This window comes from Prionailurus viverrinus, chromosome B4, assembly GCF_022837055.1.
Source record: "Prionailurus viverrinus isolate Anna chromosome B4, UM_Priviv_1.0, whole genome shotgun sequence".
Lineage (NCBI taxonomy): Eukaryota > Metazoa > Chordata > Mammalia > Carnivora > Felidae > Prionailurus > Prionailurus viverrinus.
Window position 1 is genome coordinate 43,334,123 of NC_062567.1, and position 132,490 is coordinate 43,466,612.

At 41.4% G+C, this 132,490-nt stretch overlaps 1 protein-coding gene across 13 annotated transcripts; it reads right to left on the reverse strand.

Moving 5' to 3' along the window:
- Positions 1–3,284: 3,284 nt before the first annotated feature.
- DUSP16 (dual specificity phosphatase 16) lies at positions 3,285–93,475 on the reverse strand. Of its 13 annotated transcripts, XM_047865371.1 has the most exons (10): positions 92,043–92,720; positions 85,391–85,519; positions 65,972–66,128; positions 48,966–49,007; positions 48,414–48,764; positions 47,334–47,472; positions 30,121–30,284; positions 17,141–17,300; positions 9,093–9,216; positions 3,285–7,035 (listed from the first exon to the last, which is right to left on the reverse strand). In XM_047865371.1, the coding sequence occupies exons 5-10, from the start codon at positions 48,639–48,641 to the stop codon at positions 5,859–5,861; spliced, it is 1,992 nt and encodes a 663-aa protein (XP_047721327.1). In that variant the 5' UTR covers positions 48,642–48,764; positions 48,966–49,007; positions 65,972–66,128; positions 85,391–85,519; positions 92,043–92,720; the 3' UTR covers positions 3,285–5,858. The 13 variants fall into 13 exon arrangements, with proteins under 13 accessions (XP_047721327.1, XP_047721320.1, XP_047721322.1 ...); XM_047865364.1 differs by lacking the exon at positions 65,972–66,128 and adding an exon at positions 92,972–93,475 and having other exon boundaries at positions 48,414–49,007; positions 92,043–92,239; XM_047865366.1 differs by lacking the exon at positions 65,972–66,128 and adding an exon at positions 92,808–92,891 and having other exon boundaries at positions 48,414–49,007; positions 92,043–92,239.
- Positions 93,476–132,490: the final 39,015 nt, after the last annotated feature.

A 132,490-nucleotide genomic window follows, 5' to 3' on the forward strand; every position in this document is an offset into this window, starting at 1 on the left:
TTACCTCCTCGGGATTTGACCTTTTCTGAAGGATTCTGGGAATCTGATCTGTCATTCGAAGAGAGAGTTCTGCTGGCTCTCTGTCCCTCAATGCCCAGTGACCCATCCGGACCCCACAGGATGCTTCGGGGATAAAAAGGCAACCGGTTGTCATCAGAGAGCCGGACTGTCCGTTTCCAGCCTTGAATCTTGACACATCACTTAATTTCCCTGAGTCTGTTTCCACCTCCCTACCGTGTGAGCTGGTCTGGGTGGGCTCGCAGGCCCCTGCCTGCTCCAGGATGCCACTTTTGTGACAGCGAGAGGCATCTTTAGCTGCTGTCTCTGAGCAGTGGCCCTTGGTTTTGGTAGTGACTTTAAATTACGAGCTCCCAACAGAGAGCGTCTTTCCTTCTCTTTATTAATTAGGAAGTGTCCAGCGGCTCCCCTCTTTTGAGAATCTGTTTTGCATACCTATCTATGCATCTCTACGAACACTGTCAAATGGGTCCCTAGACCGCAGGCTCCTTGCTTGACTCGAAGTAGGAGGCTGGTGGAAGCTGGCCTTCACCCCTTGTATTATGTGCATGGAAGTTTCTAGTAAATGAATTGTGGGCTTGGGGTGCCTGGGTGGCTCAGTCATTAGGTATCCAACTCTTGGTTTCGGCTCAGATCATGATCTCATGGTTTGTGAATTAGAGCCCCCTCATCGGGCTCTGCACTGACAGAGTCAAGTCTGCTTGGGATTCTCTCTTTCTCTCTCTCTCTCTCTGCCCCTCTCCCTACTCAAAGTGAATAAATAATAAAAAAATAATTGTAGGGTTAAGAGCAATAGTGTAGGCTTCATGACAGCCTATATAATTATACAGATGTCATGTCTTTGTTTCCCTTAAAATTCTGTCATTCTTTGGAACATAATTTATATTCTTGGCCCAGAGTATTTGATGAAATGAATTTTGGGGACTCCGTATCCAGAGATACAGGAGTACACTCAAGAAATTAGGTGGGTTTTTTATTAAAAGAATATCTTCTAGGTATTTCTTTGTTTCTTTCCACTGACCTAGGAAGCAGGTTCATTACGAGTATTACCAAACATGCTGTTTCCAAGGTTACGTAAAGTAATGGCCCTGGGGGACTGACCTGTGCCACCGCTTTTGTGGATTTGTAGAACTCACTTACCTTTGGCATTTCCCTCAGCAAGTCCCGGGACAAAACCAGGAATCTTCAGAAATGAGAGCCGTGAGCAAACACGTTTTAAGAGTTGAGTGAAATTGTCTTCCCAATTTGTTTATACCTCAGCTAAACCGAGACCACGCAGTAGGAAATTGCTTAAAATGCTGATCCTGAAGACTGAAGGGTAGAGTGAAGTGACAGTTTTGCTTCTTGGGGGACGTTTTAGGTGAACTGTTCTACATCCCGAGAGAAGATGTCATTGCTGTAGGCTGATTTGTAATGAGGAACATTTGATTTTTTGCACACACACAGGGCATGTAGCTTCCATTCAGATGCCCCAACTACAGAGGGGAAGGGTGACCAGATAACTTATCCACAGGCCTCAGACCAAAAAATAAAAAAATTTGGCAGCCAGACCTAGTTGCTTACTAGGGGACCCAGTATCTCATGTGTCGTGCTGACGTGTGCCCATTGCTCTCAGGAATCTGTTCTGGGTTATCGGTGTCAGTGTGAGACCCGAGGGAACTTGCTAATGACCCATTTTCTTCAGTTGAGGCATATTCCTACTGCCACCTTTTATTTTTATTCTACAGCGAGGAAGGATTCATGCCAAAAGCTTTGGTGAACCAAGTACTTTAAATTCAGCCTTTGAAACTGTCCCAGTTCCCTTGAGCAGAGAGAACCCCGACCACAGCCACACTGACCCTCTCCAAGCCGCCCTGTTTGCCTGTGACTCTGCTCCTGCGAGGTCCCATTCAGCATTTCCTGTGGGACCGCGTTTCCACTTTTACTGTTTCGGCTAGAACCAGTGGAATGAAGCTTGTTTTTACATAAACCCGATTTGATGCCCCTGCACATGAACAACGTGATTGACTTGTGAACATCTTCCAAGGTAGTGACGTAATTTTCCAGTTGATTTCGCAATACTGTAGGATATAACCAAGTATAATTACGCTGCACAAGGATGAATGGGCCTCACGGACTGCTAGAAATAACTCCCTTCCCTCTTCCATTTATAGATGCGGAAGAGTAATATTCAGAGAAAAGCACCTCGACAAATTTTACTAGACCTAAAACATTTCTGCCTCACGTCCAAGGACAAAACCAGATGGGATATAAAAGAAAACGCCAGTGAAGGCTTTGAGAGTAAAGACTGGCTGTCGTCTGGCCCCATAAGGTACACCCTCCCCATCCCATCTAGACCTTCCCGGTTTCCCCTTAGCCCAAGCCCTGGTCTAATTTTTGTCAGACCCAGACTAGTCTCCAGCACTAGCCTGCCCCTGATGGTCTCTCAAGGGGCCCCCGGTCAGTGCGTGTACGTACACCTTCTCATCCAAAGCCTGTCACTCGAACACCTGCTGCCTCAAGCCACCGTCCGTCTCTGGAGGCAGATTTATTCTACACCCCCTTTTCTCTCTGGTGCCCAACCCTGGTTCTTTGCAAGGTCCTGGCCAAGTCTCTGCCCACCCGGTAAAATCCTTCTCCCTTGTAAATTTTCTTAAATTTAGCTTCAGCTCAGAAGCCTGTCACAACCAACTTAAATGACATCACCTGTAATTCTATTATTCCAAGATAATATGCTTTATTATGAAGCATATTGATTTATAAATGTAAATGCTTTATTCCCTTGATGCATAATTATTGACACACTGATGGGACTAAGCTGCTAGTCTCACATATTGTCACATGGAGTGTCATTTATAAGCAGAGGGGTCGTTGAGATGTACGTGGCAAGGATGCAGAACAGACCTTTAATAACTTCCTCAGTTTTCCCCACAAGAATTCTAAAACCATGTATACATCCCATTAGAATGTACCACAAATGTGTATCTGGTCTTCTTCCTCCCCTGTACCTATTCTTGATACAGTCAGCAAATATTCGCCGGGTGCCTGGGGTTCTGCACTGTCGTGGGCATGTGGTGTGCATGTTAGAGAACACGGGCCAGCATTGCGCCCTTAGCCAAGCGTCCCGTGTGAATGATGGCGCACGTACTGCATCCGACGCCCCACCACGTTGTCTTCAGCCAAGTCCTCTCTGACGTGAGAGCAGGACAGGTTCCGCCACGCCCTCCTTTTGCAACTTGGATGTTGCTCTTCCCACCGAGTATAGTTGCAAGGAAACAGTCCTCTTATTTATGTATAAACAGGTACCAGTTTTGATTTTATTTCATATTAACATACATGAACATCAGAATGAGAAATGCACAATTTAACCATTCGGCGGCATCTTACTCCAGAAGAACACTATATTCATATTAAACATTTATACAGTCTTTCCACCTAACTTGACAAATGTTCTAAGCCATTGTCCAGCATTTCTCACACAGAAGTCTAGTTTTGCTCTTTAGAAATCACCATTCAGTATCACCCCGGTAGCCTCCGGGGCTTCCCCAAGATCACGGACTCGAGAGAGCCAGCCACCCCCGCCCCCAAGCAGCTCCAGGGCTTGCCCCTGAGGCATGGCAGTCTGGATCCCAAGAACTGATTATTTGACATTCGCAATCAAGGACTAAAAGTTTTAGTGTCTGACTACATCATCAGTCATAGGAAGGAAGGGGACCGTGGCCAAGAGAAATCCCAAATGACGGAAGGCAAATTTCTGCCCAGAGAGGTGTTAAAACCAAGCCCCCCCCCCCCCCCCCAACCCTCCCAGGACATATGTAAGATTGGAGCTGTTCCTTTCATTTCTCAGAAACGTTCCATGGTTGTGACCAGACCCTGGAAGAAGGATGTGTGTATACGTAACACGTCAAAAATTACTCTGTGAAACCTGGAGAATGTCTGGTTACATCCCAAATTTAAATGTATGTGGAAAAACTCCGATCATTGAACAGAACTTTTCAATATAATGACAGTGACTTCCCTGTGCGGTGTCCTCTCTTCCTGCCTTCTTTCTACACCCAGATCACAGCGCGTTATTTGCGCACAACCAGTTAGGTTACACGAAGCTCAGCATCATCATGAACAAGTCAGCTTTGAGTCACGCCATTCATTCTGTGCTGGTTTCAGCAGTCATCACAGGAAACAAAGTCACATCCTAGTCAAAGGACTATCCATTTCTCGAACACAGAAAAACCTGAGATATGAGTCAGCAACTAGCTACACTTACAGTAAAGAACGACAACCCCCCCCCCCCCCACACACACACACAAAAGCTGCTGACGTGAATTAAGGCTTCAAAAGAGGGCCATACTATAGTTGACAAGTAACAAGCCAGGGAGTTTAAAAGCAGGTATGTACTAACACTTGTATCCTTGTTCCAATCACCTATTTTCAGCTGCCAGGATTGATTCCATACAGTGATTGTAGGTCAAAGGCTGAGAGACCACCTTGGTCCTGCTCCATTTTGATGTGTCCCTTCTACTGAAAGAATACTGGGGATAGTTTCTGAGAATAGCTTGGCTGTAGCTTTCCACTCTGCTCACAACGAATCAAATCCAACCACCTTCCCCTCACTTTCCTATACTGTGTTATTCTGAACACTCCTTACGTCACCAGCCTCTCAGCCCTATTAGTAAATCGGAAAGGGAATCACAGAACTACCACCCTCGTCACGTGCTGAGAAAACCATCGAGAAAAAATTGAGTTTCCTGCTTCTCCTCAGCAACGTTAGTTCTTTAATCTTTCCATAGTTTCTCCCTCTTGATAGTTTCCTATAACATTCTACCTGTTAGATTTTTACAAAACCTATATGTGCAGTGAGACCGAAATGGAAAAAACTGTACTCTGGCTGAGAACTCGAAGGTTCTGCTGCTCTGCTACCGACCCAAGTACATCCCCATCTGGCTGAAACCAAGGTAACAACACCGTTCTGAACAATTCTCGGATTTACAGGGAGGGAGGTAGACTTGTTTAGCCTCCCGACCTTAGCTTCAGTCATTATGCTGCCAGATCCCTGGCCGTTAAGTGGAATCCTAGATGGTTTCCCTTCTCTTCATAAAGCTGAGAAGAAGAAAACAAGGTACCACCTCCATCCAGGCCCTACTGGAAATTTGTGCAGAGATAGTCTGAACTGGTCTGCAAAATGTGCCTAGCTACCTACCTACCCACAAGGCCTAGGACACAGGCTACCAGACTTGGTAGTGGTGAGAGCCCCGACTTGCAGTCTGAGGTACTGGGTGTGCTCCGAAGGAGACCACGGCAAGGCCCCTAACGGTCTGTCCGGCAGAGTGATGCGCGCATCGGCTGCCGGGTGAGCGTGGACGCGTGAATCCGCTTTGGATGCGATCGTTTCTCTTGCGTTTACCATGAGGTTCTGTCCCTAATGGGGTCTACCCGCCCGACCCACGAGCTGGCTCAGTCTCAGCGCTAAGGTGCACTACGGAAGGGACAGGACAGAGACTAGTGCTTGAGATCTCCTGTGGCACGACACGAAAATTAAATGATAGGGGATTCTGTCCTCCAACACCAAATACAACCGGATTTAGGAAGAACGAGAGGATGTGCAATTCGCTGCAAAGTTTCTCATCTGTCTAGGAGGAAATCTAGCATTTGCCCTTCCACTTTCGTTGAGAGACGTGTCAGCTGATCTCTCAAGTGCAGGTGTGGAGAGACACCTGTGTTGATCCATCTTTTGCTTTTACACCATAGCTCCGCTTTCCAAAAATATATATGTATGTACATATATATATACTTCAGATTTACAGGGAATATTTTTTTGTGAACAAGACAAACATTGTCAACAGAAGTCACGAGTGTCTGTCTCCTCAGGAGACCTCAATGATCTCCATGCTGCCTGAAAAGCTAGACTGGCTGCCCACCTTCCCCAGCTCTTCCCGCGACCTGTTCTCGGACATGATGCTCTCGCCAAACTCCATCTGGCAGCTTCTGCGTTTAAACTGCTTTTCAAAGGGGCTCTCTTCGTGCCAGCTCCGCCGCGAGTCGGGCCTGTCGCCCGGCTTGTGCCGCCTGCGCACGGAGTACGCTTGGTCGCTGCCGGTGGGCAGCTGGCTGCAGCTGTAGGCCGAGTAGCCGGCGCTGCCCCCGTACATGGCGGAGGCAGAGTAGAAGCGCGAGGGCTCTGTGGCAAAATACCAGCTGTTGGCCAGGGAAGGGGCGGAGGTCTGGGGAGCCAAGATATCTGAGTGCCAGCCCTTGAGGCCCAGCCCGGCGGCAGACTTGGCGAGGTGCTGCTGGCTGGCGGACAGGCCCAAGAGGAAGCTGGTGTGGCAGTTGTCCTCCACGCTCCCGCTTCGGTGCAGCGGGGAGAAGAGGGACCGCTGGGCGGCGCCACCGCCCGTCGCTCGCACCGAATGCAGCCGCTTGCCCTGGCTCTCTGCGGGCCTGGCGGGCTGAGGCTTCTTGGGGAGGTTGGCTTCCTCCTTGTCGGGGCTGGTTTCTGGAGTCTGCTCCGACACCTCCTCGACCGGAGAGAACTGGCAGAGCTTGTTGGTCCCATCCAGAGCCGCGGAGGGTTTGTAGTATTCCAGAGCATCCTCTGACGAGGGGAAACCGTGCAAGGATGCGGCCACGCTGGCCGAGTACGAGACGGACTTGATGTCCAGAGAGAAGGAGCGCTTGAGCTTCCTGCTGTCCTCCAGCTTGCCGGACGGCAGGTGCAGTCCGCTCAGCGCCTGGACCAGCGGGCCGTCCTCCGGCAGCGGCGGCTGCGAGCCTGGCGCGCTGGCAGGGTGCGTGGGCCTTTGCCCTGCCGCCTCTGAGGTAGCGGAGTTGGCACAGGGTGGACCGAGGCACATCTCGCTCTTCTGTCCGCCCTCGGAGACCGCGGGCACAGGTTCATTTGGCTTCTCCAGGTGCAGCAGCTTGAGTTTGCTCTTTGGCCCTGATGTGCCGGTCTGGTTCTTAATCTTCTTCTCGTAGTCCAGGAGTTGGCCCAGAAAATTGAAGTTTGGAGATATGGTAGGTCTTTTTTCTTTCACAAATCTACGAAGAGAGGAAAGAAACAAAAACCTCAAATTTTACAACTACACTTTATCTTAAGAACAGTGTTAAATCAGAGTACTAAGTGAATAAATAAGATAGGAAAATATTAGAGCCTCCCAAATACCTATGGAAGATGACTGGCTTAAAAGTTCAAGGTGGAGAATAAAAGGGCCTTTGCACTGGGAGAGCTTTATACCACGTCCTTGGAGCATGCTAGAAAGAGAGGGCCCAGGGCCCAGAAGCTCTAGTTTTAGCCAGCTTGTTTCCAAGGACCCAAGGTTTCCAATGCAACAGATAAGAGAGGATTCCGTCCTCCCCACCAACTCAGGCTGGTGCTGCCCTCAGAAGTACAGTGTGACAGCCACTCTCCCGCTTCAGTTTCCCAATATCAGGCCTTCTCAAAGTCCTCATAATCACTTCCTCAGGACATTTCATATGTTTAGTTAAGGATCAGAAAAGCAAGTATCAGATGGCCACAGCCTCAAAGCACACACCTGAGCTCCTTCTCTTTGTATCCAGCACGACAGCCAGCACGACAGAATCATCAGCCGTCAGCTGGCCTCTGTGTGCTAAGCACTAGGCCAGTGCATTAAACAGAGTATTATATTCGGTTCCCCAAACTCACACAGCTGAAATTCAAAACCAGGTCTCATGTCTGCATCCATTTTTGTAACCACTGTGTTAAAAAAGAATCTTCGGGGCGCCTGGGTGGCGCAGTCGGTTAAGCGTCCGACTTCAGCCAGGTCACGATCTCGCGGTCCGTGAGTTCGAGCCCCGCGTCAGGCTCTGGGCTGATGGCTCGGAGCCTGCAGCCTGTTTCCGATTCTGTGTCTCCCTCTCTCTCTGCCCCTCCCCCGTTCATGCTCTGTCTCTCTCTGTCCCAAAAATAAATAAAAAAACGTTGAAAAAAAAATTAAAAAAAAAAAAAAAAGAATCTTCAAGGGGTAAAAACTAGTAATAAATAGCTTTTCTATTTAATTGTGGAATCACAGACTCCTAGAGATAGTGGAAAAATCCTTCGATGGTTTCTAACCTTCATGGACACACCTCAGAAGATGCAGGAGTGAAACTACATTGAAAATTTGTATTTGAATATGGAGAAAAATCAAACTCCTTGGAGATCAAGTAAACCTAAAGCAAATTAACAAAGCCAGAGACAACTGGCTCAACTGTAACAAGTACAAATGCAGGATCCTCATAGTAAGACTTCGAAACATGACATAAGAGTGCTTTTGCTTCTGGTTTCTACACGGTACCAGAAGACTTTTAGGGAGAAAAGCCTGAATTGAGGACAAGGGAATTAATGCAGACAAAGGGAGGGTCCTTCTCCTCCAGTCTCATTCCTCAAATGAGAAGCTCTTCAGGTAGCTCATTTCTTCTTTCCAAATTTTCCAATTTGAGAAAAAGTCCAGTTGTCACAATAGGCCTGCTTCCCGCATCTATATTTATGGCCGTTTATCACATGAAAACCAATCCCCGCTATCCACGCAGGGGATCCAGATTCACCCACCAAACTCCGGTCCTCACGCCCATGTCACTTGCCTGCCTTCCATCTGACCAAGGGTGGGGGGAGCAACCCAGTCCAAATGCATAATCTGGGCTACTCTAGAATGAATGGAGGAAATTCCACTCAGTGAATGGATTTTGACAATAACTTGGTCTTGTACCTAGGGTTTTTCCTCACAGTGATAAAAGCACAAAGTTTGAAGCAGAAGTAGGAGTTCTATAACGGGTATCCTGCTGGAGCTTTTTTCTCCTATGTACTTCCCCAATTAGGAAAAGATACAAACTCACTTAACAGGGTAGAGATCTGTTTAGATTTGTTTTTCCTTAAAATTAAAAAGTAGCTGCGGATGAATCTGACACATGTTCAGGTGGAACTCATGCTGACTTATATTCTTCTCTAATCTTTGAAAAACCATTTAAAAATTCAGTCACCTGTAAAGAATGTAACTAAAATAGTCCTGTTTTGCTGTAATTTGGCTACCCACCCTCCTCTCTCTTCATGTCTCAGGTCCAGTGAAAACCCAATCCACAAGGCATATCCCTGTCCTCACCTGTAAGCTTCGTCTAAGGACATGTTCATCCTCTTCATGATGTAGGCGATGGCGATGGTGGCTGAGCGAGAGACGCCAGCTAAGCAGTGTACCAGGACACATCCGTTGCAGGCTTTTGCTTTCTCTGCAGGAGTCAAATTCGAGAAGGGTCACCGTGAACAACTTTGTTCAACGGTGAGATCTTGTTGCCATTTGCTTACTTGCATCTGATAACTCAAAGTAAATCTCCTGTATTCATAATATTCTTCCTTTCAATAGTTTTTAAGGAGGTAAGGGAAGATAATTTCCCCCACCATTTACATACAGGACAATGGGGGTTGGTCCCAATATGTTAATAAGCAATGAGTCCCCTACTCAAGATCGCCTCTTACTTGGTACATTTCCCAATGTGTTTTTTACATTATTGTTTTTAATTTTAATAATTTTCCCTGAGTATAAATCCTACATTGTGATGACATGATTCCATTTGTTTAGTGTAGAGAATTTCATAATTACAGAAAAGTATAAAGAAAATAACACCCCAAATCTTAAGATTTAGCTAATATTTTGTTTACTCATATTGTCTGACACTCCCAACTTTTTTCTAGTTATGTAAGAGACACTAATTTTTTTTCCAGTTTTGAGATATAATTTTCAGTTTTGAGATATAACTGACATATAACATTGTATTTTAGGTGTACGGTATAATGATTTGCTACGTATAAGAGGTATTACATTTTTAAAAATATTTTCTCATTTCAACCATATGTGCCATACCTCACTAACTTAAAAAGCAGGAGGGAGAAAGACTTCATCACGATAGTGCATCAGAAAGCAAAAAGATACCAGGTCAAGCTACTTTTAAAATGCTGACTCATAGAATCTTTCTTCCTATTGTTTCCTATTTTTGTTTAGGAGAATTTTCTGTAGGTCATAAAGTGGCTCAACATAATTCATTTGCTGAGTTTAAGAAGAAAACTGTGTATATACTAGGAATCAGGTTTAGCAGGTCACTTTAATGAGGACCAAGGGAACTTGTACCTTTCCTGGATATGGAGATGTTACTGATTGCATCATGTATATTCTGTACAACAGGGTAGGACTTTTGGACACTTTGTGAGAACCAAGAACATTCAAGCAAACAGTGCTGCCACCTCACTGTTGTGGGGCTTTAAAAGTCTACTTGTAGGAGTGGGCAAAGTTATCCCACACAGCCTGGAAGCTACTCATATTTTAGCCAATATTATGACTGCCTCGATTCTAAACAACTACACACGTGCTCACCATGAACTGCTGCCATGGAGCTAAATTCTTCCCTTTTCCTTCTTGTTTTAGCTGACGGCACCAAAAGTTTACCAAACCTTATGTTAAAGTTCTTATAATTAACATATCCAGGGAATCTGCTCTGGCTCTGGCAACTGAATAGTAATACAAGGCCATTCCAATCTCACCACCTCTGTTACAAATATTACAAATTCCAGGGTATGTGATTTGTTATTATGTACAAAACACATAGGGCTTTTGGATAGTATATGAAAAATCAAACAGCCTTCCTTAGATAAAGAAATCAAACACAGTGGAATAGTAACAAATGAACACAAATACTTCTTGAAATTAAGAAATATGTATATACAACATAATACTACATAAACCCATGTACATAAAGTCTATTACCTTCCTGGGCCTACAGAATACTCTTCCTTATCTCAACTATACAGGACTTAGCCTGTACTGATCTTAGTATTTCCCCTTTTGCCATGGCTGCTAAGAAGCTCAGAGCTAAGATTTTCACACAATTTCAATAGGTAACTGTAATTCAGATTATACTTCTTCTACCCCCATATTACTTGATTCTTGCCCTTTTTTCCATTTTAATGTGTATGTGTGTCAATGCATCTTTTGATCCCAGTCTCAGACTGTAAGCTGCCTTAAATTCTTATTGGAAGTAGGCTCAGTTTCAATTTTTTTAAAATGTTGACAATATTCTCTCAATTATTTAAAATAATTATCTCAAAACAAGTCTGTAAGGATCTATAAGGATCTTGCTCCTAACTACCTCAAAGGGTTTAACATTGGGCACATATTATGCAGTAAACACAGTAAATGGGATATGCACCCACATCTTCCTTTAAAAACAATGTTTATTGACTTGGATGAATGTTGCAGAGAAGTAGGGAGGCATGAAGTTCCTTCATCCTTCAAACACAGCAGTACCAAGGCCAGAAGACTTGGAATTCCAGGAATCTGGGCTACAGAGTGACAGAAACATCTCCAGGGGCCCACAGGGACAGTTTGGCGGGACAGGGATGCATGATTGCAAATTGGGAGAGATAAAACAGACAGCATAGGCACTGACTGAAGGAGGATCTCCTTCAGTGGAGAGACAAAAGAAAGAAAAAGAGAGGCTGTGGAAGCATGGTATTGTATTTGGACAAGAGAAAAGCCTCTCTGGACCATGGACCAGGGAATGGAAAAAAGCAGTTAGTCTCTAACTTGCAAACAGCCTTAGGAGTGACAATCCAGGGTTGCGCAACTTTCTCTGGACCAGGACTGGAGCCGGCTGCCAGTCTGTGCACCTGGCGCTGGCGGGGAGGGGGAGCTGGCCCCAGGCTCGGTAGTGAGCTCAGAGGTGATTTGGGAGAAAGCTGTCCCCCTCCCTCAAGTGCCGTGGCGGAGGGTATATTGGCGTTCCAAGGAAAAAAGACCCTGCAGGCACCTGCCAGCCGGCGGTCCTCTATCAGCTGGTTGGGCAGAGTGACCCTACCCTGGAACCAGGGTGCCCAGGGCAGGATCCTTTAAAACAACGGGGTGTGAGTCCCAGCCGAGTGCCTGGGAGGCATGGGAGACTGCAGCAGGACAAACCAGCCCACTCTCACCCACACGGCACTGTGAGGACAGCCTGAACATTGTGGTTTGGAACACCCGGTCCAGGGAGGAGAGACTGGGGTGTCACCATTTTTCTCCCCATCACCAAAAAGGTGGGGCTTCAGAGAGGACAGTGGGCCCCCAGTGGAGGTGGGACCCGCCTACACCAAATCACACCCTCTGCACCCAGTAACTGCGTATCTGCCAGAACAAAACTGACACTGACCAAACCAGATGGCCCCTCCTCCAGACCAGCACAGCCCCCATTCCAAGGCATCATCCAATAAGTCTGATGATTTTACATTTCTGATTTGATTCTTGGTCAAGTCTTATTTTATACACACACACACACACACACACACACACACACACACACACACTTTTCTTCTTTCTTCCCTTCTCTATTCTGGTTGTTGGTTTGCTTAAACAGACATTTTTAATGTATTATTTTTACACCTCTTCTGTATCTCCTTCTTTATTTTCCTCTCTTTCTCTCAGGATTAACCCATATAGTTTCTCTTAATCTCTGCTTGGTCATTTTTTCCCCCCACCCCTGTCATTTCTCTCTTTGTATGAGATAAGGCTTCTTCCACTCTACTCCTTTTTAAATTTTTTCCAAGGTCACTTCAATGAACAAATCAAAGCACACCTGGTAGAGGGTCCAAACCACCACGAGTAGGGAGATAAAGCAACCAGAGTCACAACAACAGAGAGTACACAACACACTCCAAAAACACCTCCCGAAGGGACAGGCCCTGGACAATGTATGACCCCTTTTTAATATAGTAGTGCTCGCAGGTGCAGGACACATAACAAGCTATTAAACATGTAAAAGACAAAAAAGTAGCCAAAATGATGAAAGGGAAGAATTCTCCCCAAAAGAAATTCCAGGAAGGAATGACAGCCAGAGAATTGGTCAAAATAGATATAAACAATATATCTGAGCGAGAATTTAAAATAATAGTCGTAAGACTAATAGGTGGGCTTGAAAAAAGCATAGAAGACAAGAGAATCTATTGCTGCAGAGATCAAGGACCTAAGAAATAGGCACAATGAATTAAGAAATGTTGTAAATGAGGTGCAAAATAAAGTAGGTGCAATGACAGCAAGGATGGAGGAAGCAGACAGGAGAATAAGTGAAACAGAAGATAAAATTATGGAAAATGATAGAACTGAAAAAAAGGTAGGAAAATACTAGACCACAAGGGGAAAATTAGAGCCCTAAGTAATTCAATGAAACTGGCATAGCGAAACCGGCAAAACACAAAGATAAAGAGAGAATTCTGAAATCAGCTAGGTACACATGGGCCTTAACCTACAAGGGAAGACACATAAGGGTAGTAGCAGACCTGTCCTCTGAAACATGGCAGGCCAGAGGGAGTGGCAGGAAATAGTCAATGTGCTGAATAGGAAAAATATGCAGCCAAGAATCCTTTATCCAGTAAGGCTGTCATTCAGAATAGAAGGAGAGATAAAGGCCTTCCCAGACAAACAAAAACTGAAAGAGTTCATGATCACTAAACCAGCACTGCAGGAGATCCTAAGGGGGACTCTGTGAGTGGAAACCGCACTGAGATACCACCTTACACTGGTAAGAGTGGCTAAAATTAATAACTCAGGAAACAACAGATGTTAGTGAGGCTGTGGAGAAACAGGAACCCTCTTGCACTGTTGGTGGGAATGCAAATGGGTGCAGCCTCTCTGGAAAGCAGTGTGGAGGTTCCGCAACAAATTAAAATAGAACTACCCTGTGACCCAGCAATAGCACTACTAGGAATTTATCCAAAGGATACAGGTGTGCTGGTTCATAGGGGCACAGGTACCCCAATGGGTATAGCACCACTATCAACAATAGCCAAAGTATGGAAAGAGCCCAAATGTCCATCAACTGATGAATGGATACAGAAGATGTGGTTTATATATACAATGGAATACTACTTGGCAATGAGAAAAAATGAAATATGGCCTTTTGTAGCAACGTGGATGGAACTGGAGAGTGTGATGCTAAGTGAAATAAGCCATACAGAGACAGACAGATACCATATGTGTTCACTCTTATGTGGATCCTGAGAAACTTAACAGGAACCCATGAGGGAGGGGAACAAAAAAAAAAAAAAAAAAAAAAAAAAAAAAAAAGGAGGTTAGAGTGGGAGAGAGCCAACGCATAAGAGACTCTTAAAAACAGAACAAACTGAGGGTTGATGGGAGGTGGGAGGAAGGAGAGGGTGGGTGAGGGGTACTGAGGAGGGCACCTGTTGGGATGAGCACTGGGTGTTGTATGGAAACCAATTTGACAATAAATTTCATATATTTTAAAAAAAAATTGAAAAAGGCTGGAAGGAAATAAAACGATGATAACAGATGTGTTAGGATGCTGAAGTTACAGGTTTCCTTTTCTCTGTTTTTCGGATTTTCTGCATTGTATTTACATTGCTTTTACAGTCACAACACCTTTGAGGATGTATTTTAAAAATCTGATTGAAAAGTGATTTCACTGGATTGGGTTCATTAGAACACATTTCTTGGCAGCAATGTGTGTGTGCCAGGCAGCTACACACTGGGAGTAATGAGGCTGCACAGACAACAGTCTGCCGTGTGGGGCAGGGAGGGAACAGAAAGGTTGTAAAGGTGGGGAGCAGGTGCTGGAGGGTCTGGGAATGTTAGGCTAAGAACAGCAGGTTCCTGAACAGGGGGCAACAAAAATACTGATGGTGAAAACTGGAGAGAAGAAAAACAAGCTGCCACCACAGCTATTTGGGAATAAAAATCTTTTAACAAAGGGCAGAGAGGATAACAAAAGGGTAAGGGGAAGCCAGTGAAGATGTGAAGTTACAAAGGCTAAAAATAAAGAATAATTGAGCTTCTAGAGGACAGCTCAAAGAAAAAGAAAACCAAAGAACTTCTCAGATGTTAATTTTTACAACCACTACTACTTACTAAGAGCCAATTATAACTTAGGTGAGTGGCAAGGTATTCTAGGTACGTTATCTATTTTAATCCTCACAATATCCCTATACAGTGATACATTATCTTCAGTTTCCAGATCAGGAAACGGAGGACCTTACCCAACATCACTTAACTAGTACCCAAGGAAGACAGGACTCAAATACAGTTTGGCTCCAAAGTATATGCCCTCAGTCACCTCCCTGTATGGCCTACATTTAAACTCAAGAGGCGAGGCAGGAGCCTGGAGCAGCAGCGACTGGGACTGGGGCCACCTGGTGCGTGTCCTGTAGTGCAAACAGGCAACCCGAGCTCACTGCTGCCCGTGTGAACTAAAAACAAAGACAAAACTCCATGAACACTTGAGTCCTTCCAACAAACCCAGAAACTTACTGGAATTTACCTAAATAATAAAAAGAAAAAAACACCCGCAAGCCTGGAAGTTTCTAAGCCCTGGTATGAGGGTGCATCTTTACAGAGTGCACTCAGCCATGACCCACCCTCACGTAAAGCACCCTAGAGACCAGCAACTACCGTGACTGTGCACTGGATTCCAAAACGTGGCTGGACACTCTGCCCTCAATGACCTGAGTGGGATAAGGACAGTGGCCCTAGGAAATAGGCACAAGCAGGTGAAATACTGAGGAGTATGAGGAGTATAAATATTTTCAGATGTTACAAATAAATGACAATATGTGTACTTGGGTGTGTTTAACCAAGTTGGAACACAGTAAATTCTTTTTGTCTGAATTAAAAGTGGCAGGATGACCCCAATACCTCCCATGAAAGAAGAAAGTAAGTTGGGGCAAAGTTATTCATATTCTCTCTTTTCTGCTAACCCTCTTAAAAGCTTAGACATTGTGATGAGTTAAGAGAATCAGGTTCTCTTCTAAATAGATTCTGAAACTGCACTTTTAGCTGAAATTAGAGCCAAATGTCTTTGTATTGATGTGACATGGAATGGGAACATTAACCATAACGTTAAAAAAAGAGAACGTTTGTTCTCTTTTAAAGAGGCAAAAACTGAATGATATACTGAATATTTCCTAGAAGTACAATGGTGGGGGTGATTAATTTGGGGAGTTTTGTTTGTGAATACTGTAATGTGAATTATCTAAGCCATTTATCTTCTGGCATTTCAAAGACTTCATTCTAATTAAAGATGAAAAGTTTTAGCAATCTGGAATCTTGAAGAAAAAAAAAAGGCAGAACTGTTTTGGAATTACTCAATGTTCCAAAAGCATTATCTAGAAAAAAAAAAATTCCTCTCACAGATGAAAGGGTATAGTTGAGGGGCTCAATTTACAGCGTTTCACATCTTAAAAGGAACTAGTTCTTTTTTTAATTACAGTAACCAATTCAGAGTATTTAATTGTGGATTAGGGTGCTCAAGCTTCTGTGACTGGGGGAAGAAAAACTTGTCACATGGAACATCAAGAGTGAACCGTGCCACGCTGCTCAAAAGCAAACAGCGTATCTCCTCTTTCAGCTACTCTCCACTAAAACCCCATTTCAAATACACATCGCCAATTTACCACCACCAACTTACCACCAGAAGACCTCATCCTGCGGCACCAAAACCAAAATGTTACAAAGCACCTGAAGCTAGGAGTCGGGAGGCTCCAGGACTAACAGGCCCAGGCCCAGCAAACAACACAGCACAGGACAGATCAGAGCCTATCACAATCAACCCCAAAGAAACGACCAAGTGTGTGTGTGTGTGTGTGTGTGTGTGTGTGTGAATTCTATTAGAGCCGGTACTACTTGAAATTACTGGCACACAGATTGAAGCTTACAAATCTCATGACATAAAGACTTTAGGTGTAATGGGATTTGTTTTCACAGGATTTGACTTTTCTCTGGGGAAAACATAGCATCAAGGCAAAAACAGTTTAAGGAATGCCACCAAACTTTCCAAAAGTCTTTTATAGGATTTAAGGAAATGGCTACAAAATTTAATCCCAGAAGTTTAACTGATTTCAAGTGCTTGCAAATATGTAATGACAGATGCCATCAGGCTTAACCCTGGCAGTGGTTTAGTTAGCTATAATGTCACAAGGCCAGTCTCTTAGAGACAGCATGGCATGTCACCTTGGCCACTGAATGAGATAAGCAGCATCATGTGTTGTTTTCAGACTTTTGAAATCTCTGCAATAGCCTCCTTTTCTCTAAAGAGAGAAAAAGGGAGAGAGGGGAGGGGTGCACCTGCACATGAGACTATAACCCTTAAAGGGCTTGTAATACTACCCTGAACTACTTACCGATGAAATCGACTGATTTGTCCAACCACGGCAAAATTTTCTCGCAGAAACTATCATTCACAGGCACGCGCAGGAAATGAGACTCGGGGATAAAGTCGGGCTTAGGACAAGTATTGCTGGCATTTAACACATAACCAATCCCATTCTGTTGCATCAGCTCCTGTGGAGGGAAAGAGCAATTAAAATGTGAGCGCCACACTGAGCACAATCACTTTGGAAGAGGAAAGCCTAATATCATGATCAAAATTACTAGTTTCCTTGAAATCAGGGTTAATTCAATCGGTGAAACCCAAAAACCCTAAATGACATTTAGAGACTTCAGTTTCAAGCAGAATTGTTTTTAAGGGTAAAAAAAAAAAGCTGTTTCCAATGGCATGCTTGAAGAACACACATCATGAATACAACCAATTCTCTATTATCTTCACTGCTGAGAGAGAAGTCGAAGAATACAAAATAAAACCATGACAGTTCGCTCTGACTTTAGAATACAGGTGCACACAACAAGAACATTTTCTTCCCAAACCGAACATGTTGACTGTTCTCAAAGACACAGTCCTAGGTAGTCTTTGAGCTCAGAACACTCTTGTGAAAGACTGAATCTACTGCCAGAGCTTTATCAGCTCTACATGCTGACAACTGACTCATAAATACAGATCCTCTTCCATTTCCGGCCCCTCCTTCCAACCACCTACTGATGTCTCTATTTGTATGCTCCTCTGGCCCTTCAAACTCAAAATGTCAGAAACTCAAACACAGTATCATTCTGTGCCCCAAATACCTGTTTCCTCTTCGGAATCCAAAATTGGTTTGTGGTAATACCATTTACTCAGACACTTGAGCTGGAAAACAGGATCCTTTCATTTCGCTTCCTTCACGACCCCCATCCAAGTGGCTGCCACAGCCTTTTGGTAGAAGCTACCCTCCCCCTCTCCACCATTTGTTCTCTCCTCTCTGTTCCCTCTGGTTGCTGCTCAGTCAGTGGTCAGCCCTCACCACCACCAGCATCACACAGAGCCACCAGGGAGTTCTTAAAGCTTGCGGGGTCTCATCTCTAAACCATATACTGAACAAGAACCAAAGTGATCTTTCTTACAATCAAACAAGGGCTAAGTGCTTTGTTCACACTTTAATGTCATCATCGTCTCGCTGCTTGCTCTTGTCCAAATCCCCCAACAAGACAGGTATATGCCCACGCTTCCATGCTGGTGTTCACACCATTCCTGTGCCTGTTCCTCCTCCTGGTGACTCTCTTCCACTTTGCTGGCTTTGTGGAAATCAGCCTTACTATGTACTCCTTCCACTGACGCATAATTAACCATTCCGTTCCCTGCCCTTCCAAAGTACTTTGTTCACTGAGCACACGGTTATAATTAGCAGATAATTTTTGTCTCTCCTATTAAATAGCGAGGTAGATCTTGGACTGATTCTCACTTGTTTTTCTACCTTTGGCACCGGGTACGTAGTTACACTCAATACGTGTTTGTTCGACTGATACGCCGTCTACTGTTTTCCAGACAAGCCTACACAACCCCCCTTCATTTAGTTCTATGTGTTCTAAGCCTAAAATAATTCCCTTGTAAGCAACGCTGGTCATTTATTCCCTTTCTTGGAATGGCACCTCCTCTCCAAATCTTTTCCAACTACCTGAAAGACAGTTGATGATCTTCCTGTTTTCCCTCCTGAGACATGCCAATTCCCTGAGTCTCTTCATTTACATTTGGCACAAGAAATACATCTTACATAAAAGGCAGACTTAATAAACCCTCTTTCACCTGTGAGATGATGTCAAGAAACGGCTTTGAGAACCAGGTGAGCTTCCTGGAGTGACTGATGCCTCTGTGGTGCCAGAGCCCCAGTCTGCTGATGCTCTCACATGCTTCTGCTAGGTTAATAACTAGGCTGTGAAGATCTCCATGGTGTTCACTACAACTTTTAAACTTGTGTACATGTAGCAAAGGTCACGTTTGTTTTTCTGCACTGAGATTACTACCATTTGATCAACCGCAGTATCTCCCATGTAAGAACAGCAGCGGGTCACTGGAGTTAAGAGCCTTTCAAGCCTTTCTTGCCAATGGTCCTTAAAGAAATGAACCATCTTATGTGTCTTTCTCCTATCCACCAGCAGTACTACAAAGGTTTATTAAATTAAAAGTAAAGGGAAGTAGTAATGTCGCTTTCCACCCAATTCAGTAATGAGGACCTAGAAGTTTCAGAAGACAAAAGGCAGTTCCAAGAACAAAACATGTTACAAGTGTATAGTGACTGTCAAATTTGATTTTCCCACAGAAAGAACATAGCAATGTATACTTCTGACAAGTAGCCTCATAACTTACAGTTTATAGAAATGGCCACTTAACCGAAATTCAGTCAAAAAATATTTGCTGAGCACCTTTGCTAGAGGTTTATTAATAATAATATTATGGTACATGGCACATATTAATAAAATAATATCTAACAGTTAATGAATGCCTACTTTTTCCAGGCACTGTGCTAAGCATTTAAATAGACTGTCTCTCAAGGATGTGAAGAAAAAGAAACCTTCTTGCACTGTTGGCAGGAATGCTAACTGGGGCAACCACTCTGGAGAACAGTATGGAAGTTCCTCAAAAAGTTAAAAAATAGAACTACTCTATGATCCATTAACTGCACTACTGGGTATCTACCCAAAGAATACAAAAACACTAATTCAAAGGGATACATGCGTCCCTATGTTTACAGCAGTATTATTTACAATAACCAAATTATGGAAGCAGTCCAAGTGTCCGTGGATAGATGAATGCATAAAGAAGATGTGGCGTGTATGTGTGTGTGTGTGTGTGTGTGTGTGTGTGTGTGTGTGTGTGTTGGAATATTATTCAGCCATTAAAAAAGAATGAAATGTTGCCATTTGCAATGATGTGGCTAGAGCTAGAGAGTATAATGCCAAGTGAAATAAGTCCAGGAAAGACAAATATCATATGATTTTACTCATATGTGGAATCTAAGAAACAAAATAAGCAAAGGGAAAAAAAGGGAGACAAAGCAAGAAGCAGACTCTTAACTATAGAGGATAAACTGATGGTCATCAGGAGAGGTGGGGGGTGAGGAGGGATGGCTGACTAGGTGATGGGGATTAAGGAGGGCACCTGTCATGATGAGCACCAGGTCATGTACGGACATGCTGAGTCACTATACTATACACTGAAAGTAATACGATACTGCATGCTAACTATACTAGAATAAAAATAAAAAACTTAAACAGACTGTCTTATTTAATCCTCACAACCACCCTCTGATATGGATACTATTATGATCCCCATTTTAAAAATGAGGAAACTGAGGCTTAGAAAGTTACACAATGTTTGCAGTCACACAGCTAGTGGGATAGAGTCAAAGTTCAAATCAAGAATATCCACCTCCAAAACCTGTCCTTAGTGGCCATGCTTTGAAGTTCTGTTTAAAGCAAATTAGGGGTGGTGTCTGGGTGGCTCAGTCAGTTAAGCATCCAACTTCGGCTCAGGTCATGATCTCACAGTTCACGAGTTCGAGCCCCGCGTCGGGCTCTGTGCTGACAGCTCAGAGCCTGGAGCCTGCTTCGGGTTCAGTGTCTCCTTCTCTCTTTGCCCCTCCCCTGATAACATTCTGTCTCTCTCAAAAATAAAAATAAACATTCAAAAAAAAAAAAAGCAAATTAGATGGAGCAACAAGGGAATTAGCCTACATATACACATCCTTTGTAACTAATTCAAGTATTAGAATATAAAGTTTAATTTCATTCTTTATGCCCATTTCAACTACCATTAATAAATTAGAAAGTAGAGGGACCACTCTGGCCTGAACTTCTTTGAGGAGACTTTCAGAGCAACTCAGGACACATTTGAGGACACTTACACAAAGTGTTGATTTTGCTCTGTTTCCCCTTATTGTCACCTCAGCTGTTGCCACAGGCATTACAGTGCTGGCCTCTGCCATGTTTGCACAGGTATCTACTGCTGCAGGGGGAGAACTGGCTCCCTGCGTGCAGGTCCACTGCCCTGTGCTGACTGCTGCCACGCACCAACCTTCAGCAACACCACCATGCTGGACAGACGGAAATGTGCAAAGGGCACCATTCTGACCTGACATATTTAAGATACATCAATAATCCAACCTTACAATGCTGTTTATATCTCAAAAGTATTTTCACTCATAAAACAGTGTACCATAAAAGATGCATTTAAGTAGTAAAGGTTTGAGTATTTATTTACTTATTTATTTATTTATGTATGTATTTATAATTTTTTTTTTCAACGTTTATTTATTTTTGGGACAGAGAGAGACAGAGCATGAACGGGGGAGGGGCAGAGAGAGAGGGAGTCACAGAATCGGAAACAGGCTCCAGGCTCGGAGCCATCAGCCCAGAGCCTGACACGGGGCTCGAACTCACGGACCGCGAGATCGTGACCTGGCTGAAGTCGGATGCTTAACCGACTGCGCCACCCAGGCGCCCCTGTATTTATAATTTCTACACCCAACGTGGGGCTTGAACTCACAACCCTGACATCAAGAGTCACACACTCTTTTGTGACTGAGCCAGCCAGGTGCCCCAGCAGTTTTTTAATTTTTAAATAACTGGCAAAAGGGGAAGGGTGAAAAAGACTAATATATTAAAACTGAGTGATGATAAAATAATTTAAACACAGGGGTGCCTGGAGGGTTCAGTTAAGCATCTGACTCTCGGGTTTCAACTCAGGTCATGATCTCACGGTTCACAGGATCAACCCTCACATAGGGCTCCGTGGTGACAGTGTGGAGCCTGCTTGGGATTTCTCTCTCCCCTCTCTCTCTGCCCCTACCCAGCTCGTGCTCTCTCTCAAAATAAATAACCTAAAAAATACATATGAAAAAATAATAATTTAAACATGAAATGAGAAAAAGGAAATGATCTTAATGGTAAATATAACTTGCTTTATAAAAATTTTACTGTAAAAATGTTTATTAAGTCAATTATTCAACTATTCCCTGAAATTCTTTTTGCAGTAAGATGGGACTTGATAAATAAAACATGGCTAATTTTAAAAACAAAGAGGCAAACAAAAATCCAAAGATGTTACCATGTAAAATTTAAATATAATAATGGTTACTAAATTGAACACAATATGTAATCTGGTGGCAGTAACTACATCAGTGCAAAAGTCAGTAAAATAATACATATACACTTGAACCACTTTAATTTAAAACAAATAAATGTACATTCATTCACTAACTTCTGATGCTGGACCATGGCTGCTTCTTTTTTCTTCTTTTGTATGGTTTAGCTGATGGGAGTTCTTAAGCAAATCACAACCAAGTGCATATACTACTTAAGAGCTTTCATTTCTCAGAAGAGCAAAAACCTGTGAAACAACATCAGTACAGAATCCTGGTTTATGACTACCCCTCGGGTATTTTACAGTTGCCTTACTGCTTCCTAGTTTAGACAGAAAAAAGACGTAAAGCAATTTGGTTTTGCTGGATCGTCCCAAAACATTTAACCTAAATCATAGAAAAACAACACTCTTCCCTCATTCATATTTCATGGGCGTATGTAATATTTTAATTAATGTGCACAATTATAATAACAAGTACGCTGGCCTAAACAGGTTTGAGAACAAACACGATACCTCCTGGTAAGCACACTGTTCCAGCAGTGGAGGCACAGGAGCCTACTGCTAGCCTAGCCGTAAGGCGGGCGGCACCTGCTGGGCCTCAGGGTTGAGAGGTGGGTAAATCGCTGAGTTTTGAAGGTTCATGTAGCCATACATTCTATTAACTTGCTCTCCGGATTGTTTTTACAAATGTGCATATAAGTGGCTCGAGGGCATCTTAAGGCAATGTTTCTGATGATGGTGCTGGGCTGGAACTGCTATTAGGAAGAATGGGTCTGTTTTATAGAATGATTGCTTTCATTTGCACATGAATGTCAAGGACTTCTTACTACACTAAAAAGAGATATTTATGGAATTTGCTCAGTTTTGTTTTACACAACTGAAAATTTCTCTGCCCCGTTATTAAGCATCACAGTTTGTAAGATTCCAGAGGCACTCCCGTTATGCCGTTTAATATGTAGCTCAACTTTGTGCTAAGTCTGTGAACAAATGTTTTCTACTGGCAAAATAATCTTCTCTGGCTTCAAATATCCTTCTGATACCTTGGTCTCTCAGTTCTTTGAACTTCTCACCTTCACCATTCACGAATGTGACCCGGTCAGTCCCGGTCAATACCAACAACCTTGGCCTGTCCCTCATCCTGACCTCACACCCCCCCCCCCCTCCTTCCAGCTCGCTCTCTCTCACACCACCACTCTTGGAATCCTTTCATTCCCCTGGATCTACACTTCTCTGACTCTACCCCCTTTTCGGTCCTTCATCTTCATAGTATCTGTCTGCCTTCCTTGCCCAAGTGAAATTCTGTGGTCCGTCATTATAAATTACTCTGCCTCCACCCTCAACTCCTGTGTCCCACTATGGCTTCTTCACACTCACCCAGCAAGATTACAGCCCTGGGTAAATCTAACTCTCCATCTGGTCTGCCTCTGCACCCACGAAACCACACCCACACCCGCCTGGTCTGTGTCTGCGCCCATGCAGCTGAACACAGCCAGAGAAAACCACTCAGCAACGCTGCTCCATCTCAATTCCAATTCACGCTCCTCAGCAATCTTTTTATTTCCCTAGGTTCCCTCTCTCCTACATGCCGTTCCACCCATTTCCCCTTTTCTTCAAATTCCTTCTCCTCACTCTCAGCTGACGGAGGATCTTGTTTCCTGGGGTACTGAAAAATGTACACAGTCAGAAGCAAATTTTTGTATATTTTCTCTAACCACATTTACCCTTCTAACAGCACATGCACCTACCTGTGTGCCCTACCTTCCCTCCTGCTGCGTGGATGAATGCCGTGTGGCAGGAATAATGAGAAGTGTGTGGGTACTGGACCCAGAAAAACCAAAGCACAACCTAGCATGTTACCGCTTGTTACCTGAATGATCTTGAGTAGGTCGTCTAACCTCTCTCAGCTTCAGTTTCCTCACCTGTAAAGTAAGGCTAATGACATACATTTTATTTTTTTTAATTTTTTTTTTCAACGTTTATTTATTTTTGGGACAGAGAGAGACAGAGCATGAACGGGGGAGGGGCAGAGAGAGAGGGAGTCACAGAATCGGAAACAGGCTCCAGGCTCCGAGCCATCAGCCCAGAGCCTGACATGGGGCTCGAACTCATGGACTGAGAGATCGTGACCTGGCTGAAGTCGGACGCTTAACCGACTGCGCCACCCAGGTGCCCCTAACATTTTATAAAGCTATTATAAGGACAAAAATAACTGGCACATAATAGAAGAGTCTCATTAAATGTTAGTTCCCTTACACTTTATCTTATTTTAAAAATAGCTGTGGGAAGGTAAATTGGCACAGATACTATGGAAAACGATATGGAGGTTCCTCAAAAAATCAGAAATAAAATTACCATATGATCCAAAAATTCTACTTCTGGGTACGTATCTGAAAGAAATGAAAACACTAACTTGAAGAGACATCTGCACCCCCATGTTCACTGCAGCATTATTTACAACACTCTAGATATACAGAAGTGTTCCATCAATTGATGAACGGATAATGATGTAGTACAGGTATACGATGAAGTGTTATTCAGCCATAAAAAAAGAATGAAATCTTGCCAATCTTGCCATTTGCGACAACATTATGAGGACATTATGCTAAGTGAAATAAGTCAGAGAAAAATACTATACAGTCTCACTTACATATGTGGAATCTAAAGGAATCTACTCAGAGATACAGAGAACATATGGGGGGTGTGGGTGACAATGGTCAGAAGGGACAAACTTCCAGTAATAAGTCATGGGGATGTAATGTACAGCACTTAAAAGTTCTCATCAGAAGAAAAAAAATTGTAACCGTGTGGGTGATGGATGGATTCTTGCTTCAATATACAATTAAGAAAAATTTCAAAAATAACATTTTTGAGTCAAAAATAATCTTTATTTCATTATTTTATTATTCATTATGATTTCCATTCACAATTTTTTCCCTCTCAAAGTTTCTCTCTCCTAAATAATGAAATAAACTTTGCCCTGTAGTTGGGACTAATTTGTAAGTAAGGGTCCTATAATCTGTTGTTGCAGACTATGAAGTAACAAATGGAACACAGATTGATATACAAGCCTTAATAAAACTGTTCTACTTGGCCAAGTTTCCCATGTTCAGCTAGACTGAGGAGAGAGATCACATTAAATCACCACAGGCACTGCAATTCTAGACAATGGAATTGTCACTTTTTTTTCCTGAAGTCCATTCAAATAAATATTTTTGCATTTGCCACTCCTTTTGCCTTCAAAACTGACCTTACGTCCTACTTCCTCCATCCAGCCTTCCTCAATCAACCACACCCACTGTATCCACCACTCACGAAAGCCTCTGGTATACCCCACTTCTTGAGGACATTGACCAAGGGCCCTGTGAACCAGGAACTGTCCTTGGTGCTAGGGATACGTGATTTCATTTGCACCTCACGTGAATGTTAGAAGGCAGGAATCGTGACAGTTTATAGGTGACGAAACTGAGATTCAGCAACTTAGCTAAAGTGATATGGATGGTAAGGTAAGACCTGGGAAGCAAAACTGCCCACCTCCAAGGCCAGCTGTCAACCATCACTCCAGGCTGCGTTGGTAGTGGGATTTCTACAGTCACTCACCTCGTCTTGTACATCATTGTGGAATGAACTGGTCTTGTCTACTCAACTTGAGCACCATGTGGTGTATTTTTACTGATAATTTTGACCTTTGCCTTCCTAGATCATATGGAAACCCTGAAGGCAGTATTCTGTGTCTAGGCTACTAGTTCTGGTAAGAAAACAACAGAGAAAGTGGCAGTCATCCCAGTGGCAGGCAACACAACCGGGCAGCACAAGAAAACCAACCTTGCTGGTTCCAAGAGTGAAATGAACAACACCAAGAGTGCCAACAGCACACTGTCTGGAGGGGCAAGGCGGAGCAGAACTGCTAACTTACTGCAGATATAGCTCTGGCTTTGTGACTACTGACAACAGGTGATTCCATCATACATTTCATGCATTTAAGTGTGAAACTAAAGTCTCTACTGGAAATGTTAAGCGATAAGGCAGAAAATCAAGAACTTTGGTCTTTCAACAGTAACTAGAGATTCTTGCGCAAATCCTACTCAGTTCAGATATGAACTGGGCACTGGCAAACTACTTTTAGTGCAATAAGCTATTCCTGTTCCAATTCTTGTATAAAGACTAGAGAATAAAAGAACAGACTGTGAGAAACAAAAGTACAGTTGTGAGGGGAAAAGAAATTGAAAGTATTCTTTTTGCTACCAATGACTTCTTACGGTCTTTTACAGAAGAGCTATGCCTTGGAAACCTGAGCAAAATTAAAATATGTTGAAAGTATTGACCTACACTGTCCTCTGTGGTAGCCACAAGCCACATGAGGCCACTGAGCACCTGAACTGTGCCACACTGAGATGGGTAGTAATTATGAAATATACACCATATTTTAAAGACTTAGTACAAAAAATACATAAAATAGCAATAGTTTTTCTATAGTGATTGCACATTGAAATAATATTCTAGATATACTGTGATAAAGTTATCAAAATTAATTTCACCTGCTCTTTTTTACTTTTTTAATAAAGCTATTGAAACATTTTAAGTATATGGCTTGTATTACCTTTCTAGTGGACAGTGCTGGTACAGAATGTGCTGTAGGAAAACTAGGGAAAGAAAATCTCAGCAGTGACTCAAGAAACAGTTTAGATCGTCAGTCCTTCATAACAGCCTGTTCTAGAGAGTTCTAGCTTCTAGAAGATGGGTATGTCTGGTGTTATACGAACACAAGCCTTAAAGCCAGAACAGTAGCTTGAGTGAGGATGATCTCTGCCACTAACCAGCTTTGAAGTCCATGACTTCCCAGCCACAAAATCTTGGGTAAGTGACAACTCAGAGCCAACCTATGTCTTAATCCTATTACGAGGGTTAAATGCAATAATATAAAGAGCCTAGCATTTTAAGTGGTAAATGTGATTTTAATAAAGTTTCTGTGATATGCTTCTAAAATATTTTGGTGTCACTTGATTTAAAAGAAAACTAGGGGTGCCTGGGTGGCTCAGTCGGTTGAGCAACCGACTCCAGCTCAGGTCATGATCTCACGGTTTGTGAGTTCGAGCCCCGTATCGGGCTCTGTGCTGACAGCTCAGAGCCTGGAGCCTGCTTCAGATTCTGTGTCTCCTTCTCTCTCTGCCCCTCCCCCTCTCATGCTCTGTCTCTCTCTGTCTTGGAAATAAAACATTAAAAAATTTTTTTTTAAAAACTAATAAAATTAGTGGTCTTATCATCGACGTTTTTAAAAACCTCAGCTTCTAAATTCTAATAAAAAGGTATGTGCTATTAGGAAAAATTACAAAATCTTCATCTCTGGAGATCTTCAGGAAGAGAAGCAGCATATTATTTCTCCTGGAAAGTTTAAATCAGAGAGCTGAGCAGAAAGATCAGTTCAAGCTATCTGTTCAACAGAGCCACATCTGGTCCCAAAACTCATCTGTTGGGTGTCGTGGAATTCACTTAATGTTTCTGGAATATCAGCTTCCTCATTGATCAAGGAAAGGAGACTGACTGCATGATCTCTAAAATCCCTGTCAGCATTAGGACTCTTCTCAACAATGAATCCAGAGGTCACTATGGGATTCCTGCTCACCATTTTCAAAGCATGCTTACTTCTCACCATCCTTTACATCTGCTGTAAAGAAGTTTACTGACAGTCTTCCACAAAACCTCCTTACCCAGGCTGTTTTCCCCTTGAGCTTCCATAAATTTATTCCTTCCCCACAACCACCTCCTCCCAATGCTTCTGTGTACATATCCTCTTCAGCCTGTTCAGTGTCCACTGAGAAACCAGATGAAGGAGAAAACCATCCTCTCCCCATGTCTTCAACTCCAGGGTCCATTTTAACCGCTAGAGTCGTTAACAGACACATATGTTAAACCTGGAAATAGTACATAGCAAAATGAATGTGCCATTTAACTTGATGTCAAAAGTAACAAAAATGATCTATAACACAATTATTTGTAAAAGCACCTGCTGACTGGTTATGTTTTTTTGTTTGTTTTAACTAGGGGTAAATCGGGACAGGATCCTTAACTAGGATGAATTTTATTTCATTTTCCGATTGAGGATTAACTAAAACATCTTCAGCTTTATCCCAGGGATGTATGTGACTGTAGGAAATTAATTTTGGTTTCTGTGACATAGGTTGCTTATCTCTAAAAGAGAACAATAATCACGTGTTCAAAGAACTGTGACCCCACCAGAAAGGCTCAATAAAAGTATAAACTATTGGCAGCTCTTCCTGCCTATGGGTCCTGTCCCCGTGCTTTAATAAAATCATCTTTAGGGGCGCCTGGGTGGCGCAGTCGGTTAAGCGTCCGACTTCAGCCAGGTCACGATCTCGCGGTCCATGAGTTCGAGCCCGGCGTCGGGCTCTGGGCTGATGGCTCAGAGCCTGGAGCCTGTTTCCGATTCTGTGTCTCCCTCTCTCTCTGCCCCTCCCCCGTTCATGCTCTGTCTCTCTCTGTCCCAAAAATAAATAAACGTTGAAAAAAAAAAAAAAATCTTTAAAAAAATAAAATCATCTTTTTACACCAAAAAAACCCAAAACAGTATAAACTAGCAAATTTCAAATCTCTCACAGTAAAAGCAGAGATATCAATAACAGTGTCGAGGCAAAATTTTACAGAGGTGGGAGTTTTGAAAAAACAAAAAAGAAAAAATGAAAGAATCCCCCACTGCTGGCAAACACAGAGTATTTTTGCTTTTCACGTGCTAATACAAGCCAATCTGGGAGCTAGTTTTATGGTCAGCCCAACTCTTTCAATTACTCAAGGAGAAAAGGTACCTCCCCCCTTTACAAGTAAGTAGCATCTGTGGGGTGCCTGGATGGCTTAGTCAGTTAAGCATCCAACTCTTGATTTTGGCTCAGGTCATGATCTCACAGTTCATGAGACTGAGCCCCACAGTGGGTTCTGTGCTGACAGGGCAAAGCTTACTTGGGATCCTCTCTCTCTCTCTCTCTCTCTCTCTCTCCCTCTCTCTCTCTCTCTCCCTCTCTCTCTCTCTCTGCCCCTCCCCTGCTTGCTCTCTCTCTCTCTTTAAAAATAAATAAATAAAGTAGCACCTGTAAGTCACCAACAGGTAAATTAAGATCTTTGATTGCTCTTTTAGAGAAAAACCTCTTTTCTGGGAAGTTAGAGCACAGTTTCCCAGCACTACCAGTTAAGAGCATATAAGCTGTGCAGGCAGGCAGACCTTAGTTCTACTACTGTTACACCAATACCATTAAATACGGTGGGCTGGATCACTATGGATTCCTCTATTGGGCGCACCAGCTTCACCTGTGTGAACCTTTTCAGCAAGTCTGAGCTCCTCCCTCTTCTTTCTCAACGAAGCTGCTCCAGGCAGCCTTTGACGGGGCAGCCTGCAGTGCGTGCTCTTAGCCCTTCTCCTCACCATCTTATTCCCACCCCCATCCCTCCAGCCAGAGGCCCTTCCTCAATCCAAGCTCAGCCTGAGTCCCTTTCTAGTATGCCTCAGTAAACAAATACAGTTACAAATGTGAAATAATCTAGGAAGTATCAGCCTTCCTGAGTGTGCCCAATGACTACAACAGAACAATTAATACCCTAAGAAAATCCGGCTACACTTCTGACAAATCCTGTCCTATCCCAGGTCTCCCAGATCTTTGAGGAACAAGCAAGTGTGACAATATTTACATCTTATGGCAATCAGTAACATCAAACAAAACAGCCCTCCAGAAGCTAATGCAAGTGCCACAGGGAGTCACACTGAGAATGCTGTACTTCCTTTCTGGAAGCGACAGCTGATGGGCAATCGCGATTTCTCCAGCTGCTAACAAGAAACCCTACAATGAAGGATATTTTCAAAGCACCCACCTTATTGAGGACATCTCGCTGGCAGCCAAGATACAGATTGGGAAGAATTCGGGTTGGCCCAATGTTGGCAACAGGAAGGCAAGGCTGAGAAATGCAGGTAGGGACTACAGCAGATTTTCCTTCACAGAGGCCAGGGAAACAACGGGAGAACTCCGCAAACCCACCTAAAAATACACATAAAATTACTATGCCATGCACTAGGATAAAAATCAGCCTTTCGTTGACTGCTCAAATATAACTCTAACTGGTTAAAAAAAAAAAAAAAGGTCAAATCCCACAGATGCAAGTGGACAGCACTACACACGTACTCCTGTCCACAGCTGTCCACCACGGAGCCTGGCATACAGCCTGGCAGTGAGCCTTGGCTTTAGGGCCACGATGGGGAGCCGTACCCCTGAGGACACCTAACTGGACCCGTCTCTTTCTCCCTCTCTCCAACCTCACCTACCCTACATTTCCTCCCTGCCCCCAGTCTCCCAAATGAATACTCTCCTATGGAACTTAAAGAGTATTTAAAATAAGTAGCAAACAGGGGCACCTGGGTGGCTCAGTCAGTTAAGCACCTGACTCTTGATTTTGGCTCAGGTCATGATCTCATGGGTTCATGAGATCAAGCCCCACACTGGGCTCTGCACTGACAGCATAGAGACTGCTTGGGATTCTGTCTCTCCTTTCTCTGCTTCTTCCATGCTGGCATGCACATGCTCACTCACATGCTCGCTCTCTCTCTCTCTCAAAATAAATAAATATTTTAAAATAAAAAAATAAAAAAAGTAGCAAATAAGCCAAGACAACTATTCAGAGAGGTGAAATGGGGATATAAAAACAAAACAAAAACAACCATGAACTGAGGCCAGATGTTATTTCTTCAAAATAAAATTGATCAAGTTAAAAATGCTAGAGTTAAATTTCAATCTTCCTACTATGTAGGTTTTTTATGTCAAAGGGATCACAGACATATGCGCCCCTACTCTTGCAAATATTCTCCACATCAAGTCCTTGAAATTCCTGGACAGTTAATCAAGGTTCCTATAATTACCAGTGACTCCTGGGATCCACTGTTCATTTTGCTGAGCACTATGAAGAAGTGGTGACAGACCCTAATTTCTTAGGGTACATGAAGGCCTTGTGGCAAGATTCCTACACCCAGAAGAATCCCGTTTTTCCTAGTCCAGTCCTTACTATGATCTGCTCTGTGACCTTCATTAAATCACCATCTTGCCATTTCTTAATGACAAGACATCTACCCAACCATTGGAGGCACCCTCACCCCCTCTGAAAAAGAAAAAATGAATATGGTCTTCCCTGGGTCTTCCAATATAAATATTCCTTGCTATTCAAATCCAAACCCAGAATCTAAAGATTCTGATAAATTTTCAGAGAAATCTTCTGCTAGCCAAACTCTCATTACTCACCAAGTTCAAAGTCAGGAAGCAAAGAGATTTGGATCACAGGAAATACTTGTATATTTTTAGTACTATTTAATTAAAAAACAATTAACATGTTATTAGGACAGGGCAGCCCCACTTTTACCTCTTTAATCAAGCCCTAAACAAGATCTTAAAATCTCACTGAACATTTATCCAGTTCTTTGAGTTACATTCTGTTAGTCTTTAGTCCACTTCCAGAAGCAACTAAAACATGTCCTCAAAAACTGCAGACATGCAGGGAGCTGGGAGGGGAGAGTATGTCATCCCTTATTATCCCCCGTAGTATGTTCAACTGAAGTTGAATCTGCTGGACTCCTGTGTCTACTGTCTGTACTCAGTACAGGTTCCACAATGCAGCAAGCTAGGATGGCAAGGGGCCTGTGACAGCTATGGTACCCAGAAAATGCTGAAGTGTCATTCCTAGCCTCCACCTAAGTGTCTGTGCAGTTTTTACTCATCAGCAGTTCTTAAGGTAACCTGATGGAAAGGTAGGCAGTTCCATTACAGAAATCCCATACTCCTTCATGTGATAGATGAGGCCCTCAGGACGTGTTCCTGTATAGTTCCATGGCTTCATTACTTACCATTTCCAAGCACGGCCTCCAGCCACACAAAACCCACTTTCATTTCACACTCTGATGCTGTTCTCTTATTCAGGATTATCACCACCACTACCATGCCCTGTGCATGCACACGCAGCAAGCAAAACACAGACAAGCCCCAAGACTGACGGCAGAGAAAGAGCACAGGTTGAGTTCAGATACATTTAGGACCCAGCCTCACCTGGGAGGCCTTCCTCCACCCTGGATCTGCAGCTATTTGTTTAGCTACATCTTGTTAGGATTCGCCAGAGACACAAAGCGAAAAAAGCAATGCTCTAAGGTTACATTTCCCAAAGTGTGCTCCAAAGCACTAGGGTCCTACAGGAAGTTGACAGACAAGATACTGGTCCAAAGAGTAAGAGAAATACTGCGTATCATATTTCCCTGGGAGAATCACAGCACATATTAGCATATTAAAGACTCCAAGGAAATGAGTTTAATGTAACTCAAATAAGTTTCCCAAACCATTCCCCCCACTGCCTAAAATCTATTTATAGTAAGGGCAACTCACAGTTGAGGAAATGTTACACAAGGGCCATTGCAAGTACTGAAATGGAGCCAGTCACAATTCCTACACCTATGCTCACAGAGCATAACCCACAGGGAACCTCAAGAAAGCGGTCAACCTACCTTGGCCTATGTATAAGAGTGTCAATGATTAGTATTTATAATTTGTTTCTGTTAGTGTTCCGTTCCTTTTCAGTCTAAGTGCATAACACAGTTATTTAAGGTGAGGTGTGTTGTTTCCCCCCCCCCCCCCCGAAAGTAGTTCTTCTAACAGTAAGTGTTAAAGGGTCTCATCGTTCTTTATCTACCTTACACCTACCCAACATAATAACTGACAGGCACTATTCTGATTACAATTTAATTGTAGGAGTTTAAATATTAATAAGCTTCTGTTAACTTCTCTGGGTCCGGTATTTCTCCACAGAGCTGTTCTCAGATTTTTTTTCTATCGTGGCTCTAATACAGTTCATGTAATAGCCTCTCATTTAAATCTAACAGAACAATATTTCAGTAAATATTCTCAGAGAAAAGAGAAACAATCCAAGGAAACTCCAGTTGAATTCCATTTTAAATTTATAAGTAATCAGATAAACAAATAATACAAGTAATCAAAGAATTACTTAACAATAATTGTTAACGTTAGCAAACACTAATGTTTGGTAAGCGACAAACATTGCTCTAAGCACTTTAAAAGTATTTATTCAATCTTTGTAACTATGAGGTAGGTGCTATCATTATTCCCATTTTACAAATAAGAAAACAGAGGTTCAGAAAAACATAGGGTAATAACTGGCAGAATTAGGATATGAGCCCCAGCAGTCTGGCCCTAGAGACTATACACTCAATGGCTGTGCTATATCATCACTTCTTCAAATACTACGAGATTAACTCCCTCTTAGGATACGGGGACAGCCTTGCTGATTTCTATGGGGTCCTGCCCTCACTAGCCGTGACCAGTCAGGTCTCAATACCAGGCTGAAAATGGCCATGGGCCTCTCCCAAACTGATGGCAGAGCCTCATTTCCCCAAAGCTACATGGTCAAAAGCTTCAATGTGGGAGAAAAAAAAAGGGCAAGAGGTCTGACATAACCAGAGACACAAGAAACTCTAAATGCACTTTGCATGAAACCAGTAACAGAATTGACAGATGAATTAGTTAAAGTATAAATACAGTCACTGGTTTGTTCAGGATCACAGTGTGCAAGGTGGTTGTGAAACTGAAAGCTGTCTTGAGGACTTTCAGGCCATCCTCCACAAAGCAACTCTCAGAGGGGACACAATTTGGCAAAAACCACAGAGTCAGTCACTGTTGGCTGTTTGAGGTCTGGCCTTATCACTAATTACTACCATGATCCTAAATCACTTTTAACTTTTGAGTATCTCAAAAGTGAGTGTGGCTCTAGAAAATTCTAAGAGAACAGAAATAAGAGCAGGAAACCAGTTTTTAACCTCAAAACAAAACAAAAAAGCCAAACAAAAACAGCAATAACACACGGTAAGAACACATTATAAAACAAAAAGAAATCTTTTTTACCTATCTTTTCAATGAATCTCTGGCACAAACCTGAACAGCCTTAAAATACTGAACAGATTTCACTAAAATCAGAGCATACAGTGCTCAGTCTTGACTGAGATGTCCCAAACCATAGTTGCTTCCAGGAAACACGACCTGAGCCAAAGAGTACATTTTCCCTGATCTTTATCTAGGACAATGTTCCACTCTGCTAACACCCTCCTTCATTGACAGTTTTTTCCATTCAATGACCTTTCATTCATCGTTGTACTCTAGTGACCTCAGTTTTATTTCATTAATTAACAACAGATGAGACACTGCCTGATTTCCCCGAACTCTTGAAAAACTATCTGTGGCCTCATCAGCAACTCAGTTTTGAAATATGTCTAAAATGTCCTTCTTCCTCTTACAAACCAGATCTAATAGGAAGAAAAATACAATTCATCTACGCAAACTTTTCGTTACAAATGGCTGACAGATACAAAACCCATCTTATTGGCCCTGTCACAACCCTCCATGGTCCCACAGACTCCATGTTAGATTCCATTACAAGAAGATGCAACATTGGCACATTATCCTCCTCTGTTGAAAATGTTTTAAAATACCTTTTAAAGTTGTTAAGGATTTAACTCACCATCCAATCTCACCAAATTTCTATCGCTAGATTTTACATTATCACCTGGGAATGTAGAAAATGGAAAGTCGTATAATCCATATGAGCTTCCCTAAGACAGACCTGAGTCTGAATGGTGGCTTCCACTCTTCCCTGTATGCTGGAACACTTGCTTTTAAGAGAAAGGAAGACATAAGGGGCACCTGGGTGGCTTGGTTGGTTGAGTGTCCGAATTTGGCTCAGGTCATGATCTCACAGTTTGTGAGTTCAGGCCCCACATCGGGCTCTGTGCTGACAGCTTGGAGCCTGGAGCCTGCTTTGGATTCTGTGTCTCCCTCTCTCTCTGCCAACCCCCCCCCCCCCACCCAAGCTCATGCTTGCACTCTGTCTCTGTCAAAAATAAATAAACTTAAAAAAAAAAAAAAAAAAGAGGAAGGAAGACATTCATGCAGATGCACCTGGCCTGCAGAGAAACGCAGACAAGGAGACCAGAGGGTAGACATGCAGATTTGGACTCTACAGATCTGGATGGACAGGCAGTCAAACTACAATTTCTGTTAGTCTTCCACAAGTCCAGCCAGTAGAATGCAGGTTTATACATAAAAATGTACACATTACTTTGGACACAGAAAACATCTGGTGTAGCTTAAAGGCATTCATAATTATGTATCACCTTATTCTAATTCAGCCAAAAAAACTTCTTCCTTAAGTGACCTACCTCCACAATTCTAGTCACAAATACCACGTAAAAAGTCAATGTGAACTATCATTTAATTTTCAGAGAAGAAAAAAATCTGCCAAGTAAAATAAAATACATATAACTCTACTAAACAATTCCAATTAGTCACTCTTTCCTCTTCCCTCTGACCCTTGCCACCAGTTTTTTTCTTAACAAGGAATATTTGTAATAAAACAAAAGTAGCACTTTACTACAGCTTAGTGATGTTACATTAATGTTTAAGCCTCAAATTCTAAAAATGGATTCCCTAGTCTTTCTAACTAGAGACGAAGGTCAATTCCATCACTGTTAAGAGCGTTCCCTGCAGGGAGAAAGGCAGGACTTCTTCACTTCCGGCCACTCATTAGAGCACTATCAGCAGAGCCGCCCAGGGTGGGAAGAGTTACAGGCAGCTCCCTCTCATATTCTGAATGGATTCCACAGCTCTACATAGAAACAGTGCTTATACAAAGCTCTACTTCAAGACAGACTTTTCTAAAAAGTCAATGCAAATTAATTTTTATATTAAATTTTCAGAGTTAATATAGCTTCAGTTTTTAAATATAGTCTTCATGCAGTTCAACCTTTGTAAAACAAAGACTCCATTTTTGTGACATAATACAACCCATTCACTTCCTTATTCCAGAATGCATATGAAGGATTTAAGTGAAGTATACCTGCACCTGTAGAGAACATTTCTCTCCGTACTGAAAATAAAATCTGCTACTTTGCTATTGCACAAAGTAGGCAACCCTAATATTAAAAACTAAATTTCTGGGGCTCCTCGGTGGCTCAGTTGGTTAAACATCCAACTTCAGCTCAGATCATGATCTCCAGGCTCGTGAGTTCAAGCCCCGCATCAGGCTCTGTGCTGACAGCTCAGAGCCTGGAGCCTGCTTTGGATTCTGTCTCCCTCTCTCTCCACCCCTCCCCCACTCACTCTGTCTCTGTCTCTCTCAAAAATAAACACTAAAAAAAGTTATAAAAAAAATTAAATTGCTGAAATGTATGTTTCAATTGTTGAAATGTTATTTTGATAATAAATATACATTTCACTTCACAGTGAAGTGACTGATTCAGGCAAACTTTGTTCTCTAGCCACTCACAAAAAGACTCAATTCTTCCAGGGTCAGCAGACTATACACACGGAGAGTTGAAGCTAGTTAAATAAAATGAACAAGAAAATGAAGGCACCATAATTTCACACCCCTAAAGAAAGCAAACAAAAATAAGTAGCTGTACTATTCCAATGTATATAGGTTCGTCTGGGTAAGCCAAGCCACACATGATTGATAAATCATTTCTGAGAGGGTAGAGACCATGGCATATTTTTCTGAACAACCTTAGCAGCATTCCTTCTTTGTCTTATTTAGCCAATCCTCCATGGAGCAGCACTGACGAGAAAAATCCCTAAATAATACAAGGCATTAACTTTAAGCTCTTATCCCATTCACTCTGTGTCCACCAGAGCACAGACCAAGAGGAAAGCGGACAGGTATGCACTGCTGTGGAGACCATCCAGGAAGCCCAAGAAGTAGCCTATGTCTCACAAAACTTGCCCATAAATGACACCTCCAAAAAAGCTTACTCTGCATCACTCTATCACCTCGCCCAATCAGGGAATGAAAGATTCTATCTAATCTAATTTGGGGATTAATACACTTATCGCCTAGACAAAAAAAGAATTTTAAAGTTTCAAAGTACTAGCAGGAAAAAAAAACCCAAATACTATAATAATGCAATTCTTTTGATTCAGAATGTCTAGATCTCATTATTCCCCAAGAACTAGATCTAGATCAATTAGCAAAATTCAGAAGTATTGTTTAGTAAAGAACTCTCAGAAGATGTAGAGTGATACCTATTTTACTGATCTTTCAAATTGGCAATAGAGAGCCACACCCAGAAACTCCTCTTAAAACACCCATGACACACAGCGAGGACTCCTAATAAATGCCCTCAAAGATTTTTCTAAAGAGTGCAACCAGAATAACCAAACAAAAGGAATATGGCCAGAATCCACCACTCACTGAGTAAAATCAACAAGTTCTGTAAGAGGGAAGCCAGATTCACAGAGGCAGCCCTGACTGATCCTGCAGTAATGTTAAGGGATGAAGACAACAGCAAGCAAGCAGTGTCCGGGGACTTCCTGAGAAGTAAGAATTTAGGATGCCTCGTCAGCATGGATAGGAAGGTTATTTAAGAAACTGTATTTGCTCATTTCACCTGAAAATAAAGATCTCCAAGTTTGTACTGTTTGATGTCCCCAGATCCAATCTAACACTTTCAACTCCCTTTGGTCATGTTTACTTGAAAGACTTACTAACACCTTTAAAATAAAGTCAAAGCCAACGCCTCCCTCGCTTTCCTTCCGCATCCCCATCCATGGTAGCCCCAGCCTCCTGGTCAGCTCAGCAACATCCAGTTGCTATGCCAACACACTGACTTTCCTTTCAGTCTCTCCTACTGTCCTGCCTTTCCATTCTCCTGCCGCCCCCTGGTCCAGGACCTTCATACCTCACTCAGATAAATTCAGTAACAGCTCTCTCTCTGATCCACTTGTTCTGTTCCCAACTCATGTCCAATCTGCTGCCAGATGAAGCATCTTAAAATAAGGTTTTGATGTAATCTCTGCTCCCAAATATCCACAGGATAAAATCTACGATTGTGAGCAGACATTCAAGACGCTTCCTAATCTAATCCCAATCTATTGTCCAATCTGATTTTCCATGCCACCACCCTACATGTAAAAGGAAAAATCAGTCTTCTCTTTTCCTAACACACCCTTGTTTTCCAATCTTGAGCCTTTGGCAATCCAGTCTCCCCAATCCATTTTGTATTTCCTTCCAAACCATAGGCTAGCCCAGGTCATACCTCTTCTACAGAAGTCTACCAAGGATTTTTTTTTTTTTTTTTTTACCATAACTAATAAAATACATTTCACATCAAAACCTTCTGAACACACAGGTGACACCAGTGGCAGCCAGACAGACAGCTCTGACAGAGCTCTGGAGAGCTGGCCAGGGGTCTTAGGTTGATGCTGGGGGGCCAGGTCCCAGAAACAAATTTCAGGATGCTATCTTCCCTTACTGAGTTGCTCTCCAACAGTTTCAATACTCTTCTGTTGCTTTAAAAAAAAAAAAAAAAAAAAAAAAAAAAATCTTTCCTGACCAGTATATATGGTCCTGCCAACTTAGAAATTTCATAAAATTTATGGCAACCATCTGGCAGTAAGTATTTGCCACTGACTTGGTAAGTATGAATTATCTTTGTGTGTGTGTGGTGACCTCTATTTCTCCAGCTTTACTACACTGTGAACTACTTGTGGATAAGAATTATGTCTCACACTCCTTTGTAATCCCCTCAGCATTTAGCACAGTGCTTGGCACATAACTGAAATTCAATAAATGTTTACTGAATCCTTCCTTGTTACAATGAATAGCTGTTGATGGACACAAGTCTTGTATATTTTTGGTGCTCAAAAGGATTTCCTGATTCCATTCAAAGCCTAAAGCTATGCTGGCATGGGCGGGGGCCCAGAATCTGCTTCCTATTCTTGGACCACAATGCCCTAGAAGACTCTCAGGGTGACAGAGGCAGCACAGGGCAAGAAAAACTTTTTTCTGCTACTACAGAAAAAAATGTAGAATCAATGAGTGCTACTCTGGTCATTGACAAACAATACTGAATCCTTACTGTGCTTCCTCCATACCCAATCTTTAGTGTGCTTCTGACTCTACATGAAAAGTAGAGAGAAAAAATTTTTTCTGATGTCCATAAGTGGCTCAGAACTCCATATGATCCAGAGAGCCCAATCATACCTGCAGGGGTCAGAATTCCAATAATGACTTGGAAGGTCCAATAATACCCCCGGGCTCAGGGTATCAGGGCACGTCCCTTAGGAAATTAATCAGACGAACTACAATTAGGACCTAGATAAGGATGAAGTGGCTGCTGGGCAGGTTTTACAGTGATCATCAAAGCAATGGGTGAAGTGAGATTATAAATCGGGAGATAACTCTATGAGTCAAGAGGAAAAAGGGGTATGAGTCTGGTCTCAAGAGAATGACTCTTAAAAATCAAATTTGACTAACTTATAAACTGTCTATGAATCACCATATAACTCATCTCTCATGCCATTCTACGTGAAGCTCCAAGCCTTCTGAGCTACCCTGTAGAAGGCTCTCCCAGGGACTACTTCTGTGTATTTCACTCTATCAACAGTCTTCTTGGCCAACTGCACAGCCTCCCTGGAGACTTCACAAAGTGGTCAGGAAGAAAGGGATATCTGTTCAGTCAACCAAACAACACTAGAGGCTACTGGAATCACACTTAAGTTAAAGAGATTTAGTGAGCACCTACTGTGAGCAGGACATGGCACTAGGTGAAACAGAGGCCCTTTCTGGAATGGAGAGTTTAGTGGGACAAATGCTAACCAAATAATTAGATAAATAATTAACTAATTATAGGCAGGTGGCCAAAGGAATGTGTATCACAGAGAAAACCAACTTTGCCTAGTGGCTAGGGAAGGCTTGACAAATACACTGACTCCAGCAGGAAATATGAAGGGAGTGGAGGACAGGAGGAGAGGGCGTCTGTGAAGGCCCAGAGAGACTGCCACCACAGGTTTACAGCACCTGAGAGGAGGCCTACAGAAGTGAGATGGAATGAGGACTTACATGGCATGAGATGAAGTTGGAGAGGCAGACAGGAGCAGCCATTACAGGGCCTTGTGAGTCAGTTATGGATTTGGGAATTTATATGAAAAGCAATGATGCATATTAGACCAGGGAGTTATATAAATCTGGATTACATTAAAATATAAAAGTACAACTTTGGCTCCACTGCGACTGAGGGATTCTGGGGGACACAGCAGAGGACAGGAGAAGACTAGTTAAGAGGCTCTTGGAGCCCTCGGAGAGAGGGAAGTCTTGGCTTGAGAGCTGGTGGCAGAAGAGGAGGAGAGCAGATGCTCCGTGAGGTCAGAGGACCTGGTGAGTGAGAGGTGGCAGAGGCTGCAGCCAAATCCCTGAAGGCTCACACATTTGTCCTCCTGGTTTAAAGGGCTTGTGTCATTTGATTTCATTTTTTCTCAACTCTCACTTCTCCCCTTTGCAAAAGAAATCCACTCTAGTCCCCCCACTACCCTCTTCAAGTCGATGTTCAGTCCTGACATTTTGAATCATGTTTCTCCCCCCTCAATCAGAATGCCAGGGTCTGACCCCCACCAAATCTTACTCCTCTTCCCAGGTTCAACTACAATCCCATTGCCATAATCAAATCTTCCCCAACCTCCACAGATGACATTCCATCACCCCGATCACCACATCACATGGTACAGCGCATGATCATGTGCTCCTCTCTTTCACCTACTCTAGGCATGTTTCCCCAAATTAATCATTAGGTTCTCAAGGGCAGGGCTGAGTCTTTTGCTTTTCTGGTAGCTCAGCCCTGGGCCCAAACACAAAAGTGCCTGTGAAACACTGAGAAGTTAGACTGGATGAAAAGTCCTGGATCTGGCACTTCTCCAGAACCACAGGTGACATGACCAGGGCCAGGGAAAATGGAGGCCACCAATGTCATCTAGGGTGCTGTCACTTGGCTTGTGCAAACTGTCAGGATGAGTAACCAAGGAACTATCTTTTTTTAGAAAAAAATTTTTTTTAATTTTTTTTCAACGTTTATTTATTTTTGGGACAGAGAGAGACAGAGCATGAACGGGGGAGGGGCAGAGAGAGAGGGAGACACAGAATTGGAAACAGTCTCCAGGCTCTGAGCCATCAGCCCAGAGCCTGACGCGGGGCTTGAACTCACGGACCGTGAGATCGTGACCTGGCTGAAGCCGGACGCTTAACCGACTGCGCCACCCAGGCGCCCCGGAACTATCTTTTTTTAAAAAGACACAGACATAGGCATCATGTCTTAGGCATGGTAGCTGGGCAGTGGCATAAACTGGCTTACCACACTGGCAGGCAGCAACTGCAGAAAGACAATCCAGTTTGGACCGCCTCACGCAAACGGAGGCTCAGAAGCTCAGCAACCAGTGGGCAAAACAGCACCTATACATAGTCTATTTTCAGTGGCTCTCAGTCACTGCAGCTTTTTAAACTCAAGAACAGCCAGTTCCTGAGTAACTATAGTACTTTTCCTGAGATCCATTCATTTCAGTCTTTTACCAACAACTGCAGGATTTGAAGTGGAGTGACTAAAGATTCTCCTCTCTAGACAAAAGGACCGAAGAAATGCCAAACTAGGTAACAGAACTGTGCACAGCAAAATCCGTAACCAGCAAGATAAGGCTTCCACTATACCTCCATTAGGAAGGACGGGTATTGATTCCATGAAACCAAAGCCATATGTTTATTATACAGATCTATTGACTAAATCCAGATCTCTGTTAAATTGAAAAACCATAGTGCCCAACACGTTTTTACTTACTCCTAGTTCTAATTAGACTAGCAAATCTAACTCAAAACAAAGAAATGTGTATTTGGCCTTTAACCAAAGCCAACATTAATCTGTGTTCAGAGACAAAATGTTCATAAAAGCCCTTAGCACTTTACTAACATTGTCCCTAACAGTAAATGCCTAATAAATGGTATCTTCTACCATTATTCAAGCTATATATACTTCAGCACAAAACAGAGTAGTTACACTTTTGATGATCCCCCTGCTAAAATAATGTAATGCTTTAAAAATTTCTATATAGAGTATATTTGTATACATTGCTTCATTCCATAAAATGTGAATAAGAATAGGACTCTGAAATCCACAAAGAGTCTGAGGAAGAGCTACCAATAAAAGAGCCTTTCAAGATAAGGCTGATCTGAAATGGGAGCCCCTGATTCAGTTCAGCCTCCTGATGAAATTCCAGAAGACTCTGGAATTATTGCAGATATGGGCCTGGGGAACATAGTGAGAGTGAGAGCTTGGGAGACCCACTCAAGGCTCTGTTACTTTCCTCATTTGTAAATGAAAGGGCTGAAGTCCATGACTCCTTCATGGTGTTTTGCTGTAGGGCTGGTTATCCTGTGCCTCATCACAGGACAGGAAGGAGTGATGCAGAATTAATCAACTGTCATGGGCCCCTTTTGCTTTTACTCAGAATTACAACACAGAAGAAAGAGAAGGAAATAACAGAACCGTATTTCTCATCTGTAGGCTGATCTTTATTTGTACTAATGACCCATTTATTCTCTTTTCCCTATGTTACCAAGAAATGAAAGTCCAAATTCAGTATTTTTCCTTTTTTCCTTCTATATTTATGTTCAGTCTGGCACCCTCAGAAATATAATAGACAAAAAGCAAGTAGAATAAAGTGATACACAGTGAATAAGTAAAGGCCAAGACACAAGATTATTTTTTATTTTTAAGTTTATTTTGTGAGAGACAGAGAGCACGAGCTGGGGAGGGGCAGAGAGAGAGAGAAACAGAGAGACAGAGAATCCCAAGCAGGCCCTGTGCTGTCAGCCCGACAAGGGGCTCAAACTCATGAACCATGAGACCATGACCTGAGCCGAAACCAAGAGTCATCGCTTAACAGACTGAGCCACGCAGGCAACCCCAATATTTTTTAAAGAAAACGAGTTTTCTGAACATTACCTACCAAGACCAAAAACTTGATTATTTGTTTTCTAACTCATAATGATAACAGTTTTTTAAAAAGACTGATATCGAAGATTTCATACGTGTTATTCCATATAAATCCTCCCAATGAGAATCCCCAGTTATAGTCATTTTTGTGAAACAAACGTTTATGTCACCCATTCTGTCACCCTATTAACTCAAATTCTTAAGTCTTATTTTTACAAATGGTTGTGGGAGGATACATGTATTTTTAAACTGTGCTTATTTAATAACTGACTTCAAAATTAAAAAAAAAAATGGAAAAGATGGTTTTGTCACCATCTATCCAATGATGATGGAGAACTTCCCAAAGGGACCCAAATTCACTCTTTCTTGCTAAGATGAGGCTGCTCCTGATAATCAAATTCTTTACTACTCTGAGGGTAAAACAGTGCTATGGTTTGACTTGGCTTGGTTACTGGGAGACTTCCCAATGGCTAAATAGATCAGTTTATATTTACCGTTAAGAATATATAGAAATTGGGGTGCCTGGGTGGCTCAGTCGGTTAAGAGTCCGACCTCAGCTCAGGTCATGATCTTGCAGTCTGTGAGTTCGAGCCCTGCGTCAGGCTCTGTGCTGACAGCTCGGAGCCTGGATCCTGCTTCAGATTCTGTGTCTCCCTCTCTCTCTGCCCCTCCCCTGCTCATGCTCTGTCTCTGTCTCAAAAATAAATAAAAACATTAAAAAAAAAATTTTTTTAAAGAATATGTAGAAATTATCACAACCATTCTCAGCTCATACAGACTCAAGGACTTGTATCTTCCTATGAGTGGAGCTAGGTCTCCAGAGCTATTAGCTTTTTATTAAAGTTCAGTATTTAAGGATGACATAAAATTAGCACTGGCTCATCTCGGTATTTTTATTAACTCTTAAAATCGTATTTAAATCTACCTAAATAGATGAAAACACTTTCATATTACTTTTCTGTAACAGCTGTATGTTTGCTCTGAACAAATATACTTTGTAAATCATTTATTTCAAAACAATCTCAAGTTTTCACTACACTTCATATTGTCTCATGACTATTTAATAGAATCACTGATATTCTACACTAATAAAATGAATCACGTGAAACAGAAATGATACAAACCTACATGTAAGCTAATTTAGATAACAAATATTTACTGAAAACTTAAGAAGTGCTGGGCCTCCTGGAGAACACAAAGATGAAAAAGACATAATCCTCAGCTTGAAAAAGAATTCAGCAGGGGAGTTAAGCTAATAAATGAAAAAGATAAAGGATAACATAAGGTTTAAATAAGATTTTAAGATAATAATGGAAGATTTAAGACAGGATAGCATATGGTTATCAAATGAATCATTTTGTTGACAGTACCGACTGGGCTTCTCAGAAGAAGGGAAAGCTGGTCAAGGTCCCTGGCCGAGGAGGCCTGCAGATGTGGCCAATACAGGTAGAGTTCACTGAAGAACCAGGTTCCAAGTTTCAGGACTAGAAGCGTTGGCAAAATGGTCTCCCTGATAATCAGCTGCCCAAGAACCCCTTTCACCTGGCAGAAACAAGTTTAATAGTCTAGCCCCGTCCCCAAACAGGACCTGTTCCATATTAAGGAATTAAGCCCATGCCAGTATAGCTTCCCCAAACCCAATCCGCATTTCCTTCAGTAATCCTGCACTTCTTTGTGTCTATATAACTAGGTCCTCTTGGTAAGTTTGGGTCTCCTCTTATTGGAGGGAGAGAGCACATAAAAATGCTTCATCTATCAGTTCTGTGGGGATGTCTTTTTGTTCCCCTTCTCCAAAGTAATTTTTTCCCAGGCAAGGTAGCTAGCCCTCTCTGAGAATATGAATGGAATTCAGGCCACATTTCTTTAAAGCATCTCACATCTGATGCTTGCTTCCTGAATATCTCAGAGTAGCTAAAAGCTCTAGAATGATGGAGAAACCACTGCATCTTTCTATTACCACATCCACATGAGGTTGAAACTGTCTCCAACTGCTGGAAGCAACAGGGGAAGTTTGTAGTGAAAACTGTCTCCACCTACCATGTCATTTTCTGTAGCACCTGTGAGAAGCTTGTGTGCTTTTCCAGTTAGGCAAGATATTTAAGAAACATCTGTCATTATGTCCTTCCAACCCACATCCCTGGAACATCCTATGAGCAGCTAGATGTTGGCAACACAACGGGCTGCCAACAACTGATGGCCATACCTTCCCAAGCATTTTCTTCCACTTCTGCCACTTTTCTGTCCACTCCTGTCACTAACCAAGGGAATTTCCAATTGGTCAGAGGCTTTTGGACAGCTGGAGGCTTTCAACCATTGAGAACCTTCTCTTAGGTTTCATAAGAGATCTGGCTGCTCACTCCCAAACAAGGCAATTCAGTCCCTGAAGCCACCTCCTGAACTAAAAGATACACAGGATTCTGGGGTGTGGATGGGGATATGGTGTCAGCAATACATTCAGTGTGGTTCTTGGTGCTGCCTGGATGGACTCTCATTGAGACCCAGGCAGCATTTCATGTATGATATGGGGATGTCAAGGTGTTCTGATCAAATGTGTCATTCCACATGTCCGTAGGGCTGATCTAGCCGATCGCACTGAGTCCTTTTTCTCCCTTGCCCAAGGAGTGCTCCTCCCACACCAACACACAACTGATAAGAACCTTCCCAGGTAACTAAGGAGTGTTCTTTGGTAAAGGGGAGAAAGGGTATTTAAGGAACTGAAACACCTGTGCTAGAAACTCAGTATGAGCTCACTCCTCCACAGGAGTGTCCATCTGGCCACGCTGTCAAGTCAGAGTCCCTCCATAGGGAAAGCGTCTCAAACAAGAGTGAGGCACACAGTTGGTGTACCCTCTTTAAAGAATAACCCTGATCCCATTAGTAGGATTCCAAGGTAAAGTCCTCAGAGTGCCTACAAGAAGCATGAAAGGAGTTCCTAAACTCACCAGATGAGTTTAATGGAACTCCAATAACAGCTGTCATATTTACCACAGTTATATCCCAGTAAAAGAATGCACCCAGCAACAAGAGATAGAACCTAACATAATTCTCAGCCACGGAATTCTGAAAACTGCATTCTAAGACACACTGACCTCACGTAAGGAAACCAACGGAAAGATCAGGCAGAATCACAGCATAAGCAAAGGGTATGACAACGGATAATCTATGCCTGCTTTTTGAGACCTGAAGCAAGAGCTGAGGAGAGAGAACTGGAGACATGGAAATCTCATCTAAAGCTTCAGAGTTTAAGTGTTAACACACCGACAATGGATTCATCCTTTTCTCTGGAAACTGAAATGTTTACACTTCCAACAATCAACTGCCAACAAGTTCATGGTATCCTCCTTGCAACAAAAGACTCAAGATGTGAAAATGATAATATCTACCATATTTTATTTTCTTAGGTCACATTTTTAAAAGCAATCTTGCCTTTCACTGTGGCACAATCTGTGGGCCACAGCAGCTGTGTGTTCAAGGTCACTGTGCACGGTCAAACTGTATCCCCTGCTCTGAGCCAGTGTGAGTGACAGGGCTTTGGTATGAGCACTCTGCTGTAGAATCAGTGAGATGGAACTCTCACACCACACCCCCCTTCAAGACAGACATAAAATACTTAGTTCTTCTCATGTATTTCATAAAACCATAAGCTTAGTATTTGCAAACTGAGACCTTTTCCAGTTGTAAAAACGAAAGAAAAATATGAAAGTAAATGAGTTTTTAAATTGTCCCCCTAATTATTAGAATAAATAGTCTACATTCTCCTCTCATTGTTCATAATGCCCAAGAATGGTGAGCTCATTGCTGGAGTCCACTTTAACTGTAAATGTTTAATAAGAGTTCAACCCTGTGAAACTCCTCTGCTTCTTGCCACAGGGGGCGGGAACTAAGAAGAGGAGCTGAGAGGTAGAGCATTTCATGTTTTTAGATCCCAGGTGAATGGAAAAATCCCCCGGCTAAAAGCAGCACACCTGTCTATGTGACATTTCTAGCTCATAAATACCAAATGAAGAGGCATTTGAGCGAAGTAAAAAAATACACTGATGTGTATGCCACTAATGTGGAAGCATGACAATATTCAAGTTAAACAGAATAGTTATGTCAACCGGAAGCTATAAATAAATCAGTTTGCCCAATACATTCCCAGTTGTGATGACCTATCTTACGCTGAGCTCACTGCCAAGTACTGCTCACTGGTAGGGCTCGGTGAGATGCGAAGTCCTTTCACTTCTGCCACAAACCTTACCTGCGAGCAGGTGAACGGAGCTGAAGCTCTTCTCCAGTTTACCCAGAAGTACAGTGAGAAAACAGTCTGAAGACAGAGAGGCAACATCTTGGGAGCTTTGATCATAAACCACAACCTTCTGACTGCAATCAATATCAACCTGCAATGCAAACGTGAGGCTGTTAGGAAGGCAGCTCCCACAATCCTCTGGTGCTGAAGCAGATAACTGTCTCCCGCTTTCAATTAATAATCTGAATAAAAATGAGACGCAATTTTCTGGATAAACCTAGCATACAAATGGTAAGATACTTGTAAAAATCAACTTTTAAAAGGCAAAATTGATGTTAGGTGTGCTCCAAGTGCCTTGGTTTAAAATCCTTAACACTGTAAAAGGCTAAAACTCATAAAACAGTATGTAAAATAAACATTAACAACCCTTGAACTAAAGAAACATTTAAAAACGTTTCTACAAAACAAATAAATCAGTTGTTTAGTAAAATTAAAACATGAACTCATTTTCATTCCTGAAGAAAAGAAACAGCTTTACCTACCATGAGGACGACATTTTGGTATCCCAGAAATACCTTCCTCGAAGATAACATCCCTAAATCTTGAACAATGGTGTCTTCCCTTCCCACAAATAAACAGCACTTCTAATACAATTAGTTTCCACTTTCCTCCCGAGCACTCTTACAGAATGATCTCCTTTCAGTAAATTTGTAGATAATACAAAATAATGTATTAATTTAGTAACTTCTGATACACATATTATAAATTTTGTGTATTGTTACTAATAATATTGTGTATTAACTATAACTATTTATTAGTATTTAATTTTTTTAAAAGTTTAGCAAACCATTAATAGGAAAACACAGCATTTGACCAAATTAAAATAAGTTACCCTTTCTGTATAGTTTAGAGATATTCTGAAATGTGACAGCGTGGTTAGTAAATTACTTGGAGGTATCCCTTAGGTACCAAAGTTTAAAAAGCAACCAAAACTCGCTCAAATTACTTTTTCCCCTAAAAATGAGACTTCGTTTTACAATTATTCCTCATTCAGGGTGTCTATTTTAAAAAAGGAAAAAAGCAAACATTTACCTTATGTTTTGCTGAATGCTGGATGAGCTCTGTAATTAACACTTTGTCCTGTTGCAACCTTCGCTTCATAAGCTTGGAGCAGTTGATATTAATGGCTTCCAAAATGTGGGATGTATTGTATTCCACAAATGGCCGGCTATCAATTAGCAGCACTTTTTCCGTTCCACTTTCCAGCAGAGCCACCAACCTCTCAGTAACAATTTGAGTTCCAATCATCTCATGGGCCATGACAACAATAAGTCTTCTTTTCCCACCTCCTTCTTTAATTTGCCACGATGATGTAATGGTGGTGTGCTCAAAGGCTCAGCCACTCCATTGTACTAAAAATGTATGAGGTCAGGCTGGTGGTGACTGGCAAAAGGAGAGTTAAACCCATTTTCAGCAAGAGCCCTCCAAGTGAATGTCCCTTTCTCTTTCCCCGTTGATGTGCTCTTGCAAAGGACTCCTTCCACAAAGCAGCCCCTCACATTTGATTCATAAAGAGATGACTGGAATAACCATTCCACAACAAAAGATGCTTTGGGGCAGCCAGCGCATTACATCATTCTTTACCTTTGCTCCTCGCTCCAACAGCTTTACGCTGGACTGAAAATCCTACACGAAGACAGAGACAGAAAACAAAACATGGGGTCAAAAAAAAGAAAGAGCATCAGATTAGAGACAGCGTATGATTCATAATATTTACTCCATTAATCTAATTCCATACTTGATGCACTGTTTCATTTGAACAAACAAAAAGGACAAACAGGAATGGCTCCGGAAAATCCCACTGATGGTAATTCACTTTTACATCAAAATATAAAAACCCAAAGAAGATAAAAGAAGACACAGTCATGAATTATAATGACCTGAGGCCCAGAACTACACGCCTGTAGCATGAGATTGAAAGAGCTATAAAAAGATGCTTGAAGTAGTATTTTTTCCAAATGGGTTTTATTTGCTTATTTCCTGAAAAGAGCACAAAGAACAGCCTATGACCAGGTGAGCAAGCCCATACTATCAGGACACATCTTTTCTGAAGGCTTCAGAACCTCTGTGACGGTAGGAGTGTGTGTACACATGTGAACGCGCGCACACACACACACACACACACACACACACACACACACACACACCAGGGCACAACAGCAGCCCCTTTGAATTGCCCTGGGAAAACCTTTCATAAATTTCAGCTGCCTTTTAAGGAAAGGAAGGGACAAGAATGGCTGATATTCTTGTCATACCAACTGCTGAGCTAATTGCTGGGGGACTGTGATGTACCCAGCTCCAACTGAGATAGTCCCACAGCTATTTTGGCCCTGGTTGCTCCATCCCTCAGCTCTCTGATCCTTCACAGACTTACCCCTCATCTTCTGGTGCCTCATTCTTAAGAGAATCACTGACTCTCAGCCTTAGAAAATCTCACATCCCAACCTGGGACTCTAGGTCAGCAACCATACAGCAGACATACAGAACCCTGACTACTAGAACCAGGGCGTCCCTATTCTTGCCAAACTCCTATAATCGACCACTTCCTTTATATTTACATATACATACGTATATACATATATATATGTATACATACATATATATATACATACATATACATATATATGTATATATATAATTTTATTTGTATTTGAGAGAGAGAACACAAGCATGGGAGAGCGCAGAGGGGGAGAAAGAGAATCTTAAGCAGGCTCCACGCTCAGCACAGAGTCTGACACAGGGCTTCATCCCATGACCCTGAGATGACAACCTGAGCCAAAATCAAGATTTGGACGTTCAACCGACCGAGCCACCCAAGTGCCCTAATTGGCCACTTCCTAACTGATACCAGTTGGGATTTTTGTGCCCACAGCTTGGCCCTGACCAATATTCTCAGACTCCTAGCTCCCTGGTCCATCTCTGCTCACTGGAAATCCTCTACACTACATAACACCAGATATCCACTGCTGGCATTCACCTTCTGCAGGGTAAACTATTTGATGGTAAAGACTTTGTATTACATGTCCTGCCTCCATAGTGCTTTGTACATAAGATACTCAATTCACACTGTTATAAGAAAGTAAAATCCTCCACAAATGATTTAAGACACTGAATAAGTATTTGATTAACTGAGTTCTGATCAGGATGGTAAAACCCTCAAACATCACTGGGTCCTATTCCTAATTTCAGACTTACAGATTAGAAACTGAAACACGGAGAATACAAAGAGAAGTGGCCATGCCATTTACTTGTTACTTAACTTTGGAAAATTATATAACTTCTCTGAACCACAGTTTCCTCATCTATGAAGTGTAGATGTAACATAGGCCTTATCTCTTCACAAAGTCTGTTTGGAGGATAAAATTATCAAAGTTATTTACAGTAAGTAAACATGCAACTACCCAGGCACCTGGGTGGCTCAGCTGGTTGAGCATCGAACTCTTGAATTCATCTCAGGTCATGATCCCAAGGTCGTGGGCTCAAGCCCCATGCTGGGCTCTGGGTTGAGTGTGGAGTCTGCTTGGGATTCTCCCTCTCTCTCTCCCCCCCTCCCTCTACCCCTCTCCCCTGCTTACACTCTAAGAAGTTAAAAAAAAAAAAATGCAACTACTCATCATAAAGAGAAAGGAGGAAAAATACCTTAAAGATGCCAACGGTGGACAGAGCTGCCTTGCACCTGGAATCTCAAAGATGTCATTTAGCCGATAAACACAGAAGCAACTCCACCCTCCTATATGGCTGAGCTTCAACCAAGCTGCACTCTTTCCCTCAGAGCCAGACACACAGGGGGTTAGAAGGCTCCTGAGAAACCATTTCTGCCCCCGCACCTTACAAATCAGCTCCATATAGAATACATTATTTGTCCATCTTTTGTCTTATTTTAATGTATTTATTTTTAGTATAGCTTACTGGCAATGAGGTATAAAAATCATCTCTATCTTCAACTGAAGAAACCAGAGCAGAGAATCTGTCCCAGTCAATCAATGAATGTACTTTGGCAAAGCCCCTGCCAAGGATACAGCATTGAATCAAATCCTAACTACTGGGTGACATAGTTCACAGCAGTGTAAGGTCCTGTACTCGGATTATCTGATTCCCAAACCAGGGCTCCTACTACTGGGTTACGCTGTTTTCCCTAAGCACCTGCTCCCATAATGAAACTGGACTGAGAAAGAATGGCTCGACTTGTCCACGGAGGTGCCCGGGTGGCACAGAAAGTGGAAATCTGAGAACAAGAGCAAGTTGATTCCAACCATGGCACTGAGTATCCAAGTCTGATTGGCTCCTCTCAATGATAAAATCCGGATGGAACAAAGCAGTTATCTGGGTTAGCAGATCAAGGGACAAAGGGAGGGAGAAGACAGCAAACATGCAAAAGTTGAATGAGAAAGTTCTCATCTTTGCTTCCCTTCAGCCTAATCTCCTGAGCCCAAATCACTGAAACCAAAGATCGACTACAGCAAACAGTAGGGCACATCCTTACCTAGAGAACCAGAATCAGGAGTTCCAGAAGCAGAAAGACCCTTGCCCTGACCAAGAAAAGGTCTGGGCCAAGTGACCCTAATATGAGGATGTAATTGAAGCAAAGCACTGAATGTGAAATGAGGATGAAGTCACATCCTTTCATGTTGTACTCAGGCCAGCTGGAGCTCTCCTGTCACACCTTTATGACCAAGATCTGATTTTCTGTAGTTCCAAACAGATTTATGTGACAGGCAGAGCCCTACCGAGGGGGCATGGGAGGTGGGGGAACAATTGCTTTAAACCTTGTTTATTCACAGTGAGAGAATTTTGGCCAGGTCCTTGTCCTAGGCTGCAACCCTAATTTAGAAATTTCTGGGCATTCACTGTTCATTCTGAAGAATGTCAGTACCTTGAGATCAGGAACATGTCCTGTGACAGTTTTGTTTTTGAAACCTTCTGCATCAGGTAGGATTTAAAAGATGACAAGAGAATATTTTATTGTTGGCAAAACCACAAGCTAATCTTACCCAAAATTTCTACAAGAAGTTAAAAGGAATAAACATTCTTAGAATTGAACTGTAAGGGCCCAAGTGCATATAACAAAACCTAGGACAGGCCAGCTTTGCTATTTGTTGATTTATTTAAACGTTTAATTTTTAAAGTTTTAACTATTTTCTTTCCATTTTTAATAGGTAACATATTCACAAGGTTCAAAAAAAGGTATAAAATGTATACATACTATGAATATGTACAGTTTGTTTTATGTTTGTAACTCTTCAACAAAACTACTAAAAATTGCCATGATACTGAAACCCCAACAAATACATGAAAAACATAAATACACTGAAAATCCTTCTCCTACCCTTGTCCATCTGCCCAGGTCTCCCCCCTGCCCTCTACTGGATACCATGGTCAATAGTTTCTTCTGATTTCTTCCAAAGATTTTTTTTTTTTTAATGAATACAGAATAAGACACAAATATATATTCCTTCCCTTTGTTCAACCGGTTACGTAGTATATACACTTATTATGCACCCTGCTTTTTTCCTTCACTTAAATTAAATACTACAATTTTATTTTTTTCTCATATTTAATTAGAATGTGATATAATCTATGTATCTTCCACACGTGCACTTTTGGAAATCATGCACAGAGAGGGGCGCCTGGGTGGTTCGGTCAGTTGAACATCCAACTTTGGCTCAGGTCATGATCTCACAGTCCATGGGTGCAAGCCCCTTGTAGGGCTCTGTGCTGACAGCTCAGAGCCTGGAGCCTGTTTCAGATTCTGTGTCTCCTTCTCTCTCTGTCCCTCCCCCACTTCACTGTCTCTGGGTCTCAAAAAATGAATAAACATTAACAAAAAAATTTTTAATAAAAAAAATGTTTTAAAACACAGAAATACTTCACCTTAAAAGACAACTCCCCCTTTCCCCCAACATCACACCTATTCAATCAGGGGTTTTACCTGAGGACCCAAAAGCTGAAGGGTAATTCTTAATAGCATGCTTGAAAGGTCAGCAAACTGTTTTATGGCATCCCAATCAGACAGTATCCTCTACAACTACTCCGACTTAAGAGAAATTTAAAATGTGATGTGCACATTCATGAAGTACAGGCTCATCTCTTAAAGGACACCTTGTTGTGACTCTGGCTATTCTCACCCAAAGACAGGATGGCACCATAAGTTACTGGGAAAGGGGACACCTATCTGGTGGCCATGGGACCGTGGAAGGTCGAGAAGCCACCAGTGGAAAGCCCTCTGAAAAATGCTAAGGGACCCGGGGTGGCAGCACTGGCCCTGAGCAGTGTCTCTGCTGCGGATCCTTGTCACACTGACCCAGACAAAGGTGTTCCGGGCCCTCTAGCTGTGCTGCCCTCTTGGCTGCCCGGGGACTGTGGTGAGGAGCCCTGGCCTACCTCCAACACTCAGGAGAAGGGACAGGCAGCTGGAGCAGTGGGAAGACTCTTCTGAGGAGACTGATGGGGTGCCCCAGTCTACCGCCAAGGAAATCTGGGTGGCATCAGGCTCTTCAGAAGACAATGAAAGAATACTTTTCTATACATACAATAAAGTTTTCTATTTCTCCAAAAAGGAATAAACCAGTAGTTATCATACCAAAGACTAGTAACCTTAACCAGAGCCACTAAACAAGTATTTGCAAAGTATCCCACTTTCAGAAATCAAGGGGTTTTTTTTTGTTTTTGTTTTTTAATTTTTTTTTTTTAACATTTGTTTATTTTTGAGACAGGGAGAGACAGAGCATGAACGGGGGAGGGTCAGAGAGAGGGAGACACAGAATCTGAAACAGGCTCCAGGCTCTGAGCTGTTAGCACAGAGCCTGACATGGGGCTTGAACTCACGGACCGTGAGATCATGACCTGAGCCAAAGTCGGCCGCTTAACTCACTGAGCCACCCACGCGCCCCCAGAAATCAAGGTTTTAAAAAACTTTATTTATGAAGGGAAAGAGGCTGAGGCAACATTTTAGTATAAAAAAATGACTATATGGGGCGCCTGGGTGGCGCAGTCGGTTAAGCGTCCGACTTCAGCCAGGTCACGATCTCACGGTCCATGAGTTCAAGCCCCGCGTCAGGCTCTGGGCTGACGGCTCAGAGCCTGGAGCCTGTTTCCGATTCTGTGTCTCCCTCTCTCTCTGCCCCTCCCCCGTTCATGCTCTGTCTCTCTCTGTCCCAAAAAATAAATAAACGTTGAAAAAAAAATTTTTTTTTAAATGACTATACAGATCAGGGAACAAAATGGGCAAATTCCCTTAAAAAATACCACTTTTGCTTTATTTTGCATTTTACCCATTTTGGCAAATATTTTACAATACTTAATATGAACAGAAGTTGTAGAAGAACCTTCCCCTGTTAATATTCATACTTTAAAGTTTTTGTGTAATTTATTTTATGTTTTAGATTCTATTTAGTTACCTATGGAAATTTATCTATGATTTTATCATGGAAATTGGTGCAGTTTTATTTACTGTAATTCACTCTACTCTGCAAGAGTATCAATGAAATGAAGTAAACTACTGCTGAATTAGTTATGTCAGAGAACCAAAAGCCTGTTTTAAATTTTTTTCCAATGTTTGTTTATTTTTGAGAGAGACAGAGCATGAGTGGGGGAAGGGAAGAGAGAGAGGGAGACACAGAATCCGAAGCACGCTCCAGGCTCTGAGCTGTCAGCACGGAGCCCGACGCGGGGCTCAAACCCACGAACCGTGAGATAATAACCTGAGCCAAAGTCGGACGCTCAACTGACTGAGCCACCCAGGCGCCCCACGCCTAACAGTGTTTTAATGATAAGGTGAACAAGTGAGAGTCTGTTTTAATTAAAAGAACAATGTACCGCTCAACTAAACAAAAACCAGTATTTGCCACTAGAGTAATTAGCTAAAAGGAAAATTTTTTCTTTTGATTTTCTTCACCACTTGCACATAACCTTAAACATAGTGCCCAAACAAAAAAATTTTTTTAAGTTTAACGTAGTTTTTAAATGATTCCATTAAGCATCTCCCTCCTGTTCTTAGAGGAGGTGTTCCTCTTTTCAACTTCCCAGCAATATCCTGGCTTCCAGGTCAGTCACAGCGACACTTTGTCTATCCCACCAGAAAAAAAGGGGAGAACCTTTTCTACACACAATTTCCCCCTTCTGCCTGCCCATGGCTTACTTTCTGCCAACAGCAACAGCTCCACTGTCACCAAGCACAGGTGCCTTAAGGGCCACATCAAGGCCTACAGCCAGCAGGTAAGGGCGAGGGCTCCAAGAACATGCCCGCATGTCTGAAAGGTAGGACCTATGAAGACACAGAAGCCACCCCTCAGAAAGGCACATCTCCATTTGAAAGACTTCCTTTTACAAAGAAATTCTCGGCAGGGAAAGGATGATTCTATGGGTTTGGGGTGCCTGAACTGCCTGTTCAGTGAGGAGAGTGACTGGGCTTTATTTGGCTGGGCTTGAGCTCAAGTTCAAATTCTCAGAGAATTTATGGAAAGGATACAATCAGGTGAGAAGTTTGCTTTTATTAAACTACAAGCTGGTCTTAAATTTTTTTTTCCCTCCAATAAAACTGACGAAATAGGCAACAAGATACAGCCTTTGGCAGAGCCTTAAACATGGACTTTCAGTAACAGGAAAACTGAACAAATCAAAAGGGAAAAAAGCAGGTTATGAAGTTTGGAAACAAGCAAGAACAGCTTAGACTTTGACCATCTACACTGATTAAAGCAACTTTGACTCATATGCTGTGGGCAAACCCTAACAGAAATTCTGAGGCCCAATATTTGGTAAAATATATTAAAAAACAAATACAAAACAAAACAAAAAACCCAAAAAGCCACCCTCACCAAAGCCATGACAACTATATAACCTTAATGTACTTTCAGTCACGTTATTAATGTCTTGACCATATTTTCTTACCCCAAAATAGAGGACACGTTCTGACAAGTGGGGGCAATAATGGGACAGACTGCTTGAAGCTTGAAGCACAAGTGTCTAGACAGTACTGGACGTAGAGACAGCACTTGTTAGCACCATAAAACCAGCATCTCTCACCAACTTACAGCACCACTGAAAGAACCCACTCCTATCGGAGGCTTAGGTTGTTTATATATACGTCAAGGACCCACAGATAAAGGCTGGAAGAACAGCCATCCTTCAAAGACTAAATACAATGTCTTTTCTTCAGACACAGGTCAGCCCAGGTAGAGTCCAGATCTGAGAGAAGACTTCACCCAGTTTCTGATCAGGAAGAGCACTGCACTCTGGGTACTGGCTCAGCTGGAGCCTCTGTCCTTCCTCAGCACTGCTTCCTGTTTGTGCTCACCTGTCTGTCTCACTAGCTTCCCATTCCCTGATCCTTCGGAGCTCTCCTCCACCTCCCCTCCTTCCACCACCTCCCCTCCTTCCACCACTCCATGTACCTATTCCAGACACACTCCTTGTACCCACGGCTCCCTCTAACATATAATGCTTTCTCCAGGCACCTTGCCTAAAAACTAAGGACTCTACCCTCCCTCTGCCCCGAAGAGGGGCCTGGATATGAGGTGGTCTTGAGGGAATGGGAATAGAAGGATCCTTACATGAAGTCTCTGGGCGAGAGAAAATGTGGTCTGTGGTTGGTTTAATCTGAGACTCAAGGAAAAAATGTGTTGGAAAGGTTATTTGCAATAAAGGTGGACTGGAGGCAGGAGTGGAAAGAGTCAGATCAAACCAAACAGAGGTCAGATAAGGACACTAATGTGTACATCTTGGTTTTCTTGAGCACCTGTCAGGCCTACTGTAACTCATTCAGTCATGTGACAAACAGTTGTTGGGCACCTAGTAAGTGCTAGGCACTGCTGGAGAAACGCAGCAAAAATGTGCTGGGTGAAAACTCCTGTTCTGCTGGAGTTTCTAATGCAATGCCAGAGACAGTAACAAACAGCAACAACACAAGTGCTATGGAGAAAAAACAAACCAGGGGAGGAAGGAGAGTTCAGTTGGGTAGTTGCAATTTTAAACAGAGTAGTCAGAAAAGGTCTTACTCTGATGGTTAAGTACAAGCCATGAGGAGGTGAGAGAGCTAGGTGGATCCTGGGAAGGCTGCAGCTCTCTCTGTCAAAGACTTGAGGCCAATCAATACAGTGCTGCCCAAGGTAACGCTGAACTGGGCAAGTGCTAGTTAATCATGCGGTAGGTGCTCCGTCCTTCTTCAGTAAAATGGTTAGGTCTATTAGGAATGAAGTATTTCCAGCCACTCGAATACTTTACTGTGAAATACACACACACACACACACACACACACACACACACACACACACACAAGTTCAGTAGTTTCTTACTAAAACTACAAAGGGAGAAGCGTTCCTTGGCAAAAAAATAAAAAGTGCTGTATGAAATGAAAAAAATTGTAACAAGAAAGATTACTACTAATATCAATATAATTCTTCCAACTCCACAAATGTACCTAATAATGAAATCTTGATTTTACAGCACAGAAGGTAGCAAAAGATCAAAGACATGTTAAACAAGATGTGTGCTTGAATAGATCTAAACAGCAAGGAAGCAGTTTAACGGATCTTTAAATTAAAAAAATTTTAAATGCTCTCATGGAGCTCCCCTTGCTAAAAAGTGTATCAAATACTTAACCACAAGGACTCTGTCAGTTAGGTTACTGTGTTCAAGGGGTTGGTAAGACTAATGTAAGCTTATCATCTTTATCCGTGCACCATCTTTAGTCCACTTCACCCCCAAAACAACAAAATGCCACTACATGAAAGATAAGGTGTACTTTCCTGACAAAGAGTGAAATTACTAATGATATTACAACCAGGGTAAACATCTGGACAATGTGGGATATAGTCTGGTAAAGAGAGGGTATAATTTAATTTTTCCAAAGAAGATCAGAAGGCTCTGGGAACAAGCAATGGAAAACAATTGGGAATCATCAACACCAAACCTTCCACCACTTCTAATTAAGCCCAAGTTTATCACAGTATATTTTGTAATTTTATCTACTTTAAGTCTTTTGATATTAAAATAAGTAAAACCACAAAGCCAAACTATTCTCCTGAAGATACTTTCAAAATGGCTTACACGGATCTTTTCAAAGTGACAAATGAGAAACTGCTTCACCTTTCAGTTAAAAGACATGTGAGGGGCGCCTGGATGGCTCAGCAGGTTGAGCCTGCAACTTCAGCTCAGGTCATGATCTCACAGCTCGTGAGTTCGAGCCCCGAGTCGGGCTCTGTGCTGACAGCTCGGAGCCTGGAGCCTGCTTCGGATTCTGTGCCTCCCTCTCTCTCTGCCCCAACCCAATCTCATTCTGTCTCTCTCTCAAAAATAAATAAACATTGGGGCGCCTGGGTGGTGCAGTCGGTTAAGCGTCCGACTTCAGCCAGGTCACGATCTCGCGGTCCGTGAGTTCGAGCCCCGCGTCGGGCTCTGGGCTGATGGCTCAGAGCCTGGAGCCTGTTTCTGATTCTGTGTCTCCCTCTCTCTCTGCCCCTCCCCCGTTCATGCTCTGTCTCTCTCTGTCCCAAAAATAAATAAACGTTGAAAAAAAATTTTTTTTAATAAATAAATAAATAAACATTAAAAAAAAATTTAAAGACACGTGAAAAATAATGGAAAAGGTCTGCATGCGCAGCAAAAGGAGACTAAATAACCTACAAGTCACACTGAATCCTGCAACACGGTATCATGCAACATTTTTAAATGATGGTGTGAAAGCATACTTCTTGACAATGAAGGATGGTCATGACCCATTAAGAGAATAAAAGTTACAAAACAGTAAAGTAAAGCAGAACCTCAAACACCCACATACACACATGAGCACATGACGGATACATTCAAAAGGTACTATTTTTTCCTTTCTATAATCTTGTAAGGTACAAAAACGTCTTAGAAAAAGGGCACGACATACACTTCAGAGCCTAAAGTGGCTGTCGCCATCCTGCCTGCATTCCTCCTACCAGGACTGTTACGAAAACTTTGGGCTAGAACAAGGTATAGGATTAACAATACAATAAAGGAAAATTGATGTTTACCCTCCAGATAAAAGCTGGATTTCTACTTCACAGAAGAACTTACAAAGAATTATTTTCAATAACAATAATGTTGGGGGGCAGGGAGAGACAAGAAATTGAATTTTAAATCACACACTTATGACTATAAACCTGGAGGTTCAGTAGGTCCGTTGGGGTATGACTCTTAATACAAAAGCTTTCTTCTTTACACAAAGAATTCATAGATGGTTTTCTCTTTTAAATGAATATATTCCCTAACACTCTTAAAATGTATTTCAATTTATAAAGTTTCCAAAATAAGCCTGCAAGAGGACTTTCATTCCTCTTACTGGAAAAGCACAAATCTTTCAACAAAGTATATACAGCGGCCTCCTCACTATTCTGAGCTCCTAAATAGACACGCACAACAAGACTTGAACACATTCCAGGCGTGGCCTTCAAGCCTGGACCACACCTGCTTCCAAGGCCCTGAGGCTAAAAATAACTCTGGGGCCTCAAAAACGGGACACCAGCCAGGCCCAGGGGTAGCTGCAGGCCCCTTGCTCAGCTCCACTAACAGTAAAAGCCAGAGCTACGTAACTCTACAATCAAAAAAAAAAAAAAAAAACCCACGACAGGCTTCTTTCTGTGCCAGTCAACCTCCATCCTAAGCCTACTCCTTTTCTTTGCCCCTTGACACCAAAGCAAATCTAGGAATTTAGAAACAAGTAAGGTCTTATGATGCATTGGTTTCAAAAACAACAACTGTGGACCAGGATAAGTCTCCAGAGATGATTCAGGAGACCTTGTTCCTAATTTCAGCTCCTCTACAAAGACACTAAAATGTCACAGCAACAGTCACTTGACATCCCCAAGCTTGTTGTTTTTTTTTTTTTCCTCACCTGTAAAAGGAGGAATCCTGTGATCACTTAACGTCTAAAGACTATTTCAATAAGAATATGATATCACGGTCAATGCACCTCAGGCCTTCACAAGGTGCTTTAACAGGACAGTACCAGGAATGATTTGCTCTTTAAGCAATCATGTCACAGAATTACAGCTTACATCCTACAACACACAAATTAAAATGGATAACTCCTGGGCAATGGGTCCAAAAACAGCACGATCATTTCTCTTGTGGTGGGGTATTTCCAAGGTTTGCTCCAAGACAATGCCTTCCACTTCTCTGCCAGTCCCTTGGTACCCAGGAGTCCCCTCTGGGGCATGTTACTCTACCAGGTGAAAAATAAAGGGAGAGGCCAGGGGCAGAGGAAGAAGGGGCAGTGGCAGCAGCAACACTCTTCACTCCAGGCTCCCAGGCTATGCTAATTTAAGTCACTGCATCTGTCCTCACACTTCCCCTCTGGGGCCCGGGGATGATATCAGGAAGCTGTACCACAGGGCAACGCGGGTGACAAGGCCAGGACCTGGGTGAAAGACTCACATTGCCACAGGACAGCAAGGAGACCAGCAAGGAAGTGGGGCAGCCACGAGAAGAATCAGAATCTTCCCTGTCCTCATCCCAGAGCTACTTTTTCCATTCTGTCCTTTTCAGTCTATCCTTTCCTCATAATTTGGCTCCATCACATAACCTACCTGTAGTTTCTCTGCCCTTCTTAGAGGCTTTGCTGTTCCCCTATCTCCTTCCTCTCTCCTTCTTCTTCATTTCTCCCTTCATGATTTTCTTTTGTCAGGTTAAGCCCTTCTCACGAATCCATTTTCTGTTTTCGGGGGCGGGGGAATGCCAAGGCCCTTGATAAGGGCTGCGATCCTAAGTAGTAATCACAAATCACAGACTGCTTTGAAACAGTCATCCACAGATTCGGGTGTTTTATCAACCTTTAAAATCTTTTATTTGTTACTGTAGTAAAGTTTTATTTCAGAGAAGAGAGAGGAACTTTTTCCAGTTTGGTGTTTCATACATGGTTATACTGCGTGGAGATGATTAACTTAGTATCTTTTCACTAGCCCTCCAATGCTCTGATGATCTAGACACTAAAGGTAAAACCCCTCTCTAAACCTCAAAGGAAGACCCAAATTCTGTTTTCACACTAGACTGCTTAGAAAACGAACAAGATCTGAATTACTTATAATCTAGCGCTCAGATTTTGAAAGCAGAGAGCAAGCTCTGTACATAGGGACAAAGTGGTCTCCACCAAGAGTCTGACTGGCAAGTTCTGACTGGCACCTGCACCAGCAGCGTCACTGCCCTGCCCTGCCCTTCCTCATCCACCAGCAGCCTTGGGGAGCCATTCGTTCTCTTCTCTGTTGAGCACAAGCCCATCCAGATGACCTTCGAAGAGAAGAAGAGGCAGAGTGGAAAATGAAATAACTACAGGCCCCTTATCTCAGCTCCCAGTTCACTCTATCGGCTCCTTTTTAAAAAAGGATTTCCCAGGGGTGCCTGGGTGGCTCAGTCGGTTGAACCTGCGACTTCGGCTCAGGTCATGATCTCACAGCTCTTGAGTTCAAGCCCTGCGTAGGGCTCTGTGCTAACAGCTCGGAGCCTGGAGCCTGCTTCGGATTCTGTGTCTCCCTCTCTCTCTGCCCCAACCCACTTGCATTCTGTCTCTGTCTCTCTCAAGAATAAGTAAACATTAAAAAAATTGTTTTTAAAAAGGATTTCCCAAATAATTTGAAAAGCAAAATGGTAATGGATTATAATCCACAGAAAAAAGTAAGTCCAAAAACAAGATTTCCTATAAACACCTGCTGAACAATGCAAGTTTAAAAGGATATTATTCCTATTTGCTGTTTTGTTGTTTTTTTTAAAGAGGTGATTCTGTCATCTTTTGGATGGCACTAAATTCTGGTGTGACGTCGGTCAGGTTCAGGCATGCCACACGCAGCAGGGAAGCAGGGAATATCTTCCTACCAAAGTCTCAATTGCCCACTCTGACAAATACCTGTGTCTGTATTGGTAGGTTTCTAAAACAATATGAGGCACTGCGGGGAAAAAAACAGAATGGATGGAAGGTCCCTGATATTAATTAGTTGAAAAGGGGTATTTGGACAAATATAAAAAGATAATATGCTAGCAGGGGTACGACAAGTCAAAAAGAAGAAAGTGTCTTAGGCTTTTGAAGGAAAACAGGGACATAAACTGCCAGAGAAGAGGGAAGAAAAATCCACATGAAGAAAACACATAAACAAAGGTAAAGGGATAAATTATGTGCAGATTTTCCCAGCTAGAACCAGATTATAACAGTGAATAACAAAATAAGTTGGCGAAGGGAAAGAAGTCAGCTGGTGCAGTGTCCTGAAAGTCTAAAAACCATCTAAGTCACTGTGAACTTTATGAAAAGAACATGAGCACATGCTAGATGCATTTCACTGGTAACTTCCTATGGATTGAAATTAAGAGAAAATGAAAGCAAGGAGACTAGTTGCAACCCACAAAGTTTTAGTTGTCGAAGGATGGGCTCTGCCTAGAATGGTGACTACAAAATCTGACAGGAAAGCAAAGAGCCAAGGAACTAGTGATGGTCTAGATCCAGGGCAGTACGCCTGACACAAAACATATCCTTATTAAATAACTGACTTCCTGATTGAAGGTGCCTGGGAAAACGCCTATTTAGACTACAGTATTAAATTATTCTACCAAAAAAAATTTCAGAAATAGCTCAGTTACTGTATTCTGTCCCTGCTTCAGATGAACCAGTATCAAGCAAAATGAGCAATAGGTACAAGTTTAAGTCTTACTAGCCAGGTAACTGTTTATAAACAGAAGAATTAGTCATATTAAAAGGCCAAAATAGGGGCACCTGGGGGGCTTAGTCAGGTAAGTGTCCCACTCTTGATTTCAGCTCAGGTCATGATCTTGTGGTTGTGGGATCAAGCCTCGTTTCAGGCTCCCTGCTAAGTGTGGAGCCTGCTTGGAATTCTCTCTCCCTCTCTCTCTCTCAAAATAAATAAACTTTAAAAAAAAAAATTAAAAGGCCAAAATAAATAAAGCAGAATGTAAAGAGAAGGGGATGCAGAATGTTGGCATGATGGGTGACTACCTCCTACCTATTTTTCAGTAATTTCTAACATTTCCATTATATATATACACTTATATATATATACTATGCACACAAACACGTATATATGTATATACAAGATGCATATCTTCTATGACAAAAAACTAAAGTATATATATTTTAACGAGTCACAAATCATTATGCTCATGCTATTCAGAGGAAGACAGTAAAAATTATTTTACATGAACCATTAATCAAGATAAGTTTTAATACAGAATCATGGGATTCATCCAACAGTGACCTAGTAATGTGAAAAAAATAGATTTTTAAATTACTTTTTTTTAAGTTTTTTTTTTTCTTCAGTTTTTATTTATTTTTGAGATAGAGAGAGACAGAGCATGAACGGGGAAAGGTCAGAGAGAGAGAGAGAGAGAGAGAGAGAGAGAGAGAGAGAGACACACACAGAATCCGAAGCAGGCTCTAGGCTCTGAGCTGTCAGCACAGAGCCTGACGCAGGGCTCGAACTCACAGAGTGTGAGATCATGACCTGAGCTGAAGTCGGACGCTCAACCGACTGAGCCACCCAGGCACCCCTAGATTTTTAAAAATTTAATTACATATCCCTACAACAGCCCTGCTTCAAGGTGCAAAGCATTCATATGTATTCCAGACGAGCAATATAAATATATATAGTTTTAGTACAGACCAATATTCCTTTTCTAAAAGTAACCTGCATGGGAATGCAAGCTGGCGCAGCCACTCTGGAAAACAGTACAGAGGTTCCTCAAAAAACTAAAAATAGAACTACCCTACGACCCAATAATTGCACTACTAGGTATTTATCCATGGGATACAGGTGTGCTGTTTCGAAGAGACACATGCACCCCCATGTTTATAGCAGCACTATCAACAATAGCCAAAGTATGGGAAGAGCCCAAATGTCCATCGGTGGATGAATGGATAAGATGTGGTATATATGTACAATGGAGTATTACTTGGCAATCAAAAAGAATGAAATCTTGCCATTTGCAACTACGTGGATGGAACTGGAGGGTATATGCTAAGTGAAATTAGTCAGAGAAAGACAAAAATCATATGACTTCACTCATGAGGACTTTAAGAGACAAAACAGATGAACATAAGGGAAGGGAAATAAAAATAATATAAAAACAGGGAGGGGGACAAAACAGAAGAGACTCGTAAATATGGAGAACAAACTGAAGGTTATGGGAGGGGTTGTGCGAGGGGGGATGAGCTAAATGGGTAAGGGGCACTAAGGAATCTACTCCTGAAATCACTGTTGCACTATATGCTAATTTGGATGTAAATTAAAAAAAAAAAAAAAAAGAATACTATCTCAGAGCTTGCCCAGGGCAAAACTGCATTGACAGTCTGCAATCTTTGTTTAACATCAAACCTAAATTAAATCACAGGAAATGACAGTATGAAATGATCAAAAAAAAATTAAGAACTGTTACAATCAATTTAGTGCAGCAGATATTGAGATGTCACCAGATTGATACCAGATTTACCTATAATGAATTATTATTAGCATTATTAATTATAATAATTATGAATTATTATTAGAATTATTAATTATAATTATTATTAATAATTATTAGAATTATTTCTTCTTTCTCTAGAAGAAAAAGAAGATAGAAGTTGTATAAAACTTAAGTAAACAATTTTCAGGTTTGTAGACATAAAGATTTCAAACTTTTTGATAGCACTAAATTTTGCTTTAACATTGTCCTACAGATTCAGGCCTGCCAGACCAGTATATCTTAAAATAAATATCTTTTTTATATTTAAAAATAAATAAATAAATAACCTGCAGTACCAAAGACCACATATTCAAAATTAAAACTGAAAGCACGATCATTACAAATAAAATGTTTGCCACAAGTGAAATTTAGGGGGAGGGGGAGGGGGGAGGGGGAGGGGGAGGGAGGGGGGAGGGGGGAGGGGGAGAGGGAGAGGGAGAGGGAGAGGGAGAGGGAGAGGGAGAGGGGGAGAGAGAGAGAGAGAGAGAGAGAGAGAGAGAGAGTCTCTGCCCCTTCCTTGCTAGCACTCTCTCTCTCAAAAATAAAACAAACATTAAAAATACATATAGGAGATAAAATGATCACTCAGGCCCCACCCTGGAGAATGATACTTGGGGTCTCAAGTAGAGACTGTGACGTTTAACAAATGCCCCAGGAGGTTCTTCCAATTAGGCAAGTTTAAAAACACACTGACCCAAAGATATATTTGGTTCTCTCAATGTTCACATTCAATCAGTTGTCAAGACCTACTGATTTTCAGTCTCTCTCTCACCTGGAGGACCAAAGGTACAAAAGCTGTGTTTGAACTGAAAATAATGGCAATGGGAATGGCCAATAATGGGAGGAATGGGATGTCAGCCTGAGACAATTCAAATCTCACAGTTGAAGCAGGAATTCCATTCCATTCCTAGTGCAGACCTTCTGATGGGTTAATTTCTCTCTTACAAAATGTTAAGTACTTGCCCAAAGTCACACAATGCGTTAGTGGTGGAAGAGAAAATAGAGCTCCCAAAGAACACTGCTTTCCAAAGCCCTACAGACTTACCATTTTGCAAATTTTAAAAGGCTCCTCAAAAGTACAGAAAGCAATAGGTTTCAGAAGATGAGAAATAATATACCCTTTTAAACACCTGACATGTGTGGCTGTGAGGAGAGACCGCCTCAACAAAATGTCAGCCTGCCATGATATTGCAGATAAAAAGCCATGTGAGGAGCAATTGTGACTCTTGATCCAAAGGTTGTGGGTTAGCACCCCACACTGGGTGTAGATTACTTCAAAGTAAGATCCTAAAAAAAAAGAAAAGAAAAAAGAAATAGCCATGTAGGAAGCAGAGAACAAAATGATGAGACAAGCCTCCACAGAACATTCATGAAAAATAAGGAACCCTGAAAGGAGAAGCTTGTCTGCTTCACTGGGTCACTGTGAGAACACAGTAAGTATGCAAAAAAAAAAAAGAAAGAAAAAAAATAGTACTTTATAAATTCTAACACTTGCTACAAAGGGAATAACTCAACACAGGATTAATGGAGGAGTATTTTGGCTAACGCAGTAATTCTGAACGTTGGCTGCTGATTAAAATCACCTGGGGAACTCTTAAATATCCTGATTACCTCAATAAACCAGAACCTCTGGGGAGCAGGATCCAGGCATCAGTATTTTTTACACAAACAGGTAGAGGTAGGTTTTTTGTTTTGTTTTTTTTTTTAGTTTATCCATTTTGACGGAGGAGTGGCAGAGAGAATCCCAAGCAGGCTCCACACCACCTGAGCTCCATATCTAGAGTTGGACACTCAATCAACTGAGCCACCCAGGCACCCCTGGAGGTTGATTCCCTAAGGCCTCCCAAGGAAGGGCCACAAAAGAGAAACCATCTGGAAGGTAGAGTTTCAGAAGGAGAAAAGAGGGGCACCTGGGTGGCTCAGTCGGTTGAGTGACTTCAGCTCAGGTCATGATCTTGCACTCCATGAGTTCAAGCCCCACATCGGGCTCTGTGCTGACAGCTCAGAGCCTGGATCCTGCTTCAGATTCTGTGATTCCCTCTCTCTGTCCCTCCCCAACTTGTGTTCTCTCTCTCTCTCTCAAAACTAAATAAACATTAAAAAAAAAAAAAAAAAAAAAAGAAGGAGAAAAGAAAAGGGGCCCCTGGGAGGCTCAGTCAGTTAAGCGCCAACTTGAACTCAGGTCATGATCTTGCAGTTTGTGAGTTCAAGCCCTGTGTCGGGCTCTGTGCTGACACCTCAGAGCCTGGAGCCTGCTTGAGATTCTGTGTCTCCCTCTCTCTCTGCCCCTCCCCTGCTTGTGTGTGCTCTCTCTCTCTCAAAAATAAAATAAACGTTTAAAAAAATTTTTAAGAAAGAAGTGGAGAAAATGAGTAACATACATAATACTGAAATTCATCTCACCTATCTTCAAAGTGTATGTGTTATAATATCTGCTGGAAGTCTTGGGTTCTGAACATATCATCAGGTAACAGATAAAATTCTCAATGTCACAGTTTCTAGAATTCCAATGCTAATGAAAGACCATGGTTCATTTATAATACCCAACAGAAGTCCACAAGGATATGCTAGGGCACAGAACACATTCTGCCTTAATAAAACAGTTTATGGTTCCAATCCTTCTTCACTGGTTTCTAGACGTATCAAGAAAAGATTTTTAAAAGTTGAAAGGCGACAAGACAGAGTTCAGTGTTCACCTGTGAATGAACACAAGTTAAATAAATATCTCCACCCAGGAATTTCCCATTACTAAGGGCAAATCACAGGGCATACAATCTTTTGCAATACTTCCCTCTGATCCAATCCTGTAAAACTTCATTTAATAAGCTGATGATGGAAACCAAGATTTGGGCCTCCAGCCAAACAATCTATGTTACATTACATAAAGGACATCCCCACCCTTCTCAAAGTTATGACAGTAGTTACTTCAAAAAAAAAGAAAAAAAAAAAAAAGGAGGGGCACCTGGGTGGTTCAGTTGGTGGAGCATCCGACTCTTGGTTTCCACTCAGGTCATGATCTCATGGTTCGGGAGATCAAGCCGGGAGTCGAGCTCTGCACTGACTGTGGACAGCCTGCTTGGGATTCTCTGTCTCTCCCTGTCTCTCTCTGCCCCTCTCCTGTTCGCTCTCCCTCAAAATAAATAAATAAATCTAAAAAAAAAAAAAGTTACAAAAAAAAATTTTTTAAAGGAAAGAAAAGGTAGCACTCAAACAGAATCAGAAGGTTTTATTCCTAACATACCTTATTAACAAACAATAGAAGAAACACCAGGCTAGAAAATGCTCATTTGACTGTCCCCCTTGAGTACTGGGTCTAACTTGTAACTCATTCATTACATAACAGTTTCTGAACATCTCTTTTGTGCAAATCTTTTTGTTCGGGCATCTTTGGAGGATACAATTTAAGACAATACCACAGAAATAAAATTTGTGCACAAGATACCTGTAAGGCTATGAGTGCTCCAAGAGTGGGAGAACAGAAAGAATTTTTAGTGGTGATGTCTGAAAGGCAACAAGGAGATGATAAATCTCACCAACCTATATTTACTCTGGATGCTCTCCTACCCCAACTCCTTAGGGTGCTATACAATCTCCTTGTATTCACAAATAACTTCTGGCCAAGAGAAATTTGGAGGGACTGGGGACATCACTAGCCAGCAAACTCTTCTACAAACTCTAGAGGCAACTTCTCCCTGAGGCTGGCTGCTTCCTGCCAGGAAACACTTAACACAGATTTATCTTCAGGAGGAGGCCAGTTTGCAGATTCTCAATGCACTGACTTAGTGGAGGGAAAGAGGGAGGGGGAAGACAGTTCCCCTTCCTTCAGGTACACTGTCACCTCCCCCAACACAAATATAAACATAAAAAGAAGCATAAAAGGGAAGTATGGCTTTACAACTCTGACAATTACATCTGACAAGATTATACAGACATTTCTGCCCGTCAGTATTTTCCAAAGAGTGTAAGCAGGAAAAATAAAAGAGGAACTAATTGTTAAAACTGGTCCATTTTACTGGGAGGTGCAGTAAGGTAGGCAAAAAGTATAAGCTCTCAGGAGCTGGACAACCTAGAATAGTTGTAGACAGAAGTTAGCTGCCTACACTTTAAGGTCCTCAAGATTTTTGGTCAACAGACCACTTCAAAATAACAAAACTGCCCTGCCTGGTCCATGTCTTCCTAACAGTTGTTTCTCTGACTAGTCATGATCCACTACAAACCCTAAAGGAAACCATGACTAAGAAAGTTCTGCTGGCTGCTATACCGACATACAAAGCCTAGATCAGAAAAGAGTAATTAAAACATGTACAAAAACTTGTTCAAGAATGTTCATAGCAGCATTTATAGGACGAAAGGCTATGCAACTGATGAATAGATATGCAAAATGTAGTATATATCCACACAATGGAATATTATTCAGCCATAAAAATGAATGAATACTGATACCTGCTACGACATGGGTAAGTTTTGAAAACAAAGAAAAAAAAAAAAGCCAGACACAAAAGGCTACATACTATATGACTATGAATATATGAAATGCCCAGAAGAGGCAAATTTATAAAGACAGAAAGTAGATAAGTGGTTGCCAGAGGCTACCTGGGATGGTGGGATGGGGGTGATGGGAAGTGACTGTTAATGTATACAGGGTTGGGGGGGAGGGGTGATAAAAATGTTTTGGAGTTAGATAGTTGTGATGGTTGCATAGTTCTGTGGGAATACTAAAAAACACTGACTTTTCTTCTACTTTAAAAGGAAGAATTTTATAGTTGTAAATTAGATCTGAACATTTTTAAAGGGTAAATTTTATGGTATGTGAATTATATCCCAATAAAGTTGTCATCAAAAAGAGAAAAACAAAGAAAGGCCAAGATACTATAGCAAATGAAAGGAAACTAAAAATATACATGACAAGTAAATGCAGTATCTGATCTTCAACCGGGTCCTGTACTAGAGGGAAAAACTGCTGTGAAGAATCTTATTGGATCAACTGACATGACCCAGAATACAAAGGATCGACTGGATGGGGGTATTAAATCAATGTTAGGCTTACTAGGTGGACAACTCTACTGTGGGTAGGAGGACACCTTTGTTCTCTGGAAACCCACTGAAGTGCTTGTGGATAAATGGCCATGATGTGTCCAAATTCTTCCCAAATGGAAAATGTATTATGTATATATGTGAAGAGAGAACAGATGATAAAGCAAAGGGAGCAAACTGTTAATAACAGATTTTTTCTTTTCTGTAAGTTTAAAATTATTTCCAAACAAAAAGCTTAAAATATACATACTCTAAGATACAAAAATTCTACTTCCAATAATTTGTCCCATAAGTATTTGCCCAAGTACATTACATGTGAAATATAGTTCACTGAAAAACAGGTTTATAATTATAAAAAGTCAGAAACAAACAATCTCAATGTCAACAAACAATAAATGGGTTAAATATACTATCATATCAGTGTAGTATTATTCCCTATGGAAAAATATCTATATGTATTGATGTAGAATGGTTTCCAAAAATTTATCTAAGTTCATTTGTTTTAATTAAAGTATAGTTGACAATGTTTTATTAGTTTCAGGTATACAACATAATGATTTGACAATTCTGTATATTACTCAGTACTTGCCACAATAAGTGTAGTCACTATCTGTCACCATACAACATTATTACAATATCACTGACTACATTCCCTATGCTGTACTTTTTCATCTCTGTGACTTACTTCAAAAACCTATTGTTTTGTGAAGGAAAAAAAAAAATCAACAAAAAAACATGGATAGAGGAAGAATGGGTTTCTCCCCAGCAATAAAAGCAATTAAAACCTAAGAAGCTCAGGCATGTCTTGTTTTAGTTAGGAAAGAATTTAAAACCATTCTCTATATGTATTTATGAAGGTATTTGTAGATAGAAATAATTTTCTCTCTTACAACACTTGATAATACAAACTTTCCCAGTGAAAAAAGAAACTAATACAATCTGGATGCCATTCTCTCCTAGTTAACTCAAAATATCTTTTAATAAATTTTTAAAAATACAAATACAACATGTATACCAAAAGCATAAAATATGAATATATAGCCAAAGAGCTCTTACAAAGTTAGCATACCCATGTAACCACCATCCTGATCAAGGAATAGAACACTCCAGAAGTTGGCCTCATACACTAACCCATCAATTAATCTCCTTCCCTAAAGGTCACTGCTATCCTGACTTCTTATATCACAGATTGGTTTTGCCTATTTTAGAACTCTTTTCTTCAACGTTATATTTGAGCTCATGTTTTTGTAAATACCAAGACTTTCCTGTTCACTGCTATAAGTATTTCGTTGAATAGATGACAGGATATTTTTTCACTCTTCTACTGAGAGGCCATATAGGTTGTTTTCAGTTTACAGTCCTTGGACATGACTTTTGGTGAACATAAGCACACATTTCTGTTGGATATACACTTACGGGTAGATTTGCTGGATCACAGGTATGACAAGTAGGAAGAGCTTTAACCTAATATGAAAAAATTTCCAAAGAAGCTCTACAAATTTACAATTCTACCATCAGTGTTTGAGAGTACTAGTTGCTCTGAATCTTTCCTGACACTTGCTGCTTTCAAGTTGTTTGTTGTTGTATTTGTTTGCTCTTAAATTTCAGCTATTCTGTTCAGTGTGTAGTGGTAATTTACTGTGATTCTGTTCAGCATTCTTTGATGATTAATACGTTGGGCACCTCTAAGAAACTTTTTTCAACCTTCCACAGTTAGATCTACCACTGACCTGGAATTTACTGATTGACTGACTGATTGATTGTTTAATGGGGAGAGGCAGAAAGAGAGGGGGGCAGAGGATCCCAAGCGGGCTCTGCACTGACCGTGAGCCTGATGCAGGGCTTGAACTCATGAACCACGAGATCATGACCTGAGCCCAAGTTGGACATTCAGCCAACTGAGCCATGCAGGCACCCCATATTTATTTACTTCTAATGTTTATTTATTTATTTTGAGAGAGAGAGCATGTATCAGGGTGGGGCAGAGAGAGAGGGAAAATCCCAAGCAAGCTCTGTGCTGTTACACAGAGCCCGACTCAGGGCTCAATCCCACAAACCTGAGATCATGACCTGAGCCGAAAACAAGAGTCAGATGCTCAACCGAGTCACTCAGGTGCCCCAACCTGGAATTTATTTTATGTATGATGTGAGTAGGGGTCAAAACTAGTTTTTTTCTGATATGGATAGGATATGCAATTGACCCAGGATCATTTATTTAAAAGACTTTTCTTTCTACATTGCTGTATAATGCCACCTTAATAATAAATTTTGTATGTATAGATGTACATAATAAATATATATAATTATATATATTGCATACACACACTTTTATGGGTCTGTTTAATCCTGCAATTTTGCTTCTCTTCAATTACCTTGGCTATTCTTGCTGTTTATGTTTCCATATAAATTTTAGAATCAGATGTGTAATGGTTTTAGAGGACATGTTTTATTAGATTTATTTAGTCCTAGGTATCTGAATTTTTTTTTAATATTTTTGTGAGAGAGAGAAAGAGGAAGAGAGAAAACAAGCAGGAGAGGGGCAGAGAGAGAGGGAGACAGAGGATCCAAAGCAAGCTCTGTGCTGACAGCAGAAAGCCCAATGTGGGGCTCAAACTCACGAAGCATGAGATCATAACCTGAGCCAAAGTCAGACGCTTAACCAACTGAGCCACCCAGGTGCCCCAGTATCTGAATTTTTTGATATTAGAAATGTCCTCTTTCTCAAAATTTCATTTTGTTATACAGAAATACCTATTTTGTATATCAACCTGGTACCTAGGAATATTACTGAATTTACTGTTAACAAAGTATTATTTTTAATTTACATAAAGTAAAATTCATATTTTCTGGTATACAGTTCTAGGAGTCTTGACCCTAAATTCCCCCATGCCACTCCTTTGTAATCAATACCTTCCCCTACCCTCAAACCCTGGCAACCACTCACCTGTTCTCCATATCTACAGTTTTGCCTTTTTAGAATATGACTTAAATTGAATCATACCATGCATAACTTTTCAAGAGTCATGTCTTTCACTCAATATAATGCCTTTAAGGTTCATCTACATTGTTACATACATCAATACTTTGTAGGGATGTACCACACTTTGTATAGTCATTCACCAGTTGTAGGACATTTCAGTTCTTTCTAGTTTTTTGGTGATTACACATAAAGCTCACAGCCATTTGAATACAAGTTTTTGTGTGAACATAAGTCTTCATTTTGAAGTAAATACCTAGGAGTAGGGCTGATGAGTCATATGGGAAGCACACACTTATCTCTAAAAGACACTGCCAAACTGTTTTCCAAAACAGTGGTACCATTTTGCACTCCCACCAGCAACACATGAAAATTCTGTATGCTCTCCATCCTCATCAGAACTTAGTATCATATTTAGTTAAGTCCTATTTTTCTTTGCTAAGAGCTTTGTATCATTTAATAAATGCTTCATCTGAATCTACTGAGATAGTCATAGGATTTTTCTACTTTTTTATAGTTAATGTGAATTATAATGATTTCTTAATACTATCAAAATGTTTACATATATAGTCCATATTTAATTAGAAAAAGCTTACTTATTATTAAGGCGCTTGGGGGGCTCAGCTGGTTAAGCATCCCACTCTTGATGTCAGTTCGAGTCGTGATCTGGCAGTGGCGAGATTGAGCCCTGCTTCCTTGGGCTCCGGGCTGACAGCACAAGGTCTGTTTGGGATTCTCTCTCTCCCTCTCTCTCTGGCCCTCCCCTGCTTGGACAAGCGCCTTCTTTCTCACTCTCTCAAAATAAATAAACCTTAAATTAATTAATTAAGTAAAATAAAAGCTACTATCTAGCCAAAATTGTATGATCACTTTAGTCACATTTCCTAGCAAATCTTTCCCCACCAAACACAAAACAGATTAGAGAAATGGTGAGCAAATCACAGTCTTAGAGGCATGTGTACCACTCTAATTTTTAAAATGTGGATTCTATGGGGCGCTTGGGTGGCTCAATCAGTTGAGCGTCTGACTTTGGCTCAGGTCATGGTCTCACGGTCCATGAGTTCAAGCCCCGCATCGAGCTCTGTGTGGTCAGTTCAGAGCCTGGGGCTTGCTTCAGATTCTGTGTCTCCCTCTCTCTCTGCCCCTCCCCCACTCACTCTGTCTCTCAAAAAAAAATGAATAAATGTTAAAAAAAAATTGTTTTTAAACGTGGATTCTGAAGCATCTAAAAGGGAAAATAATTTCCATTACAAATGATATTGATGTTGTAATAAGAGTAACATTATACACTTTCAGAAACCAGAAACGGAACTATAGTATAAAAATGCTATATTTCCCATGCAACATAAATAACTGGATAAATAATGAAAATATCTGATAGTTTTATAGATTATAAATTTATGAAATTCTATCATTTGAAAGGGAAATCTTCTACCCTCTTGATAATGATAATTCCACACCTTTTTGATAATGATGACATTAATGAATTCTGGCCTACTAATTACCAGCCATGAGTTAGTTTTATCTTTTCACTTTACCTGTTTTCCGGTGGTTGTGTTGTTTCACAACTAAACAACCAATCATAATCAGAGAGATAGTGATGAGAAGCCCCACAGGATCTAGATAATCTTTTGCAATGAAATTGTCATAATGTTATCAAATGCATTTTCAATTCTTGAGTTCTATATAATCTAGGTTAAGAATGACCTACGTGGCTCTGAACATTCTGGCAGCTTCCCACAATGTAGCTCTCTGAAGTTACCTTAGACTCCTGCCTTACCTCCCCTGTTCACACACTCAGCTCTGTTCAGTATTTTGGCAAAAGAAGGGATCGGTAATGTTCCATCAAGACCTGGCAACATACCAGAAAGCAATGTAGATGTCATGGATAGCCAAACACAAAGGCAGTACTGGACTGGATATCTTGAACTCTACTGCAAGCACTACGAATTCCAGTCTCTTTCTGGGTCACCATGCGTATTCCTTACCCATTCTATTCAGTTTACTGGATTTTACTTGTTTCTCTTATTACTTCATAGAGTGATGTTAATATTACAGCATTTTAAGTCACAGCACCATATGGCGGTAATATATAACTGCATATAACTAAGATGAACTCCCTTAAAATTGGTTATCTACCAAATAGTATCAATAAGATGCAAAAAATTAAAAATATCAAGTACTTGAAATCTAAAAGTAATTCTAAGCATATTATAGCAGAGTCCACAGTACCCTTCAACCTCAACCACCACAATCAGATGACTTCTTTTAATTACTACCACAATATCACTACGAAAGCCACAGAGAATAAATAATCAGCTGGGTAATACTTCTTTAAAGATGGCATTTAACACACGCAAAAAAAAATAGCTAGTTTTACCAAAATAAAATTCACTGAATTTAGACTGGCTGTTCTGTTTGCGCTATGAATTTAAAACAACAACAAATACACTGCCAAATGAACTTTGACTTCTATTTCCTCATGACTGTGAGCAGGTTTTTAAAAAACAACAACTGCTGTATATCTTCAGGGCAAAGTACAACATACCCACTGAAGGACTTGTATATAGCAGCAAAGAACTAATCTTTAGCCTCAGGATTTGAGGGTGATACTACAGTATGAAGAACAAAATAAGTCAAATTAAAAGTTAAAAAACCAAAGATCTGACAAAGCTTTTGTGGAGTGCTTCTTATTAGCCATTAACAAAGATTTCTTAGTCTAGGGGTCAGTGCTACTGAGGTTTGAAGGAAATTTTACCTGCTAGAGGTCAGTTGGTAAAAGGCAGTAACTCTCAAAACCTAAGAATTTTTAACACCTCGGTTACCATCTTGTCTACCCCCATGGTTTTGTAAGTAACAAGGAAGAAGAGAAGAGTAGGAGAATGACCCTGAGACCTCAAATCCTCTTTGGAATACAAAGCCCTCAACTAAGCAAGCTGTACTGGTTGGTAATGGCTAGAGATGGGGGAGGCTACTCCCAGTTCCTATATTCCACTCATTCCACTTTTGTATCCCTGCGGTATCACACCTGTTCTGAGTAGTTCTAAGTTGCCAATTCACATTTTAAAAAGAAAATGGCATCTTACAAAGAAAAAAATCAAGTAACCCAATTAAAAAATGGGCAAAGGGCTTAAACATTTCTCCAAAGAGGATACACAAATGGCCAACGAATATAGGAAAACATGTTCATCATCATCACTCAGAATCATCAGAGAAATGCAAATCAAAACTACAATGAACTATCACCTCACACCTATGAGAATAGCTATTCTCAAAAAAACAAAACAAAACAAAACAGAAAATAGCAAGTGTTGGCCAGGATGTGAAGAATTTAGAACCACCGTGCACTGTTGATGGAGTTATCAAATGGTGTGAACATTATGCAAAACAGCATGGTAGTGCCTCAAAAAATTAACAGAACTACCAAATGATGCAGCTATTCAACTTCTAGATATATATCTAATAGAACTGAAAGCACGCTCTCTAAGAGGTATTTGTATACCCATGTTCATAGCAGCATTATTCATAACTAAAAGCAACTCAAATGTCCGTCGACAGATGAATAAACAAAACATGGTTATACATGAAATGATAATACGATAATCAGCTTTTAAAAGGAAGGAAATCCTGTCACATGCTGTAACATGGATGAACCTTGAAGACATTATGCTAAGTAAAATAAGTCATGAAAAGACAAATACTATAGAATTCCACCTACATCAGGTATCTAAAATAGTCAAAATCACAGAAACCGAATGGAGAATGGAGGTTACCAGGCAGGGGTTGGGGGAAGGGAGAAATGGATTTGTTGTTTAATGGGTACAGAGTTTTCAGATTTGCAAGGTGAAAAAATTTACAACATACTAAAGGTATGTTTTACAACAATGGGAACGTACTTAACACTCCTAGTTGAGATGGCAAATTTTATGTTGTTTTTACTAAGAAAAAAAAGGAAAAAATGACAACAGATCTCTTACTTTTTCTTGCTGTGTCCTTCCCAACCTTTCATATTCTGTTTTTTAATGTTTATTTATTTTTGAGAGAGAGAGCACACACGCGAGCAAGGGAGGAAGAGACAGAGAGGTAGACACAGAACCTGAAGCAGGCTCCAGGCTCTGAGCTGTCGGCACAGAGCCCCATGTGGGGCTCAAACTCACAAACCATGAGATCATGAACCTGAGCCAAAATCACACGCTTAACTGACGGAGCCACCCAGACGGCCCTCCCACCCCTCCACACACAACCTTCCATATTCTGAAAGGAGCCAAGAGCTGCTGCAGGACCCTGTCTTCCTTCTCCCCAACTACCCTATAGAAGCAGCCGGCTAGCACAATCCTCTTAGAGCAAACAGGGCAAGTCTGCAATCATAGGAAGGAAGGGGAAACGGCCAGGAGAGGACCTCAAGTTGACTGGCCTCCACTTCTAATTGTGACTTTATCCCTCAGCCTAGGAAAATAGAGTGTGCTGGACCCCTAGTTGAAGAACCCCTGGGGAAAAGAGTAAGGAGTCTTTTATGGTGATTTGTTTAAATCATGAAAAGTAGAAAATAAAGAGATGGTGACAAGTATAAACTCCTTGATGACCAAGTACATGCTATACTTCTTTGCATCCCTTCTAATACCTCACTCTTAGAAGTCACTCAGTAAATACTTGTTTGTGCTGATAACAATGACATATTGATGACCACTGGCAAAAAGAATGGATCTTTTGTCCAGAAAAAAAAGCCTACCAGACTCAGAAGCCAAAGTGCTTATTTTAATGAATGAATTAAGGTCATTTCCATAATAAAAATCTCCAATGATTTCACAATAACTTTTACTAAAAACTTGTATAAAACTACTTTTTCCTGGCAAGTGAATACCACATTGCCTACATTTTGTACTTGGAAATTCCCCCCGTCCCCCCCCAAAATACTCTCTTTAAACTAACATCTCATTAATTACATTATGTAATGAGATAGCCACTGACAGCATCTAAGATCCTTCCACAAGGGTCATTCATCTGCCAGAAAAAAAACGCCTGAGTTTGTCTTTCAGTTGGACTGCGGACAAGAGATGGGGTTTTCCGCTGTACAAGATTTTTATTGTTGGTTATAAAATCAAGCTTCCTGAATATTTACATTAACAAGGCTCTTAGTCATTCACATAAGGAAAAATGGAAACAATTGCTTTAATTACATACTTAAGAGGCTTTCTGTAGAAGAAAAAGTTTCTGATATTTGGATATTCTGTGGTAACGAAATTAAATGCCCCTAAGCTACCCCTAAGCTGTTTTAAGCAGCTATTAAATTGTTATACATACATGCATTTTATTCTGAAAAATACACCCAAAAGTGCAGGTGCCTTTTGGTCCCCTAAATGCCACAGTTAACAATGTTAATCTCCAGGGTCTCCCAATACTGATAAACCACAAATAAACCACAAATAAAATGCAGTGGGATCGCTCTACAAGAGTTTTGTTGGATAGAAGATTAAAACTTTTTATGTTAACATTTTAACAGCCTCTTTTATAAGCAAGTGTAATTGCTCTGCAATTTGCTAGAGGTGGGAATATGATTTTCAACTCACTGTATATCCAAATTCATATAAACTTGACAGGATTTTATATGAGGAACCAGATCACTGCTCTTGCTGAAACACAAGTAGAATCCCTTTTTAAGGCACTCAAAACCTCAAAGTTTCTGCCTCAATCAAGTAAAATTTAGTTGCCATAATGCATGAAGGAGATCACTTTCCTTTGGTTGTCCTTTAATTTTATCTAAAGCAAATATGCAGTGTGAACAGTATTAACAAATAAGAACAAATGCCCAACAAGCAAAAGGGGATGTTCTACCAGGTTTTTAACAATAGAGTTTAAAATGCCTCCTGTTGGGGGCGCCTGGGTGGCTCAGTCCATTAAGTAGCTGACTTCAGCTCAAGTCATGATCTAGAGGTCTGTGAGTTTGAGGCCCATGTCAGGCTCTATCTATGCTGACAGCTTAGAGCCTGGAGTCTGCTTCAGATTCTGTGTCTCCCTCTCTCTCTCAAAAATAAACATTAAAAAAAATGTTAAATAAATAAAAAAAAATTAAAAAATAAAGATAAAATGCCTCCTGTTGGGACAAAGGGCAATTTCTCAGAACACTGTACCCAGGGTGTTTTGATTATAGACTACACACATGTATATACATATTCCTCTATTAAAATAAAAATATTTAGTTTCCATTTTCAGCAGAAACTTGAGGCAGTAGTAGTGTAAGTAACTGCCCAAAAGTCAAAACCCCATATTATTTTTTTTTAATTTTTTTTTCAACGTTTTTTATTTATCTTTGGGACAGAGAGAGACAGAGCATGAATGGGGGAGGGGCAGAGAGAGAGGGAGACACAGAATCGGAAACAGGCTCCAGGCTCCGAGCCATCCGCCCAGAGCCTGACGCGGGGCTCGAACTCACGGACCGCGAGATCGTGACCTGGCTGAAGTCGGACGCTTAACCGACTGCGCCACCCAGGCGCCCCTCAAAACCCCATTTTAACTTTAACCTTCTGTGCCATTAAGATCTTTTTTATTTATTTATTTATTTATTTATTTATTTTACTGTTTATTAAAGCAGGGCTTCAACCCACGGACCGTGAGATACACAGCCTGAGCCAAAGTGGGACATTCAAGTCAGACTGAACCACCCAGGTGCCCTGCCATCAAGATCTTTATTAAAGATCCTACGCAGCTATCAAGATGACTAGGAAACACCATACGTTTTTGTATCTTCTCTCTAATCCTGTTCACTTTTTTGATTGAAAAAAGATAATAAATGTGGAGTGGTCAAGACAGGGAAAAAAAGGAGACAGGAATTTTAGAACTGGAGATTATATCTGCTATTATCTAATACAATATTCTTATGTCACACTAAGACTGAGACCTAACGGTGTTTAAATTAGCTCTAGAACTAACGGATATAGGTCTGTATAACCTTCCACTAAAACAAGAAAATAGATATGGCCTTATTTGAGAAGGAACACTCAAAACACTCTCTAGACTAAAAGAAAGTTGTTTTAGCAAGTTACTTAGTATCCTTTGGGCTTTCCTTTCCGCATATTTGTGACAGACACAAAGCTACCCAACAGACATTGCTTCCCTTCTAACTTGCTAACAGAATCCCAGTTCTTCCTGGGCAGCATGCAACGTGTCAAAGCCTAGGAAACAATACATGATGCACACTACCCCAACCATGCCATTTCCCTTAGCCATTCACAGTTCCCCAGCCTCTCCTAGAACTAGGGGCAGTCTTGTAAAAACAGTTCAAGCATATGAGACTTCAGAGAAAATAGGATGGATGCCTCCGGGAAAGACTGTGTTCTCTGTCAGGCAAGCACAGGAGGGATTGCTTGCTTGGTTCCCTTTCTTTCTTGCCTTGAAAACGGATGTGATGTCTAAAGTGAGCAGCCATTTTGTTACCTGGTGGCAATAATGAACATGCAAAAAGATGGCAGAGTCAAAGACCAGAGCAAAGCTGGGGCCTTGAGCACACTGCGGAGCAGCTAAACCAACAGAGACCACATACCTCTGAACTTCTCTGAACTGTGCAATAATAAACGGCTTATGGTTTAAACCTCTGCTAGTGGCTTTCTGTTAACTACAGCTGAAAGCAGTCCTGAATTTTTTAAAAAATTTTCTCTAACATGCTATGATCTTCCTGCCCAAACTCACTCCCTTTACAATATACTCTGCTTATGCTACATGCAACTAAGAGAGGACAGGATTATATTTCTCCTGCATAGTAAATAAAGACCAATTTAATTACAGTACCTCAACTATATGTCTCTATTAAAATGTCATCAGTAGGGAATAGGGGGAAAAAACATAATTTAGAATCATGTTTGTCCTTGATTATTGACTTAGATCCTTCCTTCCGCCATCTCAAATCCTTTTTGGAAATAAGTACCACATATATAACAAACTGATAAAGGAGATCTATTGGAACGAAACTCTTCGGTCTCCTGTTAGTAAAAAATAAAGTATTCAAATTTCCCTCTTGAATTTTCAGTTCCAAACCTGCCCCGGCCACTATTTTCATATACTGATGCCCTAACCAAAGCTTAGAGACTTACCAGCATTGCACCAAACTCGTGGCATTGTTATTTTCTCCTACTGTAATTAAATACATGGGTTATAATAATTAAATCTAAATGTTGGTAAGACGTAAAAAATTGCAGACTATCCAGTGCAGTTATTTAAAATAGTTATTTTAACTGTATTTTGATAGAACTCTCTCAAATATACGTTCAGCTCCAAGACTCCTGTTGCACCCATCTCTGTACTTCTTCCAGTGTCCGGAACATGGGAGAACCCAGTTCACCCCCAGTCCTCTCTGCTCTCCAGTGCTTATCTCTCCACTTCCGTCCACAGCCCAGTTCTGCCTACAGCTATTCCCATGATCGGCAATGGCTATGCCACTCACTCTTCTTTCAGAATTTCTTTCTAACCTCACTTGTCTTCTGTCATCCCTCAGCTTCCTCAGGAAAGAAAGGTCAACAGCCTCCCTAGTTGGAAGAACAAATGACTGTGATGAGCACCCATCCTCTTAATTATGATACTGTCTCTTCTCTGCTCCCCCCACCCCAAAAAATGACCAAGTACTGCTGAGTTCGAGCCCAGACATAAATGAGTATGAACGTATATTTATATATGTACGTATATATGGGCTAATAGCTTTTCTAGTTTACAAAAAGAAAAACAGGAGAACAAATGCTCATTTTTTGTTAAGTTGTAGAATGCTTTTACCGACTCCTCCCTTCCGTCTACCCTTTACCAACCACTTTCTGATGTTCTATGACCTTCCACCCATTATGGTCTCTGGGTCACATGGCTCATCCCACACAATAGCATACTCCCTTCTTCCTGACAAATTAATCAGTCAAGACGGAAACATTACTTAATTGCTATAGATGTCTACGATAGACTCCTCTAAAAATATGATAGGACATGGTGCTAGTTTATATCAGCATTTTTTAAATTAATTAATTTTTAAGAGACATCAAAAATGAGTAGGGGAGGGGCACAGACGGAGAGAATCCCAAACAGACTCCACGCTGTCAGCACAGAGTCCCACGTGGGGCTCAATCTCATGAACCATGAGATCATGAACCAAAATCAAGAGTTGGACACTTAACCGAGTCACCCAGGTGCCCCTATATCAGCATTTTAAAAGGGTGATCCAGAGACTCTTGGGTGGGAGGCCCTTGGGACCCTTCTGGGGGATCCACAATGGCAAAATTATTTTTAGTAATACAAAGATGTAATCTGCCTTTTTTGCTCTCATTCTCTCATGAGTGTACAACAGTGAATCCAGAGGATATGTGGTGTGTGATGATAATGTATCATGCTGCCAACTAACAGATTCTTATGTTTTTTTAATTTTCTAAGGTAGAAAGTTTAAGGCATAAATATGTACGTTTTCAGAAATTAACTGAGTGTGTTCTTAGTACTTCTATGCTCTCAGCAATAGCAATTTCTGCTAATATCTGCTATCATCTCCACAACTTCATTATCGCCCAATGAATTCATCTCGTGTTTAAAGAAATTAAATGTTTTAGTCACTGACATGGTGAACTCTTTAAAACCCAAAGATTTTTCATGTTAGAAATAAAAAAACTGGGCCACCTGGGTGGCTCAGTCAGTTAAGCATCTGACTTTGGCTCAGGTCACGATCTCACAGTTCGTGGGTTCGAGCCCACAGTTGGGCTCTGTGCTGACAGCTCAGAGTCTGGAGACTGCTTCAGATTCTGCGTCTCCCTCTCTCTCTGTCCTTCGCCTGCTCATGATCTATGTCTCTCAAAAATAAACATAAAAAAATGTTTTAAGAAATAAAAAGACCACCGAAGCATTATACAAAGTAAATAACCATATTGCACTGGTTGGTATGGTTAACACTGCTGAATGTTGGATGAAAAATTAGTAAAAGAAATCACAGCAGTGCCACCTAAAAAAATGATGCAGCATCTCATCAAATTAAAGATTTTGTTGCAAACATGAATTACAAGTTAATATCTTGCCTTAAGGACGGTACTTATGCTTTGTAAGTGGACAGATCCGTAGATGTGGGTGGACTGTTTTGTTTTCACTTTCTAGTATCCATGCCAACTAATCATCGAAGAAGGTCTTCTTTCATGTGAATGGTTGGCAACGAACATAAATGCTGTTGAATTACTCCAAGTATTAAATAATGTTTTGAGTCTCATGATTTATCTTGAAAAAACCATGTTGATATCTGCTCTAATGGTACAAAAGCAAAGGTGGGCAAAACTGCTGGTGCTTTAGCATAAATCAAGGCAGAAGTACAGAACTATACGAGTAATAATTATATCCTTCACTACATCAATCATTTTTTTAAAAAGTCGGTTTCACTTCACAATGTCCTTGCCAAAACAGTCAGAGTTATTATTTTTGTTGCATCTGACTCCTGAGAACTTGGTCTTTATAATATTGTGTTACGAAATGGTAAGTATACAAGAAACACTTCTGCTGCATACCTAGTACAACAGCTGCCTTAAGGAAAAGCATTTATGCAATTGTTTGAGTTGGGAGCTAAACCATGATTTTTTCATAGAATACCATTTTTGCTTAAAAGAATGAGTGGCAGACAATGGCTAATCAGACTGAGGTATGTGGCAGATATTTTCTCTAACATGAATAAAGTGAGCCTGACACTTCAAGGAAAAAACTGACACTATCTGTTGACAATGATAAAATTTGAGCTTTCAAGATAAAATAAGAATTTTTGAAAACCTGAACTTGACAGCAAAATCTTGACCACTTCCTAATACTGAAAGACTTTTTTGATGAGAATAATGGACATATAAAAGAATGTGATTTAGGGGCGCCTGGGTGTCTCAGTCGGTTGAGCATCCGACTTCAGCTCAGGTCATGATCTCACACTCCGTGCATTCGAGCCCCGTGTTGGCCTCTGTGCTGACAGCTCAGAGCCTGGAGCCCGCTTCAGATTCTGTGTCTCCCCCTCTCTCTGCCCCTCCCCGATCATGCTCTGTCTCTGTGTCAAAAATAAATAAAAACATTAAAAAAAAAAAAAAAAGAATGTGATTTGTTAAATACTGTGTAATCAAATATGTCAACATCTGAAAGATCTGCATAACTCAGTAAACCATTATTTTTCAAATCACCAACACGTGATGTTTCAAAATCACATACAGGTCAAAGATCCATCCAAAGTTCAAGGACAGACCAACAAAATTTTAATGTTAGAGTATAAAAAATTCACTGATATGGTTTCATATTCAATATTGCAACTAACTTAAGAATCTACCACTTGCTGGGACACCTGGGTGGCTCAGTTGGTTAAGCGTCTGACTCTTGATTTCAGCTCAGGTCATGATATCACGGTTCTTGAGTTCGAGCCCCGCATTGGGCTCCAAGCTGACTGTGGAGCCTGCTTGGGATTCTCTCTCTCTCTGCCCCCAAGAAGCAAGAGAGAGAGAAAGAGAGAGAGAGAAAGAGAGAACTAGAGGAGAGAGAGAGAGAAAGAAAGAAAAAGAGGAAGAGAAGGAGAAAAAAGGAGAGAGAAGAGGGAGAGAATGAATAAAAGACAGAATATACAACTGTTGAGTTTTGATGTGACAAAGGATATCCACAATCACATGAAAAGATATTAAAATAGTCCACCCTTTTTTCAACTATATATCTGTATATTGAGGGTTTTCCTCATATAATTCAAATCAAACACTACTGCAACAGATTGGATCTAAAAGCAGTTATGGAAATCCAACTGTCTATTAAACAACACAGTAGGGGCACCTGGGTGGCTCAACTGGTTGGGCATCGACTTTGGCTTAGGTCATGGTCTCATGGGTTCGTGAGTTCAGGCCCCGTGTCCGGCTCTATGCTGGCAGCTCAGAGCCTGGAGCCTGTTTTAGATTCTGTGTCTCCCTCTCTGCCCCTCCCCTGCTCATGCTCTGTCTCTCTCAAAAATAAATAAACATTAAAAAAAAAAAAAAAGATCTTTTAATAAAAATTAAAAAAATAAACAACACAGTAAAGCAAGTGGAAAAATGTAAATGTCATACTTTTCACTATACTTTTTGTTTTGGAAGATCTTTTTCATTAACCTTTAATAAGTTTGTCATTTTTAATTTTTTGTTAACATTTACTTACTTTTGAGAGACAGAGCATGAGTGGCAGAGGGACAGAGAAAGAGGAAGACACAGATTCCAAAGCAGGCTCCAGGCTCTGAGCTGTCAGCAGAGAGCCTGATGCGCAGCTCGAACAACCAAACCATGAGATCATGGCCCGAAGTCAGACGCTTAACCAACTGAGCCACCCAGGAGCTCCTAATGAGTTTGTTATTTTTAAATGAGTAAACATTTTAAACATTTCTTGATTTAAAATATGTTGACTATTGATACGGTCCACATGAACAAAAGATCTTTGGGGTCCTCAATAATTTTTAAGGCGTACAAGATGTCCTGACACCACAACGTTTGAAAACCACTGGTTTATAACACCACAAAAAAGAACACTTACAAGAATGTGTATATAAAAAAAGAAGCACCTGAAAATGAATCAGAAGATCTCGGCTCCAGGGCTAGCACCACTTCTTACTTGTTTTGGGATCTGGATAAATTACTTAGTCTAAGGTCTTAGCTTCCTCATCTGTAAAATGGATAACTCGTATCTTGTTCTGAGGATAAAAGACAAAATACGTCAAAGCAATTTATAAACTACAAGTATATCATTACAAGGTCTCAAAGTTAAGAGTTTTAAAACACTTCTAAAAGGCAAATTTCTACAAAATTCTTCTTCTAAAAATTCATTACTAAAAGAACTTATAGAAAATGCAAAATGGAGATAATCAAAAATTAGTTCAAATGTCCAACCACATAACTTTACTGTATTAAATTACTTCCTTTACAGTTATAATTGGCAATATATGTTTTAGCTATTATGGGATTTCCAAATATACATAAAAATACAGAAAACAGTAACAAACCCCAATATACCCATTACCTAGCTTAAAAATTATCAAAAACTTGCCAATATTGTTTTACTTATTTCCCATTTGTGTGTGTTTGTGCCTGTCCTGAAGTTTTTAAAAAACGTGTATTAGACATCATTTCATTTTGCCTATAAAAACTTCCGTATGTACCTCTAACAGATGAGACTTTTTAAACATAACCACAATACTATTAAGATGGATAAAAACTTTATGGTTATAATTCTTAAATATCATCTAATACACACTCCATGTTCTAATTTCCTGATTGTCTCAAAACAAACAAACAAACAGAACAGTGTTTTTAGTTCATATCAAAAGATCAGTTACCAGTTCATTTTCAAAAGAACCCTAGATTTTTAGCTAAAGCTAGGAAGGAAAAGAATATAATACCATGCTTTATATACCACGTACAGTTTACAAAACAAAGTCAAGAACTATCTTCCTGAGGAATATGCCTCTCCCCCAACCAAACAACAAACAAAAATAACAAAAGAAACCCATGATAAGATAGGCCAGACTGGCAACACTTCAGTGTTCTGAAAAGTGACCAGAAGAGGACACAGCTTAGCAACTCAGGAAAAGAAGGAGTTGATAGGTGACAACCCCCCACACCCCCACCCCTACTGCTTTGGACAAGGTGAGGTGAGGTCAGCTGGCATCAGGCAAGCTGGAGGTGAGGTCAGGGTCCAGGTTCTAGAGTGAGTAGACTCCTCAAACAAGTCAGGTGCCCAAGGCTATAAGGCAACCCCCTGCAGGTTTCAACTCAAAGCTCAAAAAACAATGCTCTAAGCTAGAGGCATAATGATCAAAAATACCAGTTCTGAGAATTTATTCAATAAATATTTATCCAAAGACGACTCTACTAGGCACTATTTAGGACAGGAGCTGCAATACAAACAGTAAGTAGCATATACCTCTCTACACATGCCTATCCTCATGAATTTTAAGGGGAAGAATGGAAACGGTTTAGTAGTAATTACCTTGCCATTTACCATCACAATTTACAGTGCATCTTTTTTCTGTAAACTGCAGTCTGCCCCACTCCTCACCCAGTCACTAAGACAAATCTGAGTTCTGCTGTCCTCATACACACCACACACCCCTGGCATTTAGAGCTACAATTCTTCTCTAAATATTTAGTTTAGAAGGAAATCAAGGGAATGCTAAAGAATTTCCCACCTCCGCTGAAAACTTTTCTTTTCCACAGGCTCATCCCAAGTACGTCAGAATGTACTGTAGAAGCACACATAATATATGCTTAATATAAATCTTTTATCTTAATTTCAGCTATGTGGATATATATATATATATATTTCTTTTTCAGTTTAAAACTACAGAAATGATGGAGAAAACGAAGGAACAAATTTCTTAAGGAAGGCTTGAGAAGTACTTCATAAATGTGTCCAAAATCATGAAATAGTCACTAAAAAAATTTCAGTGACACTATAAAGAACATCTTCTCAACAACAAAAGAAAACCCAAAGGTCAGATGACTACAATGAGTCCACACTTCTCCATTTCGGAACTGACATTTCACTCCAAGTTTCTCCTATTTGTAGAAAAACAGTATAAAGCTCCTAAGCTTAAGACAGTATTTCCAGCAAGACCCCTAACTCCCTTACAAACACTGAAGAAGACGTAATTACGGACACAGAATACAACGCAGCCCAAAATAGCCACTGGAATCTTGGACTGTGTGGACAAGACCTGCAGAGGTGTCACCCTTTACCCTATTTCTCTTATCCGATCATTAAGATGAACAGTTTACTTCTACTGTCTGTACATCTTTGGTTTTCATGTTCTCGAGAAGGTACTGTGAAAACAACCTGTCCTTGGAATTTAGCTTCGCTTTACAGCACGATTGCTACAGGAATAGTGCTTCTGACAGAGAATCTAAGCATACAGCCCAATATGTACATCATTACCCTAGGTAAGCTGTAAACAATCATACTAACATCACTGCGATAGCAGGAGGTTCTTGGCAAATGGTAGCAAAAGAATCGTAGGTAAATTGTTAATGAGTTAAAAACTCAAAGCCTGCATGCTTCAATCTAAAAAATGTTACGTAGGTTTCTTTAAAAAAAAAATGGTTAAAGATAATGTGTAGACTTTTACACAAATTGGTTTGGACTACAAATAAATACTAAAAAGTTGTATCATCAACATTCATCAGGATATCACACACAAAACAGGTTATTCACAGAATAAGTGGGACTGTAACTAGCCCTCTATAATTTCCTTGACCCTGCCCGTTATTATCTTCATTGGACATCAAAATTTGTCATCAGATTTTCCATGTAATGTTTACTTATTACTGTCCCTCACTCTTCTCCCACTAGAATGTAAGGCCCCATAAGGACAAAAACTTTTCTTATTTTCCACTGTATGCCCAGTTCCTAGAACAGCGTCTAGCACATAGTAGAGGCTACAAATAAATTTGATGAAGAGATGGATGAATGACCTCCCCCACTTCCTTTCCTCCATCACATGTTAACCATCCTTTAAGGCCAAGGTCAAATTCTATTATCTCTATGAAGATTATCTTCCCATTACCTCCCCCAATGCCCCAATCTCTTTCTCCCTTACACCAAGAATTTGGCACTTCCCAGCTGTCTGATAACTGTGTATCATTTCATATGTACGTAATTCCCTTACAAATTCTTACAATCCTCCTCCCCTTATTAAGGGCATGGATCCATGTCTCCAGCTTTTGGTATCCACCTCAGTATATGTAAACAGTATATCATTAATAAATGTTTTGATTGATTTATATCTGTAGTTAATCTAGAAATCAATTTAGTCAATAGTTTCAACTTTTTATAACCTATCTCTCCCTTTCTAATAACTTAATTGAAATTGCAGTGGGTCTCCACTTTAAATTTATATTTGGCAATTTCAAGTCAAGTTCTAAATTCTCATTTAATTAGGACTTATGCTCATAATTTACTTTACCCACCCCTTCCCCCAAGATTAAATTTTTTATGTAATGAAACTCATGACTTTCTGGTGATACCTATAATGAGGTATCTCATCCCACTTAAGGAGGTGAAGTTTCATTACCTCCTTCTTGTTGCCTTGGTATTGAAGAGTTTTTTCCTTTATGCCTTTCTTCTTTCATGCCAAGATGTATCTCATCTCCTTCTTTACCGATCATACCCCTAGTAAGCTTTTATTATTTCTTTGTACCTGTTCTTAGTAATCTGCCTTAAATCCTTCTTTTTGAGTCACTTCTGTTTCCTCCAGTCATTTATTTGATTAAATTTCAAACTCCCTTTCTCAGTGTTTGAGAATGGCCTCCTCTTAAAGCCAACCAACCTTTATGAACTTCATCCCTTTACATAGCCAACCCTTGATCATCTGGACTAATGGAATGTATAAAAACATGAGATTATCCACAACAAGAAAATAAAAAAAAATTGACATCTGGCTTTAGAATATATCATATGTGGCTTTGGGCAAGACTTACTTTCTTAATTACATTTTTGCTTAAGACAATATTAGTAATATTTTCTTTTATGATGGTGGATATGTGTCTTGGTTTTAAATTTTGGTTCAATTTTTAAAAAGCCAATCAAGCATCCACTGTGGTTTTTCCTATGAAGCCTTTTAACTAGTTTTTCCAATCTGTTGAAGTCTATCATAAAATCTGGTTTCTGTTTCCCCTGATTTATTTCCTCCCTTTTCTTGGGATTCGGATCCAAATCAACTTACTCTATATTAATTTACTTCTTCAATTTAAAGTAGTGTTTCCTTGAGAATGCAAAACATTTTAAAGGTACGTTCAGTGAAATTTTAATCAGTAACACAGGATAGAAAATTCCACTTTTTTTTTTCTTTTTTTGATAATCTGGGAAAAGTCAGGTTTCTAGGATAAACTCCATGGTAGTTCTAGCAAATTATATTTAGAATATTGTGACTGGTTGAAAATAGGAAAACATTAATACTGGACAGCTATGTAAATCAGTTTCATCAATATATAATCCCATATAGCAAAACCTCTATGGAATCAAATTCCGGATACAAGCATTTATAGAAAACAGCATCAACCCTGGCCCTTCTGACCCCAGCCTAAACTCTGCGCCTATCTCAGACCTGATCTCAGCATCACTTCTACAAATAGTTTTAAAACGTGTAAGAAAAAGGAAAAGAACTGGGTTAACAGGACCTTCCCTCTGCCCCCTTTACAGTTACTGCCATTAAGTTTTTGGCCACAGAGACCCCTAATCCTCAATTTTTCATGACTATTTTTACTTTATAGCTATTCAATTATTTTACATGTGAATGTAGGGTTACAGTGCTTGAACCGACTTTCCTTCATACACTATTCATATTACCAGAATTAATAAACCATTTTTAATTTTCCCCCACGTGGAACTTTGATAAGTATACATTATCTTACCCAAAAACCAACTCTTTGGGCTGGTGTTACTTAGTTCAAGTTTTCACATAGGATGTTCAGTGTTAACCACCGCCCCCCCCCCATTTTTTTTTTTTAACAGCAACCTTCCACAACAGTCTTCAAACTCAGTGAATTCTACAACTTTGTTTTAAAAAACAAAAACCAAAAAAATTTTCACGGTCTCTCGTCACATTCTGATGAAAATACCTACCCAAAGCCATAAATTCCTAGTTTTTCAATGTATTTCTCCAGCTTGCTGTCATCACCAAATACAGAACTCCACAAATCTCAATTAACTACGGCCTCCCAAGCTGTGTGTCCACCAATATACAGGATTCTCAAGGAAAGGTAAATAATTAAAAATTAAGGAAAGGTAAATCATTAAAAATTAACTGGTAAGAATTCTTTTCTTCCTTTAAAAATTTACCTTAACTTTAAAAAGCGCTCTTCTTCATGGAATTTGAAATCGTATACATCCTTTGAGGAAACAGTTGTCACCTAAGTACACTCTCAATCCGCCCCACAAAATGGGTGGCATAAAGAGGCATTTTTCTGACAGCCTACTTTCCCCAAATAGTTAGAAGGTCTTTCATGGATGGTAAATTTCTCACACACGTACATACACACACCGGAAAGAAAGAAAAGAAACATACCTGGTCATTTTCTAAACAGGTTTGATAGGTTTGGTTCACTTGTAAGAGCAGAGTATTTACCTATAATCTTTTAAAGCAGAAGTGGCAGCCAGAGCACTGGGTAAATAAAAACTTCAGAGAGTTTTAAAAACCCTGCATCTTAACTCACTTCCCCTCGGTTCAAGGGGACGGCACACCAAACCCCACGGCAAATGGGATTATGCAACAGGTTTTTCCTCTCCACTTTATTCATCGCAGGCTGGTGAGAGGTGTGCTTTCTCCAAAAAAAATCTGAAAACACCCAGGGCTTTAGGATCTTGGCAGCTGGCATTTAATCAACTCCTTTAGGATTTTGCAGTATCCATTCATTTTCAGATCTACTCGTATTTTCTCAATTACCGGGTTTTTGTTGGTTTGTTCTAGGAAATTAACCCATTATCTGAAAACTTCAGTTTTGCATAAATATTTTTCTCCCTGGTGTTTTATTACCTGAAGCCATACATGATAAACAGACCCTCGGTTGCCCCCTTGGGCTTTCTTATTTCTCACGTTTTACGGCTAGTGTAAATAAAGAAGTCACGGGCGCGCCCCCAACACCGTGACTGGGGCCCCAGCGTGAAAACCGAGTTTTTGGTTGGTCGGTTTGGTTGGAGAACGCAGCACCGTCACCACCCAGGTGGCCTCGCTGCTTACACCAAAGGCGAATTTGGGATAATGGGAACAGTCAGGCCGGGGCCCCACTTGGCAGGCGTATTGTGTAACAGTCGCGCCTGGAAGTGAGCAGCTTCGCCCGCGAAGGTACCGCGTCCCGCGGCGGCGGCGGCTCCTCGCGGCGGCATCCGGCGGCCGGGCCCGCTCGCCCCGGCGCGGCCGGGGGGCGCACGGACCGAGACCCCTCGCCCGGCCGCCCGCCCCCTTCCCGCCCGGCCCGGCCCCCTACAAGGCCTACACCCCCGCTCAGACGCTCGTGCAGCTCGGGGCCGCGGTCGCCCCCACCCCGCCTCCCGGAAAGGTGGCCCGGACGCCCGGGGAGGCAGAGCCCGCGGGGCTTAGAGCACGGCGCCCACACAGTCGGGGCGCGCCGCGGAGCGTCCATGCTGCCGGCGCGGGCGGGCGCCCCCACAGCCCCGCGACCTCCCGCCCGCACGGTCCGCGCCGCCGGCCGGAGGCCACTTACTTTTGGGGCCGCCGACCTCCCGACTCCCTCCGGGGGAAATGAAAGTTGTCACGGCGTCTCCCCTCGGGCCCCCCTCGCCTGCCCGGCGTGCGAGGCGCCGCCGCGGAGCCGGGAGGGCGGCTGCGCTCCCGCTCGCGTCCGTCCCGTCGCGCTCTCCTCCTCCTCCTCTTCTTTTCACTATATTATCTTCTCCTTCTCTGAGGGGTGGGTGGGGGTGGGAAGTTTAGAAAGAGGGAAGACGTTTGCAACTTTTCTTCACTCTTTCTCTTCCACCACCACACCCCCCCCCCGTCAGCCTTGAAAAAACAATGTTGAAAGGGGTGAAGAACTTGGGGAGGTGAAGGTGGGGGGCCGCGTGGGGAAAGCGGAGGGGGGGAGGGAGAAGTGATAATAATCGTTTAAAAACTGATTAAAGCCCCCCAAACAGTGATACACAGACAGAGGGGGAAAGGCGGGGGGGCGGGGTGGGGGGTTGGGGGGAAAGAGAAAGAGTCGCTGGTCAGGAAACTTCAAGCGCGGATGAGGTCATTGGTTTAAAAATAAAGAGATGGCGTCACTTGAAACCAATCCCAGTGAATGAACTCAGCGGAGCCCCGGGGAAAGGAGGAGACAGGCGAGGGCAGGGCGGTGGGCGCCGGGCGGGGCCGCGCGCCCGCCCGCCCGCCCATCCCGCGGCCGCCCGGGTCCGCAGCGCGACTCCGCGCCTCGCTTCGGCCGCTCGGGGAGGGGTCGGGTCACGTTCCGTTCCGGAGTTCGGCGACTCACTGGCAGGTTCCGCAGGCGCCGCTGGGAGGAGCCGGGGCTGCCCGAGGAGGCGGCCCCCGCGGCCTCCTCCTTCCGCGCCCGCGCGCCCGCCAGCCCCGACCCCGGGCCGGGGGCTGCGCCCCAACAGGTATTTAAGCGTGTTCCTCCCCCCGCCCCCAACTTACCCCCGGAGACCCAGAGCTTCTTCCTCCTGGTTGCGCTGTTTCCAGCTGCCTCACCAGCACGAAGAAACGCAAACAATGATTTGAGAGAATTACAATCACTCCTTCAAAAGTCTGATGAATCCCAAATGTAGGGCACTGCCGTCTCTTGTGAAAGAGAAGTTACAGGTACTTTAAGAAAAATCACTGTAGTGTGTTGTCAGGCATTCAGCCATCTACACGTGTTTGTCGTTTAAAGACCCCACATGACTGTTCCTCACATTCGTTATTTTACTTTGTTTATGTTTACTTGTTTACGTTTACAAATTTTAATGAGTGTGGGCAGCATAAAATTCTTTTCTAGCGTGTTTTCTACATCGGGCAGCGCCGAATCATTTTTAAATCAGACCGGAGGTTCACTGTCTCTTGAGAGGTGCAAGCCCCTGTTGATTTAACGCTACACATTTCGTGCATTTTTTTTTTTAATTTGGATTAATCAGAATAGCTCTCCTGTGAGATTACATTACACTCTTTGGAAAACTAGAGGAGACCTGAGGTGGTGACAAACCAGGACTTGGAATCAGTGAATAGGACAATCGGAGCTTTATTCTAGCGTTCTTTGAGCATTTGAGCATGAAGCTGCTTCTACTGAGAAGTACTCACGTGGATATCACATAACAAAGATGTGATTAACGACGGAAAAGCACACTGCGAGTGGACTGCTCCATGAGCCAGAATTTATGTGCAGGAATAATCTAGCTCCTAAAATATTCCATTTACAATGTGCTGGATTTGGGACATTGGTCCCTAAAGGCATCTTTGTTGTGGAATGTCCATTTGGACACTGCCTGAGGGACTTTTTTTTTTTTTTTAACTGGCCAAAAAACTGAGAGGCAGGTTTGGGGTGGGTTAGAAAGATCTCTGTACTGCTTTTCTGTATTTAAATCCTGCAACTAAAGTGCATTTGTTACTACTGATAATCATTTAAGGTTAGTATTGGGGTTAGCCTCTGGGAACCTCCAGCTCATCATTCAGAAGAGGAAAAGGAGCCTATCTGGAGATGGGAGACCGCTGAGCACTTGGGGCAGTCAATTAAGCCTGAAGGCCACAGATGCAGAGCCCACGTTCTTCTGCCTCTCTGCCTTTGACCTCTAAGACTTTTGCTGGGGGGGAAAGCAATCTCTCCCGCGGCGCCCCGGTCCTCTGGTGGCCAGGAGATGTTACTGCAGCTTTAGTGGGATTACCTATGTTCTTGAAGTAAACTTCCAACAATCTGCTAACCATAGACCTGTTCTTTTTAGAACAGCTTAGAAGGGGTAGTTTAAAAGGATCTGCATCTCAAATCTGCTTAGTTGGAGGAGTTGGTGTTTGGGGGAAGGAAGGAAAAGAGAGAATCCTTGTCCTACGATCTTGCCTAGTTGAAAGACTCAGCAAGAACATATGAAATACCATTTACATACTGAAGCTCCAACTTTGCTTTAACTGACACATCTTGAAACTTCTCCCCCTTTTTCAAATGCCTTCCATGTATTTGGTACCATGATGATAGCTATTATAGGGGCCTCCCCAATATATATTATCTAATCAGGAAAACAAGGCACAAGTTAAAACTAATTAAAAGCTAAATTAGTGATGGGGGGGGCACATAATATTGGTTAAGAGTCCAGTGGAGGGGCTCCTGGGTGGTTCAGTCAGTTGAGCATCTGTCTCTTAATTTCTGCTCATATCATCATCCCAGGGTCGTGAGATCGAGTCCCATGTCTCGCACTCACCGTGGAGCCTGTTTAGGATTCTCTCTCTCCCTCTGCCCCGCTCATGCTCTCATTCTCTCTCTCTCTCTCAAATAATTTTTTTTTAAGTCCAGCAGAAAAAAGGAGCAATGTATGTTGGGGCTGCTAGGGAAGGCAGCTTCTGAAGAGCTTTGACCTCATCCTCGAAGGATAGTTTAGATTTAGTTTAGGTTAAAAGGGCTCAGTGGAAAGACTCTTCTGTAGGGGAAATGGCACGAACAGAGACATGGAGGTGGTGGGATTAAGGTGTATTCAGGTGAGGGATGAGTAGACCCATCAGTAGTAGTAGAGATTGGTGTGTAGCAATTGGGCTAAGTTAAAGAGATTTAAAAAAATTTTTTTTTCAACGTTTATTTATTTTTGGGACAGAGAGAGACAGAGCATGAACGGGGGAGGGGCAGAGAGAGAGGGAGACACAGAATCGGAAACAGGCTCCAGGCTCTGAGCCATCAGCCCAGAGCCCTACGCGGGGCTCGAACTCACGGACCGCGAGATCGTGACCTGGCTGAAGTCGGTCGCTTAACTGACTGCGCCACCCAGGCGCCCCCAAAGAGATTTAAAGGCACGTTATGAAGTACTTCAATGTTAGGATAAATAGCCTGTTATTAGTCCAACAGGTAACCCTGAACAAGTTTACTTTGCGAAAGAGCACATTTCTCCTTGTTCTACTAAAAGAGCTTCTGTAGATGCTAACAACAAACATGTGGAAGCAAATTAAAAACTACCGCTTATGATTGTTCCAAAGAATAGGAAACATTGGGGTATAAATCTAACAAACCATGTATGGGATCTGTATGCCAGAAAATATAAAATGCTGATGAAATTAGAGAAGGCCTAATTAATTGGAGTAACATATGATATTCATGGATGGGAATAATAATTGGATATAATAAATATGTCAGTTCTCCCGAGATTCAACATAATACCTGTCAAAATCCCAGAAAGGTTTTTTATAGGCAGAGACAAGCTGAACCAAAAATGTACCGCTTCCAGCACATTTAAAGGGATGAGTGAGTGCTAGAGTCCCCAAAGGCAGATAAACAACTCATACACTTAGGACATTTCAGTACATGTAAGTGTGCAGTTTAGTCTTGTTTTTAGTTAGAGTTAAATATGGGGGAGGAGTGCCATAATCTTCAGTGCTTAAACCCTCTTAAGTTTTTTTGTTTTTTTTTTAATCTTTATTTATTTTTGAGAGAGAGAAAGAGAGTGCACACGGGGGAGGAACAGAGAGAGAAGGAGACACAGAATCCGAAGCAGGCTCCAGGCTCCAAGCTGTCAGCACAGAGCCCGACACGGGACTCAAACTCATGAACTGTGAGATCATGCCCTGAGCCGAAGTCGGACACTTAACCAACCGACTGAGCCACCCAGGTGCCCCTAGACCCTCTTAAGTGTTTAATCCACCCCTGGCTGAAGCTTTATCATTCTTCAGCTATTGGTAATTGAGTGCCTGCTACCAATGTGTGCCAGTCACTGTGCCTGGTTCGGAGGGTTCGGTTATAAATAAGAGAAGCAAGGCCCCTTCCCTCATGGAACTAATGCTCTACTGGGGAGAGAAGACAACAAGCAAATAAAAATAACGGCCAGGACAGTGATAGCACTGACTATGTGGGGAGAAAACTGGGTGATGGGATAGCAAAGGATTGAGGGTGGGGGCAAAAGTGGTTGAGGAAGGCATTCATGAGGAGAGGACATTTGAACTCATCCTTGAAGGATGGCAACCAGGGAAAGGGGTCCTGGCAGAGGAAAGAGGTCATTCTGAAACTTCAGTAGAAGCAGAGTGACCTGGAGAGGGTTGGTATGTTTCCAGAGCAAAAGAAAGGCCAGCGGGGCTCAAAAATTAAAACGAGGGCAGGGAAGAGCCAGACTGTGTAGGACCTTATAATGCATGCTAAGGGGGTTCAAATTCTATCCTAAAAAATTTAAGCAGGTTAGTACATGATCTGATTTATGAAGAGGGTATTTATAAGTAAGCATAATAGTTTAGTTTTGAAAAGAGAGTTTGAATTATCTATAAATATTTATTTAATCTGGCAGCTCCCTTTCCAGAAAGGAAGCATTTTTGGTTATTTAATCTCCAGGGATCCCTTTAATGTCCCAATAAATGTTCCTACCCTAGGATTCATGTATTGCTAGGGAATATATGGATGGGCTTCCAAGGGTCCAGGAGGCCCCTAAAATTTTGTGCATATATTCTTATGTGGGTTTTTCTGTGAGTACCTAGCTTTCAACAGATTTTTAAAGGACTATCAACACACACACACACACACACACACACACACACACACACACACCACAAAAACAAATTCGACCTACTTTACATTTAAGTCTTGGCTATGACTTTGGATGGTGGTGGCTGCTATTGTCCTGGGGCTCGTGGCACTATACAAATGAATCATAGTTCTGTAAAGCAGCAAGTTTTGCCTCAAAGAGATGACACTGTCCTGGAGGGGAGCAGTATTTGTGGCAGAGTAGGAGACACAGTATTTGTAGCATTTTTATCAAACATGCTTCCTTCCTATTTGGAAAGGGAGCTGCCAGATTAAATAACTATTTATAGATTATTCAAACTCTCTTTTCGAAACCAAACTATTAGGCTTAGTTATATTTAGGCTTCATAAATCCGATCATGTACTAACTTGCTTAAATTCTTTAGGATAGAATTTGAACTCCTTGCTATGCATTATAAGGTCCTACACAGTTCCAAGAGTTTGCCCCTGAAGAAACCGCATGAAAGAAACATTTTAGCTGTGTAATATGAGAAGTAGAAGATACCTGAGACATTACCTGGTACCATCCCACTCACTTTACATACAAGAAAGCGAAGGTCCAGAGAGGTTAAGTGGCTTGCCCAAAGATGCACAGCTAGTCAGGGACTGAGCTGGGATTAGAAACAGGTTTCCCAAGTCTCAGTACAGCAGTCTGTGCTCCTCATCTAAAGAAACAAAGAAATTGCACCAAATGTAGTACTTAAAAGTCTAATAGGAATTCAATTTCATTCGATTAAATTAAGCAAATACATACTGTTTGCTAAGGAAATGGAAGGAAAGAAGGAGGTAAAGGGGTTCAGAAACATAAAATCCCAGCTCATGAAAGAGGTGAAAAAACCTCAATGTCAAATTAAGACTTAGAACTGAGAAAAAGTAAATAGCAATAACACTGTTATCAGTGTATATCTGATCTTTCGGTAGCAAATATGTAAATAGATATAATTAACTATAAAAACTAGATGACCTTTCACTTATCAGTTTGGCAAAGATTTTTTTTAAATGAGTAACCCCAGGATTAGGTCAAGAGTGTGGTGAAACAGGCCTTCTCAATGTCACTGGTCAAAGTATAAATTGGTGTAACTATTCTGCAGGGCAATTTGGCAGTATGCTTTGAAAAGTCTAAAAATGCATACCCAGCAATTCTACTTTAAGAATTTTATCTTCAGGAAATGATAGTACTGTTTTCCATAGACTTACAAATAAGGATGTTAACTGTAATTTAAGATAACAGCTAACGTTTTTTGCAAATGATCTCATTTAAATCCTCACAATTACCATTACCTCCACTTTACATTTAACTTGTTTAATCACACAGTAAATGGAAGAGCTGCAATCTGTATAACATGTCCTACATATCTAAGCATAAACAAGATCATAGAGGCCTTATAAGCTATGCCAAAGGGCTTGGACTCTACTCAAAGGAAGCAGTGAGGAAGCCACTGGAAGATTTTAAGCAGGAGAAATGACAGGATCCAGTGTGCATTTTGTGGCATAAAAAATGGTTTGGAAGGGATGACGTAAAGCAAGACGAGGGACACTTGCACAAGTTAGAGAGTTAAATATAAATGGAGAGAAGACACATGGAAGAGATGTTAAAAAACTGGAATCAAAAGGACCAGTGACCAGTTAGATCTGAACCGTTAAAGGGAGTTAAAGTTCAGTTAAAGGGAGGCAGTATCTAGGATGACTTCTAGGTTTCTGACTCAAGCAAATGGATGGGTGACAGGGCTACTTACATCACCAGGGGAAAGATAAGTTGAATTCTAAGCGTGTTGAGTTCAAGGTACCTATGGAAAGTGAAGAGGAATAGACTGTTGCATTCATGAGTCTGAAGCTCAGAGGCCATGTCCAGGCAGGAGATGAAGATTTGGGATTCGTTAGCCATATTTTAGTCACAGTCATGGCCAATGGAGAGTGAGAGAAAAAAGATGTTGGGAATCAAGGGAATTACTGATGTTTTGGGAAGAAGGAGTCCAAAAGAAGCTCACAGGGATGCTGAGAAGGAGAAACTAGAAAAGAAAAAAAGCAGTGGACCACGGCTGTTACAGAAAGTCAAGAAAAGAGTTTCAAGCAGGGAAAGAGTGTGCTTCCAGTGAGTTGATGCTCAGAGAAGTCCCGATGGTAAGGTCTAAAAGGTCTCTGATTTAGCAATAAAGTGACCGTGGACAGGGTGGTTTACTGAAAACAGTCTTGCACAGGCAAGATTGCAGTGACTTGAAAAGGGAATGAAAAGGAAGAAAATAGAAACAGTGGAATAGAATCTATTCTGACAAGAAGCTTGACACTTACGGAAAAGAGGATCATCCCTCGCTATAGACAGATGCGAGACATGTTAACCCGATGAAGATCCTAATGATGTGATAACCAGACTGTTTGTTTTTGTTTAATCAAACAATTCATAACCAACAGGTAGAGAAGTACTCTGAGAGATGCAAACTTCTCTGTTGTGAGCTCAGGAAAGTTGTAGATGGACTTTTGCTAGTTATAGCCCAAACTTTATTTTCCATTTATATAGAACACACATGGGGTGGGGGGGGGGGGGTTGTCAAGGTTGTTTTGACAACTCTTAATAAATGTGAAATAGAATATTAAGAATAAAAGATTTATCATTTCTAACACCAGATGTACTTATTTTCAAAAGGCTTAAAAATTCTTTTATAACCACCGAAAAATGATGGTGGTAGTAGGGAGTAAGTAAATAGATAAAAGGCTAGAAAGTATTTGTGAATTTTGCTTCTTTTCATCTGACCCTAAAGGAAAATAGTTGGAGTAAATATAGCGATATTCTTTTTCTCTGTATTCTTTCTCTGTATTCTTTTTCTCTTCTTTTTACTATAAAGAATAGTAAAAAATTAAAAAAGACTGTTTTTGAAGGCCAGCAATTTTTAATTGTTTTTCCCTTTTTTTTGAGTAAATTCAGGTCCCAATGTGCTCAATTTTAAAATCCACAGTGGCTCTCTGGACTAAAAACGACAACATTCAATAACAATATTCCTGTTTATAAATGTAGACATTTACCATTAGGGACAATTTTTTTTACATTTTTATTTATTTATTTTCATTTATTTATTTATTTAAATAATTCATTGTCAAGTTAGCTAACATACAGTATATACAATGTAGTCTTGGCTTCAGGAATAGATTCCCATGATTTATCGCTTACATACAATACCCAGTGCTCATCCCAACAAGTGCCTTCCTCAATGCCCATCTCCGATTTTCCCCACTGCCCCCCCAGGTCTCCACCTCCATCAACCCTCCATTTGTTCTCTGTATTTAAAAGTCTCTTATGGTTTGCCTCCATCTCTGTTTGTAACTTATTTTTCCTTACCTTTAGGAACAATTTTTAACCAGTAACTGAACTTCTTGTTCAATGTTGATTAAACAGCAAGAAAGGATATTCTGACTAAATAGCAAAATAATGGGTTTTTAAGATTTAAAAAAAAATTTTTTTTTATGTTTTTATTTATTTTGGAGACAGAGAGAGACAGAGCATGAGCAGGGGAGGGGTAGAAAGAGGGGGGAGACGCAGAATCTGAAGCGGGCTCCAGGCTCTGAGCTGTCAGCACAGAGCCTGATGCGGGGCTCGAACTCATGGAGTATGAGATCATGACCTGAGCTGAAGTCGGACGCTCAACCGACTGAGCCACCCAGGCACCCCAAGATTATTTTTAAGTAATCTCTACACCCAACGTGGGGCTCGAACTTATAACCCTGAGATCAAGAGCCACATGCTCTACCAACTGAGCCAGTCAGGCATCCTGTAAAATCCCGTTTTAATTGAAAAATTCTTTTTAAATTTGTGTAAGGCCAGTTTTTGTATTAAAGAAAAAGGTCTAGTCCTCTTTAGGACACTCAGTCTTAGGAATATCTCAAACCCCTAGTATAAACCCCTTTATAAAGTATAAACCCCTATATAAAAGTATAAAGTATAAAAAACCCCTAGTATAGAAATTAAGTGGAATTTGAAAATAAATTAATATCACCATGTTAAGTCAAATGCACACCAATCAGCTCTTTTGTACCAGGTATATATTGAGTTTTTAACTCTCATAACAACCCTAAGAGTTAGGTATTGTTATTACCTAACTTGAGGTCGAGAAAGGTTAAGGAGTTGACTCAAAGACAAATAGCTAGGAAGTCACAAGTGAGAACTCACACCGAAGTTTTCTCACAGGAGGTTTTGTTGAGAAGATAAACAAAAATGCAAAGTATAAGTAATTCAAAATAGTATTATGAGCAATGCCACCATCTTGGAATGCACGTCTGTGATTACTGGTCAAACTTACTCAGATAATGTGCTACAAAAGTTGGAACAAAGGAGATTTCCCTGAGCTGGGGAAGACACAGCCATCCGCAAATTCCAGCTCTATCACATACTGGCTGGGTGACTTGAAGGAAACTTAGTTTCCTCATCTGTAAAATGAAGGTAATTAATGCCAACTGTCAAGAGCTGTTGTGAGGTTCCAATGAATACCACATAAAGCGCCAAATATAGTACATAGCCCACATGGTGAATACTGACTACTGATTCTTTCCTCTTTAGGAAAAGCTGTATGTAGAACTCACTTAGATCTGGAACAATAGATTGAATTAGGATATTAAAAGAGAATGGGAAAGCTCATTCCAGGAAGAGAAAACACACAGTCAGAGACACAGCAGGGAAAATGTGCTTAAAATAGTTTAACTGAAGCAGAACATTTGTATTGAGTAGTATATAATAAGCCTGGAAAGCAGTTTGGAGCCAGATTACATAGGGCCTCAGCCAAAGAATTTAGCTTTTATATTGTAAGTAGCAGGGAATGATGGAAAATGTGGTTCCTTTTTAAAATCACGCTTTATTAGCTTTATTTTCTGTTATAAAGCAGTACCTGTGCATTGCTAAAAGTCTGTAAGTTACAGAAAAGTGTGAAGAAGGAAGTACAAATCACCTTATTCAATCTTGGGAAAGAAATGTTTTTATTGTTATATCCTTTGGTGGTATTGTGTTTCAGTTTTTCTTTTACCATGTACATCAGTTATTTTAATACTAATAATGATGTTTATAAATACATGGAAAACACTAAGCATATTTACATAACTACTATGTTCGTACTATGTTACTACGTTACTAACTATGCGAAAGCTTGTCTCTAAAAAATGGAATTGTATATTTAGGATGGTCAGATAACTAGTGAGAACTCTCTAAACTAGTGTTTGCTTATCTTTGTGCTGTATCTTGTCCTATAATTTCAACCTAAAAATTGTAACATTTTTTTCCTTTTAATTGTAATCTAATAAAGTTATTTAATTTTTCAAAAAAAGTATTGCTACCATCATACTAAGGATGATGTCTGGGGACATTTGGCTATATGTCCTCTAGTTTAAAGGTTTGAACTTGGAAATGGATGGGCTAACTGGGTTTTTAGGTGGCTTAGTCTGACCGAAGCATATTAGAAAGATCTAAGGAAGGAAATTGTGGAACATGAAAGACCATATTGGGCACTGGTAACAATTCAGACCTAAGTCAAAAAGGGCTAAGACTGGTGCAGTGGCAATGGACAGGGAAGGAAAGCAACGAATGCAAGAAATAGTACAGAGAGAGAATTGAGAAGACTTGGTGATTCATTTGCTATGGAGGGTGGAGATGAGTAATGAAAGATGATGCTAAGGTGTCACCTTTGGCGGTTTACATAAGTTTCAATTTACGCATCTATAAAATGGGGCTAATAATTGTACCTTCCTCATAGGGTTGTTGAGAGGATTAAATGGATGATGTCTAAGATGCTTAGCACAATAACTGGAATGTGTTCTCAGGAAGTGTACGCTGTTATTGTTTATATAGCTGTTGAGTATAGATGACTGGATTAACAATGACATTCTTAAAAGAACTAGAGGGGTGCCTGGGTGGCTCAGTCTGCTAAGCATCTGATTCTTGATTTTGGCTCAGGTCATGATCTCGTGGTTTGTGAGATCAAGCCTCACATTGGGCTCTGCACTGACAGCACAGAGCCTGCCTGGGATTCTCTTTCTCTCTCTCTGTCTGTCCCTACCCTGCATGTGTGCTTTCTGTCTCTCTCAAAAATAAATAAATAAACTTAAAAACAAAAAAAAAAAGAGGGGCACCTGGGTGGCTCAGTCAGTTAAGCAGCTGACTCTTGATTGGGTTTAGGTCATCTCATGGTTCAGTTGGTGAGATTGAGCCCAGCCTCAGCACAGAGCCTGCTTGGGATTCTCTCTCCCTCTCTCTCTCTCTGTGCCCCTTTCCTGGTCTTGTACACACGCGTGTGCACTCTCTCTCTCTCTCACTCTCAAAATAAATAAATATTTTTAAATTGTTTTTTTAATGTTTATTTATTTTTGAGAGAGAGAGACAGAGCACAAGTGGGGGAGCACAGAGCACAGAGAGAGAGGGAGACACAGAATCCGAAGCAGGTTGCAGGCTCTGAGCTGTCGGCACAGAGCCCAATGTGGGGCTTGAACTCATGAACTGTGAGACCATGACCTGAGCTGAAGTCAGACACTTAACCGACGGAGCCACCCAGGTGCCCCAAAATAAACAAACATTTAAAAAAAAAAATAGGAAAGTCTCGGTTGGAGGTCTGATTAGGGTAGGGGAGGTGGGTTGAGCTATATTTTAAACATGTCAAATTTAGGTTTTTGGTGAACAGTGAATTAAAAATGTTTGCAAGAAACTACTACTGGCCAGTGATGTTTTTGACAATAGGTATATTTGAGGAAGATTCATGAAAACCAGGCATCTGGAGGATGGATGTTCACTGCTAAGTATTCTCTGCACCTCTCCCCACAACCTCCATTTATTAGTAGAAACTACCCTGACTAATGCACAGCCCCTACGTGAGTTGAGTTCCTGGCCACGCAGCTCCAGGCAGGACAGATATCAAAGTAGTGAAATGCCTAGGCTCTGTAGTCAGATCTGTTTGGATCCCTTCTCTTCCACTTACTACTGTCTGATTTCAGGAGAATTAGCAGTCTAAACTTCAGTTTTCTTATTTACAAAACAGAATAATACCAGTTTCCATCTCATAGGACTGGTGGGAGGACTAAATGAGACTATTTCAGCATAGTCCTTTATAAAGGCATATAAGATGTGATGTAAATAGTGAATATGGCTATTCACAGACAGGAGGCTGTGAGTTGTATTTATATTTTGTATCCATCCCTTGTGGTGCTAGACATGAGAAGCACTCTCTTCTAACTGCTGATCACTTTGCCCCCTTAACAATGGTCTTCTGCCTCTCCCTACCTCTCAGGCCCTTTGGAAACCTTGTTGCCTATGATTGTGTGAAATCCTCCAATGCGAGGCAGCATCTTTGGGGCAGGATAGTCTGTCAGCCTTTGGAGAAACCCACTGTTGTGGTTTTCTATGGCTGCTCTAAACAAATTACCACCTGCTTAGTAATTGAAAACACCACAAATGTATCTTCTTATAGTTCTGGAACTCACACATCTGAAATGCATCTCAGGGCGCCTGGATGGCTCAGTCGGTTAAGTGGCTGACTCTTGGTTTTGCCTCAAGTCATGATCTCATGGATTTGCGAGATCAAGCCCCACATTGGGCTCCATCATGCTGACAGTGCAGAGCCTGTGGGAATCTCTCTCTCCCTCCTCTCTCTCTGTCCCTCCCTGGCTCGCATGCACACACACATGCGTGTGTTCTCTTTCTTTTCTCTCTCTCTCAAAAAAAAAAGGGGGGGGGGTCTTACTGGGCTAAAGTCAAGGTGTCAGTAGGCTATTTCCCACTCTAGGGGAAAATCCATGTCCTTATTCTTTCCAGCTTCTACATGCTGCCTGCATTCCTTGGCTTGTGGGCTCTTCTTCCATGTTCAAAGCCAACAATGGTCGATTGGGTTCTTCTTACATCACCAACCCTCTCTCTGGGTCTCCTCTGTCCCTCCTTCCTCCCTATCAAGGACCCCTGTGATTACATTGGGTCCACCTGGATAATCCAGAACATTCCCCTTATGTTAAGGTCGGCTAATTAGCAACTTTAATTCTCCCCACCCCTTGCTATGTAGCCTAACATTCACAGGTTCTGAGGATTAGGACAAGGACTTTGAGGGATCTTTATTCTGCTTACCACAACTTCTATGAAGAAAACTTCAGGGAGGTTTCCCCTGCTTTGTCCCTCTGCCTTGTAGGACCTAACTGATTCACCAAATAATGAATCATCAATCACAATTTGGTAATTGTAATAGTCATAATTAGGAGACATTTCATGTTAAGATTTTTCTTCTGGTCTGATCCTGATTCTGCTTAATGCAAAGATATATTTGCAGCCAAACACAGTGAATATTAATTAAAATTTTTATTTAATTTGTTTTCATTTTTTTTAAAGCTTATTTATTTTAAGAGAGAGAGAGAGAGAATCCCAAGCAAGTTCTGCACCACCAGCACAGAGCCCCACACGGGCTCGAACTTCCAAACTGTGACATCATGACCTGAGCCAAAATCAAGAGTTGGACGCTTAACCGACTGAGCCACCCAGGTGCCCCTTAGCTAAAATTTTTAAGAGAAATAATGATCCTCATAAACCTTCTTCAGCATGGGAAAGAAACGTTCACCATAAAGTATTAAATTTTATAAATGATATGAATGTCCATTCCATTTCTGAGACTAAACCACCTTACAAGTCTGCCATGATCATTACCAGTGCATTTCTTATATCTTTACCAGAACCTCAACAGCCATGTTTTCATTTTAGCTCCAATTAATGATTAATGGACTGCAGAGTATGTCTTAAGAAAGACAGGTGAAAAATATCAGGTTGCAAGGCAAAGCATGTAAATATATCAGAGAATGGAATTTTTTTAAGGGGTAAAAGGCCATCAGTACTATTTTAAGACACCAGAAGCTCAAACACTGTAGCTGAAAAATGGGTAAAACCTCAACACCTTTGAATTTCACTCTGAAATTCAGTATTCCTGTCTTTTAAGCTCTTTTATCTCTAAGTAATATAAATGTGTTCAAAATATATTGGTCCAAACGCTCAGTGAAGATAACTACAAAACACTTTTAATCGCTGATACTAATTTTCCAGCAGGTAGAAGGCCAGCCTTAGTATGTGGCTGAAAAATATATTTAACTTGAAAAACGGGAGAGGCCAGCACTTTAAATTTGGGCAGGACACTCAAGAAAAAGCAAGGAGAGAGAGCCAACAAGTATGAAGCATCTCTTATTGCCAAACACTGCATTTACATGTATGATCTCACTCAATTCTCACAACTCCAGGCGGTAGGCATTGTTCTCCCCCACTTCAAAGATGAAGAAATTGAGCTTTCAAGATGTGAAGAGACTCTTCCACAATCACACAGCTAGAAAGCGGCAGCATTGGGATTAGTGTCCAATTCTACCTGACTCAACGCCCATTCATCCTCTCCCTACCACCTTCAGCTATGCTTCCCTGAGTCCCAGTTTCCTCATCTACAAAATAAGGGAGTTGAGTCAGATGATCTCCCAAGGTCCCTCACGGCTCTGACTGTATGGCCTCTGTGATTGGGAGCAGAATGGGGAGTCAAGAAGGGGTCTCAGGCACCAGGCAGAACATCCTTCTCTCTTAAGTGGGAAAGCACTGGGACCATGTGTCCCACCTCTATGTCTTGAGTCCCTGACCTCTGAAAGGAGGCTGCCACTGAGGACTGCCCCACAAATGATGAGGGGACTGCCAACACCTGCCACTTAAAAAAAGAAACAAGTTCCCCCTAGTGGAGCTACTTTTTGTGAATTTACATTTTCAAAAACAAATCCATCAACACTCATTGTTGGGAATCTTGCTGTGCCCAATAGAGTTAAATTGTATTGAGAGGCTCCATAGGGGACACCAAAGACCGAGAGATGGTCTGCATTCTCAAGAAACTGAGCTGGGGGACACAACTCGTAAAGCAATGTTCAGAAGACAATGTGTAATGCAGGACTGAACTGTGTGGTCAAGACAGTAGGTAGTACAGGAGCCCAGAGATGGGACGCTCATCACAGGCTACAGGACAGAGAAGGCTCCGTGAGAACTAGGGCAAAGACCACGTTCTTTACCTTGCATTCTGCACTAGTCTTCCTTGGCCTTCTCTGTCATTGTGAAATGCTGGTATGAACCTTTCGCATAGTTCAAACATGCTCCGTTTTGGAGGCTGCAGTGATTCCCTTCATACCACATCATCTGAATGTCGCTTCATCTTTATTGGCACATTTGGGAGGGGTAAAACCCCAATGGTATGCAAACACCGTCATGGATACTTGCTTCAAGCCATGGGAAGTTTCACGCAAAACCAGTTTCTCAATAGGGCAAGTGTTGTGTAAGGTGTAAGAAGCTTGAGAAACTAGTTAAAGGCAAATCCTGTCACAGCAAGAACCAGATTTGAATGGGGACACTTTCCTTGTCTTAGTCACCTCTTAGTCTGCCTCCAGCCCCTTACCTGCTGAGATGCCATGCTTAGGTATTTCTTCAACACTTTGACCCCAGAGGCCATAGGACCTTGTCCCATGTAGTGGGAACTCCTTATCTCTATAACCATCTACCCCCAATCTGCCCACCCTCATGTGCACACTACTGATAAGTGACTCTAAGTCTGAAAAATTGGTTCAAAATTCTGGATCCTTCCTCACCCTTGGACAACGAAGTGTGTGTCCCTCTCTCCAAATTCTACCCTAAATATAATTAAGGAATGTGATCCCAAGAGGTGGGCTGAGTTGATACAGTAGTCTAGGAGATTAAATATTCACTATATTTACTGTGTCTTCTGAAACAATGCTGAAACAATACTGTGTATACTGAAACAATGCTAGAGGAATATTCTCCAAACTAGTTGAAGACACAAAATGAATATACAGGAAATAGTATCTAAGTGTACCAGATGCTAAATCAAGGGTAACTGGTTCAAAAGAGTGAGAAATTGGTTAAGTACAAAAATACTAAGAGGGATGCCTGGGTGGCTCAGTCAGTTAAGCGTCTGACTTCGGCTCAGGTCATGATCTCACGGTCCGTGAGTTCAAGCCCCATGTCGGGCTCTGGGCTGAGGGCTCAGAGCCTGGAGCCTGTTTCCGATTCTGTGTCTCCCACTCTCTCTGCCCCTCCTCCACTCGCACTCTGTCTCTTTCTCTCTCTGTCTCTCTCTCTCTCAAAAATAAACATTAAAAAAATTTTTTTTTAAAAAGAAGTACTAAGAAAAAGATTTATGGAAGCAAGATTTAGAATAGACCTTAAAAAACAGGAAGAATTTAGATAGGCAGGGAAGAGAAATCATGACATTCTAGAAAAGAGAAATACTATAACCAAAGGCAAGAGAAGTGGAAGATGTATTCATGGAAAACCAAGATAGTCGGTCTGGAGGAAGGGTGACAAGAATGTGCATAGTAAGAATGAGTGGGAAATGAGATCATATAGATGTGATGAATTCATCAACAAAGTTAGCAAATATTTTTTAGGTGCCTGATTAGGTGTTCAGCACTGTACTAAATCTCTTGCACATAATCCTAATAGCTTACACCTATTAGAGTTTATAGTGTGCCAGGAACTGTGTTAAGCACTTTAATATATTGTCTCAATTTAATCATCACTATGGACTATGACATATACATTGTTAATATCTCCATTTTGCAAACAAAAAAGATGAAGCCCAGCGAGGTTAAGGAACTTTCTCCGGGTCACATAGTTATTGAGCGGAAACGCCTGAATTCAAACCTAGGGAGTCAACTTAAATGTGGGTTCTAAGCACAATGTTAATTTGCTTCCACACACATTATCTCATTAAATCCTCATAAAGTTCCCTATGACAGAACCATTATTATCCCCATTTTGCAAATGGGGATCCAAGGCTCTGAGAGTCAGTGAATTGCCCAAGGTGGTTCTGCTGAGTACAGAGCTGGGATTTGAAAGCAGGCACACTAATTCCAAGTCCATTAAACTTTCCATTACAACACAGCTGACTGGCAGAAAGATTGTCTAGAATGGGAGCAAATTAGAGGAAACCTGAATAGCTTGAAAAGGACAAGAAACCTGTATGATAGGACAAGTTAAGAACTTCAGGGTTTTGAACAGGCATGACTTGATTAATAAAGATAGGTCTAGGCCTGGCACAGGAAATTGAGTGGGGGAAAGAGTAGATGTGAGCACTAGATGATATGAGAGGTGGTAAGGACCTAAAAATGGGCATGGGGGGAGGCAGAGGAAGGACAGAAACAATGATCAATATTTGAAGGAAAATCTGAGTGTTCTTAAGGAATGAATGGCTGAGGGCAGTGAAGGGAGATTAAATCAGAGAGGATGTTGCTTCTGGTCTAAATGACTTAATGGACTATTGACAGGGAATGAGAGGTTATAAAAGCAGCTGGTTTGTGGCAAAAAAAAAAAAAAAAAAAAAAAAATGAAGGTTGTGTTTAAACATGTTGCAATCTGGTTGGCAGAAGAATGACTGGCACATTCCAGAGGAAATGACCAGTGGGCAGTCAGAGGTGTGGGGCTGAAGCTCAGGTAGAGAGCAGAAGCTGTCAGTCACATCTGACAAATAAGCTATGCGAGACCACTGAAGGGGCAGACAAGTCAGATCCCAAGGAAAATAGGTTTTTCAGAGTCAGAATAAGCCAGGAGTCTGCAGAGAACAAAAATGCAGCATAACAAAAGAAAGCAGGCCCAAGGGCAAACCACAGGTCTGGACAAGTTGTTAGGGCCAAGGCAGAGAGATAAAAAATTAAAGGGACACAGCAAGAAATGAGATCTCCCTCACATCAAGGAGAAATGACCCCTGAATGATTTCCTGTCACATTTCTGGTATTTTTGAGGACTTCCCTGTTGCAGGAGCTAACTAACCCAGCTTAACTGAGGAGCCCCTGCGATCTGACCCTGACGAAATTTGCTAGCAAAGGACTATACAGTCTACATCAGTATGGGGAGAGAACTGAAGTCATCAGAAAAGTCCTCTCCACTGGAATGTACCCTTAAAACCAATTACGATGGTAAAATTCAGGTTGTGTATCTTGTACCACAGTTTAAAAAAAAAAAAAAAAAAAAAAGGAAGGCCTTCCCCTGCCCCCGAAAACAATTGTCTGTGGATCCCACAAAAATTTCCTAAAGTCCATTTAATTTAGCATCTCTTGGACTTACCCTTTTTTGTCCAAGATTTTGATTTCCCAAGTTGGTGGCTGTGCAGCTGAGGGAATGAAGGTAACCGAAGAAGTCAGGGGTGCTATAGCAGTTCTTACCTACCTTCCAATCTGGAAAAAGAATGGACTGTGGTCAATTTGCAGTGGAAACTCCTCTCCTGGACTTTCTGCTACCTCTGTCCTTTTTCCAGAAGGTTGAGAACATGATCCATTGGCCATAGCCCCACCCTCTCTGACCTCTTCTGCCTGACAGAATTAAGAAAGTGAGACACAGAGCAACTCAGCCAATACCTGGGAGGGACTGATGTGAGACAAGAACCTGGGAGTCCTGTGATTTCAGTTCTTGCGTATTGCTTTTCGGACACTTCTTTTTAAAGTTCTAGGGTGCTTTTTAATAGGCCTCACAGAGATCACCTCCAAGCCTACATACGTTTCCTTTCCTGCTCAGGATACAAGCTGGTCCTAGTTCGGGGGTCCTAGGCTCTTGGAAGTAGCTAGGTAGGGTTCCTCACCATTTACAAGTAAGGAAACAGGGCCCAAGGTTGTTGAGTGGCTTGCCCAAGGGCATGCACCTGCTTAATTGCAGGACTAGAAGGAGATTCAGGCTTTCTGATCCACTGTCTAAATCTCTCTTAGCTAGACAAAGAGCTCCCAGCTGAAATATTTGGAATTCTATTTTTATTAAAGCTTTGCTGTCCCCACGATTGGTCTCTTCTGCTGCCTTTTTCTCAAAAGATGTTTGAAATGCCTGAAAATGCCAGATGAGGGGTCCAGAAGAGAATGGTATCAGCAGGGATGGAGTGGGGGAGCTCATTGGTAATCCATAGGTTACCTAGTATGTTGTGGCTAAAACTCAGATCCATACCCTCCCTCAGCCCTCATACAGCGGAGCCTAGTAAGGGGACCTTGGGTATGAGGGCTCTCTAGTTCTTTCTGCCGTTGCCCCATATTGACCTTGATCTCTGCCTCTGAAATTCTTGATTACCAAAGTCAGTAAGCAGCCGGTCGGCTTGGGAGGGGCCCTCCGAGGCTATGGCAAGATAGAAGATGACAGTACAGCTCATCATAAACATATTTATCAGGCAAACTTCAGGAAAAACTGGTTGCTCAAGCTCGCCACCTCAAGAAAAATAGTTTTGTATAAAGCTTGACATGATGTGAACTAGATGTACACAAGTTTATTCCATTGCCACACTCATTTTGGGAGCTCTCTGTGGGTCTCTTCACACAAAAAGATTATTTTTTTTTTTCCTGGAGATAATTCAAACTGTAAAGTTAATCAGAGAAATGGATTATCTGTTTTCATCAAGCCTATAAATCTTTTCCATGGTCATTACCTGAAAATGTAGGAATTCAAGTTTAGAACTTGAAAGTCATAGTCATATACTAATAAAATAATAGAGCTGTATGGGACTTGGAAGCCATCTAATCCGGCCCTTAATTTTGCAGATGAGGAAAGTGGAGATTTTCATTACTAAGGCATGCAGCCTAAGATTACACTCATTTCTTTATTTTATTTTATTTTATTATTTGTTTGTTTTTGAGAGAGAGAGAGCAAGTAAGGGAGGGGGCAGAGAGAGAGAGAGAGAGACAAAGAGAATCTTAAGTAGGTGCCATGCTCAGCACGGAGCCCAACATGGGGCTTGGTCACATGACCCTAGGATCGACCCAAACCAAAATCAAGAGTCAGATGCTTAACCAACTGAGCCATCCAGATGCCCCTATACTCATTTCTTTTAAGCCAAAATTGCACTGTTGGCTCCATTTTTCATATAAACACTCCTCAGCTAGATTTTTTCCACCCCAGGTTTATACCATAAATTTTCTAAAATTTTGTTCAGGAGTTTACATTTTCCTTTTCCATTCCTTTTTTTTTTTTTTAATAGTTTTAACTCCATATTTCAGTCTATGGTTTGAATTCTGATTCCGTCTTGAGTTTCCTAAGGGTGTTTTGGAAAGGGGAGGATCATTTGCTAATACACACTTTGTAGTGTGCTTGGTGTCATATTTAATAGCTCAATTGTTATAAATAAAGCTCTATAAAAAGCACTCAATTTGGAGGATCTTTTAGATCCTCAAGGAAGGTGGATAATTTTTCTCCCTTGTTACACGAAAGAGCTTTAGAATGAGCCTTTCCTCCACAGGGCAAAAGAATATTCTCACAGCTACTATTTTATGGGGAACCGCTATGCCTGGGGTAATGTAGAGAAGGGCCACCCTCTCAAGTCCGGAGTAAAGGAATCTTTTTTATGTCCATTTTGATGTATCATTTAGTGATTTATATTCCATTAGCCATGAAATCTGGAGGAGGCAAGAAATTTAGGAATACAGAGGAACAAGGTTTTCCTAATCTCTTTTGTACTCAAAAGGATTATCTGTTGTATGCAAAAGGAGAATTAACTTGAGAAAATACTATGATTAGTTAATATATTATAAATAGCCAGCAACCTAAGAATTACCCTGACTTCTTCCTCTCCTTCATCCCCCATCTCTGATAATAAGAATGGCTAATACTTAACAGGCACTTGCTATGTGCCAGATGTTGTGCTAAGTACTTTATAAGCCTGATTAATTTAGTTCTCACAGCAGTTATCATGATTTAATAGATGAGAAGACTGGTACTTTGATGAGATTGAATTATTCACTTGAACTCACATATTTAGAAATGATACGACCAGGTTCATACCCAGGTTGTTGTGACTCTGGAGCCTCAAAGCTTATCCACCATAAGTTTGGTCCAGGTTCTCCGGGAGAGCATCAAACCATGATATAGGTTGAACCCTTATGAATCATGGAAGAAGCGAAGGAAGGAAGGAAGGAAGGAAGGAAGGAAGGAGGGAAGGAAGGAAGGAAGGAAGGAAGGAAGGAAGGAAGGAAAGGAGGGAAGGAAGGAAGGAAAGGAGGGAAGAAGGGGACAGGGAGGGAGGAAGGGAGGAGGGAGAGAAGTATAGAAGATTGGTTGAGTGGAAAAATTGGTTGAGTGGAAGATTGGTTGAGTGGAAATTGGTTGAGTGGAAAAAACTGCAGTGCAGTTCTGTGAAAGTTCAGCAAAGCTGATGGAATATTTGGAGCTAAAACTGCTTATCAGACAAGCCCCACATCTCCCAGGAACGGGCCTGCCTTAGTATCCCTCCAGTACTCAGTAATAAAGCAGCCTGCTAGAAGCATGACCTAAGCAAGAAGCAGTGATGGGCTTCAGACCACAGAAGCTGGGCTTATCAATCAATTGTGATTCTTTCTGAGGTACAATTTCATTGCTGCCTTATTATGTTATTATGTTACACTAACTGTTCAAGCAAATCTGCTGATTTTGTCCTCAACAGATACCTCTACCTACTTTCCTAGTTCAAGCCTATGTCATTGCTTACCTAGACAATTACAATAATGCTTTAAATTATTTCCCTACTTCCAATCTCAATTCCCTTAAAACGTTTTCCTGCAAGGCTACCAGGATGATCTTTCCAGTACATAAATCCAACTATGTCAAAACCCAGTTTAAGAAGCTAGGTAGAGACTTAATCTTAGAATAGGTGTGATGATCCTCTAACATATAAATGGCAAAAATCCCACCAGCTTTCATTAATTAGGCTAATTTCAAAATTGTCTTGTATTTTTTTGGTAAGGTCATCATTACGATATTTATATGGGGGCTATTCCAGTTACCATATATCATTCATCTGTTTAAAAACCTTCAGTCAGTCAAGCATCTGACTCTTGATTTCAGCTCAAGTCATGATCTCATGGTCCGTGAGGTCGAGCCCCACATCAGACTCTGTGCTGACAGTGTGGAGCCTGCTTGGGATTCTCTCTCTCCCTCTCTCTCTGCCTCTCTTCCTGCTCACATGCTCTCTCTCAAAATAAATAAATAAATAAACATTAAAACCCTTCAAACATTTGTAAGATAAAACCCAAGTTTTTGATCATGGCATACTAGGACCCTTAGGACCTAACTACCCCTTACTTCTCCAACATCATTCCAACCATATCTTACCAGGGATTCATTGCTCCAAAAATAAAGTACTGAAGTATTTGTAGTTCCTGCTATACTGTATCGCATGTCTATGCCTTTCTTTATATTCTTCCCTCCATTTGGGATGCTAGTCTCTCTTCTTCCTCTCCCTTCCTTTTGTGCTTAGTTGAATCCCATTCCAGATTTGGCTCAGCTGCCATCTTCTTGGGGAGGCTTTCTATGAGCCATACACACCCCAACTCAAAGATCAGTTACTTCAGCTTCTGGCCCAATTCAAGAATTCTATCTAAGGAATCCAGGCAGAAGGCAATCAGAGGGAGAGCTCATGACTTCACAAGGCAACTGGCTTTGGCCTGTCCTCATGGTCGTGTGAAACAGTCAAAGCTACTTCTTACTCTGTTTCATGGGGGAATCTATCTGTTCCTGTTTCCTCAGCTCTTGTGTAGATAATGGTTACAATAGTACCCACCTGAAACTTCAAGATGAATGGGAGTTAGAAGTTGGAAGCCTAATGAAGAAATTCTCTTGGCCAATCCTGTAGAGGTAATATCTAGCTTTGAACTTCCAGATTTTGTTGAGGGGAGAGGGAAGAGGGGTGGTGGAAACGATGATGAGGAAAGACAAAGGTTGCCAAGAAGCTATTTGTCATTTCCTTCAGGTTGTAATTTCTGAACTTTTTGGTTTTGCATTTCTGAACCTCCTAAGTGTAACTCAGAGCTGTTTCAAGAGACCTTCAGAATGTCTGTGGACTTCAAGAGGGAGGATGTAGCCTATAAACCACATAAGGGTTACAGTTTGGCCACAGTGACTGCAGTTTCTGAGATTTCAGACAGTGCCTTTGTGCTTTTTAGTAAAGCTGTCTTCTACCAAGGCTAAAAATCTGCATCTCTAACTAAATACACAGATGGGAGATACCTGGTATGGAGAAGATAGTGAACAAAAGCTGATTCTGGGACCCTACACTTACTGGGATTGTGGGGTAAGAAACATGAGGAACATGAGCTTTCTTTCTTTTTTTTTTTTTTTTAAGTTTTTATTTATTTTTGAGAGAGAGAGAGAGAGAGAGAGAGAGAGAGAGAGAGACTGAATGTGAGCCGGGGAGGGGCACAGAGAGAGACACAGAATCTGAAGCAGGCTCCAGGCTCTGAGCTGTCAGCACAGAGCCCAACTGTCAGCACAGAGCCGAAGTCAGACGCTTAACCTACTGAGCCACCCAGGCTCCCCAAGAACGTGAGCTTTTTTAATCCACATTCTAGCACAGATCTAGAGTTTCCAATTTTCAGTAGGCACTGCCTGCTTTCATGAATTTTAAAGAGTTCAGTATGATGGTGGAATAAACACTGGGATATCATCCAGGACTTTCAGCCAAAAGTTTATTTACACAAGAAGAAATTATAATACATACTGTCAAATCAGAAAAATAGATATGAATCAATGTTGTTTATACTGAAATATTGGAAATGAAAACAACATAAAAATCACATGGGCTATTAAGAATCATTAAATTACGGGGGCACCTGGGTAGCTCAGTCGGTTAAGCATCCGACTTCAGCTCAGGTCATGATCTCACAGTTCGTGGATTTGAGCCCCACCTTGGGCTCTGTGCTGGCAGCTCAGAGCCTAGAGCCTGCTTTGGATTCTGTGTCTCCCTCTTTCTCTGCCCCTTCCCTGCTTGCTCTTTCTCTCTCTATCTCTGTCAAAAATAAATAAAAATTAAAAAAAAATTTTTTTTAAAGAATCATTAAATTATCTCACCATCCATTGTTACTCAGTACAAACATATCATACAATTATGTTTCTTATTGGCATTTGAGTATAGATCATCTGGAAGTATAAACATGAAAATAAAGTGATGAAAGGGAATTAGTTCTGTTAGAATTTTTAAAATTTAATTTCATTTAGCTTTTTAAGACTTTATTTTTCCAGAGCAGTTTTAGGCTTACGACAAAACTGAGAGGAAGGTACAGAGAATTCCCATATACCCCTACCTCTCACACATGCATAGCCTCTCCCATTGTCATCACTCACCAGAATAGTACATCTTTAAAGAAAATGTTTATTTATTAAAAAAAAAATCTGTACCCTACAGTATATTAAAAAAAAAAAATGTTTATCTATTTTGAGAGAACAAGTGAGCAGGAGAGAAGCAGAGAGAGAGAGAGAGAGAGAGAGAGAGAGAGAATCCTAAGCAGGCTCTGCACTGTTAGTACAGAGCTCAAAGTAGGATTTGATCCCACGATCCTGGGATCACAACCTGAGCCGAAATCAAGTCAGATGCTTAACTGACGGAGCCACCCAGGCACCCCCAGGATAGTACTTTTTTTTTTTTTTTTACCAAGGAAGAACCTACTTGACACATCATAATCACCCAATTGCCATACTTTACTTTAGGGTTCACTCTTGGTATTGTAGTCTATGAGTTTTGACAAATGTATAATGACATATATCATTATAATATCATACAGGGTATTTGCACTGCCTTAGCCATTAGATTTTTTAAATGTACTATAAAGCTACACTAATTAAAATAGTTGATATAGTGCTGAAATAGACAGATCAACGGAAAGAGGTAGACAGTCTGGAAATGGATCCAAGTGCAAACAAAATAAGTTTATGATAAGAGAAGCATTCCAATAAATAGGAAAAATATTCAATAAATGGTGTTGGGATAAGTGGTTCATTTTTTAGGAAAAATAAAAGTAGATCTGTACTTTTCTCTGAACATCAAAAATAAATCCCAGGTGGACAAAAGACATAGAAAAATGAAATCATAATAGTACTAGAATAAAACAGTGAATTTTTTAAATAATCTTGTCATGGAGAAGACTTTTTCTAAGTATGACATAAAATCCAGGAGTCATAAAGAAAAGATTAACAAATATGACTACTTAAAAAATGGAGTCTTCTGAATAAGAAAAAAAACAATCAACAAAGTCAACAATCTGGGCAAAAAAAAAAAGGTTAATACATATCAGTGTAATTCCTTTAGTATATAGACAGCTTTCAGAAATCTATAAGAAAAAGAGCAACCACCCATAGAAGAATGAGCAAAAACATGAACTGGTAGTCATTAGAAAAAGAAATATGAATGCCCCACCACACAAACACAAAGAATAGCTAACCTCACTGCTAATTCAATACATGCAAATTAAAATAGCACCAAGATACCATTTTTAATGTATCAAATTAGTAAAGCTTTAAAAGTTTGATAAAACGCATTGTCTGGCAAGTAGGGAGACATGTACGACTGGTAGAAGATTACATTTGGTTATCCTTTTGGAAGAAAACTTGGCAACATCTGCCAAAATTCAAGTGCACATATACTTGACCTAGAGACTCCTCTTCTAGAAATCTGTCCTACAGAAAAGTTCACACAAGAACAGAAAGATCTATATTTAAAGTTGCATATTTCTGCATTGTTTAACTAGTAAAAATAGAAACTAGAACAAAAAGTAAATTCTGAAAGGAAAGAAAACAATGCTGACGGAAGAAGATAGTGTCTCACACACAGTGATAAGGAATAATATCCAATACATGTTGTTAATTGAAATATGCACAACAGTGTGTTTTATGTAACTCTATTTGTGGGGCACCATCTGTGGTTCAGTCGGTTAAGTGGCTGACTCTTGATTTTGGCTCAGGTCATGATCTCACAATGGTGAGATGGAACTCCACGTTGGGCTCTGTGCTGACATCATGGAACCTGCTTGGGATTCTCTCTCTCCCTCTCTCTCTGCCCCATCTCCCACTCACTCTCTTTCTCTCAAGATAAATAAAACTGTTTTTAAATGTTAAAAAAAAATTTTAATGTTTATTTTTGAGAGAGAGAGACAGAGTGCAAATGGGGGAGGGGCAGAGAATGAGGGAAACACAGAATCCAAAGCAGGCTCCAGGCTCTGAGCTGTTAGAGCAGAGCCTCTCGCAGGGCTTGAACCCACAAACCGCAAGATCATGACCTGAGCCGAAGTCAGATGCTTAACTGACTGAGCCACCCACGTGCCCCAAAAGGTTTTAAATTAAAACCAAAAGGTTTTTTTTTTTTTTTTTTTTTCAACGTTTATTTATTTTTGGGACAGAGAGAGACAGAGCATGAACGGGGGAGGGGCAGAGAGAGAGGGAGACACAGAATCAGAAACAGGCTCCAGGCTCTGAGCCATCAGCCCAGAGCCTGACGCGGGGCTCGAACTCACGGACCTGGAGATCGTGACCTGGCTGAAGTCGGACGCTTAACCGACTGCGCCCCCCAGGCGCCCCCCAAAAGGTTTTTTTTTTTTCCAACGTTTTTATTTTATTTTTGGGACAGAGAGAGACAGAGCATGAACGGGGGAGGGGCAGAGAGAGAGGGAGACACAGAATCAGAAACAGGCTCCAGGCTCCGAGCCATCAGCCCAGAGCCCGACGCGGGGCTCGAACTCACAGACCGCGAGATCGTGACCTGGCTGAAGTCGGACGCTTAACCGACTGCGCCCCCCAGGCGCCCCCCAAAAGGTTTTTTAAATTAAAAAAAAAAAAAAAGTTTCTCTCCCTCTCCCTCTGCCCCTCTCCCACTCGTGTGCGCATGTGCACATATGCTCACGTTTTCTCTCTCTCTCAAGTAAAAAAAAAATTCCATTTGTATTAAAATGAAAGGGAGATACCTATACTTTTTTAGTGTGTAGAAACTTCCTGGAAAGATATACAGTGGTTAACTCTGGCGAGTGAGAGAGATGGAGTAGAGGTTTTCACCATTGACCTTATAACTTTATTGCTTGAATGTTTTATCAGGAGCACATGCTTCTTTTGCAATAGAAAGCTAACTTTTTTTTTACTTTTACAAATGAAAAAGAGAAATTCCATCTGGTTAAGGAAAATTTGTGTAGAGAACATTGAGTTTTCTTTTATTATGTCACCTTTCTTTAATATAGTTTCAACTCTAATGAATAAATGGAAGATTCTAAATTCAGTCCCTCTAATTTATCACTGCCTCCATCTGCTCATCCGTCACTTGTTGGTAGTACATGTTATAGGCATGGCGTGGGGAACTGAAGAGCATTGATAATGTTTAATCCGTCTTCTATATGGTCATTATAGGTATCATCCACCTTGCAAAATGGACATAGTTCAGTAAAGCTGGGAATAAAAGGCTTCTCTGGAGTGAATTCCATGACTTACTAACATTTTCAAACTTTCTGTCCTTTCCCAGAGATATAACGTTAAGTTGAATTACAATTCTGGGTTGACAGAGGGGTTAAAGTAATCTCTGGAACATACATTTGGAATGGTCGTGTAGCTGCAATGGAGACATCCCAACACTTCTTTGTCACCTGTTGCTTGTGCATGATAGAGCCTATCGAGTCAGGCGGTTTGGCTTACGGCTGCTAATACTACTCACATCTGACCAAGAGTGAGAGACTTATGTCAGACTCTTCATTCGGTCATCACATAGTAAGAGTATAGGCCAGGCCGTTATACTCTAATATTAAATTCCATATGCCATATACCACACCGTCATATAGCATATACTACGAGTATGGCATGACATAGTATAAAAAATGTTTTAAAATAAATTAAAAGTACTAAGGAGGTGTCAATTGCATGTGGAAGAGCCACGTCCCCCCAGATTTAATTATTACTCTCCTGCTTAAACTCTTTTTTTAAGTTTATTTATATTTGAGAGAGAGAGAGAGCGCGCGCGCGCGCGCGCGCGCGCGCGCGCGAGCGCAAGTGTGAGCGGGGGAGGGGCGGAGAGACAGATGGTGAGAGAATCCCGATCTGCGCTGTCAGCACAGAGCCCAAGGCAAGGCTCCATCTCACTAACCTGAAGATCACGACCTGAGCCGAAATGAAGAATCAGATGCTTCACTAACTGAGCCACCCAGGCGCCTCCCTCCTGCTTAAACTCTTGAGTGCTTCCCATACACCCTCAAATTAAGTCCCCCCTCTTGACATTCTCTCCCGTCTACTTCTTTGGCCCTAGCTCTTTTTTTTTTTTTTTTTTTTCCCAGCGTTTGTTTATTTTTGAGGGACACAGAGAGAGACAGAGCACGTGCAGGGGAGGGGCAGAGAGAGAGGTGGACGCAGAATCTGAAGCAGGCTCCAGACTGTCAGCACAGAGCCTGACTCCGTGCGGGAACCCACAAACTGCGAGATCATGACCTGAGCGGAAGTCAGATGCTTAATCGATTGAGCCACCCAGGCGCCCCTTTGGCCCTTGCTCTCGACACTACTCTTCCCATTTCCTGAGATGCCTAAGTTACAAGGTAACCAAACTGTTTGCAGTCCCCCATTGTTATTTCACACCAGTATGCCTTTGCCAATGTTTCTTTGCTTGCCTGCTTGAAAAACGTGTACCCACCCTTTGAGACCTGGCTCAGAAATCAGCCCTTTCAGCAAAGACTTCCCCTAGGTCCTGTTTATATTTTACATATACCTTTGTTATTACACTTAATGCGCTGTCATGCACTTATTCATTTACATACTTTAGAGAAGTATGCAAATGAATCCCCCTTTAGTGTGTAAGCTTCTAGAGGGCAGATCTTTGTGTATCTAGCTTTTGGCACAATGCCTGGTGAGAAGGAGCTGCCCAGTACATTTCTAAATGAGTGGGTGGATTAAAAAATGAATTAATCATACTCCAACTGAAGGATTTCTTGGTAGCATGACACTTCTTAATAGTATAGTGACAAATCTGATAAAGTCACATCTCTCTTGGATTCTGTCTTATCTCTACCTCAACCCCAGTGGAACAGGCACCACCGAAGTCATTATAGTGACGTTCTTGTAACAATTGCTTGAGTGTCAACTGTTTGTGGGTGCAGTCTTGCATAGGGAAAGGTTAGCTTAAAAACACAAGTCACCAAGTATATATCATTTTAATCTTGACAGTGTACTTTTAAGCAGATGCCCAAGTTTTTCTTCCCTCACATAACTAGCATCTCTCCAAACAAGCTTAGATAGCAACCTGTTTTCTTTGGCAAATTGATTAATGGGGACATTACTCATATGCCTGGCTGTATGACATGTCCAATAACATTGTCATTTTGTTTATGGGGTGTTGGGTAAAAATATCCAGGAATTCACCTCCAGTGGAGTGACCACCTGTTTGCTGGAAACATTAAACAGGGAAATCTGGGGAGGCAGCTCCCTTGAAGAATGCCGAGGGGGCTCTAATTCCATCACCAGCCAGCCTCCTCCCCCACAACAAACTAACTGCCTCCTCCAAGCTTAGCAGTAGCACCTGTGGAAATAAGAGAAGCGCCGTGCTGGGTACCTTACTTAGCACTTTGGTTGGCTGGGAACTGAGCTGCCCTGCAGGCACCTGGGCAAACTGCTCAGGGACCTCTTCCCAAGCCTGAAGGATGGCAGAGCTGGGGGAGCAGCCAAGAGTGCTGCATCCGTGGCAAGGAGAGAAGTGGTCTTGATTTAGGAGTGAAACAAGGGAGGAAAGTGTGAATGAGAGAAGACATTGGAAATGGGGAGGAAACACAGCTATAGGGCAGAACACTGGGCCAGCGATCCCTACTTCCTCCTTTCCTGAGGGATCCTACAGTGTAGGTGGGAGAGGGGGACGGAGGAGAGGGGTTACCATGAAGAGAAGGTGTGATCTTGTCCTCTGGAAGCCATGGCCAGGTTCAAGGGAGCAGGCATGTATTTGCACCTCACCTGAAGCCGCCAGAACTGACCAGGTCAACAGACAAATTCCATGCTGAGTGGGAAAGGAGGCTATCTAAGGGAAACAGAAAGCCTGAAGTTTTCTAGACAAAACAGACTGGAGAAAATCTTACAGGATTAGGGAAAGGATAACCCTCTTCCAGAACCTGCTGTCTGAAAACACAAAAGGGCAAAAACAACACAGCACAAGAGCCATGTGGAAGAGGGGAGAGGGCCAAGCACAGAGGGGAGAGGGTAAGAGTCCAGGCTGACAATTGAGGTACAAACATGCAGCAAAAGATCAACGTTACTTGCACAATCCCTAGCTGCATGTGCGTCAGCCAGCACAAGGCCATCTTGAACTGGCACCGGGACAACTCAAAAAGCTTATTTGAGGGGCGCCTGGCTGGTTCAGTTGCAAGAGCTTGCGACTCTTGATCTTGGGGTCATGAGTTTGAGCCCCATGTTGGGTGCAGAGATTACTTAAAAAAAATTTTTTTTAATAAAAAAAAAAAAAGGCAGCTTATTTGAGGAAGGCAGCATTACTTAAGACAAAATGACTTTCTATCCTAGTTTAGAAAGCTATCTAGAGGCCACAGCTTACATGTAAAGCAAATCATATAAAATTCACAATGACATGTATGTACTCCTGGTAAAAAGTGGGAGGAGGGTGTTGTTACTTTTGTGTTTCGAGTCTCATAAAGGCACCAGGAGGGTCAGGAGAGGCTCTACCACCAAATTCTTAAGACTTTTACATTCCTAAAATGAAGAATGAGAATTATGAAACGATAATAGTTGTATGAACTCTCAGTTCTGATAATACTATCTGGTTGGAGACACAAGGTGGCTGTCTAAAGATCTAATTTAAGGGGAAAAAATGAAAGGGCGCATGAGTGGCTCAGTCAGTTAAGCATCTGACTTCAGCTCAGGTCATGATCTCCTGGTCTGTGAGTTCAAGCTCCGCGTCAGGCTCTGTGCTAACAGCTCAGAGCCTGGAGCCTGCTTGGGATTCTGTATCTCCTTCTCTCTCTGCTGTCCTCCCCCCCCCCCCCAAAATAAATAAATAAACATTAAAAAAATTAAAGGGGAAAAATAGCTTAATATTTGCATTGAAAATATATAGATGCCTATGCAAAGTTCCTATAGATCACCCAGCTATGTGGTTATGTGCCCTAAAAGTTCCAGTAGAAGGCCCCAGAAAATGTAGGGCAGAATCAAGTCCAGAACAGAAATAAAAACAGAATAACTATTTGAATCAGATTAAAACACAAACAAACAAACGAGAACAACTTTGGTTCCTCCACACATCCACACACAGGAGATGTTATTAATGTCTTGATGTCCTGAAGAAGAGGTGATGGCATCAGAAACTGTTCCGAAAAGGCCACTGCAAAACTCTACAGGACTCGGGCACGGGGAAAGACTTTTTAAAACAGTATGTTTCATCTTGGATAGGTGAAGACTGAGAAATACATAGTGTGAATCTGTAAAAATCATAAACAGTGAGGGTAGGATCAACATAGACTTATTTACAATACAAGGATCAAAGGGTGTCCTTTGAACCTTGATTGAGATAAATTTAGAATACTTATTTTAAAGTTTGTTTATTTAAGTAATCTCTACACCCAATGTGGGACTCAGACTCACGACCCTGAGATCAAGAGTTGCATGCTCTTCGGACTGAGCCAGCCAAGCACCTCTGGAATACACATTTTATTTTTTTAATGTTTAAGATACTTTTTAGGGGCGCCTGGGTGGCTCAGTCTATTGGGCGTCCGACTTCGGCTCAGGTCATGATCTCACAGTCCGTGAGTTCGAGCCCCGTGTCGGGCTCTGGGCTGACAGCTCAGAGCCTGGAGCCTGCTTCGGATTCTGTGTCTCCCTCTCTCTCTGCTCCTCCCCTGTTCATGCTCTGTCTCTCTCTGTCTCAAAAATAAGTAAAAACATTAAAAACATTTAAAAAATAAATAAAATGCTTTTTAAATGTTTATTTATTTATTTTGAGAGAGAGAGAGAGAGGCAGAGAGAGAAGGAGAGACAGAATCCCAAGCAGGCTCTGCACTGTCAGCGCGGAGCCCAACACAGCCTCAAACCCATGAACTGTGAGATTCTGACCTGAGCCGAAATCAAGAGTCAGACGCTTAACTGACTGAGCCACCCAGGTGTCCCTGGAATGTACTTTTTAAAAGGACTATCTCACATAGCATGGAAAGAAATCTTTTACTGATTTGGACACGTTTACGAATGACAGAGACCGAAATGGCTACCCAGCAGAACTCTGCTGTCTAACTGTTAAGGATAACCTTAGCTAGAACAAACATGCCATTCTCCCAAAGGACTGCTGTTGGTGGGAGAAATACTGTTAGCACAATTGGTTGGATTCCATGTGGTAAGACTTTCATTCTTATCAGAAAATATCCGCACAGACCTCTTTGGAAACTGTCAGGTGACACTACCACTACTAGTATTATATGTTATCACACAAAATGTTAGGTGCTATGCTGTTCAGGTAACATTGTCTTGACCCAAGAAATTGACATTAGCCACCTTCAGACTGAAATGTTTTTGGAAACAACTCTAGGTATAAGCAAAAAAAGTTTAAAGCTATATCCTGGAATGGAAGTCTTACACAGATGAGAGAACCCTTAAAGTCAAAGGAATTGAAAATATGCTTTACAAAAATTCTTAACCTAAATATGTAAATGATCAAAAAATAAATGAAGATCTATGATACCAAACAGAAAACTCACAATATCCATAATATTAAAAGATAATACCAGAAAGAAAGAATCAAAAGTATTTACATCTAGAGGCACCTGGGTGGCTCAGTCGGTTTGAGCATCCAACTTTGGCTCGGGTCATGATCTCAAGGTTCGTGAGTTCAAGCCCCGCATTAGACTGTGTGCTGACAGCTCAGAGCCTGGAGCCTGCTTTGGATTCTGTGTCTCCCTCTCTCTCTCTCTGCTCTTCCCCTGCTAATGCTCTGTCTCTCATTCTCTCAAAAATAAATAAACATAAAAAATGTTTTTAAAAAAGTATTTACATCTAACAACAGATAGCATCTAAGCAGATGCATAAAATATTGTTAACACTTACATTGTTGTAAATATTGTTTGTGCCTTCTTGAAAATATCTTTAGGGTCATAAGTAGGTCTGATAGGATCCCAATAGTAAATTTCAGGTTGCGTTTTGTTTTTTATTTTTCTTAGAAATGGAGAAGAGGGGCACCTGGGTGGCTCAGTCGGTTAAGCGTCCGACTTCGGCTCAGGTCATGATCTCACGGTCTGTGAGTTCGAGCCCCGCGTTGGGCTCTGTGCTAACCGCTCAGAGCCTGGAGCCTGTTTCGGATTCTGTGTCTCCCTCTCTCTCTGCCCCTGCCCTGTTCATGCTCTGTCTCTCTCTGTCTCAAAAATAAATAAACGTTAAAAAAAAAAAAAAAAGAAATGGAGAAGATTGGGGCACCTGGGTGGCTCAGTCAATTAAGCGTCCAACCCTTGATTTCGGCTCAAGTCATGATCTCATGGTTCTTGAGTTCAAACCCCATGTCAGCCTCTGCGCTGACAGTGTGGGGGTTGTTTGGGACTCTCTCTCTCTCTCTCTCTCTCTCCTTCTCTCTCTTCCCTCCCCCTTCTCAAAATAAATAAATAAACTTAAAAAAAAAAAAGAAATGGAGAAGATTGAAGCAAAATTTGGTGCAGTTAAGGCTATTCATAAAACAAGAGGTAGTTCCCCGGCTGCTCTCCTGGAATCTCCAGGTATCAAAGCCATGCTTCCTCCTGGATAACCCAGGAGTCATTGTTCCTTAAGAATGCAAGATCCAGAAAAGGAGCCCTGTCAAATTTCCATTCAGCAAACAACTCTAGGTTTACCAAAGCTTATGCCGGAAACAATAATGTCAAAAATGAACTTTGATGGAAGAAAGCTGTTAAAAAAAAAAAAAAAAAGGCATTGAGCTTTCAATGCAGGTTGAGTTTTTTTATTTTCTCCATTACATGTGTCATGGTAAGTTTACACTTCTACGGGTCTGAGTCAATAGAGTAAAATGTGCCTGTCTTATGTGTGTCTGTTGGGTAAGCCCTCAGGAGAATTGTGAAAGAAGGTACCTTGGTCAGTTCTTCATTCTTTATCGCTCTCCTATCTCCACTGCCCTAACCCTCATTAGCCATTTGCTGCTTTTTAAATGCTCAAACCCGTGCCATGGCAATCAGATCTACCCAGATCTCTTCCCCTCTTACGACACCTGTCCTTCAAAAGCACATATTCCTCTTTTCCCCCACACCTCAATCACATGTGAAACTAATCTTTAGGTAGCAAATAAGAGGGAAAATAAAGAGGTACATTCACACTAAAGTGTAAGTGACTAATAGTGATGCTTAGCAAGCCATCTCTTACAAAGAGCAGTTCAGCTTTAAACAGTTGCTTGCTGGCCAAATAATTATCATATTTCTTCAAATAAGGACACACTTGATTCTTTCCTGCTGGGTAAGGTATACTTTTGGCTTAGGAATAGCAACGGTATTTAAGTAGAAATGGAGGGTAGGACATATTAAGAAAAGCTGTTGTTTTGAGAGAAGTTCTCTATGTTGGTGAAGGGGAAGAGGTAAGGGAAAGTTTGAACATGGAAGGTTTTGGTTCCGTGAGCTCCGATTTCTCTTCCTTATTTTTATGCTGATTAGGCCTTTTTTTCCTTCCTTTTCAGCAGACTGTTTTAGTCCTTCTTGGCCTTATTTATTTATTTTGCTCCTGCTGACAAGCTGCAGGCTGAATTATGCGCTCACTCTTAAAATGTTCCTTTAGGTTCTTGCCTCTGAGCTTTCTAGCCAATGTGAAGAGTAAATAGGTACTGTGCTGTATGCAAATGTAGACATATTTGTCCGTGTAGGCCAAAGGAGGGGAGGCATTTTGCAAAATGCCTTAAGAACAGAAACCAGCTTCTGAGTTGGAATACTTTATAGCCTCATGAAAATAAGCTCAACTTTTCAGAAGCAAAATGTACAGAGGAATACTTATCTATAAAATAAATTGGAAAAAAACCACACACAAAACAAAACATGACTAATACTTCGGCAGTGAGTTCACCTCAAGCATTTCATGAATTTCACATGACCCACCCACTTTTTCTCTGTACCTCTGAAGATTACCATATCAGCAGCAATAATACTCTGTTGTTCAAGTGCCAGATTTACATATCAACGTAGCCATGGCATTCCTGAATGTAGAATATTGTACTGTTCCCGTTGTTTGTGGTTTCTATAATAAGGTTAATTTTTGTTCCCTTGCCCTCCTCACTTAATCTCATGCCACCCCCTACCTCTCTTCAATCAGTGGTTTGTTTTTTCCTTTGAATGAATAGTGATCCTCCTGTCCTCTCTCAGCCCGTGTCATAATTGGAGCTACCCACAAATTCACTGTACCACCACGCTGCATTTTAAAATCTTTATCATTCGGCCACAGATGATCAACTCTTTGAAAAGACAAGCCAGGGACAGAGAAGTCACAATGGGTCACTTCTGGGCTGACTCTGGGATACCTTCTTCCCCACACGTATGGTGTGTGTTAAGGTGGGTCAGAAGTTACCATGGTAGATTTCATGGCCACCTTCGTTTCTTTCTTGATAGCCTTTGTTTTTAATTATTGCTATTTCTAGATTGGAGATGGGTCCAGCAAAAATCGCCATGCCAGAACTGAATCAAACAATTTTCATTCCCAATGAAACTTTGGAAAGGGCTGGATAATTTTTAAATTCTTAGACTCGTGTGTCAAACTTAGGGGGAAGCCAGCTGGAGCCTAACAAGTTATTTTAATGAGCTTCCTTTCTCTCTGATGTTCCCCAGGGGATATGTGCCAAGCAGACCCATGTGGCTCAGGGAGTAACTTGATCGTCTTGGCTCTGTTTAGACACCTGTGCTCTTTTAGCCTAGTGGTAAGGGGAACAGGGGAGAGAGAGATGAGGGCATGGAAGGCATGCACACTTAGTGGCAGTGGGTGTGTGCCATGCTGCTTAGGAACTCACTGCAAGAAACTCCACAGCAGCAGAGGCTTGATGCATCATAGGCCAACAGTGCCTCTATGTGGGGTGTCTGGGAGTCTATGAAATGTGCTTGTGTGTGTGTTGGGGAGGGAGGAGTGTGGAGGGGAGGGAAGAGAAAATTATATGCATTTTTAGAAGGAATTGCATGCCTCAGAAGTTCCTTCTGAGAAGGCAAGATAGGAAGAAAAGATTGAAAACCATGAATACAAAGCAGGCCCAGCACCCTGAGAAAAGATTCTTCCTCTAAGCTTCGTTCTGCTCCTTCAAAAATAAAAAAATGGGGCGCCTGGGTGGCGCAGTCGGTTAAGCGTCCGACCTCAGCCAGGTCACGATCTCGCGGTCCCGGAGTTCGAGCCCCGCGTCGGGCTCTGGGCTGATGGCTCAGAGCCTGGAGCCTGTTTCCGATTCTGTGTCTCCCTCTCTCTCTGCCCCTCCCCCGTTCATGCTCTGTCTCTCTCTGTCCCAAAAATAAATAAAAATTAAAAAAATAAAAAAATGCATTTGCTGTGTTCACTTTACTTTTTCCAGGGATCAGTCTGACGCTCGGGGCTCCCTACCCCCTCCGAACAGTTGAGCACATGGATATTAAACTTGGTCTGTATGATTTTCACTGGATGCCTTGTTTGGTGATTGTTCAGAGTCCCTTATACGTGTGAATTTCTCCTTCTTGGATTATAAAGTCCTTGAGGATTTATACTTATAAAAACTAATACTCTCTTGTTCTCCCTCCCCTCTTCATTACCAATTCTGGGTACCTTCAGCAAATGTTTAACATATGACTACACAATACTTCTCCTTGAGAATTTCTTTCCTTTACAAAGTCTTATTTTATGATGTGATTAAGATTTATTTTTATAAATTAAATTTAAAAAAATTAAAGTAGTTCCACACCTTCTAAAGTGAGCCTATTTATAATTCTTAAACTTAAATTTCTACTTTAATTGTATAATATTTCAAATGTACAGAAATATAAAGACAAAAATACAACACACACTCCACTTCCAGAGTTAACACATTTGCTTCATCTCTTTAAAAGTTAAATATAGGGGCGCCTGGGTGGCTCAGTCGGTTGAGCATCCGACTTCGGCTCAGGTCACGATCTCACAGTCTGTGAGTTCAAGCCCCGCATCAGGCTCTGTGCTGACAGCTCAGAGCATGGAGCCTGTTTCAGATTCTGTGTCTCCCTCTCTCTCTGCCCCTCCCCTGCTCATGCTCTGTCTCAAAAATAAATAAAAATATTTATAAATAAATAAATAAATAAATAAATAAATAAAAGTTAAATATAGGGGCGCCTGGGTGGCTCAGTCGGTTGAGCGTCTGACTTCAGCTCAGAAGTCATGATCTTGCCCTGCATGAGTTTGAGCCCCACAATCGGGCTCACTGCTATCAGCCTGTCAGCTCAACCCGCTTCAGATCCTCTGTCCCCCGCTCTCTGCCCCTCCCCCACTTGCTTCTCCCCAAAATAAACATTTTTTTTTAAAGTTAAATATACAACTAACCACTCCCCATCCCAAACCCTTCCCTCCCCCTTCCTAGAGAAAATCACTCTCCTGAAGCTGGTGTAAAGACTTTCCTGTATGTTTATAGATTTCCACTGCATGGTTCAAAAGGTCCTAGTCTTCCTTCCTGAGGGGCTGGCAATGGGATCTGCAAACCGCTCATACACAGCCTCCCTGTAAGGACAGGGTGGATAAGTGCCATTACAGAGGACTGGACGCACTTTTGTCAGCCAGGATGCAGGAAGAGAGAGTGGTGGAGGATTAACCCAGGGAAAAGCAGTTTCACCTCAAAGAAGAGGACTTAGTGACAAGGGCAGAGCTAGGGAAGCAGAACTGAGGCCAGGCTGGGCACAGTAGAAGGAAGCTAGAAAGGGGTAGAAAGCAGCCCCTGGAGCAGAACAGAAGGGGTATTAGGTGAGGCAGAGGAGGAGAGCCTGTATGAGCACAGACTTTTGCTCCCATGATCATCAGAAAGGAAGTGGCTAGATGTCTCTGAGACCTCCAGGAATGCAGCTTGGGGGTTACAGGTGCACCTCTGGGGGGCCCTACTGGTGAAACTCCAGCATGACAGACCCATTACCAACGGCATGACCTGGCTCTGTGGCTTTTATTTGGAGGAACTGACCTGCTTTAGTTCCTCTGAAGCGTTATATAGATCAGTCAGAGATGACTCAACTTTCCTGTTACAGGCATACCTCAGAGATAGTGTGGGTTCAGTTCTCAGACCACTACAATAAAGCGAGTCAAATGAATTTGTTGGGCTCCCAGTGCTTGTGAAAGTTATGTTTACACTATATTGCAGTCTATGAAGTGTGCAATAACGTGGGGTCTAAAAAAAAGTGTACATACCTTAATGAAAAGGTACTTTATTGCTAAAAAATGCTAACCATCATCTGAGCTTTCAAGCAAGTTGTAATCACTAATCACATTGCCATGACAAACATAATAATAAGGAAAAAGCTTGAAATATTATGAGAGGTACTAAAATGTGACACAGAGACACAAAGGGAGAAAGTGCTGTGGGGAAAATGGCATCAACAGAGTTGCTCAAGGAGCATTGCCACAAACATTCAATTTGTAAAAAGCGCACTAAAATGAAGTGCAGTAAAACAAGGGATGCCTATATTATTCTTCCTCAATTTGGAGTTAAAAAATAAAACAGGGGTGCCTTGGTGGCTCCATCGGTTGAGTGTCCCATGACCCCAGCTCAGGTCATGATCTTGCAGTATGAGTTTGAGCCCCATGTCAGACTCTGCATGGACAGGGTGGAGTCGGCTTGGGATTCTTGCTCCCTCTCTGCCCCTCCCCACCTCTGCACACGCTTTCTCTCTCTCAATAAACTTAAAAAAAGGAAGATAAAATAGAAGTCACTCAGTTAAATTTGATTTTCAGATAAACAATAAATACTTTTTTTAAAGTAAAAGTGTGTCTTAAATATTTTATGGGACATACTTATACTAAAAAGGTACTTGTTTATCCTAAAATCAAGTGTGAGTGTTCTGTATATTTATTGCTAAATCTAGGAACTCTACCTCAGTTGAATTTTGGGATTTAAGGGTCTTTGAAAAGGACTCGGTCAATGAGTTCTCCAGAATAACGTTAATGAACGTTAATGAATTTGTGAAGTTCTCAATGGTTTAAGCTAAAACAACAAAAGGCTCACTAACTTTATTAAATCAGAAGGATACAAAGACATTCTTATTTTTTGATGGTCTTATTGAGATATAACTCACATACTTTAAAATTCACTCATTTAAGGGGCACCTGGGTGTCTCGGTTAAGCAGCCAACTTCCGCTCAGGTCATGATCTCGCGGTGCGGGAGTTCGAGCCCCGCGTCGGGCTCTGTGCTGACAGCTCAGAGCCTGGAGCCTGTTTCAGATTCTGTGTCTCTCTGACCCTCCCCTGTTCATGCTCTGTCTCTCCCTGTCTCAAAAATAAATAAAACGTTAAAAAAATTTTTTTCACTCATTTAAAATGTACAATTCAGTGGGGGGTTTTTTGTTTGTTCTGTTTTGTTTTGTTTTTTAAGTAAGCTCTATGCCCAACATGGGGCTTGAACTGAAGCCCCTGAGATCAGATGTAGCATGCTCCACGGACTGAGTCAGCCAAGGGCACCACAATTGATTGGTTTTTAGTATACTCACAGAGTTGTGCAGACATCACCAAATCAATTTTAGAACATTTTCTTTCCGGCGTGCCTGGGTGGCTCAGTCAGTTAAGCATCCAACTCGATTTTGGCTCAGGTCATTATCTCACAGTTCATTGTGTCAGGCTCTGCGCTGAGAGCGCAGGGCCTTTGGATTCTTTCTGTCCTCTGTCTCTACCCCTCCCCTGCTCTCTCTCACTCTGAAAATAAATAAATAAACAAACAAACAAACAAAAAGAACATTTTCTTTTTTTTTTTTTTTCCAACATTTATTTGTTTTTGGGACAGAGAAAGACAGAGCATGAACGGGGGAGGGGCAGAGAGAGAGAGGGAGACACAGAATCGGAAACAGGCTCCAGGCTCTGAGCCATCAGCCCAGAGCCCGACGCGGGGCTCGACCTCACGGACCGCGAGATCGTGACCTGGCTGAGGTCGGACGCTTAACCGACTGCGCCACCCAGGCGCCCCACATTTTCTTTTTTTAAAAAAGATTTTATTTTTAAGCAATCTCTACAACCAACATGGGGCTCAAACTCAGAACCTGGTATTAAGAGTCCCATGCTCTACCAACCAAGCCAGCCAGGCACCCTTAATTTTAGAACATTGCCATCACCTCAAAAAAGAAAACCAGTGCCCATTAACAATCTCCCCCATACATGCCCCCACCTCCCTGCTGTTCCTAACCCTGGCCGGTCAACTGCTTGGTTTGTTTCCTTTAATGTACCTACTTAGACCTTCCATTAGAAATGGAATCTACAATATGTAGGCTTTCACTTAGCCTATTTTCAAGGCTCATGCACACTGCAGCATGTATCAGTCCTTTATTCCTTTTTATGGTCTTCTAACATTCCTTTGAACATATATACCACAGTCAGTTGTCCTGTCCATTCATACAATGATGGGACATTTGGGTTGTTTCCACTTGTTCGCTATTATGAACAATGCTTGTAGGATACAACATTGGTGTACACGTTTTCACGCAGAGGTATGTTTTCATTTGTCTGGAATTGTTGGCCATATGGTAACTCTATGTCTAATATTATGAGGAACTGCAAATTGTTTCCCAAAGCAACAATTTTTTGTTTTTGTTTTAATAAAGAACCTTGAGGGTT

What these genes read in the sequence shown, in the direction of transcription:
- DUSP16 (XM_047865364.1), bottom strand. Translation starts at nt 48,641, where the DNA reads ATGGCCCATGAGATGATTGGAACTCAAATTGTTACTGAGAGGTTGGTG. An exon ending in AGCATTCAGCAAAACATAAG is followed by an intron (nt 47,473 to 48,413) that starts GTAAATGTTTGC and finishes TTTGCATTGCAG; the next exon opens with GTTGATATTGATTGCAGTCA. An exon ending in AGCGAGATGTCCTCAATAAG is followed by an intron (nt 17,301 to 30,120) that starts GTGGGTGCTTTG and finishes TTCCCTCCACAG; the next exon opens with GAGCTGATGCAACAGAATGG.